This window comes from Ictalurus furcatus, chromosome 2, assembly GCF_023375685.1.
Source record: "Ictalurus furcatus strain D&B chromosome 2, Billie_1.0, whole genome shotgun sequence".
Taxonomy (NCBI): domain Eukaryota; kingdom Metazoa; phylum Chordata; class Actinopteri; order Siluriformes; family Ictaluridae; genus Ictalurus; species Ictalurus furcatus.
Genome location: NC_071256.1, coordinates 30,487,904 through 30,620,729, shown reverse-complemented (window position 1 = coordinate 30,620,729; position 132,826 = coordinate 30,487,904). Strand labels below are relative to the sequence as shown.

Here is a 132,826-nt window from a genome sequence, read left to right as displayed (position 1 = left end):
AAAATACTTTGTACAAATATATTATTAGATCGTGTTCTACATATTTTGAACCATGACCTCAGGACAAAAGTATTTTGTACAAAGAAAGAAAGAAAGAAAAAAACTGACTACAACACCTGAGTAACTATGTTAATACTTAACGAATGTCTTAGTGTTGGTGTGCAGAAGCGGTGGCAGCGCGAGTGGCATTGTTAACACACTCGCCTGCGTACTTCAGAGGGATTAAGAGAGACGGCCATTAGACAGCACGAGAGCCGAAATATCCCTGTTCGTCACGCACAGCGATGTTCAACACACTGACGAGCTCTGTTGAAAACCTGTTCCTTCAAACACTGACTCTCACAGGAAAACCAGTTAGTGTTAGTACTCAACAAGATCGAAAACAATCTAGAATAGTACATATGCTGATATAGTACATATGCGAGTATATCCCAGTGTATAATCAAATGCGTCACTGGGAAAGAGCTCTAACGTGCAGGATGTGGATTCATGTATATAGAAGGTGACCGTGGCATGCATGTCTGGTAGAGCGACCGAGCTTTCTACGGAAGATCCCCTATATGCAAATCTGCCTCTTCGTGTATAATATAAACCCATCAAAGACACTAAAACCCTCCAGTGTTCCATCCATCCATCCATCCATCTTCTATACCGCTTATCCTTCAGTGTCACGGGGAATCTGGAGCCTATCCCAGGGAGCATCGGGCACAAGGTGGGGTACACCCTGGACAGGGTGCTAGTCCATCACAGGGCACACTCACATACACATTCGCACACCCATTCATACACTACAGACACTTTAAGCGTGCCAATCAGCCTACCATGCATGTCTTTGGACTGGGGGAGGAAACCGGAGTATCCGGAGGAAACCCCCGCAGCACGGGGAGAACATGCAAACTCCGCACACACAGGGCCACGGTGGTACTCGAACCCCCGACCCTGGAGGTGTGAGGCGAACGTGCTGCTCCAGTATTTCCTCAAAACACAAACTTTTTAAATATCAATACCATTTATTAGACCTACACGACTAACAAAACCAGCAGCCAAGGGCTCTTTAAACACGCTGCTTCTAAAAAAACACACACAAGCACACGCAATATGAGAGAGCAATAATATATTTCATCCCATATATGAGCGCGCAGACAGGCATTTGCAACTCCGATCCATATTTCAATTTTCATCCCCTCATGTAAACTAATTCAATTTGGGCTGTATTTCCTCGCTAGCAATCGCCTGTGAGAAATGAGCCTATTCTTGGCCATGGAGTTTAAACGCTTATATTCCTCTCTCTCTCTTACACACACACACACACACACACACACTTTGCCAGAATCTGTGATATTTAAACGGAGAATATTAACCTTTGGTTGATTTCCAATTCGAAGTTTAAATAGATCAAGTTCATTACTTTAGTGGTTCATTTTAACACCAAAAATATTCAGGAATGATTGTGCTGTGCCGCTGATTTTCAAGCTCAAAGGCAAACTTTAGAAGACACAGTTATGATTAAATCCTTTTGGGAAAATGAATGCATTCAAAAACAAACAGTAATAATAATTCCTTAGATTTATACACCGCTTTTCTAGACACTCAAAGCGCTTTACGTTCGTATGTGGAAATCTCCTTAACCGGCACCAGTGTGTAGCATCCAACCAACACGCACCAGCTATTAGTGGAGAGGAGAGAGTGATGTAGCCAATTCAGGGATGGTGATTATTAGGGGGCCGTGATGGAGAAGGGCCAATGGGGGAATTTCAGCAGGACACCGGAGTTTTACCCCTACTCCTTCTTTTACGATAAGCGTCCTGGGATTTTTAATGACCACAAAGAGTCAAGACCTCCGTTCTCATCTGAAAGGCAGTGCTGCGTTACTATACTGGGGCATTAAACCCCATACAGACCACAGGGTGAGCGCCCCCTGCTGGCCTCACTAATCCCACTTCCAGCAGCAACGTTAGGTTTCCCCAGGAGGTCTCCCATCCAGGTACTGGTCAGGCTCAGCGCTGCTTAGCTTCAGTGGGAAACCAGAAAGCTGCAGGGTGATACGAGGTTTTGCCACAACGCTCTAACAAACGCACACGCTAAAAATCTTTGTATTTGTATTGTACGTTCTATTGAACGGCAAATGAGTTACAAGAACGTGTAACCTGTAGGGTCGGGAACGTATCCAATTTGCCTTTTTACAGATAAGAGTAAGTGTTAGGGCTTCTGAGCCTTTTTGATAAATGTGCCATGTCAATCTATATCTATATATATATCTATATATCTATATATCTGTATATATATCTGTATATATATATATATATATATATATATATATATATATATATATCTATATCTATATCTATATATATATATATATATATATATATATATAAAAACACTACACAAAAACGATGGTTTACAAACCAAGTCTTGAGTGGCTGTAGAATCCAGTGTAAAATGTGAAATCCCACATAGAACCAACAACGGACTTTCCTTATCTGAGAGCGGGTAGGAACTGAATGAGTTCTTTTTTAGAAACTTTAATTATTTCCATATAGTAGGCATAAAAGAACGTATCAGAAAGTATCAGAACATAACAGAAAGTATCCTCTTTTTTCCATATAGTAGGCATAAAAGAACATATAGATCATATATTCACTTTGAGACCTAGCTAATTTACTCTTCTCATCAATAGGAAATCAAGGCCCCACACGGACAGCCTGAAGATCACTGAGATTATTGAGGATGGTAACACAAAAAAAAATAAAAATAAAAATACATGAAGAGAGCTTTGACCACAATTCATATGAACGGTTGCTATGATGGCTTGGCTGCGATGACAGCCTTAGGACTGCGATTGCCACAAATACTTTTGCGCTAAAGTCTCCATCGGTGAACAGTGGATAAGTTCGACGAAATAGACCTCATGTGAAAACTATAATGAATTTCCTGGTTACGCAATTACTCTCCGGAATCACCCAGATGAGGACGGGTTCACTTTTGAGTCCGGTTCCTCTCAGGGTTTCGTCCTCACATCGCCTCAAGGAGTTTCTCCTCGCCACCGTCGCCTCTGGCTTGCTCATTGGGGATAGATTCATGCATTTAAAATCGACATCTGGAAGGTATTTATCTCTGTATAGCTGCTTCGTGACGACGTCCATCGTTATAAGTGCTACACAAATAAAACGTAACCGAACTGAATGCGTCGTTATAATCAAATGCTGGAAGAAACTAAAATCACGCCCAAAAAATAAAAAAAACGTTTCAATCCAGGTCTGAGTATTTCAGAAACTACTCATCTACTGGGATTTTCACACACAAGAGTCCAAAAAACATACAGTAGCTCCTGCAGAACTTCTGCGTAGCTTAACAGCACAACGATAAATACTGACAATAAAAGACTTTATGGAAAAGACTCTCTCAAAAACAACAAAAATTACGGGATCGTTTTTGATTCCTTTTGGGTTTTTTATATATATATATATATAATATATATATATATATATATATATATATATATATATATATATATATATATATATATATATACACACACACACACATGAATGTGCAAAGACACTTTTTTACTAGGAATTCGTTTTAATACGTTCCTTTAATTCGTGCCACCGGCAAATTACACATTTTTAAACCGTGGATTAACACAGTGATATTTTTTACACTAGGTCATCTTACCCTGAACATTTCAAACTCTAACAAGCATATATTCATCCGCTAACTATTAGAGATGCATAATATGGACAACAACCAAAAAAAAACTACATCTAAATTGCATTGCTACATACTGGGGCTGCAACAGGCGTTACATATTAACGCCTGGGACACCTTGCATAGGGTTTTTTTTTTTTGCATAATGCATAATATTTTTGCTTTTGTTAAATAATGTGAACATTGCGATTTATCAAAAGCACATCAAATATTTTGGGATTTCTTATAGAACTTTCTACATCGCAGTACTCCATGTTAGGATAAAAAAATGAAAAACTGGTTATGTATATATGAGGGAAATAAGTATTGAACGTGTCAACATTTTTTTTTTCAGTAAATATATTTCCAATGAGGCTATTCAGATGAGATTCTCACCAGACATCAGTATTAACTCAAGAAATCCAGAAATAGAAAGAATTCACAACATTAAAGTCCATAAATGAAGCTATGTATAATGAAGTGGAATGGCACAGGAAAAAAGTAGTGACCACGCTAATTGAAATTTATTGAATAAATTAGTAGTGGAGAAGGCTTCGTTTGTAATGACCGCTTCAAGACGCTTCCTGTATGAAGAAAGCCCCGATGGTGCTTACGTGAGGATTCAGAAGTTTTGAAATACGTCTGTATCTGATTCCATCAATAGATTTCACAATGAAGCGAAGGTCTTAGGAGAGCTCTTTGCTTTTATCCATCATGAGATGGTTCCTGTGCGACACCTTGGTAACGAAAAGCTTTTTTTATAGACCAATTTACTACCCCAGCTGATATTAATTTGCACACGTAGGGGGTATAATTACGTACGGATTTCAGCTGGTTCCTTGCCTTGGAGAACTGCTTTTTCTTAGCGTGTTCGATACTTTTTTCCTGTGTCATTCCACATAACTTTATTTATGGACTTTAACGTTGTGAATTCTTTCTATTTCTGGATTTCTTGAGTGAATACTGATATCTAGTGAAAATTTCACGTGAAAAGCCTCATTGGAAATATATTCACTGAAAAAAAAATGTTGACGCGTTCAATACTTATCTCCCCCCCCCCCCCCCCCCCACTGTAGTTCCTCCATTTATCCGTAGTCCTAACAGTTTCCCTGTATGAACTGCAGCGGATCCATGTTACCGCAGGAAGCGGATTACACCGATGCGTATGCAACTCCACACAAACAGCCGAACACAAGCATACCGTATTAAAACTGAATAAAACCATGCTGCTGTCTGCACAACAAACTAACTCCTGAAAATGTGAACAAAGTAGATTTAGAGTAATAGGATACTCAAGCAAGCATTTGCATCATAAATAAGAGTTTCAGGCATGTAGCCGTTCCCTTGAAATAGAAGCTTCATGGAATGATGGAGTAGCGCTGTCTCTTGCTACATGGCCTGGAGGTTTAATATTCACCTCAAAAGATGTTGAAAATAGATCATTTCCACTTCAGTCCCACCTTTCCAAAAATCCAGTGCTGCTACAGCTTCGGAATAACATCGGCGTTGTCCAATCAAATTGTTTAATAACTAAAGCACACACACACATATATTTTTTAAAAAAAACATTTTTTAAAAAGAAAAAGCTCCTGTATGACTCACAAGCATAATATTTTGCTTCTGGAGATCACAATAAATAGTTTTGCTTTGCTGGTTTGCAAAGCGTAACTAATGAAATTGCTCTGCTTGTGTTTGAAATGAAAACGGGTTTGTGCTAAGTCTTGGATTTAGCACGCCGCTGAGCTGAGAGACAGAGCTAAGACTGTGCAGTCCTGATGCACAAAGAGAACAAACACAGTGAAGGATAACGCACAAGACTTCAAATCAGCACTAGGCGACTGGAGAAGAATGCAAAAAAATCACAACTCGTCAAAGTGTAATAATTCCAGTTCAACAGACCGTTTCTGTGATGAACTTACACAGCAGAGGTGTACAGGACTCGACTTCCGCCGTTAGTACTGTTTCGAACCGCCCGTTATACAGGGTGTCCCACAAAATGTAACTTTATTTATAAAAGCATCCTCTACATGATTGTCACTTCCTCATACAAACACACAGACTCGTCTCTCCTACTCACGATGAACTCGTGTGAACACATCTGGTGCTATGCGTGTAATACTGGTATCGGCCGATAAACGCTCATTTTAAACGTTACATTTATTGGTGAAAGAGGATGACATCAGAATTGCAATTTGCGACACCTGCCAATGTGAGGTAACGCAAGGAGGCCGGAAAATAAAAAAAACTTCAATACAACTCATTTCAGATGTCTTCAGATGAAGTTCCACCATCAGGAAATTTATAAAGATTATCAGACAGTCACTGCCAAACAAACAACAGCGGTGCCCATGACCAGCGCCGCTAGAGCCTGTGTTAGTTCAGTGGAACATAACGAAAGATTTGGTGAAAGTTGTGCTGCGAGATAATGCCCAAAATATGACTAAAGCCATGGAAGACTGTGGTTTGAACAGTCACGGCTGCATGGCTCGTGCTCTTCAGTTAACCGCAAACGAAGGAGTTCTGAACCGGCGCAGCAGCTCTGACTGGCCAAAGGGAGAAAGACGGTCAGACACTTTAAACATTCTCATCTCACCATTTCCCAACTCGGAGAGATACAGACAGTATGGGGACTTCTGGGACGAAAGTATTTCTAGGGAGGAAGGAAAGAAAGGAAGAGACAAAAGGGAGGAATGAAGAAAAGAAAGAAGGAATGAAGGAAAGACAGAATGAATGAAAAAAGATAAAAGAAATGAAGGAATGAAAGAAGGAATGAAAAGATAAAAGGAATGAAGAAAAGACAAAAGGAATGAAGGAACGATAGAAGGAATGAAGGAGAGAAAGAAGGAATGAAGAAAAGACGTATGGAAGGAATCAAGGAAGACAGCACAAGGAAGGATGGAAGAAATGAAGAAACGACAAAAGGAATGAAAGAAATAAGGAATGAAGGAAAGATAGAAGGAATGAAGGAAAGACTTATGGAAGGAATCAAGGATGGAAGGATAGACGGATGGAAGAAATGAAGAAAAGACAGAAGGAAGGAAAGAAATAAGGAAGGAAGGAAAGATAGAAGGAATGAAGGAAAGATAGAAGGAATGAAGGAAAGACTTATGGAAGGAATCAAGGAAGGAAGGATAGAAGGATGGAAGAAATGAAGAAAAGACAGAAGGAAGGAAGGAAGGAAGGAAGGAAAGATGGTCAGAAGAAAAGCCCAATTTAAACCAGACACAGGAAGTACAAGCTCGGCATCCAGGACACTTCCGTGTTACTGAACGTTGCAGTGTTATTGTTAGAAGCTTCGTGGCTGTCGCCCGCTACCTTAACTTTGTGGATCCCTGCCCCGATGCCCCCCTCTGCTTTACAGTTCATCTTCCTTCACCAAGATTGAGTCCACGCATTTATCTATCCTAACGCCTGGAGCAGAGGCTGTTAAATCATGAGCAATATTTAATGAAGCAGTTTGTATTAAGTGACGGAGAGTATTAGCCTGACTTGCCACGTCCAGTTACACAGTTCACTGTTATTACATCATAAACGGCTGCTTTTGGGGGGGAAATATATATACACACACACACACACACACACACACACACACACACACACACACACAGACAGACACACATACATACATACATATATATGTTGTACAGGATTCTATGGTCTACAATATCTTTAAGCTTTGTTTGAAAAATATGAATCGTTTTCTTTAATAAACACGTCATGCTTACAATGAACAAAAATTCCCACCAGAAGAAGCAGAGAAGAAGCCTGTAGTACAGCCACATGAAAAACACAAAATATTGATTCTTAGAGATTAATGATGTTTTGGGGGGGTTGAACAGATGGCCTGCCATTTCACTAACAAAAACATTTTTTTTTTAATCAGGTTGTGAAAAAAATTATTCAGAAAGCCATGGGGGGGGGGGGGGTTATTTAAAAAAAAAATAAAAACCACACAAACTAAATAACACTAATGTACAACACTCCTCCTTTTTTGCAGCGGTCCCACACTCTTGGCTTCCCATCTGCTCTGAAGTAGGTTTGTTAAGACTAATTCACTTAAACATTATTAGACATAATCCAGAATGACACCAAGTTGAAGTAAAAGTGAAGGAACTGAATGAAGAACTGGTTACACCGATTTAACGGAGAGCCAGGAGGTGCTGCGGTACGACGCTGTGCACTTCTGCTCTCATCTGAAGTTATTTCTCAGAGTATGATCCCTGTAGCACGCTTTAATTCCACCTGCCATGTTCATCAAGCAAAAGATTAAAAAGACTGGATGAAATTAAGTCCATCAACTCCTTCAAACTCCTGGTGGAGGAACCAGTCGACGAGGTGTTACGTCAGATCCAGGAATCGTTGCTACGGTAACGCAACAACGGCTGCCGGATATTCGCGTGTTAAAATATTTGTACTGGGTCGCAATATCTCAACATTTAATATCAGCAAAGATTGGTCCAGGCTTGTTTTATTAGGCTGTATACTTACCCGAGCGGAGTTCACGCAGTAAATAAAACTTCACTGCCTTATTTTTATTACTGCCTATTCTGTAATACAGAAACATGACTGTAGCGCATCAGGATATACGACGCTACCTCAAAATACCAACCAGGGCTGAGCGATAGGACCGCGCAACACTGCTACTGTGATCCATTTCATCTCAGTACACTTAGACACAAATGTACAGACCTTCCCTGCAATAACACAACACACCATAACACAAAAAAAGTTCAAAAGCTGTCTCATCTTACGTTAGCTTAGTAACTAACTTTTTTGTTTACACGTTCAAATTTAACAATGGATCATCAATAAAACGTCACAGGATTTAGTATTAGTTAGAATAAGTTAAGTATATTTATAACAGACAGTACATTTACATGAACAACAATAATCCGATATTAAGATGACACTCTGATTAAGAAACTAGCACGTAAACAGCGATTATTGAGGACCTTAATCCGACTAAAGTCCTACTCGGAGTAAACACAAATGGAATTAAGACATAGCTAAATATACTGGGTAAAGTAAAATGTCTTAAAGTTTCATGATTTGATGTTGTCATATTGCCGACCTGAAGTTAGATACCCGAGATGTATTCATTCTGCATGTACAATTAACAAAATGCTCATGTGACAGAAGAAACTAGGGCCTGCGCAACTTTTTTCAACCTGTGACGCCGATTTTTCAGTTAAAGCAAAAAAAGGGGTTTCAGGTAGGCCTGTCACAGTACCGACACTTGTTGGACGATATAGTGTCCCAGAAATAATTGCCATAAACGATATTGTATTTGATTGTGTATGTATTTTCTGTGTGTGTGTGGGAGGGGGGGGGAATTGTTGGTTTGTTTTTTTTAATACATATTTAGACAAGCAAACATTTGATCATCTTTGAAACAGTGCCTAATAATAAAGTTGATATACTTTAACATAAAAACCTAGATGATCTTCCTCTGTGGAAAAAATAAGTACACCCTTGGCCTCAGAAGCTCGTATTGCCCCCCTCTAGCAGAAATAACTTCTTGTAGACATTTTTCATAATCGTCCACGAGAATTGCTGGAATTGCTGACCACTCTTCCATGCAATATTATTTCAGTTGCAACATGTTTGAGGGTTTACTTGCATGTATCGCCCGTTTCAAATCCACCCACAACATTTCAATGGGATTCAAATCGGGGATCGTTATACTGTTGAAAGGTCCACTTTCGGTTCAACTTGGCCTCACATTATATTCAAGCACTCTTTGATATGATGCGGAGTTGGATCACTTGACCTTACAGAACCCTTTGGATCTTGGCATGATGTCACCACACCAGACACTAGATATGAGAGGGGTATAAATATGACAGGTTCCACCTGCACTGCCCCAGCAGGTTCTGATCACTGACACCCAATCTTGAACACCTGATTATACTTTTATGTATTTGAAGCTGTGATAAATGTAGGGGTGTACTTACTCTTCCATGTGACTGATCTGTTTTTTTGTTAATTTAAAATTTGATAATTACTACAAAATGTCAAGTCTGTGTGCCATTTGATAAGAGCGTATCACCTTTATTAATAGGCACTGTTTCAAAGAGGCTCAAATGCCTGCTTGTCGTTTACATTTTCGGCGTTTGGCAGGCGCCCTTATTCACAGCGACTTACATTTCTCTCATTTATACAACTGAGCAGTTGAGGGTTAAGCGCCTTGCTCGACGGTCCAGCAGTGACCGCTTAGTGGTGCTGGGATTTGAACTCACGACCTTCTGATCAGTAGTCCAACGTCTTCTTAACCGCTTCAATTTACAGCTATTCACTCACTGTTCAGCTTCAGGTCACGCAGCTTAAGCGGCTCAGTCCCCGACGTTATTGACTACGACTGGATTACATGAAACTCTAGCTCTTTCTAGATGTTTCTTCTTCAAAAAGCATTGTGAGTGCATTGTTAATATCTTAGGTGACTTTTTTTTCCAACAGTATGTTTTAAGTAAAATCAGTGCAAGTGCTTGCTACACATCTTAAATTCACATGCACAGTTTTTGCATTTGAATGTGCATTTTGAATATTCAAAGCTAGAATTATAATTGGACAGCCCTAGAGCAGACGAGAGGACAGAAGCAGTGCGAATGGCTAAAATTTTAGTGACCTTCACTCTTATGTAAACAAACCCTCATGTAAACACAACGGGCAATATCGCGGTTATATATATATCTATACATATAAAATATCTATGTTTATGTCCATATATCGTACGACAAGACGATAACGTAATTATCACGGAAGGCCAACGAGTGCCTACTCACACGAGCCGCCAATCAAGAGTTCATGGTCTATTTCAGCAAAGGAAATTTCCCCAGCAAAGTTGAATTGTAGAATAATTGTAATGAAATGCAGAATTGGTTTCATCTAGTCTGAAATATTTTCAGACTAACAAGGTAGATTTATCTGCTTTCTTTACTTCCTGCCTCACTGTTTTTTCAACCATCCGACTAGTCGACATTCTCACGGTAGCTACTAGTGAATATATTAGAAGAGTAGTCCAGCGGTTCTCATGCTTTTTGCAACTAGAGACCCCTTATACTGTAAAATAAATTCCACGGACCCCCTAGGTATGGATTTACTTCATAAACATTACTTAACAGTTTCAAATAAGACTTCTGGGAAACACAGCGCGTTCTATTCATGAACGTATGCCCGGTAGAACTATCAGGTCCGAGTTGAGTTTGGTGTTTGGACTCCAAATATAATAACTCTAATGCGGGATAATGCGGGTTGTGATTTCCACCATCTGACTATGTTTCACGGACACCACTTCGAGAACCACTGGACTAACCTGTGCAAAAATGACTTTTCATACCACACTACTGAAAGTTACATAGCTGTGCTGCTCAGAAGAAGACTGACTTTGCTTGCACAAGTGATAAAGTGCACCTATTATGCTTTTTCAAATATTACCGTTCAGGTAGCGTGTTATATACGTAGCTGTTTGTGAACGTAAAAACGTCCGCCGAGTTTCAAAAATCAAAGTGTACGACAAAAAGGGGTATTGACTCCCAAAAGAAGGAACCGATTCTGAACAGCTGAAACGCGTCGTTAGTAATTCCAGACTTACTTCCTGCACAAAACTACGTAGGTCTGTAACAAAAAACCCCGCCTCTGGTCTTCATCGACTGATCGTGAGCAGACAGAGCTGAAACACGTTACGGTAGTGGACGTTTCCTTTCCGACACACGCTGACAACGGTAGACCAATCACAACAGACTGGGACATCTGACCAATCAGAGCAGAGTATACTCTCTGAAAGGAGGAATTGTTAAATAGGAAATCATTTAAATCCTGCAATTTAAATTATGAGCACATTAAAGTATCTTTTTACCTTGGATGCATGTAAATTCATTGTATGAGACCTTTACAATAAAATTAGGCATGTTTCAAAACCATAATATTAACCCAGATACCAAAGTAAAGTATAAAGATAACCACCCTGATGGCTATATTACCTTAACATTCAAAGCAAACACACACAGACACAATCAGGTTGCTTAGGTAGGTTAAATTAAGGCATGAGGGGAGCATGGTACAAACAGGTGTGACAGGTCAGTGTGTGTGTTGGGATTTGAACAGTTACAGTTGTGACGTAAAATATCCAGAGAGCATACAGCACAAAAACTATCAACCTCCCTCATTACTTTAATCTCTGCCTGTCTGTTTTCTCTCTTTCCCCACTTTATGACTTGGTCCATATAATATCTATTAGATGGACCTTCATTTCTGCAATGCAGCACTGATTTAACCCGTCGTCCCAAATCGCACTGTAGCTCCTTTTCTGGCAGCGAGCAGCCCTGCACTGCGCATACCAAAGAAAAAAAAAATCTCGTTATTTAGCAGGATATGAAGTTGGGTCTGTGCGCATGCGCGGTGCTGTAATTCCAGCTACACAGTAATACGGTGCTTTATTTGGCAATGGCACTTCACTGACGTCCAGGCCTCCAAACAAAAATATATACATATAACTTGCTTACTAATTCGTTCAACAACCGTTAGAGATGTATAACCAACACGTTAACTTGTTCTAACCATGAGCTTAGACTAATTTATTGTGGTTTTTAAACCCCGGCAATATGAAATGCACGCGAGGTGCATACATGCTAAAGCTTCAGTCAAAACACAAACAAAAAATGCTAGCAAGTTCCACTCACTTAGCCTCAGCTAGCCGGCTACTCAGATGCGGACAGTCTTCAATACGAGGCGACAGTTACTGTCTGTGGGTTCGCATGCAAATGATAGCAAAGTTAATAGTTTAATAAAGCAACTGGCTGCTCACTCGTTATATAAGAAACACAATACAGTTGGCAGAACTGGCTAACATGCAGCTACAGAGTTATCCAGCTCATAAACACAAAGTCTCTCCTTACACACATCTGTCCTCCGCTCATACCCAGGACCAGAAACACAACATATACCAAACCGTCAAGCGCGTCGTCTTTAACGTCATCTTTTCCTTTTCAAGCTTACCTTTTTTAAATCTTTTCTTCGACCGTATCGGATTTTTTTTTTTTCTGTTGAGCTGCTTCACGTCCGGGTTAAAGCGCGTGACGACACTCGTGCGGGCGCGCGCGCACACACTGAGGCGCACGAGCACTCAATTCCAGGGTTTAAAGGTGTAATAGTAGATTTTTTAAAAACATTACTTGTACCTACAAATAATCTGGAAGATGTGTACAACTTGATTTATAAACATTAAAAAAAACAACATCAATGGATTAAGCCGTGGGTTTAACAAAAGGTTAGGTTTGGAAAACTGCCTTCCGGTCCGGAAATGCATGTTTATGTTTGGATGTTCCTCCTGTCACTTGCAGCTTGTAATTCCCTATCTAAAAGTGAGGGAAAAACACCTAAAATGTCACCTCAACTTGAAATTTCAACTCAGCTTGGGGGTAGTCTTCTAAACTGCTTGTGATGGGAAGTTCGGATCTTTTAACTGACTCGGCTCTTTGAATCTCGTTTAGCACAATGAACGAATCTTTTTTCAAGTCATTTTGTTCATTTTCTCTCTCTGTGTGAGTCATAGTAAAGATTCGTTCAAAATCATATTAATGAACGACACTAATGATCACTATCAGCTACCGGTTCCTTCCCTGTTTACGGCATGATATCAAATCAACATGGCCGTGCACACTGTGAACAGTGTAAAGTGCCCGTTCTTTATTTTTAAATTAGTTTATAGTGGTATTGGGTTTAGATTAGTTAATATACATATACACAGACACAGTGCCTGGTTAAATCTCTAACACTGATCATACTCACATAATCACTGTTTTGAGAAAGTAATCATCAATATTAGAGTCATCAATAAGGTTAGCTGGCTCGCTCATTGTGAGTCTGCAGTCTAGGTTTTCCACCATGGGTGAGTCTTCAGGACAGAGGACATTGTGCTTTCCTGTTTCTCAGGAACATGAATTCTCAGGAAGTTGAATTTTTGGTCTTATTTCCTTCAAGAGAGAGAGAAAAAGAGAGGCTGGTGCAGAAAATTTTGTTTCTAGCAGTTATAATGTAAATGATAATTTGTTTCATGGACATTGCACAACACTAAATGTAACTATAAATGGTTAAAAAGTGATATGTTGCTTTTATACAACAGTTCTATAAACAAAACATTAATGTGGAGTAGCGGACATTTCAGACACAATATGGCCAAAAAATAAAATAGTTTGAAAGATGGCAAGGTGGAAAGAGCATTACATGTTGCCATGCCAACAGACAGACTGACTGACAGCCTGTAGTGAGTGTACTAACTAATAAGCGGTTTCAGTGTAACAAACTACAGCTAGAATTGAAGCAAAATGATACGAACAGTTAACTGTACCACTGCTGTTATCTTAAATATCAACACTCTTGAAATTCCACTTGTCCAATCAAATTAGTGGACCTAAACTGTTGTATAATATTAAAACTCATCCTGTATGTCATATATCAAGGAGGTAACTCTGGACTTCATTTCCCAGCAGCCACTGCACCATTCTACATCATTGTCACATGACCACCTGCACCTGTATCAAGTTTCTGTTTAACAAGCACTCCTATATATAGCCACTGTTTGTACTGCTTTCTCATCTTAAGTATTGTCTAACTTGGCCTTTGTCCCGGCACCATTGTTTATGTACAGTATTCTGCCTAGTTGTCTTAGCTTCTTTGTTTATTAAATGTTTGAAGATCTGTGCTTGCTTCCGTATCCATCTTTGTAACATGACACTGTACAGTAGCCGGTCAGACCAAGCTGTGTTTTTCAGACGATCTGTCTTCCCAAGCCACATCTGACAACCAAAAACCACGTGATGAATGCTGATGTAAGCACTTTATAAATGGCCATTTTGAAGCAGAAACCATAGGAATGAACAACACAGGAAGTTAGTGGTCCTGTAAGACGTAAATATTAACACATCGATTTAAGTCTGAGTGATCAGACTGAAAATTGCTTACAAGTGTAACTGTATGTCATTCAAATCATATCAGAATACACTCAAAATACAAGATGCACGATAAGGCAAGGTGTAAACATGGTCCTTGTATCTGACCTATTACCATGCATTTCCCTAGAAATATGCATATGCAGTTTAGCATTGCTTTAGCATTTTGACACTATTCATGTCTGCTAAGGCTACACAAGTCGCTTACATCAGGAAAAGTGTCTTTTCCTCAGGCAGTACACAGTTGGACTCTGAAACGTACTTAAGCCAGTACTGTATACAGCTGGTTCACTGCTCTATCTGCTGACTTCATCTCATTAAGCTGTAATTTATAGTTATTACTGTAACATCACACTTCCATATCTCTTAGGTCATTACCTTTAATTTATATACTGTCTGTAATGTCTACCTGTCTTTGTATTTATGGTATAGATGAATTTCACACACACACACATATATATTAGATGTGTCATACACCACCTCAGGCATGTCACACACCAGTTCAGGCACATCATACGCCAGATCAGCTATGTCATACGCTCATACGCAACCATGATACCATACTAAACAGTGCACCAGTGATGTCTAGACTGTTTCTCTCTTTTGACACACTAGTACATAGAATTCACAGTTTTGACCTTGCATATAATAATTAAATAATAATTATAAGCACTTTGATTGTGCCCTGCGATGGATTGGCACCCTGTCCAGGGTGTACCCCGCCTTGTGCCCGATGCTCCCTGGGATTGGCTCCAGGTTCCCCCACGACCCTGAAGAAGGAGTAAGCGGTAGAAGATGGCTGGATGGATGGAAGCACTTTGATAGTATTTGAATCCTGTCACTGTCACACTGTTTTTGGCTATTTTTATTATTTATTTATTTTTTAATTAATTAGCTATTTGACATGAACCACAATATGAGAGCATGGCTCTGAAAGCTTGGAGTGGGTCTACATTGTGCAAAAATTTCCTATCCCGCTCAAAAGGCCAAACCTCCACAAGGCTCTACATTTCACTGAACATTTGCATCTGAGATAAAAATAAATAAATAAATAAAAAAAATATCCAAAACTTCTGAGGAAGCTGTGAGTTGTGAAATGTGTTCACTGGGGGGAAAACAGACTTTCGTTTTAATTAAGCTTACTAAATGATTGCATGAGAGTGTATCCATTTTGTTTTGACGTGATTTTTCATTTTTATTTCATCTCAGTAATCTCAGCAGTTGAATAAATATTGAATCTGTCTCTTACCCTGTGTGTGACTTTGCAAGTGAGTGTGCAGGTGTGTGTGTGTGTGTGTGTGTGTGTAGGGTGTGTGTTCTTCTTCCAGACCTGCATCTGCAGAGAGACATGAATCAGAGCTGAAGGAAATTCATAGGAAAAAAAAAAACACTCAGCAGGGGCAAAAAAAAAAAACTTGAAAGAGAGGAAAAGGGGAATAAGATCAAAAACAACAGGGAAGGGCGTGTGAATATATGCACAAACTGAATATTGCTGTGTGTTAAGCGTAATGCTGTCAGTCAATTCTATACAAAGCTTGTTAAAGAATTCACTTCCTGTTACAATGCAGGGCAGAGATGCTGAACTTGGTGCCCTTTTTCTGAAGGGTTTGTTTCATACAGTGCCAGTACACTGTCTCTTTCTGCCGCTCTGATGCCGTTCTAGACCGTAACTCTCCGTGACATCTTTGAAGTCGTAGAGGTGTTTTCTGAGGCATCATTTTCATGCTTCAGTGCAGGACAAAGCCATTCGTTTTCTCATAACAACAGGGTGAATATTTCAGAGAATGCTGCCGTTCAAAGTCAAGAGCAAAAGTGTCAGCACTGGCAGTGACATAAAAGGGGGGAAAAATCATTCAGTGAGATAAGAGCTGTACATACTGCCTTGAGGCAAATCTGAATTTTGGTGAAATGGAAGACTGTTCAGAGGACCACAAAGGAAATAAGTGTTAAGGCTTTATTGTGCTTTTATTCTCAGTCATTTTAACACTGTAATGGTTGTGGTGCAGTAGGCCACGCAAACTCACAGAGTGCTAAAGAGCGGAGTGTGTAAAAGTTCTCTGTTGCATCAGTACAGAGTTCCAAACTGCCTCCGGAAGCAACATCTCCATAAGAACTTTGCATCAGGAGCTTCATGAAATGGGTTTCCTTGGCCAAGCAGCTGCACACAAGCCTAATGTATGTATGTATTCTTTCATGAGGCAATAATACATAATACACACACATTCACAAACTCATTCACACCTAGGGGCAATTTAGCACAGCCAACCTACCTACGTGCATGTTTTTTGTACGGTCGGAAGAAGCCAAGAAAACCTGGAGAAAACCCACATGAACACTTCGGAAGGATGTTAAACTGTGTACAGACAGGAACCTGAGCCCAGGATCGGTTCCTGATTTGACACAACCCATTGCGCCATCAACACCCTGCGCATCACCATGCCTTATCCATCCATCCATCTATTTTCTGTACCGCTTATCCTACACAGGGTCACGGGGGAGCCTGGAGCCTATCCCAGGGAACTCGGGGAATAAAGCGGGGAACATCCTGGACGGGGTACCAACCCATCGCAAGGCACAATTGTGCACACATTCATAATTTGGAAATGCCAATCAGCCTACAATGCATGTGTTTGGACTGGGGGAGGAAACTGGAGTGCCCGGAGGAAACCCCCGAAGCATGGGGAGAACATGGAAACTCTGCCCACATGGGGTGGAGAGGCAGGTATTGAACCCCCAACCATGGAGGAGCAATGCAAATGTGCTAACCACTAAGCCACCATGCCCCCACCATGCATCATTATTATTATTATTATTATTATTATTATTATTATTATTAATAATAATAATCACAGCTGGTCCAATTGATGTGACTATGAATGAACCTTCATCTGGCCATTTAACTCTTTAAACTCGACGGATGCGCCCCCACGTCCAAGTCACACGACATCACTTCTTCTGAATAACTCCCGTAAGACAGAAACAAACTGAAAACTACACGAGAGTTAACTAGTTAACTCACGGGTAACCTTTCATTTCACTCCGATCCACTCATCCTGATCAAACCGATGCCTGGAACCAGCTTCATGGTGGGCCATGCTGCTCTCAGATTCTCTTGATTGAAAAGACTGGGACCTGCCCTGTCCTCTCGCCGGGCTGACGCCAGTTCGTTGGTATGGTGTTGGCACGAGGTTTACTTCTATGCTGGCAGCCTGGCAGCTCAATCCAAATTAGACACAAATAAGCATGTGGTGGACGGGAAGACTGAGCTGTACAGGGACCATGAGAGAGAAAAATAGAACTTTAATTAAAGCGGCAATACCTTCCTCCCACACACACAAACGCACGCAGTCATTTTTCCTCATTGTTTCAGTGTGTCTGCATGAAAGGTTTTTAATATACTTCTCTATTTGCCTGCCCACTTCAGTCCATACGACCCAACTTGAGAAAGGAATCTGGTTACCTGCACATTAAAGAGGGAGACTGTAACAGGAACACACACCAGGGACACGACTAAATGAATGCCAAGAGAGATATGAACAAAATGAAGAAAAGAGAGGCAGTGAGGAATATAAAATGAACCTTCTTGCGAAGTAGGTGTTGTGCAGGTTTTGGGTTTTTCTTTTAATCATGTCTATTTATACCAAAATTCAGGAAGCAGTCCAACCGTATTTCTTATGCAGTTTGATTATTTGTCATGTGCATTTTGATGACTAGATTGCCAGACGATGTGTAATTACCAGTCAGATAGAAAAAGAAATAGAGCGTGATAAGGGAATATTGAATTTGCACTTCAATTAGAGTGTTTATAGAGTGTGGATTACACACTGGACTCTTGGGCCACACTCCTTTCTCAATTATAACACCACAGCAGAAGAGCGGGAGAGGAAGGAAGATATGAAGAAAGACAACTAGAATGAATGTAATGGGGACAGAAAAAAAAAAATTAATAATAATAATAAATAAAGTTTGATAGAGGAAGTGTGTTGGCGGGATATACACTATCTCTGTTGCCAAATGTCAGGAGATTTTATTCACTGTTTGCATTTATGGGTGAAGTGTGAAAGTGTGAAAATGACACTCAGAGGCCTGACTCATGGTCGGTTTGATAATGTGAGCATGTTCCACAGCACGAAACAACGAGCTTGACATTTGGTATGAAGGACTGCTACGGTGCGGAGGTCGGCTTTGCATTTCTTTGACGCAGCCGAGAAAACGAGGAGTCGATCTGTCTTAAATAATCCGAACGACCGAATCTGAAGAAGTAGCCACTATATATATGACTCTATGATGACTCCACAATGCCAAGGCCATTGCCATAGATCATAAAACATGGAAAGGTATCACGGAGGCAACCCCGCCCTGCCGCTCGCTATGAGACGAAGAAGAAGAAGATCACTGAAAAGCAGCCATGTCAAACTCATTTAAGATACGCATTACACTTAGTCCAATGGTAAGACCTAAAAAAAATCAGTTTGGTAGACCACCAACACATCAACACCTCCTCTTAAATGTGTACTTTCATCAGCAATTTTCTGATAAGTACAAATAAAAAGCCTGTGAAAGTTGTGATTGCATAAGTATTCACTTCTGCTGCTGTGAAATCCATAAACTGGGTCTTTTGGAAAGAGACATGGTTACAGCATCACATTTCTAGGTTGATAATGAAGACTTACAGTTCATTAGCACATTTTGAGAGTAGCAGAGTTTATGGCCTTTAGATTATTGCTCTATCTTTCTCCCTAGTGGAATAAATTTTTATATTACAATTCAATTATGAGCCACAAGACTACACAGATTCTATTTTAAATTAAATCAGGCTCATCTGGATCCGGTCATATCCCTGCATTAAAGTTTGAACTCGAATTAATAGTTCAACAGAGTAAAACAGAGTATTTTCATCGTACAAGACCACTTCTGATATGCAAATGATTAAAAGAAACAATAACAGAACCTGTGTGCCAGACTAGCTATAGGAAATGCTAGGTAATGCGAAAAAAAAATCTTGGTGATTATGGTTTTTTGTTTGTTTGTTTGTTTGTTTGTTTTTTTTAGGCTACTGTTATATGAATCACAGAGTATAGGACGAGGTAAATTGTGACTCAAATACTGAAATGAACTAGCTCATGCACTAGCAGTAACTAGCCAGCTGTCTGTTTGGGATGGCAGGAGAATATTCTAGAGGTGACGTGCTGGCGCAATGGGTAGCATTACCGTGTCACACTGCCAGGGTCCCTGTTTAATCCTGGGGTTCTCTGGTTTCCTCCGACCTCCCAAAAACATGCCAGCAGATGGATTGGCTATGATAAATTGCACTTAGGTGTGAATGTGTGTGTGTTCATGGTGCACTGCGATGGACTCACCCATCTGTCCAGTGTGTATTTCTGGGATAGGTTTCGGATCCCCCATGACCCTGATCAGGATAAAGCAGTTACTGAAAATCAGTGAGTCAGGAAGACATTGGCACGTTTCCTAAGCGATTTTAGTCGTTTCTTTGGGAAACAGTAACTTTGAACACTTTATTATTCAACATAAATAATTTGAAGGGTTATTCTTATTTAATTTTAAATGCAAGCCACTTTTTAAACCAAAAGGCAGGCAAGGAAAATGGCAAGCTGGTCATGCATCATAAATGAATTTGGTTATATACACATTCAAGGGGAGAATGTGAAATGATAGTAAACAACAGAAGTGTAGGGTTGCTTAGAGCTGTTGTGTGTGAAAAGCTTATTCATAAAGACCCTGAGAAAATAGGAAGCTTTTCATGTGAATATGAGCATGTCCTTGAGAACTTTCTCTCACATGAATGCAGCTGAGACAAGTTAGCCCTGCTTCATTTGACCCCCATTTCCTTCTAGAGATGGTCCTTACTTATGAAACTGTTCTATTGTATTGATAATGGATCAAACTGTTGTTCTAATTCCTTTTATTCCAGACCCCCAGGGTGGTTTCCTTTGGAACTAGAGGAGCATACATGTTTGCTTTTATTTTTGGTGAGTACCATCGGCGAAGTCGTGCCCTTTTGATTGTGACCAATGCAGGTAGCCTATAAAAGGTGATGTTTTCCTTTCATGTCAGTCATATCAAGTTTAAAACTTTTCTAAAACGTTGGGGAGCATGGTGGCTTAGTGGTTAGCATGTTTGCCTCGCACCTCTACGGATGGGGGTTCAACTCCCGCCTCCGCCCTGTGTGTCCGGAGCTTGCGTGTTCTCCCTGTGCTTTGGGTTCTCCAGTTTCTTCCCCAAGTCCAAAGACATGCGTTGTAGGCTGATTGGCATTTCCAAATTGTCCGTGTGTGTGATTGTGCCCTGTGATGGGTTGGCACACCATCCAGGCTGTCCTCCACCTTGTACCTGTATACTTATTCTGAAAGTCTACAAAGCGATGGTCAAGTCTATGGTATTTCCCCACAGTTCCTGTATGTGTCTAACATAATAATACTGACATGAATTGTGCTGAAACCCGGAAAGACCGATTTATAAAGTAAGCTCAAATATTCAGTTGGTTACTTATAAATCCTTGTTAGCATGGAGCAGTCCACCAATATTTACTGGGGTCTTTGTGTTAAAATTCTGTTGTTGGTTTTTTTTCCTCTGTTTGCGAAGGTCATCTTGTTAGCAATGTTGGCACCTCTGGGAGTGCTGGTAGCTCATCATTACTGCAGTCTGAAGATCAGAGTGTAAAGCAGGAGCACAGCACAGGAGTGTCACTGAATACACTGATGAATGGTAGAAAGGCTGGCAAGACTACAACTGGATCGTCCACTCAACACAGCTGGAGCAAACAGGAACTTTAGTTCCATAGTTACTTACCGTACATAGTTACATACATAACCGTCTCCATAACCCATTTTCCTGTTATGGGGGGTGGGATCCCAGAAAGGGAAAAGAAACAAACACTACCAAGAGCATTTTTTTTTTTAATTATGTAACCACATTCTCAGTGTATATAGCCCAGTGGATTATGGGTGTCTTTAGTGAGTATCCTTTTACAGCAGGATTTGCCTGTGAGCGTGCGATAAATACCAGATCGCCTTTCGTCAGCTTAGCCACTCTGCTCTAAAAGGAGTACTACTCAAGGACGTGCTTTTTAAAGGAGTAAACCACGGAAAAGAATCAGGACAATCAGACGCGACAAGACGGGATAGGGGAAATTAATTTCATTGCTTGGCATTGCTTTAAAAGACAATATGCGAGATAATGTGAATAATTAATTGAAACAGGCCCTTCTTATGAGGGTGCTGGCGGCTTAATTACTGAGCGTGTTGTTTGCACAAGTGCCGCTGAGATTAGGGTATTTCAAAGAGAACTCTTGAACAGTAGCTACGAAGAGAGAGAGAGAGGGGGGGGGGGGGGAGAGCGAGACAGCAAGAAGAAAGGAAGTGGTGACATTTCTGGATCTGAGTGACATTGCTTCATCAGTAAAGCGCTCTGAATATTCCCAATTGATTAATATTTTGTGGCTGATCGTCAGTGGTGAAGTTTACTGGCCCTGGTCCGAGCTGTTTACAAGTCTGGAAATGGAAACTGTGGGTATTCTTGTGTTTCAAAGGAAACTGGAACAGAAAACAGGGCAGTTTGTGATCTAATGCTTGTGTGGGGTTCTCTTGGTCTGTATGCTCGTGCATGATCGTAACGTAAAAGGTTTCTTATGCTACTGTTAGAGGAGGATGTTGAGAGAAAATCTGCATTATAATTAGTCAGGGACTAGCGGCTCCTTATCAGATCTAATAGAGAGACAATACACAGGCACCGATAAAGACGTGCACATACACACACACACACACACACACCTACTGGTATAGCACTGGTGTAATGCTAATATAGTTAAGCAGAAGCCAAAATTGCTATTTTCTGTGGGAATATACACTATTTATTTCATCCCACTTAAATAACCTACCTTAACCACTGCTAGATAAAAACACCCGACTTTACCTTTTTGTCATTAACAATAACGAATCAGACACTTTATGCATCATTACATACTGTGAGTACGTCATATAATTAACTAAAGGGAATTCTCTTATATCATGTACTCTCTTATATTATGAACTGCTATTAAGACACCTTGGATACGGGGAATACTGGGTTAGAGTTTCTATTTGGGTGTCTCTGTGCTATCAAATACCTATGATGAATGTATTCATTTAAATACCTCTTTGAATAAGCTAATCAACTGCCATCCTTTATTATAGCTGACACATGTGTTCTCTATATCTTGAAAAGACTTATTTTCGTAGTGTGCTGTGTGTTTTGTGTAAATCTCTCTGGCACCTGCACAAGTAGAAACCCACCTACTACGCAATGCTGTTATCTATGTGTATAAATACTCCTGTTCTAGATGAAATAAACCGGAAGTCTCTGTGAACGGCATGTGTGTCAGTGTGTGTGTTCATTTAGACTCTCCAGGCGCCTGAATACTCTGTGGTAAACCACACTTTCTAGCTCATAGCAGCACAGGACTAAGAGTTAAGCGAAATAAAAAGGCTGAAAAGGCTGAAAAGGCTGACGGAGGACTGAAGGACATAATCTGAGATTCCTTATCTCTAACATTAACATAATTAACAAAATGTTTAAGAAAAAAAAAAACTGATTAAATACCAGACTTGAGAAATATGTGAAATTTGCCTATTTAAATGTTACATTCTAGAGGCTCATATAACCCTCAAAAGCACACAGTAAGACAAAAAACATAGACCCATTTCCGTCAGGCAGAAATTGTTATTTCTAAAAAATTCGCTAAAATATTGACATCAAATCTTTGTATCTAAGCATGTATCATTCGCGCCTCCTTTCCATCCTCCTCACCTCCATCCTCTCTCCTCTGCCTGATTTTGTGCAGTGCTACAGGCTGAAGCTCCATCCCAACAGCCCTGACGAAATCATTGTCTGTGTGTGTGTGTGTGTGTGTGTGTGTCGCTCTCTCTCACACATACAAGCATAATCACTCCAGCTCGGGTTGCTCGGGCCTCTGTCTCCACTGAGAGCAGCCGCCTCCCTGCTGCAGGCTAAATCTGATTGCAGAGTAAACAGAAAGAGATACCGAGAAAAGGAGAAAGCAAGGGAATGGTAGAAACAAAGCGTATCATCTAGTATAAAGCAGCACGAGTGGCTTCACTGTGTTTCCGTGTGCAATTGCAGCTTTCTGACGTGGGGAGACAGAGGCAGGAGGGTTAAGAGAAGGCCTTTGAAGAGAGTAGATCCACAACGTAGACAATATTAGGGGCATGGGAGCTTTAATAGCTATTTAATGAGTCTTCACACAAGCAAATGGACTGACCCACACTATTACCTACTGTATACACACACACACACACACACACACACACACACACAGAGAGATCTACCGCCAGCTAAGTTCCTTCCTCTCCAATTAGGTCTAACAGTTGGAAGACTGGCCTAGATTTTCCAGATGAATTTATTGCTCAGTCTTTCTTTCCGTTCTCTCATTTCCTTTTCTTTTCTTTTTTTTTTTTGTGAGCAGTCTCTGTGCACAGTCCCTTACTAATGAACTCATTTAAGCTGAAAAATGTTCAGCTACTGCACGTGGAGAGCAAAATAGTCCTTATAGGAACAATTACACTTGCAGAATTCCAGATAATATTTCGATTTGCCTAACAAATCCTTCCCAGACTACACGGGTAGCCGCGTGGAGAAGTTAACCACCACGGCGCTTTTTCCGGCTATCAGCACGCACAGAGCAGCGCACAACCATTTTATTGAGAAATCTTCTTTCTACAACCAAGCCAATAACTTCAGTACTCAGTGGATGAGTGTCCTATTTGCTATTTCAGAGTTTCCTGCTCGCATCCGCTGTCGAAAGAGCCAATTATCAATATTTTAATTAGCCAGCAGAACATGAAAAGCGAGGGTGAAATATTTGAAGTGAAAGGAGTTTGGATGCAGGCGGACGGTTGCCAAAGATTTTGCTGATGGAATTCTAATGACTTTATGTTTGAGAGAAGAAGAGAGGGGGTCTGCTCAAGGAGGAGTGAGGATTCGTACATGAACTAATTTAGATGGTGTGAGATACATACAAAAATGTGAGAACAAATCCTCTTAGTCGGTATGCACTGGAAAGGATATGCACACCGCATATGGCCAGTGGTTCTGTTTCTATCTGAAACGCGTACTCGCATCAGAGCCGCTTAGACTTGTACGAAATGGAGGAGTAGCGATGTGTAAACGGCAAATTTCCCTCCAGCATGCTACTAAAATAATGACTGTTTTGGCTGGTCAATAACGCTTTAACAGATGTCACACATCAGGTGTTTGTTGGTAATCAAGACCTTTTAGCTTTACTCATGTTCAACGCTCGTGAACAGAAGATGGCTTTGATTGAATGACATCATCACGACACGCCCCGCCCCAAATCTGCGGTAATTTTGAAAAACATGCCAACTCCTTCGATTGTTGCTGCGTTTGCTTGATTTTGCGTTCAGTTCTGCGATCGCAAACGCCTGAAATCCTGGAGGAACTGATTAGTGGCCTTTATTGTATGTTATACTTTTTGTTGCTATCTGTAAAGTTGGATTATAGCTAGCATATCAACTGCTTTGATCTTGTAGCTGTTGAGCTCTTGTTTTAAATACAGGTTTTTGTTTTTAAACAGCAGGTTAGCATTTGTTAACCTGAAACAGTATAACAGATCCTTCATGATTTAGTGCAGGCTATCAGTTTGGTTTCTAAAGGATACCCAGTGTTAGCACAAGCCGTGAACCAGAATGCTAATATTATATTTGGCAAGTATAAAGTTTTATGTCTTTCCTACAAAATGCATTTCTGTACATCCAAAACACAAAAGTACTTATTTTTTTTAGCCATACTGAAAAATCTGACCAGCTCCCAGACACCGAAACACAGGCTGGGCTGGTTAATCGGCTTGACCATCTTTGCTAGCTAACAGTTTCTGAATGAATGCTACAAATGCAAACACAACGGCGAGTAAATTAGAAAATGGCCTCGAACATTTATTGATCAATTTAGTCAAGTCATAAGGAAGACAGGAAATAACGTACCACTTAGCAAACATGCTCTACCATTTTGACCTGTGCTTTACAGACCGGTTTGACTAAGCTGGTTAATTCAGCACTGACATTTATCGCTTGCTGTACATATTTTGTCGCATTTTAGCTATTTTGTTTTTATGTAGCCTACTAAATGACATGTTCATGTCTTTTTATTCATCCCTACAATTGGTTTAACTAGTGGTTAAACTAGTATACCAGTTGTATACCATTATACTGGTCTGGAACACTTTTATATGAGAAAACAACATATTACACATAATCCACACAATGCAACAAGCCAAATATTGAACATAAAATAGAGACAATGTATAACATCAACAATTTTCTATTACCATATCCGTGCTAATCCAACACACCGTTCCCTTTACTAACCTGCTGGTATGGTAATTGCCTTAAGTAATCACGTTGAACAAAACTCACTGCTTGTTATTCAAATGTACTGATTTCTGTATCCAATTATAACTAACTAAATAAATAAATAAAAGGAATGCAGCTCATTTCCATTCAGAAATAATAGGAAAAGTGTGCCAGATTTGTGCTGGCCACTGTGCTGGCTCACACGCTGGCTTTTTCGCGATTCAGAAACAGAGCCGGTTTGGCTCGCATGCAACAAAGCAAGCACCTGACACACACAACCAGCAAGAAACAATCTATTTTTTTTTTTTTTTTTTAAATATGCTCTTTTTTAATGTATTGTTTTTAATGTTAGCATTACTAATGAACTGTTCCATTTCATCAATGTTTATTTTTACAAAACACTCCTGATGTTGTGTTTATTTAGGAGTTGTAGGCATTGATTTTTATTAATTAATTAATGGGGAGTCAAAGGAATTGATGATAATGACTTTAAAGGAGAACCTTTTTACAAGATGTAATATAAGTCTCTGGTGTCCCCAGAATGTGTCTGTGAAGTTTCAGCTCAAAATACACCACAGATCATTTATTATTTATTATACCGTGATGTAAATGCCCCTTACCCGATTACGGATAAGCGGTTGAGGATGGATGGATGGATGCAAATGCCCATTTTTGGGTGGAAGCATAAACACACTGTTTTCGTGTGTGTCTCTTTACATGCAAATGAGCTGTTCTGCCCCGCCCCCTTCTGGAAGAGGGCTGTGCCTTTACAGCTCGTGCTTCTGGTATGACTGTAACCAGTATGACTGACACCGTGTTCAGCCCATATGTATGAATTATACAGACAGTAAGTGTTTTCTGGTTAAAAATAAAAATAATGACATATCTCTGTCTTTGTGAATACAATCAGAGACAATGGTAACTTTAGCCCCATTAGCCATGGAATTTGCTAACAAGCACATTTGGAAAGGCGATTTGCAAACATTCACAAAATATTAAGATACTTGTGTCTCATGGATATGAAGCTGGATCACGAACAGTTGGTACTGATCCATGTTTGAGAATCAACTTTTCAGCGAATCCCGCTGTGTATTGACCCTCGTTCTCAAAGCAGTCTGGTGTGAAATGATTTACACAAACATATATGAATTTATCTATTTTTTGAGGCACATTTCCGTCAAAAATAAAACTTCTCCACCGCGTCTTTCGTGGCTCTGACGCCGGGAGTACATGAAGATTCTTATGTTCATTCTTACAGCCAACAACAGAACACTTACAAAGCTTATGAAGCTGAGGCAGTCTTCTCATCACTGTATTTGCTCCAGTGTGGAGAACATGGCTGACTGTGTGCAGCTCTCTCAGGGTAGGATATATGCTAATAGGGCAGAGTTTGTCACAGTCATGGGCGGGGCCTGGTCCAATGTGATGTCACGTTGGATAGAAAACGCAAACGACTCATTTTGAGACACTGTTTATGATTTATTGGGAATTTCTTTGGAATTTTTTTTATTTAATAACACAATATAGACAGCTGCTTGATTATAGTTCTGGTTCTCTCTTGCCAGTCGTGACTCACGTGAGCAACCTCCTGGTGCATGCATTAGTAAATTTTACGCAAAGTTAATTTGGTAGAAATGAACACACATTGTTCTCTGAAATGCTTTTGTCAGGGTGACCATACGTCCTCTTTTTCCTGGACACGTCCTCTTTTTCAGACTTTAAAAAAGCATCTAAATCTGAGACAATGTCCAGGATTAAGCTTTAGTTTCATTATGATGTGCTTATGGTTTAATACTGTATCATGTGTGCACATGTTTGCATTGCTTTAACCCTGCTCTGTAATTCCCACCTTCTCGCACTCTGATTGATCGATTATAAAAGGCCTGCAGCAACTATTGGCCAAATTCCTGCCTCTCAACCGTTAGCCTACTCTCAGTGAACGTGCGAAGGTTATTGTGTACAGCATCAAACAGTTACTTGACAATAGCAGCAAATGACAGCTGTCCTGAGTCGAGACAATGCCCATGGCCTTATAAGGTCATTTTTAATTTCATATTATCACATTGCTTCGTATTACATGGCCATTCAAATGGGTAAATGATGGCAGAAGGTACATTCGTGGCATCTGATTTTATTTTATTCCATGGACATTCAAAAGAATGTAGGGGAAAAAATTATTAAGAACCCCCCCCCACCACCACCACCCACCACCACCAGAATATGGTCACCCTAGCTTTAGTGATGTAATGTTACCTGCATCAGGGATAGTGATCTTTTATTTATTTGTTTGTTTGTTTGTTTGTTTGTTTGTTTTATTAAAAAACATTGAACGTGTTTTTAAGCTCTAAAAGAAGCTCTCAATAAAAGGATTTTAGATCATATTGCGTTTCTCAGGACTTTATTTACATATGTGGCCTTGAATTAATCCATTAATACATTCATTTCCTATTGTGATACTCGGATTACGTTACTGATTGCATTTTTTAAGTAAGTAATTTGTAACTGTAACAGAATACATTTAGAAAGTAACCCTCCCAGCCCTGGAGATATATAACAATATAGTTAATATATGAGAATTGTAACATAAATAACCTGTATACATTTTTGGCAATACCTCATTGAAAACTCACTACACCGTAGAGAGTAGAAGAGAAAGATGCTTTTCTGACAATAAAAGAACTACTTAAGGCGAATAAGTGACGCACAGTGAAATTGTTTCTTAAATGCATCATTTGTCTTTCCCTGAAAGACTAAACAGAATTGTACTATAGATAGATCAGATGCTGAGACAAGTCATTCATAGCGTTTTATATACAGATCTGGACTTGTTTTAAAGCCTCAACCTGCTCTAACTGTGTTTACCTCCTCACATTTGTTACTTAGAGGTTAGCGCAGTTTGAATGTTCTCCCTGTGCTTCGGGGGTACTCTCAGGGTACTCTGGTTTCCTCCCCTAGTCCAAAAACATGTGTCCAGAGTGTCCTTGTGCTCTGACTTCCCTGGAATAGACTCCAGGCTCCCCACAACCCTGTGTAGGATAAAGTGGTACAGTATGGAAAATGGATGGATGGATTTGTTAACCTATCATTAAATTCCCATGTTGTCCTTTAAAAGGGCACGCACACTGTCTCAACATTGTGAGGCTATCCGTAGGCAGAGCCTAGATGGTAGAAAGGGTCATCCAACCTTGTGTTACTCTGACCGGTGTCTGAATCGACCAGCACATGGCAGTGTGTGAGAACTGATAAGAAGACTCCCAGATAAACTGTCCTCATTTCCAGCTGGTTGATCTGTTTTAATCTCACATTGGAGATCCACAATCCACCTTGTGCCATCAAATTGCACCAACAGTGAACATCCTTGGTGAGTATCTCTCTCTGATGGCGCACCGCTCCCAACTCTTCAGCAGAGTCCGGCTAATTTCATGAGGTCAGCAGTGAAGGGCTCTGAGTAGCGAGAAAAGACCACTTAACCACCGGCCCACAGGTCACTAGACAGTTGCTGATGTGTAAAATTCCAGAAAAAAGGTCTGAGACAAGAGTGTGGTAATGAGCAACACAATAAACTGTAGTTAACTTGGACAGCACAGTGTGTGATAGTTATCAAGGCTAGCAAGCTAACAAGCGACCCCAGTTGAAATTCTGAATGGACTCCAGAAAGTATCAAAATTACACTCACCACAGCCGAAGAGACGATAGCAGTCTATCACCAGTGTTTGGAGCTCTGATTGTAGTCACAAGCTGTTACACAGACAAGTCCATAAAGTGTACAAGAGGTCCAATTTGCATGATGCGAGAAAGAAGAACGGGGAAAGACGGCTGAATGGCAACCTTTTTTTTGTTGTTACAATACTGCATCATACGGTCGCTCTAAAATGACTTTGCTGAATGGCGCACATGCACAGGAAGGTATCCAGGCAGTTAGGAGGGCTGAATGGGTTTTTCCATCCATCCATACATACATACATCCATCCAGTTTCTGTACCACTTATCCTACACAGGGTCGCAGGGAGCCTGGAGCCTATCCCAGAGGACTCGGGGCACGAGGCAGAGGACACCCTGGACAGGGTGTTAACCCATCGTAGTGCACAATCACACACACATTCACACGCTATGGACAATTCGAAAATGGCAATTAGCCTACAACGCATGTCTTTGGACTGGTGGAGGAAAGCAGAGTACCCGGAGGAAACGCCTGAAACACAAGGAAACATGCAAACTCCACGCAGACAGGGCAGAGGCAAACATGCTAACGTGAATGAGTTTTTACCTAATATAATAAAAGACAGTACATTCATATACTAAATTTGAATGAGCGGGAAGGGCACTGGGAGCGTTTTTGTTATGTTTTGAGAAGATTTATATTACCAGATTGTTAAATGTGACCTCTGTTTCTAGAATCTGTAACTCCACTTACAGGCCGATGTAGCTGGGGCAAGTGATTTGACCCTGTTTTGCTCTCTCTCTCTCTCTCTCTCTCTCTCTCTCTCTCTCTCTCTCTCACACACACACACACACACACACTTACATTAAGCAGTGTGTAGTTATTAGTTGAACGCTTACCCCATAGCACAAACAGCACAACAGTGGACTCATTAAAGGTGCCGTGGCTTTTTAATGAAACCTCATTAAAGCCAGTCAGTTTGCAACTGAATCTGAAACTCCTGCTCATGTGTGAGTGTGTGAGTGTGTGAGTGCGAGTGTGTGAGTGTATGAGTGTGTGAGTGTATGAGTGCGAGTGTGTGAGTGTGTGAGTGCGTGATTGCGTGAGTGCATGAGTGTGTGAGTGTGTGAGTGTATGATTGTGTGAGTGCGTGAGTGTGAGTGTGTGTGTGATTGTGTGAGTGTATGAGTGTGTGAGTGTGTGAGTGTATGATTGTGTGAGTGCGTGAGTGCGAGTGTGTGTGTGTGAGAGTGTGTGATTGTGTGAGTGTATGAGTGTGTGAGTGTGCATGTATGTGTTAGGGAGTTAACAGAGAAAGACAGACTGAAAGTATAAAGTATAATTATAGCTTCTGGTTTATCTGTAAATTACATCATATGACACATGCACACTACTACACATTAACGTTAATTTGTTCTCTCTCTCTCTCTCCAAGGCACATTTCTGTCTCAGTTCTCTTCATTAGGCAGCAGCACTTAACATTTCAGCCCAAGCCAAGCCCTAATCCCTCATCATCAGCAGAACAACTCAGACCCGTAGGCTTTTCTTCTATAACACAACTCTTCATCTAGAATCTCATATCTGACTCTCTAACTAACCCGAGCCCTGATTCAGTTTCTCACTATCAGAATGCAAATAGAATGGGGAAAGCACTATATGCTACTGAAATAAGAAATGAAGACAGTGATTGGCAAACAGGGGAATAGAGAGAGAGAGAGAGATAGAGAGAGAGAGAGAGAGAGAGATAGAGAGAGAGAGAGAGATGCACGGCATGGATTTGATGGTCTTAGGTCACACTCGCTGTTGCTTTCAAACAAAAATGGAATTTCAATCCTCTCATTCCGTCTGTAGAGGAGTCCTCTAGAGAACACACACACACACACACACACACACACACACACATACACACACACACACACACTATAACATGTCATGGTGACCTTGAAGCTCAAATCCATACCCCAAATCTTTTACAGCTTAGACTGATTTTTGTTCACTGAAAGAGCAAGCCCCACATATAATGAAACCCCCTCACACACACACACACACACACACACACACACAGGCCTGGCCAACATAAGGACAGATTATATTTGTTGCATTCGTCACGCTCCTGTAGACAAAGGGTTGTGGCGGAATGGTGTTGTCTGACATGCTGAAACACCTGATAAAAAGGCTTTAGGCTTCCTGTCCCTCAGCAGCCGACTTCACAAACACACATCGACTGCAGCCCGAATATTACTGTTCACTCAGGACATGGTGGCATGGTAGCAAACAGTCGAAAGGTTTTCCCTCTGTCTCTCGCAACAAGTTGGTTATGTTTGTTCGAGTGTGAAAGCTGTTTTCAAACCCTGGAGTGGTTCAGGGAATTGATTTCTGGTCCACCTGAAAACCGTGTCCTGACCTTTGCTTCAAATAAGTCCAGGTGCAGATAATGAAGTCGATCTGATCCCAGGGCCATGGGGGTGCTATTAGAAATAACAAAGACTAAAGCCCTATGTGAGCCGGATTAGATTAGATTTACATGGGGAGGTGTCTAATGTAATTAATACCCATGAATCTCTGAGAGATTAGTCCCGCCTGAGACGTTTTTTCAGACTGGAACGCTCCCTCATCCTGAAAAGATTCCGCTGTCTGTTATAAATCTCCAAGATTTAGTATTTTGCGATCACAGAAATGAACGCAAAATCAAGGAAACTCCGCAATATCCGGTGGAGGTTGCAATTTTTCAATATTACAGCATATTTGGGTCAAGACGTGTCTTGTGACGTCATCATGACGCTCATTCAGCCAAAGCCCTCTTCCATTCACGTGCGTTGAACACGTGTCATGGATATGGATTGGGCGGTTGTGGCTCAGTTGGTAGAGCGGGTTGTCCACTAATCGTAGGGTTGGCGGTTCGATTCCCGGCCCGCGTGACTCCACATGCCGAAGTGTCCTTGGGCAAGACACTGAACCTCAAGTTGCTCCCGATGGCAAGTTAGCGCCTTACCTGGCAGCTCTGCTACCATTGGTGTGTGAGTGTGTGTGTGAATGGGTGAATGAGACACAGTGTAAAACGCATTGGATAAAAGTGCTATATAAGTGCAGACCATTTACCATATCCTGAAGGAACTCTGGACTTCAGTTCCCAGCAGCCTCTGCATCACTGTCACATGACCACCTGCACCTCATTCTCATTGAAGTTAACAAGCACTTGTGTGTATATAGTCACAGTTTGCACTGCACTCTTTGTCTTGCTTTGATTGTCTTCTGTTGCCACGTTACGCTCTCTCGGCTCCTGTCTATTGTTTTGTGTTTGTTTTCCTTTTCGTGTGTTCATAGTGTCTTTTAGTGTTTTGTTTTGATTTTGACTAAACTTAAAATCTGCACGTGCGTCCGTCTCCGCCTTGAAATCTTGACAATGAAATCTTGTCTGAACATGCTGATAAATATTCTGTTATATTTTGTGGGAAAAGAGCTTTCACACTTTTTCTTCGGTATGGAGATATTCCAAGAAGCATTCTTTTGTGTATATCATCTATATATATATATATATATATATATATATATATATATATATAGATATATATATATATATATATGTATATATATATGCATATATGTATATGTATATATGTATATGTATATATATATGTATATATATATGTATATATGTATATATATGTATATATATATGTATATATGTATATATATTTATATATATATAATATATATATATATAAATATATATATGTATGTATATATATATATATATATATATATATATATATATATATATATATATATATATATATATATAATATTATACAGAGATCCTTTATCCATTGCAGAAGAAGAGCTCGCAAATGTATAGTGAGACCAGGTCTTTGCAGGATACCTGATCCACTCTCGGCATACTCAGTTTGAGTCCAGCGGCATGGCAAAGCCAAGACGGGTGGAAGCTGGGAGGCCTGGAGTGAATGGCCGTATGGGGAGTGGAGTTCACGTCTTCATATGACCTTGAGTGGGTTCACATCACACTGGTTCCTGTCGGGGTGTTCTCACCGAGCCTTTGTCGAGAACTGAATCATCACCCTGATCTAGTAGGCTTACGGGTGCTTCATCTTGCCCAAGGATGACCCGGAACTATGCAGATGGCAGAGGCGTTCAGCTCCCCGAGGCTCGACCGCCCGCATACCGAAGATCCAATGCAAATTTATCATAAATACTACACACGTCTTCCGGCATCATTACCTAACACACATACAGTACTGTGCAAAAGTCTTAGCACCTTTTTTTTTTTTTTTTAGTACAAACTTTGTTATAGATTTTTTATTTGATGACTTCTACATTATGGAGTCAGTACAAAAAAACATTTTAGATTCCCAAACATTAGTTCTCTAAAACAAAATTAAATGTTACAGAAAAATGTTGGTATGTCAATAAAGAAAGCTGCACATTAAGTGGTAAGAGACACTTTTCAGACAAAAAAAAACAATGAATGCTGCTGGATTTTTCTTATTTTGCTGCAAAAATAAGAAGCGAGTGCGACAGTCAAAGTCTCCAGAAGAACCGTGTCTGGTTCTGCAAGATAAAAAAAAAAGATCAAATTTACAGCTCATTTCCTTAGAAAACTGCACTAATTCGACCTGAGACTACTGTTTTGGGTCGTCACACCAAATATTGCCTTTGTTTCATTTAGTACTGTTTACTGCTCTTTATAGTATTTTTTTTTTAAATGGAGAAACATTTAATTTCATTATTTCTGCAGGCGTCTTTGCTCTACAGCATTTCTTTGCATGTGCCTAAGACTTTTGCACAGTACTGTATGCTCAGAAATCTAATCCCATCCGAATGGTACAGAAGCCAAAAAAGTTGATCCCTGACCTTACACCCCTGACCTTTCAGCTCTACAACTGACGCTAACACTTAAAATATTTCCTCTTCACTGCAAGTACAATCCAGTGTGTATCAGCTATCTTACATTCCTGAATATGTTACTGATCCAGAATGCTTTGATATCAAATATCTAGCTCAAATGCGTACAGTAAGTATTCCCTGTGATACGGTTTTTAGAAAGATATTTAATCTAGCATAGAAAGTGGGAATACATCACTGTGTTTCCAGAATCGGGGTTCCAGCTGAACTCATACAAGCCTTCCCAACCAGTCTATAGTACACGGAATTCAAAATCAGGACTCTCTTGCAAGAATAAAAACTGTTAAAGATCTAGGAAGTTGCTGATATACAGTATTTGAAGTTTTGTGTCTAGGTTACTCACGTTGGTTTCACTTTGGCCAACAGATTCCCATTTTTTTCAATGATTAGTAAATATTTTGAGATAATCTGCTACGTAAATAAGAATTAAAGCACACGTGGGTGATTTGGGGCGACGCTAGCGTGGACCGGCTCGGCGGGTGAGACCACCCATGTCATCGTACTGGGTGTCAATCAACTTGGGCTGAGTTTCCCTGCAAACATCGCAGAGTTCAGAGAGTTGTAACTGGGAGAGGGAGTGTTCAGTGGGATTTAACCGTTTAACGATAATCTTTGTGATGCGATGCTTTTGGGAAACCCTGATTGGTTCAACTTGTCTCGTTAGTTCTTTGGTTCAAGTTTCATCATAGTGCGTAAAGATTTTTAGTTTTATTTTTAAAAGAAAGAAAAAAAGCATTCAAAAGCAAGGATTAGAGCAAAAGCACTGTTGTTTTTGTTTGTGTTTTTTTTTTTATTAACATGAGCAAACAGTATCCACTGTAAGGCTTCATTCGAGCTGTTGACTGTGTTTTAATGAAATTCAATAAGCATTATTACAAATAATCGTGGTTCAGAAAGTCTGAACAACGATTTGCATTTATTTATTTATTCATTTAGCGGACGCTTTTATCCAAAGCAATACAAGTGGTGCTACCATACAAGAATTTTTAATTGAGTTCTAGTAAAGCAAAGTCCGCAGGGTAGAGGTGTAATTATTTTTTAATAATATGGGGTTGGCATTTTAGGGGTTAGTTAAGTGTTCACGGAAGAGGTGGGTCTTTAGCTGTTTTTTGAAGATAGCGACCGATTCTGCGGTCCGGATTGAGGTTGGAAGTTCATTCCACCGCTGAGGGACAGTTAGTGTGAAGGTTCTGGAAAGGGACCTTGAGCCACGCTGAGTAGGCACTACTAAGCGTCAGTCGTTAATTGATCACAGATTGTGTGATGGAACGTAAACCTTCAGGAGAGTGTTGAGGCAGGAGGGTGCTGATCCAGACAAGGTCTTGTACGTGAGCATCAAGGCCTTAAATTTGATACGTGCGGCTACAGGAAACCAGTGGAGGGAGATCAAGAGGGGTGTGACATGGGTTTAAAACAAACTCTGCAACGACTTTGCTCATTCCAGAACTATCCCAGCCTCAGTCTTGGTATTTCATAAACTCAAAGTTCCAGATCTCTGGCCAAGAAAGGGGTGAAATACGATTGACAAAAGATCTCTTAGCAATCATTATCGAAGGCACGCAGAGCATCTGAGGCACCTGATGAAACCGGCCACTTAAACGTGTTGCCGTGGCAACTCTGTTATTGGAAAAGTAATGGAGAGGCACGTTTGTTTGCAAGCTCAGGCTGCGTGTTTAATTACACATCTATGAACGGAATTGATCTCATTTGCATATGGAAATGTATCACAGGCCCGCAGAACGGTTTGGCAGTGGTTGATTTGCTTTTCGTCTCTGGGTGTGAGAATGTGTGGGATGGAGGAACAACAGAGGGAGAATGAAAAAGAAGAAGAGGAGAGAGAGAGAGAGAGAGAGAGAGAGAGACGCAGATGCTGTAGCAGGAAGCCAGAAACTTGTATGTGTGTCTCAAAGGCCAGCTTGTGAATAGAGGATGAAGCTATTTCAAGTCAAAGACATTCAGACATCAGGGAGTTTAGAGATATTTAACTGTAAGAATACACACACACACACACACACAGGCACACCTAAGCCCTTTTACAAGGTCTATCCCTCTCTGTCCTGTTATACCTCATCTATTATCTCCAGGTCAGTGTGCTGTAAATCCTAGTGCCACACAGGCCAGAGCTTACAGAATTACACAATCCTGACCATAAAGAAGAGAAAGCCCTTCCTCTTTTTCTTCTCTTCTCTTTCTCAGCATGGTGTTTGAAATGGCAGACTCATCAGCGGTAAACAGGCACAGTCAGAAATCCTCTCAGGGCTTTTCCTACACGGTACTCAGGGCCTAAATGTGTCACTGCACAGATGTGTGTTGCATGTGTGTACATGTGAGTCTGTAACTAATTCATGGTGACAGGAGGAGTCAGGCAGGGCTCTCTGAAGTTCTCTGAGGTGTGTGTGCGAGGGAGATGAAGACTTAGTGTGCGTGGAGCTCGGAGCCCCCTAGCTTATGTTGCATGTCAGTTGTTACCGATGTAAGAAATACATATGGTGAGACACACACACACACACACACACACAAACCCATACATATGCAAGGAAGGTTGCTTTAGATCAAGCATCAGGGCATTAGTTAGAACATATGGAATTGGAAGGCAATTCACACAGGTACTTTACACCGATCAGCCATTACATTAATACCACTGACAGGTAATATGAATAACATTGATTATCTCATTACACTGGTACCTGTCAAGGGGTGGGATATATTTATTAGGCAGCAAGTGAACAGTCAGATCTCGAAGTTGACGTGTTGGAAGCTGGACAAATGGACAAGCGTAAGGATCTCTGACAAGGGCCAAATCGTGATGGCTAGCCGACTGGGTCAGAGCATGTCCAAAATAGCAGGTCTTGTGGGGTGTTCCCAGTATGCAGTGGTTAGTACCTACCAAAACTGGTCCAAGGAAGGACAACTAATGAGCACCTCAAGTCGCATTGATCAGTGTAGGGAGTGAAGGCTAGACTGTCTGGTCCGAACCGACAGAACAGCTCCTGTAGCACAAATAGCTGGAAAAGTTCATGGCTATGGCAGAGCGGTGTCAGAACACACAGTGCATCACAGCTTGCTGTGTGTAGGGCTGCGTAGCCACAGACCGGTCAGAGTGCCCATGCTGACCCCTGTCTACCACTCAAAGTGCCTACTTTTACAGAAGGGACAAGAAAGGACTTGTATGGTGGTGTAATGTTCGATATCCACACTGTAGTATCTCTGATTTAAAACTATCGAGCTGTATTCAGACTTGAAAACCAGGAAGTCAGGAATGTTAAGTAAAAAACAAACAAACAAAAAAACATTACCTTAAAAATGACATTACATGGCAGATCATTTCAGTTATTGAAGTGACCCGTGTGCTTCATGCCTCAGAGGCCGGCATGTTTTTCTTGTCTAGAGCTGTTTGGACAGGAATGTTTTGGGTTCTGTCTAGACCACATAGTTTTAAAAACCTCAAGGAATAGAAAATGCTTCTTGATGAAGCAAGAAAAAATTGGGCAAGGGACATGTTGACTGATAAAGCATTTTTAGTAGTATGTAAAATAAAAACAAGAGAGAATTTAAATATATAGTTCAGTTCACCAGGATCATATACAAATAAAAAGACGAATGTAATAGTAGCCTAATATGCAATACTGTGCAGAAGTATAGGCACTTGAAAAGAAATTTTGTACAGCAAAAAAAAAAATGACATGAAATGTTTTCTACCCAGAAAGCTGTACTGTAAAGAGCAGTGAACAATAATAAACGACACAAAGGCAGTATTTGGTGTAATGCTTTGCCTTTAGAAATGCATCAGTAGTCTCAGGTACACTTCGAAACACGTTTTATAATTAAATTGGCTGGAAAGTTTCTCTAAGCATCTTGAAGAATCTGCCACACTTCCTCTGGAGACTTACTGTCACACTTGCTTGTGTATTTGCAGGTAAAACCTGACAACCAGCATCCTCTGTCGGAAAAGTTGGTCTATTATGTAATACGTTAAGTTCTTTAATAACACACAAAGATTTTTCTTGGTAGCATTAAATTTTTCTTGGAAAAGTAATGCTTGAAAATCTTTTTAAAATAAGAAGAAGAATTTACTGACCCATTAATGCAGATGTTATTAAAATAAACATCTAAGGCAAAAAGAAATTAAAGCACCTCCAAACGGGGAAAAAAAACGGATAAGTTCATTTAACTCAAAAAATGTGAGGAAACTAATTACCTCAAAATTTTTCAGTTGATAAATCAATTTCTTGAAGCCAAAAACACTTAAACGTAACAAGTTTGAGTTACATTTTTTGTTATATTTAAGTGTATTTGCCTTAAATCTTGAGGTAATTAGTTTCCTCACGTTTTTTGAGTTAAATGAACTATCAGGTTTTACAGTGTACAATTGTACAGTACTGTTTGTTTAGTGGTCTGGGAAAAATTCATCACATGGCTTTCCTGAACGGACGTGCTTCTCTTTTGCACATGTAAAATTTTAGCAAAATATTCCAAAAGAGGTTCTTTGACTTCCCACTGCGGCGCAGGAGTATCGCAGACCTTTCCACAGTCTGAATCTAATTACAAATTGAAGTGTTTAGGCTCTGCTGTATTTCTCTGCAGAACGTAACTATTCAACAAGCTGATCAAATCGTGACATTCACAGTGTGAGAAAATGACATTTAGCTACATTTGTTCAAACTGCCTCCTTATCCAATATGAGCTAAGCAGGAAGATAGCAAAGGCCAGGTTGGAAAGTGAAACATATATATTTATGGTTTGTTAAAGTTAAGGTGGCAAAGCATAGTTTGACATGAAAATCACAATTTCAGCCTATTTGTTTGCCAGAATTATATATCAAATGTATTAAGACCAAAAGCTACAAACAGTCCTAGTCTTGATAATCTCATTAATGAGTCATTTTTGCCAGATTTTTTGCTGGAAGACATCCACATTAATTGGCTCCCAGCCTATAAAACCGCCAGCACTTTCATACAACGGCAATATAAAGCAGATCCTTATTCATGTGGAAGCAGACCGAACAATTTCATTTCTGTGAAGTTCTTGGCTTTGAGATTTCCATAGCGTATACAGTATTTACACACTTTGTTTTATGGTTCATTTACAGCTCTGCGCTCTCTGTTAAAGATATTTAAATGCTATACTTTGACATTTAGAGGGTGAAAAGTGCTGTGGCAGATATTGAAGCGGAAGTGAGGGTGCGTATCTATCTCAACTCTGAATGCAGATCATAGCGTAGTGTAGGCCTAGATTTAAAATGCATATCCTGCCACTGTTTTGAACGCCAGTCAAAAAGTGTGAAATTTGGGGGGGAAATTCTCGGCTTCCTCGAAAAGCTAATCCTCGCCTATATATGTCCTCCTCCACCAGCATATGTCTTGATTCCGCAGATCCCCGGGAGTTCTTTGAAAAGCGACCACCTCCCAAGTTTGGCACTTCATTTTACACCACACACACTCACTTTCCCCACACATAACAGCAGAGTGATGATGAGCACTGAAATTATACGTGACCACTTCAGCTCCGCACAGGACGGGTCCACGACCAGATGGTCCTGCCTCTGCTCTGCTGTTGCTGCTGCCTGATGTCTTTAATTATATCTTAGTAAGCAACTTTCCGATAATCTCACTTCACTTTGCCGCTTTCTAGCTTTATTCATCCAGCAGATTCAAGACGATGAAGCTTTATTAGGTAACTGCCCAAGTAAACGTGCAATATTATTCAAATCAAATTCCAAAAATTATAAGCAAATAGTGCACATGTATAAAAGAAATGATAGAGGGCCAGTATCTAGGAATAAATATGAGCAAGAAAACCAAAGTAATTAAGAAAATCATAGAAAATAATAAGTAATTAAGTACTAGAGCATTAGAGGAGGAATCTGTGCTGTACATTCTCCGCTGTACAGAAGTGATACGGGAAACAATCTACCTGCGAATTTCATACAGAATAATTGAGTGGTTTTCCATTTTGGAATTAAAACCAAATTGTGATTACTGAATTAAGCATGGCTCATTCAAGGAAAAATATGCTTTCTTAAACCACTTTAATAAGCTCAGCTATAATTGTATACTTACACGGTTTACATTTTCATTTCTTTCTGAATATCTACAGCGCTACTGTACTCACACTGGAAAAAAAAGACATCTTAGGAAATAAAAATATCTTGAATATATAGTCATATTTACCTAGTATTTCCTTTTATAAGATTACTATAAACCAAATATGGCTTTTGCTTTTTTTTTTCTATTAAAAAATGTGTAAAATTAGCTCAATTATCTCAATTATTAATTAATATACAATGTCTAGAAATAGGTTTAATAATGTTATATTGGGTTTATTGTAATATTGTCATAATGAATACAATTAAATTTGACTATATTCAACATAGTTGTAGTTGATAAGATGTCTTTTTTTTTTTTTTGCATTTGCATTTGCATGTATTTGTAGTAAAAAAAAATAAATAAATAAATAAAAAATGACAGTTTCATCAAGCTAAAATGTTTGGATCACCAATATAATACACTTTGTTATTATCCCAGAAGCCCACTGCTAGCACGTTCTTTAACAGTATATGAAGTACCTAGTGTTTGATAAGTAATTGTGCGATACATATAGCTAATTTCTGATATTTACAATGTATATTGGATTGAATTTATGTGAAACTACTAGGCTTGTACAGCAGCACTTCATACCAAAATGCCATAATTACTTAGAATGTAACAGCAGATAATCGAGAAGTTCAATTTTCAAGTCCATTTGATTTGTATAGCGCTTTTAACAACAGACATATATAAAATATAGACATAATATATATACATTTCAGATCTAAAATTTAAAGTGATAAATGTATCCCTAATGTGCAAGCCAGAGGTGATGGTGGCAAGAAAAAACTCCCTGAGATGATATGAGGAAGAAACCTTGAGAGGAACCAGACTCAAAAGGGAACCCGTCCTCATCTGCATGACGAGAAGTAACAAGTAATACTTTTTATGGTATACTTTAACAAGGCATACTTTTTATATTGAATATGAAATGTATGCAGATGGTAACTCATATACCTTAGCACTTAATTATAAGACATAAGATAATAATGGTACAGTAAAAACATGATACAGTATCATGGCCATCGCAGTCCCCTGACTTGAACCCCATAGAAAACCTTGGGGGTTGAACTGAAGAGGAGAGTCCACCCGCGTGGACCTCGAAATTTGAAGATTCTGTATGGAGGAATGGTCTCAGATCCCTTGCCATGTATTCTCCAACCTCATCAGGCATTATAGGAGAAGACTCGTAGCACAAAGTATTGACTAAAAGGGTGCCAATAATTGTCGCACACCTATATTTATCAAATTCGTATATATCTTTGGATAAACCTGTGTTGTGTTTGCAATTGTTTGATATTCATGACAGCAGAGTATTTTGGTGAATTCTTTGAAACAAAAGATCAAAAGGCTAAACAATAAAGGCATTTTTTCACAGCCTTCTTTGCTCGTATTTACCAAGGGTGCCAATATTAGTGGAGGGCGCTGTATCGATGTGAAAATATTAGATACACACAGGTAACAAATACGCAATAATCCCTGTAGCCTTATTGAATTAATCAACATTCATCTGGGAGTAAATATTTACTGATACTAATCTGATATACATGTTGTTGTTGTTTTCCGCATCAGTTACTATATACGTGTTCGGTACGTCTTGCTTCTTGCAACTTGCAACGATGAGAACTAATGACTCACTGTAAGAACTACACAAGGACTGACTAATTATTACCAAGTACTGCTGTACAAACCTGGTAGCTTTCACATGAATTACTGCGCGCTTAGACAAGCAATATATGCAACGGAAATGACTTGTAATTATTATACATTATATAATATACCTATAATATAGCATTATAATATAAAATGAAATAAAGTAAACAAATCACTATTGACTCGCATTCTAGTACAGAAGCGTTATGAGTTTGAGCCCCAGCTGATACTTAGGGATTGAGGGGAAAAAAAAAAAAAATCAGCACGGCCAGTTTCACTGTTCCTCAACCAAACGACACAATGACTGGTTAAGCATGAGGTCTACATGGTTGTGCTGTGATGCGTACAGTGAGAAAATGGTGCCATGTTTATAAGCCTGACGCTGATGACAGATAGTGGAGACATACAGACATGTTGATGGCGTACGGCGGTGTTATTCGTTCATTTCATTTTTAGATCTAGACAGTGGTTGAACTGACGTTTGCCTTTGTTGTGTGTGGATGACAAGTAGACACGGGATTCCGGTACAACAATTAGATGTAAATGTAAATCACAGCATGCTGGTGATAATAGTTGATGATGTAATACAGTGGCACACTGTGTAAAATGCGATGAGAGACAGGACGCTAGCGCAAACAAACAAGAAAACAAGGCTCGGAAATACTCCGTGCGTAATCTCATAGCAAGACTTCGAACAGATTGACTCGACGTTTTACTCATTTAAAGGCTGTACTCTATCAGGTACTGGTATTATCTCCGTCAGAAGATATTTTGATATTGTTTGAATACAGAACTGCTGGAAAATTGTGGAACTTGTGAATACTGGGTTTACACCGATGCAGGTTTCTGTCGTGGCTTATAACAGCGATCCACGAGTCCGGACCGTGTCATTTGTGATCATTTCTCCGGTGAGATCAGATTGTATATTTTATGGGTTACTTTATGTAGTCAGCTTATCAATCTAAATGTGCAATTGTAAGGAGATTTTTTTACACAAATAAAACCATGCAACACACTACAGTTTGTAAAAAAGGAAATACAAAAAAAAAAAAATCGGTTCTATTGGCGCTAGTTTTACTGCAAAATCACCAACATCGTTTCAGATATATAATGAATTCCCTTGAAGTTAAGTTCTCAGTTGGCACTGGCTCAATCCAACATCAGTGCCAGCCAAATTTCATGTGCGCCTGCACTTCTCATTTCTCAGCTAGCATACTCTTGCCCTCTTGCAGTCAATTAAGAACAGTGAAAAGGCCACCGAGCTTTTATTTATTTATTTATTTATTTATTTATTTTTCATTTTCTCACTTATTTTCCCTGTGAAGAGCCTGGTGTCACTGAAAATGAATATCTAAATGATATCTTATTTAAACCAGCATGGGGGCGGGGACAGTAGTCATGGTCCAGAATAATGGAAAAGAAAAACAGAGAAAGAAATACTGACACTGACGACATCCTAAGTTCTACTGAACTAAATTGTACCATAGGTTTTACGTGCTGTGGGCGAGGATGAGAGGCTGAAAAATGGCAAGTTGCAACAAGAGAGAGAGAAAAAAAATTAGATTGATAATAGTATGATATATGCCCCCTCTCTCTCCCACTCGCACTGGCTGTCATTTCCGTACCTCGTTTCTTTCTCCTTCTTCTTTTTTTCTCTAAAATGGCGCCTGGTAAAATCAATAACCCAATATGTTCAGTCACAGATAACGGATGATCAGAAGATAGGCATAATGATTCCTGGAGAGACCACAAGTGTCCAAGAGAACAAGTGATGTAAGGTGGTGAGTGTGAAAGCAAGGGGGGAAGGTGAGCCTGCCGAAAAGGTAAGCTAATCTCATGAGAACACCAATCGCTGTTAAAGTAATGATGATATGGGAGAAAAATGAAAGCAATATCTTGGAATGGAATTAGACTTCGCATAAAACGCGGATATAAAAGATTTAGCGCATTTGTGCCAGATGCTACCGGAGTCATACAGACGCACATGCATTGCTGTATGATAGAAACACAAGACTTGAAGCTCTCTGGCAAGCATGATAATCTTTTTTTTTTTTTTGCTTTGCTTTTTGGATTTTTTTTTTTTAACTTAAACTTTACATACTTCAGGAAAACGCTTCATAAAGATTTAGATCTGTTTAGATCTACCCTTTTACTGATGCATAATTACAACCACTTCAATTCTAAAATATATTCACAGATGCCCTCCTAACAATTCAAATATTAGGATCGTCAATCAAATGTGTACGATAATATTTTGGCTATTAGTTCCGGTCATAGAGCTTTTTATTCCTGATGTTTCCACTGACAAAACACATTAGGTCATAAGTTGATCATATTTATAGGCAGAACTGATTTTACATTTACATTTTATGGCATTTGGCTGATGCCCTTACCCAGAGCGACTGACATTTATCACATTTTTATACGACTGAGCAGTTGAGGGTTAAGGGCCTTGCTCAAGGGCCCAGCAGTGGCAGCTTGGTTGAATGTCCAGTCCAATGTCTTAACCACTGAGCTACCACTGCTGTAAGAGAGATTTTAAGAGAGAACCACTGGTTTAGAGCAGAAATTCCCACAGTCATGCTCCAAAATGTAGTGGAAAGCCTTCCCAGAAGAGTGGAGTCTGTTGTAGCAGCAAAGGGAGAACCAACTTTGGAATGGGATGCTCAAAAAGCATATATAGTGATAGACTGGTGTCCACATACTTTTGGCCATATCGTGTAGATTTCCTGGAGAAGAGCTGAGGTCAATTCATCCATCCATCCATCTTCTATACCGCTTTATCCTTTTCAGGGTCACGGGGAAACCTAGAGCCTATCCCAGGGAGCATCGTGCACAAGGCGGGGTACACCCTGGACAGGGTGCCAATCCATCGCAGGGCACAATCACATGCACACTCACACACCCATTCATACACAACGGACACTTTGGACATGCCAATCAGCCTACCATGGACTGGGGGAGGAAACCGGAGTACCCGGAGGAAACCCCCGCAGCACGGAGAGAACATGCAAACTCCGCACACACAGGGCCACGGTGGGAATCAAACCCCCGACCCTGGAGGTGTGAGGCGAACACGCAAACCGCTAAGCCACCGTGCGCCCCGAGATCAATTCAAATAAATTCAATTCAAATAATATAGCACTCTCAACAGCGGACCTTGCCATTGACCACTGATCTGTTGGCACACTGCTGTACTGTACTTTAAACGGCTGTGGCTCAGGTGGTAGAGCGGGTTGTCCACTAATCGTAGGGTTGATGGTTCGATTCCCGGACCACATGACTCCACATACCGAAGTGTCCTTGGGCAAGACACTGAACCCCAAGTTGCCCCCGATGGCAAGTTAGCGCCTTGTATGGCAGCTCTGCTACCATTGGTGTGTGAGTGTGCGTGTGTGTGTGAACGGGTGAATGAGACACAGTGTAAAGCGGTTTGGATAAAAGCTAACCAGAAGAAATGAAAAAAATGACTTATGACTGAGCCCTATGGTGAATGACTGGTGAAGGGTGAATTTACAGAAAACGTCCTCATATTTCCCTGCCTTGACTGGAATTCCTTGGGTTGGTTTAGAAGGAGTGAGATTAAGCAACTATTAAAACTTGAGTGGTTTATTCTTAAAGAATACTTTAATACTAAAGTATTCTTTTGGCTTGTCCCTATAGGGCAGAGGTCATCATTCAACTGATGCAGTATTTCAGTCAATCAAACTGAGCCCTCAAAAAATACTCTAGCATAACCTATGAAGGTTTGATGGAAAAGAAATTCATGACCCATAGCGGCGTCTGTCACAGATCCTGTGTCACAGCTTATCCAATCACATAAATAATTTACATAAATGATGTTCCTGACCTCAGCTCACTGAGAAAGGGAAAAGTTTTCAAAAACGTTCATAGATTTTGTCATTTCATACCCTCTCTGTTCTGATTAGTGAAGTGACAACATTGTTGACTTCTTTTTCAAAGGTGACAAAAACAGAATGATTGAAGATGATTGGACAGATAAGTATGCATTTATCATTAGTTTCAAGTTCAAAACAAATGTGCCATCTGTTCAGAGTCCATGGTGCTGTTCGAAAGTCGTAACGTGAAGCTCCGGCGCGATACGAAACATAACCACTTCACGTTGTCTTATGTATAGAGTTCAGTCGTGTAAGAAATGTAACATAGCTGGACCGCTGAAATGTTAGTTGAATACCCCTTGCTCTAGAAGGTTCTATTTGAAACCCTTTAACAGAGAGTCTGAGAGGGATAGAAGATTTTAGGAAGGAAAGAACATATAACCATCCAAAGAATAAAATAGGAAACTCTGGGTCAAAGACTACTTCCTGAATAAGAAGGAGAAGTGTAGGTCTGTCGTTAAGGTTCTGAGCCATTGATTATAAGATTGAGAGGTCAATACGAGTCGCATCTGTACCCTGGTTCAGGGCCCTGAACCCCTTACCCTCTTCTATGAGAACCATACAGTCTCTGACCCTGCTTTCTAACCCCACATGTTCATATTTATGATATGTGACTAGACAATTCACCTCTCTAATGATGACTGATATGAAAACCCAAGAGACGTTACTCCCAGTACTCCTATTACCAGTCAAATTCTTCAACAGAGCACTTCCTCGTTCACTTGATCTACGGCTAAGTGATATTGTGTGATACAGCGTGCGATGTTTCAGCATGTGTGTCGTCTCTGTCTGAAAGGTTCTCAAGGGAACTTCAGTCTGCAATCTGTGCTGCGTCTGGTTGATTTGCCAATACACAGCAGTTTCTTTTCCCTCCAGTAACTTATAGCTGCCATGCACAAAAGAGATCCTAACTGCAATTAATCTACTCTTTGTCGCTCAACATGGATCCTCTCAAATAGAACAGCTTTTTGCATGTAGAGATACATGATAGCTGGGGGAGGCTTAAAAGCGCTTGCTATTATTACTGCCTCAGGACTCTGGCCTAATGAGTTGTCGGCTCTTGTGGTAAGCTTTCACTTAATTGTGTCTTTTGAACACAAGCATGAACAGTGTGTAGACTCATTACAGCCGATTGCACTTCTAGAGTTTCAGGACTGAACGAATTACCCCAAGGCTTCCTCATTATATGTTCTCTAATGCAGCCAGCACAATTCCATTAGATTTCTATTTTTAAAAAAAGAGCAGTGCGATAATGTTTATGCAGAATGTATGCAACATAAAGCACGACTGTAATTGATAATTGGCTGTACGATGACTAATCAGGCACGCGTGAATGCTTGTTCTTTAAATTCCCATCTAGCCTTTGTATCAATTTGCAACTAAATGGAAACAGTCCACTCGCTGGAATCGATAATGCTTGTTCTCACTCTCTCTCTCTCACACACACACACACACATAAATAGTCGCTAGTCATAGCTTTGGGTTGGTTCCAGTTTTGTGGTGATGGAGGTGGCTGTTGTGTAAAGACCTCACCATTCAATTCCCATCTGGAGCGGTGGAGAATACTAATCAGAGACGCCAAGCAGTCACACACCTTCCGTTTCCCACCAGAATGTGGGGTCCCTGGACCTGCTGGCTGTGTGATAATCCCATAGCGCCCTCTATGGGTGTTACGAATTAACATTTTTACCTTCTTCCGTGCGCACAACAATCCTGCTTCTAACAAAGACAGTCGTATTAATCTAGCAGCCTACAGGGGTTTTGCAGTTTCTTCTCTGAGTAAACCCTTAACGCTTCTTTGTAGAACCCTGGAACAGAGAGTTTTCCTTTCAGAAAGGGTTTTAAGTAGACCTTCTTTATGAAGCTGGAATTCTTAATCATGCAGAGGACCCATTTTTAGACAGTGTAGACACATGAGTTATGGTACACGCTTACAAAAAAAATGACAATTTGCACCACTTTATCTTGGTCAGGGGTCACGGTGGATCCAGAGCGTAGAGTGTATCATGGGGAGTGAGGCAGGAATGCACCCTTAATGCGACGCACGGCACCATGCACACTTTAAATCACACCTAAGGGGAATTTAGAGTACCCAGTTCCCCAACTGGTATATTTTTGGGTGGTGAGAGGAAACTGGAGAACCCAGATAAACCAGGGACCCTGGAGCTGGATGTGCCAATGCTACCTGTGTCACCACCATGCCACCCTGGGTTATACATATAAAATGTCAAATCGTTTGAATAAAATAAATAAAGAATGATAAGAAATAAATAAATAGCTAAACACGAGTTATACCCGAGAGCAGGGAGAGAAATAAGGATAACACTAAAGATGTTTCATCTGAAAGTCTTCAAGAGTATACTTTACACAGTATGTGTTCTTGACATTCCAGATGACTAAAAAGTTTCACAGACTGAAGATGAAGAAAAGCTTTGCTCACTGTAGCAGCAGAGATGTTGGAATAATGGCAGCTGGTGGAGGTGGGAACACCTGTCCCACACTGCCCACCTGACTGGCAACCTCACTTCCCTGGTGTCTATGCAATGACAGATGGTGTCCATAGATGCTGATCTATCCTCATGCCCCCTCCCTCAACACTGTTCCCTTGCCATGCTCAGAAATGAGGCCTTATGCCCAGGAAAGAGATCTCCTGCCAAGGGAACACACAGGTCAAGCTCAGCCTACTTGTCCAGATTCTCCACAGCAGCACAGGTCAATGCTGTACGGAGGCTTTACACTGGCACGCTGACACACTCTGATAAATATAAGCATTAGTGTCCCCAGGTGGTCAGTGTTTGAACTGCATTGGTTTACTAACTTACTTGTCATGGAGATATTGCATTTTACTTAGTAGTAGGACAGCATGTTCCAAGAAATCATCTAAAAGAGCATGTAAGTGATTCAGATTAAGCTAAAAGTTACTGGGAAATGTCAGTGATGATTCACAGAATATACAGAGAATATCCTCATATTTTCAATCCTGAGTTAGACTGCCTTTAGTAGGCTTAGGGAACTATTGAAATTAACAAAAGTTTGAATCTAGAGCCTTAAAGTGTTCTTTTGCTTGTTTATCTAGTATCTGTATCTATATATGTTTAGCGCTCTAAATACAGTTGCAATCAAAATGATTCAACCCCCATTGCAAATCAGGTTTATTGTCAATGTACAGACTTTCAGCTGTTTACAATGAACAAATCAAACAAAAGCAATTGAAATAGTTCAACACAACGGATGCGAACAACGAATTTCCCCAAATTCAACCGAAAATGCAACTTATAATGATTTCTCCAGTTTCAAATTATTCATGGCAAACATCTTTAGTACTTAGAAGAACCCCCTTTTACTGTTATGATCTGCTGCAAACAAGATACATAGCTTCTGGTAGCGTCCCTGAGGAATCTTATCCCGTTCCTCATGAGCAATGGGCTAAGATTCCTCTTGGGTTTGTGTTCTGCAACCGCCTTCTTTAAATCCCACCGGAGATTTTCTATGGGGTTCAAGTCAGGTGACTGTGATGACCCTGTAGAATCTTCCAGGACTTCTTCTGCAACCAAGCTTTGGTGGAATTTGAGGTATGCTTGGGATCATTGTCCTGTTGGAAGGTCCAATGACGATCAAGCTTCAGCTTCCTCACAGACGGCATGAGGTTTTCTCCTAGGATTTCCTGATACTTCAATGAATCCTTCTTGCCTTCCACACGCTGCAGGTTTCCAGTGCCAGATGATGTGAAGCAGCCCCAGAATATCACCAAGCCTCCACCATGCTTGGCTGTGGGCAGAGTGTTCTTTCTTCATTCTTCTTCCTCCAGACATACCACTGATCCATCGAGCCGAAAAGTTCCAGTTTTGTTTCATCGCTCCACAGAACGGAATCCCAAAACTTCTGTGGCTTATTTATACGATTTTGTGCCAACTTTTCTTGTGCTTTGGGGTCACTAGTGGTGTACATCTTGGAGTTCTGGCATGGAAACCTTCTGTGTTTAGTACGCACCTTACTGCGCTCACTGAAACCTCAGTGCCTGTTGCCAGCAAGTCTTGCTGCAGGTCTTTTGCAGTCACTCGAGGGTTTTTCACAACCTGCCTTCTCAGAAATCTGGTTGCAGCCGTTGATAGCTTCGTTTTTCTGCCCCGTCCAGGTATTTCATCCATTTTCTGCCTCAAGCCAGTTCAGGTATTTCATGTGTTCCAGCTCAAGCACACCTGGTGCAACTAATGAAGCCCTTGATTATTTGTATCAGTTATGCTTGAGACAACACCTGTTTTGCATATTTGTGCTGTTGTGAAGGATTCTCCTCAGGGGGTTGAATAATTCTGAAACAGGAGAAATCATTATAAGTTGCATTTTCAGTTGAATTTGGGGAAACCACTTGAAGCGTTCGTTGTGTTGAACTATTTCAATCGCTTTAGTTTGATCTGTTCATTGCAAACAGCTGAAAGTCTGTAAATTTTGACAATAAACCTGATTTGCAGTGGGGGTTGAATAACTTTGATTGCAACTGTGTCTGTATTCAGATTTAAACCTGAAGTGGGCGTGGCCTGAACGATTTCAGAATGGTTTTTCAAAAAAAATGTCATATGAAGCCCTAACCACTATTCCCCTGGAAACACTGGGGGGAATACAGCGATAAAAATGGCAGCATTGTCGGGATGGTGTGTGAATTCTGGCTCAACCTCAGCTACATCACTCCAGTTCATAATTAACTAGAGATGTGTCCATTTGACTGTTTTTAATCCCACTAGCACAGTTACTGTTTGTTTCTACATGCCCGTGCTATTTTCAAACTAACTTAGTTCATTATACTGCCCAAGATATAAACAATCTGGAATCCTAATTTAAACCGCTGTGATCCTGATCAGGCTGTTACTAAGGATACTGTAAGTTCATCCCTTATTTCTGCATGTTCATGTTAATAAACATGGTCTTTGTCCCATAAGGTTCATAACTGACAGCTTGCTCAAACCCATACGCATGAAATAAAAACCTCCTGCTCACGTCACTTTTTTTGGTGGATCGTACTCTCAATACATACATACCCCTAGTCTCAACCAGATACACTGTGAACATTTCGGGCAAGTTTTCTTTTTTTAAAAGTGCAAGTCCTATTCCAATCCATTTAGAACACATTATCAGTTAGGTATTATGTATGTCCTCATATTCAGTCACAACCCTACTCTAGATTATTTACCTACCTAGGTTCAATGTTGAACCCTGTAGGGTGAATTGACCTAAAAAAAAAAAAAAAAATGATTATGCGTGATGTTAGAGCTGGTAAACATGGATATCATGGGCTTGACTGATCAGATTATATGAAACATTCTAACATGAAACTGAAATTCAAGTGCATTCCCCCCCTCAATGTGACAGCATTTCTGAATGAAACTGCTTATTTGGACAGAGCAGGATTGCCTTTTCATTCATCAGAATTTGATTGGATTGTGCAAGTGATCTAGATGCTAATCTGCAGTCAATCATGAAGGACTGCTCACCTTCCCAACATCACCAGCATGCTCAATAGAGATGGAGGAAAATGAAAATGTCGTCCCAAGAGTGCGGTCATAATTATGTAAACCCGTACGTGTGCTGGGAATGGAGAAAGGATTAGACTAAAGTTTGTGCTAGCTCCTGCAAACCTCTCAATGTGTTACAAATAGTAAATGATTGATTATTTTGTTTTTGTTCCGCCCATAGTTCAGTGACACAGTCAAAACCTTACAGGCCATTTAGAGGTGAGAAAAGCTCACTGCACAGAGAAGAATCTTCTCTTTTATGTAATTAGCACAGATGAATTTTGCACAATCTAAGCAAGGACATGATCAAACAAGACTGATTTCAGGTTAGCTTTAGTGGATCAACTGAACTTCACTTAACACAGCCTTCTGTTGGCTCTTGAGACTCGTATGTAAACACCAGAATGAGACTTACAGTTCTGTCATGTTCTGGAAGCTGATCAGAGAGTTCCTATACTTGATGACCCATGGGTTAAAGGTCAACAGGGTCAAGAGTTGTATTGACTTGGGTTAGCTCTGTAAATGTGTCTTCAGGTGGCTTAATAATGGTGCAAAAAGTTGATTTATCACACTTACTCTTAACCTCATGACATGCCCGTTCTTGCTTTTAATGTCCATGTCCATGCCAATTAGAGACATGTGAAAGAAACATCAGAAGTGGATTCCTATAACTGTCTCTTGTCTGCGAAGAGTTAAAGACGATCCTGCTCATTACCATCCAGTATGAGTTAGGTCAAAGACCATTTTCTCCTACAACAGCAACAAAAGTATATCTTTTCTCCTTATGTTTGTCAGTACTGCTCCCTCTGGACTCATAATGGCACATTATGTGATCCTCTGCTGTCACGTAAAGCAGGAATAGCATGGTCCTGACTGCAGCTGTTTCTGTCACGGCACGTTTTATTCCTCTATAACCACTACTGCAGCCAAATATCACTTTCCCCTACGAAACAATTTTTGATGATAAAAGAGAACAGTCTGCCATTTTGGCTCAATTTACTCCACTGTTTTTAGAGAATGCCCTGAGTAAAATCCTTCTGAGGCTCCCAGGGTTTGGCGTGATCGTCTGTGAGACTCTGTGTGAGAACCACTCTCAGCACTAGGCATACATCTCTATGACAACTCTCCAAAATATAGCAAGGAACACTCGGAAGCCGATGACCACCTTATTATTGGAAGTAGGTGGGCTTAAAAGTTCTAAACGTCTAGACTTAATTTACCAAAACTCGTAAGAGTATAAAACATGCCCCACGCTCGAAGGAGGAGGAGTCGCAGACAGGAGAGTTAATGACAGAGTTGCTACGTTCAGGGTTTCTACACCAAAGTAGACAGTCCATACATCAGAAATCCTGGCTCATGATATTAGTTCCACTGTGTTGCACACAACTGCTGTATTAATCATACAACAGATGAACAAAAGTCCATCTAAAACCACTTCAAATGAACTGCAAGAATGTATGATGTATGATTGTATGTTGTCAGTTTCCACGGCCTATTAGGCAGAAGTCTGATAACCTCTTGAATTCATTTTTTCGATGTTATTAATGTCATCCAGCCCCACAAATATCTGGCCACCGGCCTCTGCTGGTTTTGATTTTCTGTCACTGAATCATGTAGGTAGTATTTGCAATTGCATGCACACCTAACCTACTTCATTTTCTCTTGAGTCAGTGAATTTTCCCGTCATGGGAACATTTATTAATAACGATGACTCCCAGCATTTCAGCTGGTCAGTGTTTCAGTCAGTGAACCCTAGATTACCTAGATTCTAAAGCAATGCAGCAGCATGGTGGCGCAATAGGCAGTGTTGTTGCCTTGCAGCTCCAGGGACGGGATGCAATCCTGAGCTCTGATTAATGCCAGTGCAGAGTTTTGCATGTTCTTCTTGTGTGTGTGTTTCTCCCAGTTCCCTCCTACCTTCCAAAAACATGCTGGTAGATGGATTAGCGACTCTAAATTGCTAGGTGTGAATGTATGTGATGCCCTGTGATGGACAGGCATCCTATTCAAGGTATATTCCCATCTTGCACTCAGTATTCCCAGGATAGGCTCCGGATCTACAACAACCCTGACCAGGATAAAGCTATTACCGACGATAATGAATAACTAAATCAGAGCAATCTCAAAAGAAATATTCAAACAAGGTTGTATGCCCTTGAACATCATCGGCCTGGATCTGAGCAAAATTATAAAAACAACACAATAATGTAATTATGTTTGGCTATTTTTATGTCACCCAAGCTGTATACTGTCGGAAAGAATCAGACTACATACCAGTTGGGGCAAAGTGGTAGTGCAAATTAATGAGCTAGTGAATGGACTCAACTGACTCGAGTCACTCAGGAAATTCAAAGCTGCGTCTATCTTAAAGAGCGAGTCAATCGGTGCTCTTGAAATAAGAGAAACATTTTCCTAGCGTGAAATGTTGTGAAATGAAACGAGTTTAGTGGACTGCATTGCATAAATCAAAACGGGAGCCAAGTAAGCTCCATTATAAGTGCCACAAAGATTCAATATGAAACTCGAAAATCGAAGCACTGGTGAGAACGTCAACGATAAAACTCGTGGTAGAAGCTCTGACTGTTTCAATAAGCAAGAAACAATCCATCGTGGAATGACAAGAAATATTGTGGAATCTTCAGGCACCATCAGTGCCATGTGGATCAGAGTCAAACGGGCTGTCAGGCTGCTTGTTTACATCTCTCTAAAGCCAAATGCCATTCATTTGGCACTGTTCTCTTTCTCTCTGTCTGGAAACACTGCCACCTTCTGAACTGAAGATCAGGAGAGAGAAAGTTAAGCTATAAATTCTACAATGATGCATTGTTTTTTTTTCCCCTCCTTCCTCCTCCCATTTCCCCTCTGTGCAGTGCATCTGGGGACTCTCCATCATCAGCGAGTGTGTAATGAATCCACAGAGATGCGTTTGGGCAAATAATTGAACTGTTATCACTCACGACTTAATTACACACACAGGGAGTCGCTCGGCAGAAGCAGCCAACGAGCGGGCCACTCGGTTAACTCAGAAAAAAAGAAAACGAGAGACTCTCTGTGTGTGTGTGTGTGTGTGTGTGTGTGTGTGTGACAGTTCCATCATCTTGGGAGAACAATAAAGAAATTAGCATATTAACAGATATTTAAAGGCATGGCATGGAAGGAGATTTGAGCATCCTGTTATGTACCCATATATGTAAGATATAGACTCAGATAATAACAAGAGGGTTTGAAGGCAGCTCAGAGTTTTAGGTGACAGGGTTGTAGTTGTATTAGCATGACGCTAATCAGCTGCTGGCAGCATGGGATGAGCAGGCGGTCTCAGCCTGGTGCCGTGGCACCCCGGGTCGGCGGCATGGAGTTTGAAGTTTAATGATGCCAGCTGCCGACTCTGCCAGCCTGCGGGCACTAACGAGCTGGCGATGCCAAAAGAGTGGGGCACCTGGATGCCAGGCACGTGTAGCAAGAAAGCAGTATGGACGGTAAGGCAGAATGCCTGTGAAAGGGGGCTCCAGGCGTTCAGAAGCTCCAGTGTTCTTTGAAGAGCGCCCCCTCCCCACCACCCTCCTCCATTTCCATATTTCATTACACACTGCTGAGCGACAGGCCCCTGCCAGATGTTCTATTTTCAGCTATTTAAATTTTGACCTGCTTTTCGCATGCCACCGTGCATGAAGAACAGAAGTGGGGTATGAGGTGGTGGGGAGGGGACGAGATTTCAATCAACACCAGCACAGATGCTGGGATAGATAAGAAGGCAGGGGAAGGGGAAGGGGAAGAGGGGGGTTAGGGGGCGTTTGTTTATTGTGTTGTTCTCTGAGAAAGCAAAGAGAGCTTTAACCCTGTTTAACTCCCACAGTATGTTTGCTTCAGAAGCTCAGTGGCTCGCTGCATATCAACGCCAATCCACCCACTGCAATGAAATAAAGCGACAGAATTCACACTTCGGTTTTTTTTTATTGAATGGCTTGTATGCAAATAGCACCAAGGATGTGCAAATAATGTACAAATGAATGAATCGTGAGTGTATACCCAGGTCTTCCTCCCTGAGCTCCGGACTGTGGTGCTGCCTCTCCTGCCAGCTATTAACATGGAATTTTTATTGAGACCTCAACAACCAATATTTCACACCAAACTACTGGGACACAACTGACCTTTCTCTGAGTGTGTGTGTGTGTGTGTGTATTAGAGAGATACAGCAAGAGAGAGGGAGACAGAGAGAGAGAGAGAGAGAGAGAGAGAGAGAGAGAGAAAATACGTACATCTGCAGAATACATACACTCTTCGAAAAAGTCTTCTTCAAGGGTTCTTTAAGCACTCTTAGAGATAAAGGTACTAAACTGTACTTTTCCTTGTAGCTGGCCTGGTGCCTTCAAGGGTACATGTTATTGTACCTTTAATATGTATCTTTCACAAGTGGTGCAATAGAAAAGCATTCACCGTTCTGTCGGGAGTTCGGGAGTTCGAATTCCCAACGATGCCACAGGCAACTGTGGCCAGGAGTGCATCAAAGGGAGAAAGATCGGTTGTGCTCTCTGGGTGAGGGGCAGTATTACTCCCTTCCCTATCCACCACAGCAACACGAGCCAATCACAGGCATCTGTGAGCTGTATGTATACAGAAGAGGGCAGATAGCATTTTCCTTTGTGTGTTACACTGCGAGTCCCGCCAGGGCCCTGTGTGTGCGGAGTTTGCATGTTCTCCCCGTGCTGCGGGGGTTTTCTCCGGGTACTCCGGTTTCCTCCCCCAGTCCAAAGACATGCATGGTAGCCTGATTGGCACGTCCAAAGTGTCCGTAGTGTATGAATGGGTGTGTGAATGTGTATGTGATTGTGCCCTGTGATGGATTGGCACCCTGTCCAGGGTGTACCCCGCCTTGTGCCTGGGATAGACTCCAGGTTCCCCGTGACCCTGAAAAGGAGTAAGCGGTAGAAGATGGATGGATGGATGGTGTTACACTGCCCGGTGTTTGAAACATGGGATGGGAATAGGCAAGTGACCAAAAAATGAGAGTGGGGGGAGGGGGATGACACTTACTTTAAGGACTAGTGATGTATGTAAAGCTTTACTCTAAAAGATAATTAAAGGTACACCACATGGACCATCCTAGATATACAATACAAACCAAGTGAAAAGGAAAAGTACCATTTGGTAGAGGTATTTCTGAGAGGGTTCACAGGATGATTAAGGGTTTAGAGCTTCCAAACAGGAACTACTTGGAACCCTTTCTGATAGGAAAACACTCTGTTGTAGGGTTTTACATAGAACCTTAAGGGTCCCTCAAGAAACAACCGAATAACCCAAAGAACCGTTCTCCATCTGAGGAAGGGGTAAGTCATATTTCTGTAAAAATTGTGACATGGAGGTACATTTTGCTGCTTTTTGCCCAGGAATAATGTGGGGTGGGGTGGGGGGTTGGTCAGGTGGGAGCACTCTCTCAAAGGGATTTCAGTTCATTTTTCTTTTGTAGACAAATTGAAAAATACAGGTACAGTTTCCTTTTTCAGCCAGGAATGACTGGGACTGAAACATGTAATATGGTTCTGCATAGAACCATTAAGAGCTCAAGAAAGGGTTCGAAATTTTCTTAAGGGTTAAAGAGATACATACCTGGATAGACAGATTTGCAGGAATCAGTGCTGTCAACACTCAAGCCCATAAATCACTCTAACCCAATCATCTGTAAGTTGTGCCTGGTGCATAACCCAATCACTTTCAAGCTTGCTCTGTTCATAATCCAGTCAGAAGCGAGCATTCCCACATGGCACTTGACTCTACCAGCCAGCACCACTGAGCTGATGCCAAGAAGACATCATCCAAGACTCATCTCAGGTCACTCTCAGCACACCAAGCAGGATAACGTCAAGGCCATCTCTAGAGTGGGATCCACAGCCAAATTCACTTCCTCCCTACTGCACTGTGCAATATTTTCACCTCCTTTATACCCGCACGATGGAGCCTAACATGCGTTCCAAGTATTTTGCAGGATGCACTAGCCCAGGAATTTCACTATATTGAAAGCATACAACATTTTATGTACAGTATAGAGGAGTGCTAAAGTTTGCATAGCTTTAGGGTAAAATAAAGAAATGTAATTTACACCAAAATGACATTTCAGTGTGTTAGGTTTTCCACATGTTGTCGATATCACACTACCAAAAATTGGGCAAATGGTGTATGTTAAGGCACTAACCATCCATCTATCCATCTATCCATACCACTTATTCTACAAAGGGTCACGGGGAAGCCTCTGGCCTGTCCCAGGAAGCTCGGGGCACAAGGCAGGGGACACCCTGGACAGAGTGCCAACTCATCACAGTGTTAAGATACTAATAGTGGAAAAATCATTCTTCTTTGGAGCAGCTTTTGGATCCTTTCTCCTCCTAATCTTCCGGACATTTCTATAGTAAATATGTCAGATGTAATATGCTGACATTCAACTGGTGAATGCTGAATGGGTCACGACAAAATCTGTTTTTCTGTCAAGTTTGCACTGTTTTTGATTGTCTACATGTTGAAATTCATTTTTTTCTGTAGAGAAATTGTCATTTCTCCCCCCCTACCCCGTTCTAGTTTACAGACAGTTGTTTACACTCCATCCGATATGATCCCGTTGTCCTGTTTATTTATTTCATTTCGCACTTGTTTTGCACTGTGGTGTATTTGTCCTTTATGTAGCAATGTGTACCGTGACACCATATTGTTATACGCTGACCATGGTCCTGAAGAAATGATTAATCCTCCTGCAGTGTATACAATAACGATGCGCAATGCATTTACAGCCTTTATTTATGACACGCTGATAGTGCTGGCATTTCTACCGCAGGGTTTATTTTTCAAGGTTTTCCAGTGCTTCTGGAGGCGTAATAATAGGGTGCATATTAATTAACTTCACAAAAACAGCTTAAGGTCACAGTCATTTCAAGTTGAAATCCAGAATCAGATACGGATATCCGGAGCACTAAACAGACACAAATAGTGGCATTGGGACACATCCCTAGTCTAAACGGTATATACAGGAACGACGATAAAACTCCACTTGACTTCCAGCAGGATGCTGTATAACAGTAAATTTGAGCTCACAAAATTTCATATTCATAAATTGAAAGCTATAAACATTTATTTTGAAGTGTTGCCAAGAAACCATTGCCATCGAAAGCCTTTAATCCATCTATACTCACAAAATGCAGCAAAAACAATCAGTTTCCACTATGATCAAGTCATTTTCTGAGACGGTTCATAATGTAATATATGCAACAATATCAAAGCAGCTTAGACAGCACAAACAAGGGTTATTGCTTCATAGTCTTGTGCATTTGTGTGGATAGAACTGCTGGCAGAAAAACCACAGTGACATCTTCCAGGCTTGATCATCCAGTCTGACAAGGGAATACAAGCTCTGGTAATAAGTTGTTACTGGAACTTTAGCAAAGTCTAATGAAAAAGGGAGAAAAAAAAAAAAAAAGAACTGAAAAAAATTGAAAGGCTAAGAACATTCCACACTGCTAATATTTGCCCATCCACTCGCTTGTATAAGAGCTTGCTATTCTGAGAGATAGACTAATCTAAAGCCAACAGTGGAGCCTTAAACCCAGAGAACAATAAGCCCTGAACCAAATACACACAGGCATAGTCACTTAATACCCTCTCTGGAACATTCTTAACTTGAATAAACTACTTTAAAGATATTAAAGTATACCTGTAATCGGAAAAGAACTGCTGCTGTATTAGTGATGAGAAGAGGAGTTCGAGAACACGAGATTAGACTAGACTAGTCGAATTACTGGTGATAACGAGGCGATAAGAGGTTAGCGTGCAAAACGTTCGATTTATTTCAAAGGCATTGACCTCAAATCATATAGGAGCCACAGCCCTTTATACAATTCCCTACATTTGGGGAACATAAGGTCTTGTAATATTTTGTACTACAGCATTTTGGATCTCTCAAATCTCATTGGTCAGAAGGTGTTCATTCATTTTCTAAAACAGCAAGTTCGGGCTGCAAGACAAATCCCAGGTATATAGTAACAGTTTGCACAGGGGCTTGTACGGTGGACGCTCCACAGAAACGGATTGAGAACGTGTGTAACCATCGATTAGGTGACACTGTCTGTGAGGAGACGTTTATGTAGCATTTATGGACGGAGTCTCGAGCGTCAGGGTTTTATAACAGAGGAAAAGTGTTATTGGAAAATAACTTCCCCACTCTGTCATTGAATATTTACCTACAGAAGCATGCCCCGTTGTGTTTTATGCCTCACATAACTAATGTCATATTTAGTGCCTATTGTTTGCAGTTGATTACTTGCGGTCTGTGATACAAGGTATGTTCCCTTTTGAAGCTCTGCCACATCTGTCAGTCATTTGCATTTTTACATTTACATTTACGGCACTTGGCAGACGCCCTTAACCAGAGCTACTTACAGAAGTGCTTTGAAGTCTCTATCAATAAATACATCCCGATACCATCACTCTTAAAACTCTGTTGGGGGGAATTATATTAAGAAAAACAGACGACATCTTTTTTTTTTTTTCCAATGAAAAGTGCTAATTTAAGTACTTTAGACGTTGTTTGAAGACCACCAGTGACTGTTTGGACATCTGGGGGAAGTTCATTCCACCACCTAGGTGCCAGAACAGAGAAGAGTCTTGATACCCTGAGAGATGATGGCACCGGTCTAGCGGTGCTAGAGGATCGGAGGGAGCGTGGTGCAGTGCGGGGTGTGATAACTGATTTGAGGTAAGTGGGTGCTGGTCCATTTTTGGCTTTGTAGGCAAGCATCAGAGTTTTAAATCTAATGAAGGGAGCTACAGGAAGCCAGTGGAGGGAGCGTAGCAGTGGGGTGGTGTGGGAGAACTTAGGAAAGTTGAAATCCAGTCAAGCAGCTGCATTCTGGATCAGTCATCTCTTCAGAAAATGAAACGCAGTTCAGTTAAGTTCAGGTTGGATGACTAACTTGGCCAGTTGTTTATGGACCATATTTTGAAATCTTTTTTTTAAGGATGGCTCTCTGTAAATGGACTTCCAGACTTCGCTTTCCGATGTTTATGAAAGGCAGTGTATATGCATGGATAGAAATCATGGTCACAGGAACATCCAGTGTCTGCACAGAACCTAAACTGATATAAACTATGCGTCTATATTTCACACCTGTCTTCCACCATGGAAGTGATGTGCGTCTAAAGGGATTCTTGACTGACAGCTGCAGTGTGCTTGATTCTGGTTCAGGTTGACTCTTTTAAATATTTAATCTGGCTGCCATCTCACCTCGGTTGGCTTCGGTGCTGTCATAACATGTCCAGATAAATGGATGTGGATCCTTCTTACTGATGCATCTACCTACTATATGGCATGATAGTTAAAGGGAGAGGGGGAGAGGGAGAAAGATGGGGAGAGACAGATGCAGGGTGTGTGTGCGCGAGTGAGTGAGTGAGAGTGAGAGCGAGATATGCAGGATGTGTGTGTGTGTGTGTGTGTGTGTGAGTTAGAGAGAGAGAGAGAGAGAGAGAGAGAGAGAGAGCACGAGAGAGAGATATGCAGGGTGTGTGCGTGCAAGTAAGTTAGAGTGAGTGAGTTAGTGAGAGAGAGAGAGATGCAGGGTGTGTGTGTGAGTGAGTGAGTGAGTGAGTGAGTGAGAGAGAGAGAGATATGCAGGGTGTGTGCGCGCAAGTGCGTTAGAGTGAGTAAGTTAGTGTGAGAGAGAGAGAGAGAGATGCAGGGTGTGTGTGAGTGAGTGAGAGAGTGAGAGAGAGCAAGACAGATGCAGGGTGTGTGTGAGTGAGTGAGAGAGAGCGAGACAGATGCAGGGTGTGTGTGAGTGAGTGAGAGAGAGAGCGAGACAGATGCAGGGTGTGTGTGAGTGAGTGAGAGAGAGAGCGAGACAGATGCAGGGTGTGTGTGTGTGAGTGAGTGAGAGAGAGAGCGAGACAGATGCAGGGTGTGTGTGAGTGAGAGAGAGAGCGAGACAGATGCAGGGTGTGTGTGAGTGAGAGAGAGAGCGAGACAGATGCAGGGTGTGTGTGAGTGAGAGAGAGAGCGAGACAGATGCAGGGTGTGTGTGTGAGTGAGTGAGTCAGTGAGAGAGCGAGACAGATGCAGGGTGTGTGTGTGTGTGTGTGTGTGTGTGTGTGTGAGTGAGTGAGTGAGTGAGTGAGAGAGAGAAAGAGTTAGAGAGCGAGAGAGAGACAGACAGACAGAAATAAATCAATTCCCTAAAGTAGCACGACAGGCTTAAAGTGTGTGTTTGTAGAAGACCTCCTCCCTGTTCTGGTGTTGCAGTCCACCTTACAGGTGGTGTTCTGTATGTGTGTGCACATTTTCACTCCACACTGATCCTCTAGTGACCTGCACCAGGCCATTTGCAGCACTCCTGCCCCTCCGTCCTCCTCAGCCTCTCATTATTTTTCTCATCAGAGCTGTCTCCACGGCGACACAAAGCCCTCCGTCCTCAGGTGGTGATAAGAGGTCAGGGAGTCTCACCCTGACTGACCTCTCAGATGTGTCGCAGCCAGAGGACTCCAAATAGCTGATTTTTGGCCATCTGGAGCTGCACACTCAGGCCAGGCACGTGGGAGCCTTAAATGACTGTACAAGACAAGACATTTACTCAGGAGATCTCTGACGTGTGTTTAAAATATTTTTGGTTAAAGAAAAGAAGAAGAAAAAAGACCATATTTGAGCACAAATCCATATTTCAGCTCTGTTAATTCAGACGTCTTTTCTCTCAACTTCTCGACATTCCTTCAAGCCTATAAGCAAAAACATTATCCGCGCTCTAAAGATGAAAATAACTATTCTTTCATTAGCCATGAAAACAAGTAGGCTAATAACCTTTGGGAGGGCGGGTGAAGTTGTGTTTTTTTTTTTTGTTTTTTTTTTTTTTAAGTGTGAAGGTCTTCTTGACATTTGGTGGCGTTGCGTAAGCTTCTCATCCTCCACCACACACGATCTTGTCTGAGAGAAGCGAAGCGCGACCCAGTGACATTTACCACAGGAAAAAAATGTCATTCCTACGAAGGGGATTCAGTTAAAGAGCTACTTGTTTTTCCTCAGTTCATTGCGACTCCTACGGGAACGGCGCTAGTTTTTATTTACTGCTAACTCTACACAGGATCCTTTATTTAAAACTATGACTTTTATCATCCCGAAAGCAAAAAAAAGAAAAAATACATGATGTGTGCTGCTGATCCATTTAAAGATGCAAAATGTCTGTGCACAAAGGAAACAAGCCATCAAACAGGTGTTATAACCATTACACGAAGGTTTCCCTACAGAAGCTTGTGAATCGAATAGCATCCGAATCACATGCTTACAGGTACCACTATTAGTATTTATACCACATCCTTATTGAATTCTCACATCTGGTTGGTGGAGTTAATTAATATCTAACGGTTTACATGCCGAAGCTTTCTATAAGACGTTTATTTACCATTCATGGAAGGAGTCTCAGATTTGGTTTCTCAGTATCAGAAGCTTGCAACAAGCTGTTTTTCTTGAACTTCCTGAGTTCAAGAGAGACTGGTGAAGGAATGAGAGAGGTTCCAAGCTGCGATCACATCAGTGAGGACAGGAACTAACCCGTTTCATGAACATTAAACGTAACTATAAATGGATAATAAAAAAAAATTTTAAAAAAGAACGGAACGTTATTTAATGAATGAAAAAAAAAACGTCAGTGTTGACAAGAGAAACAAAAGTGTACAGGGCATGCTATTATATGAAAATACTCAACTTTGGATTGTAAACACTAAAAAAGTGAATACATCTTGAATATAGTCCAAATTCTCTAGTATTTCCTATTATACAATTAAGATTAGTAAACCTATTTCTAGACATTATTTTTATTTTAATTTCAGGTTTGAAATGGTCTACTGGCGGACAATTTTGCAGATTTTAAGCATTCGTTGCTAGAAGCAAAATGATCTGCCAATAGAATAAGAAAATGTAACAGGCTGATTAATCTTAATTGATTTAACTTATTTGTCTTATATTATAATAAATTTGCTCGTTTAAGATATTTTCACTGGGTAAGAACATTTTTTGAAGGGTAACACTAACTCTGCTGCGTCACCAACCCGTGGTTGATTATTTCCCCATAACAGCACACCCCACAGTGGTTTATCTTCCATTTATATGTGGAAGATAAATACATAATATAGTCTCGAACAGCGAACTGTCTGGGAATCTAGAACAGCTTGGCTCGTGGTACGGTAATGTGTTTTTCTTCATGTTAAAGCGTCATTTTAAAGCATGTTATTATCCTTTACTTCATGTGCATTCAATTACTAAAAGACAGACTTGGGAAAACCCCAAAATAGGAAACTCTGTATTACATAGACATTAATGCTGCGTTAACAAGAGCTATTTGGCATCATTAAAGATAAACACCGTGGTTAATACTGTATAATAAACAAGTACAGTTCCATTGGAGATAAAAATTAACTTGCTTGGAAAAAAGCTGGCTACGTAGCTAGTTCATAATTGCTAACTTCTTTTCATTAAACCATTTTAAGTCTTACATACTCACCTCCATCCAAGGTGCTGCATCACAAATGCAGCCTTTAGCCAGACATCTCATGGTGTTTTCCCAGCTTAGCCTGCTCGTGCGAATTCACACAACTAGCCCAGCAGTGTTTTTCTTAGAATTCACATTCATTCATCTTCAGTATGAAAGGCCTGAAGTGGGAATACCACATACTGCAATTACCACATACTGCAATTACCACATACAATTTTGCACTCAAGTCTCATTTAGTGAACAGTGGACTAGTTCAACAAGACAGACTTCATTTACGAACCATAATGAACTTTCTTTTACTTTCACACTCTCTGTTGTTACGCAGATGAGGACCGGTTCCCTTCCGAGTCTGGTTCGTCTCAAGGTTTCTTCCTCAGATCAACTTAGGGAGTTTGTCCGTCACCACCGGCTTGCTCATTAGGAATAAATTCACTCACTTAAAATCTGTATCCTGTGTTTTATATTTCCGTAAAGCTGCTTTGAGACGATTTCCGTTGTTAAAAGCACTACACAAATAAAACTGAATTGAATATACTGTAGACGGGATGCTAGTCAATCACAGGCTTGCACATGCATTCAGACCTAGAGCCAATTTATTTTAGCCAAAGCATGTTTTTGGAAGGTAGGAGGAAACTGGAGAACCCAGAGGGAACCCACAGTGTCACAGTAAGAACATGAGGAACTCCGCTGGCAGTAACCCGAGCTCAGGACCGAACCGGGGCCCATCAGACAGTAACGCAACCTACTGCGCCAACATGCCACCCACTAGACAAAAGAAAGTGAAATTAGCGGAGAGAAAATGTTTAACATGCCTATGCAGTGTAGTAGCATTGAGCTTAATACAATTTTATATTTCAGGTGATGCAGAATTGGGGTGGAAAACCCCATGGAGGCAGTGCTAGAGGTACTGTAAGTAATTGGACAGCACAACAGATTTAACAATAAAAGTGCCAAGTCAAGCACTTCCCTTAGTCAAGACTGGCCTTATTAAAAAAAAAATTATATCAGACCAGAAAGAACCATCCAAAGCACAGGGTTCAAGAGTTTAATTATAGAAGTGGCCAGCAGTCAGGACATGCCAATGTGCAAGCCCACAGCAGGAAGGGACAGAGAGGAGGAGGTGGTTTATCTCCAATTCTTCTCCGTGAGCTAAGAATATTACAGACTTTCAGCAGGGACTCCAGGATTGTCTGTCTGTACAATTCTGTCTCCTGGAAGACAGCCATTATTTGGCTCTCTTTGAAAGGTTATGCTGGTAGGAGCTATTCAGGATGACAACACTGGAGCTAATTAGTTAAGAAGGATGACTTTTCTGACTTCTGCTTTCAGGAACTAAGGGCGCTTTTAAAGACGCGAGACCAACAAACTCACACAAACATAAGCACGACCCATAGCCATGATGTTCTCTGTACAAGGGAGATAAGCCTCCTTTATTGTGTTGCTGTAGACATCCTCAAAGAATGAGAGAATAAAAACAAGCAAAATTTAGACCAAACAATTTATAAAAAGGTCTTAAGATGATTAGTCTCAAAATTGTGCGGTTTAGCCTGTTTCCTCAAATTGGGTTAGAGGATGCTGGAGGGGGAAGAAAAAAAACACACAGATCACTTCTTTAATTTTCCATTTTTCTCAAGCCTTTGGTCCAGCAGTTCGCAGGGGAGGAGGCTTCTCCAGATTCTGTGGATTTAGAAGTCTGGCCGATCCTTCTTCAGTTTGCTATAGTCCATGTTCACGGAGAAAAACTGGGCAACAAAAACAAGCAAAAAATAAATAAATAAAAAGAATTTCCAAATTCCCAATTTAGAAACAAGCGGCCTCCTTAACGAGATCTTTGGAAAATTCAATAACTTCTAACGCTGTTTAAGTGTCTAACTCGACTCTGTATCAAATTCACATTAAGGCGAGTGCTTGATTAGATTTGTGACTACTAACGGAGCTTGCATAAAATGAGCTAATGCAAGGTTTAATGAATTAAACTCATTAAGGCTTTAGATTGGGTTCTGATTCGGTCATTCGCTCCTGCCAGAACTCTTAATTTGATCCCCTTAGGCAACATGGCAACAGTGCAAGGCTTACACGCGTTCGCAAACCTCTAATCTTTGCTTTCAGTTTACATACACGTAATGATCTTAGCTCGGCGGCAAAACATTGAGATGTGAGCAGATCTTTAATGTAATGGCATGCACATTTCATTTCACACAGATCTCTCATACTACACCTACTTTTTTTTTTTTTTTAAAACATTTGGATTTTGAAACAAAATATTTGGAGGTATTAAGAACTTGATCTCATTAATCCCATATCTAATTTTAAATAAATAAATAAATAAATAAATAAATAAATAAATAAATAAATAACCCTGTGTGCTGCTTTTAATTCTGATGTAATGTGTGAATTATTGAAAGTCTCCATCTTCCTACCTTGTACTGATCATTGGGCCCCAGTTTGTTCCAGGGTTCAGGGTTGTTCGATTTGTCCCAGCTGTGGATGAGTGGACGAATGAATGTGTGAATGAATAATGAGGACATGCTTGAAAAAACAGGCTCAATGGAGCGTTAATGCCTTTAACCACAAGGAAAAAAACGACACAATCCAACAACCATCCAAACTCATTAGAGTAACGGAAGCATGTAAAATTGCTCATTAACATTACAGACAGCGACTGATGAACGTTTTACTGTAACTCCTAAATCATCCACTTAATGACAGTCTCCTTAAAAGAAAATTGTGGATAGAAAATCAAGGAGTAGATTTACAGTGCTAACTTTAATTCCTTTAGTGAAAAGGTTTTTTTATTATTATTATTTAATGTAGTCATTTAAATAATCCACATCCACAAATAAACTGCTGATGAAGTGTGGAGCTGTGCCGGCGGTGCTGTTGATCTTACCAGACGTCTGGGTTACGGAGAGCCAGTCTAGCCAGGTAAGACATAGACATCACACAGCCGCCTCCGATGAACACAAAGAGGGGGATCAGCTACAAGGAGGAAGGCAGGAAGTAACTTTACTGTGCAATTCACTGCTCATACACCTTCATAAAGGATCTAGGATTTAAAGGATCTAGATTTGAGCATTGCAGGTACTGTGATGAACCAAAAAAACAGACACGCCCACATTAATACTACAGCCCAGCTTTAAGAAATCATTATATTTTATATATATCACAAAAATGACATGGAAATGTTTTTATTTACTTTTTACTCCTGCCTAGGTGATCTTCCTGCCAAGATCATGCTGGGTAAAGAGGCTTTAATCAAGCTGTTAGCTAGCTACATGCCATATCATCACAGACAAACAAATATTATAATAACTAAATAGAATTTAAAATCAAAATATAATCTCATCTAGGTATTATAATATAATTATAACCAAATATTTCGGTTTGTAATCATATACAGCTTGTTAAAAGGGCTGTGACATCCATGTCAGACCTTAGTCTTAATGTGCAATTTTCTCCTTCTCCACTTTTGGAAGTAACCAGCTTATAACTGCAATCTTAACTTCTGATAAATGCCAAAGAGAAACACACTGCAGTTCAGGAGAGCAAGTCGTTTCAGAATTATTTACAGTAGAAAATGTCCAATTTTCACTACGGGAAGTTTTTTTTTCCCAGGCCTCCACACCAGTACATAAACCAAACCATTTAGGTACTGTTTTAAAAACATGACACGGCTGTAGAAGCTTTAACAGTTTACACCAAACTTGCTCGTTTTTTAAGCTCATTAAGTGAACTAAGAAAAGGGAAAACATGAACCGTAATCATCATTAGGGAGGCTGTGTGCAGAATAAGTGAACATATAAAGGCAAAGGAGTCTATATTAGCTTAATTTTTCCCGAAACGTTTCCCGGGGGGGGGGGGGGGGGGGGGCCTTTTCGATGTCTGATTGCTGAGGTCTGAGGAATTAAAGTGCGTTTAAATTCCAAACTCAGACCACATACTCCCCAGGGTACATCATGATGTGATCACATTATCTGGTGGAAACATTTTAATGTGATCTGAAGGAGTTCTTACCTCCCCCCTCCCTATTAATGACAGGTTCATTCTTCTTTTAAAAAAGAAAAAGAAAGAAAGAAAAAAAAAACCTGAATCCAACAAGACAACATAAGTTTCAAAACTTCTGTTCTCAGATAATTGCCAAATTAATGACTTTCTTTCTAGATTTTACTGTTTTTATAGCCCTTCAGTAACATTATTTTATTAAAAAAAAAAAAAAACAAACAGCCTAACAACTTTAGCAACTTTTTGAGCAAACATTAGCAACTGTCCTGCACTCGTCACAGCTCTCTAGTTCACATCACACACTGGTCACTGTTTACCACTGCTCCCGGTCACCGATCCCCACTGCTAACAACCCCTGATCCCCACTGCTCCCGGTCACCACTGTTCCCAGTCACTAATCACCACTGTCTGTCCAGTCAAACTGCTCAGCAGTATGATACTGAAAGTTGCCCAGGGTGCGCCAGGGGAGGCTCCTTCCGTGCACACACACACTCACACACCCATTCATACACAACGGACACTTTGGACTCGCCAATCCGCCTACCACGGGGAAGGAAACCGGAGGAAGGACTGGGGAAGGAAACCGGAGTACCCGGAGGAAACCCCCGCAGCACAGGGAGAACAGGGAGAACATGCAAACTCCACAAACACAGGGCCACGGTGGGAATCGAACCCCCGACCCTGGAAGTGTGAGGCGAACGTGCTAACCACTAAGCCCGAAAAGTTGATTCTCAAACATGGATCAGTACCAACTGTTCATGATCCAGCTTCATATCCAGAAGACCCAAGTATCTCACTTTATATTTTGTGAATGACTGCAAATCGCTTTCCCAAATGTGCTTCTTAGCAAATTCCACAGCTAATGCAGCTAAAGTCACCATTGTCTCCGACTGTATTCACAGAGACATGTCATTATTTAAATTTTTAACCCGAAAACGCTTACTTTCTGTATAATTCTCCTGATTTGTTGTTGCTGTAGTATCAGAAGCACGAGCTGTAAAGGCATAGCCCTCTTCAGGAAAGGGAGCGGGGCACAGCAGCTCATTTGCATGTAAAGAGACACACACTAAAACAACGCGTCTTAGCTTCCACCCAAAAAGGAGCATTTACAGCACGGTATAATAAATGATCTGTGGTATTTTGGGCTGAAACGTCACACACATTCTGGGTACACCCAAGACTTATATTACATCTTGTAAAAAGGTTCATAATAGGTCCCCATTAATATGGCATTTAGTCTGTGACGTCATCTGGTGACTTCTAGCGCTTATGAGCATCAGCTTTCTCCTGAAAACAGCTGGTAACACTGATCCTGGTGCGATGTTAGACGTTACTGGACAAACTAGTGCGACTGATGTACTCCCCCAGCAGTGTGTGGAGCGGACCGTGGAAAACACACACACACACACACACACGTGATTAAAACAGCAGCACGCGTCGCTTTTTGACCTCAACCTCACACACACTACGTCCTTCATGCCCTCACAGTTAGCTTTCAGCTTCGTCACGAACACAGATTCACACTAATTTAATTAAATACTCCAACATAATTAATTATTCTTCATTTTTAAACCCTGTATAACCCTTGCAAAACTGTATAACTCGAATGAACCAAAAACAACTGTAGTATTTATTTTCTTTCCTCAAAGAACTTTCTCAGCGCGTCCTCGGTGTCTACCAGCGACGCGTCACTTTGACATCTCTTCACACGTTAGTTTACGTCGAAAGTTTTCTAACTTTTATTTTACTTATTGTTAAAACAATGTTGCTTCGTACACACTCTTTAAACACCATATTAAAAGCACTAAATGTTGTCACTCAAACTGGACTAATTTTAAAGTAGCTAATATCGCGAGTTAGCCACCTTGCTAGCGTCCTCGTCCTTCGACTTAATCCGTGTATTAGCATGACTGACCTAGCTAGTAAAACTCTTTAAACTGCTTACCAACGGTCCATATTGTGAATGTACCGTGTTTAGCTTTACTTACAGCCGGGTGGCTCTTCAGCTGTCGGCCAACTGTGCTCAACATTCTGGTTCTGGTAAAAAAATAAATAAATTCACAGAGCGACAACGGGTTTAACTGCGGCCTTGAAGAGAGTCACACTGAGCGAGAAAGCTAACGCTAGTAGCGACACGATGACGTCACTTCAAGTACAGACAGAGGTACTTTAAAATGTGCCTGTCTTAAATTCTATTTTAGCCATTTTTTCTTTCTCTAGTCACTAACAACCGTATTTTTTAACGATTAATAAATCATCAGCCTGTTTTTAATTCATTGTTTAAGTTTAAAAAATATATATCTATATATATTCAGATGTTAATCGCGGAATCTCGTAGTTGTTATAGTTGTTTACGACAGGCAATATCTTGGACACCCAATCCTGTCAGTGTAAACGGTAAATAACCTCGCGCTCAAATACCCGTACAAGGACGGAAATAGTGAAATGGTACATAAAACATTACACGACTGCTGTCCACATAACTGAACGTCATATGTCAGAAACCACATCCATTCTGGATATGTCCAAACCGCATGCTGCTGTAGTAAATTTGCCAAAAGTTTGTGGACACCTGATCAATCGTAGCCATATGTGCTGTTCGAACATTTTTAGATTTATGGCCACATTACTGTTCCAATAACCTCCACTCTTCTGGGAAGGCTTTCCATTAGGTTTTGGAGCGTAGCTGGGAATTTCTGCTCATTCAGCATAAAACAAGAGCATTGGTGAGATCAGGTACTGATGTTGGGCGAGGAGGCCTAGTGTGCAGTTGGAGGTCCAGTTCATCCCAAAGGTGTTCAGTGGTGTTGAGATCAGGGTTCTGTGCAGGACACTTGAGTTCTTCCACTCCAACCTTGGCAAACGATGTTTGGGCCTCTTAGTTCCATCCATCCATCCTTGTTCTATACCGCTTATCCTGCTGGGTCACGGGGAACCTGGAGCCTATCCCAGGGAGCATCAGGCACAAGGCGGGGTAGACCCTGGACGAGGTGCACCCCATCCATTGCAGGGCACAATCACACACACCCATTCAAACACTACAGACACTTTGGACATGCCAATCAGGAAAACCCCGCAGCACAGGGAGAACATGCAAACTCCACACACACAGGGCAGCGGCGGGAATCGAACCCCCAACCCTGGAAGAGTGATGTGAACATACTAACCACTAAGCCACCGTGCGTCCCCTCTTATTTCCAGTGAAGAGAAATTGTAATGCTACAGCATACAAAGAGATTCTAGACATTTGTGTGCTTCCAACTTTGTGGCAACAGTTTCGGGAAGAACTGCATATGTGTGTGATGATCAGGTGTCCACAAACTTTTGGACATATAGTGTATGTAAGACTAGCGTAACCCAGAGGTGGTTGTTCCATGTAGTTTTGGGTGTAGTCTTTGCTTCAATCTGATCTGAAACTGTAATGTTTTCAGTTCTTGCTTGTTACAAACATTGGTTTAGTATTAAACGAATACTCTGTTGTTTTTCAACCCAAGCCTGATCTACCACATGTGTCTCATTTTCCGGTACTGAGTGCACAGAGCTCTCATTTTCATTCTATATTGATACCAGGGCTCTTAAGTACTGGTCGATGACAACTGTCTGCAACCTCACCCTGAAAGTATGAGAGAAGCCTAACCTCTAATTGAAGTAATCTATTCTAAGAAAAATCAAATATATTTTTAAACAAACCTTGTCACAATGATTCAAAAAGTCTTATGAATGAGTGTTTTGACTTCCTGTGTCACTGGGTATAAATACGAGGTGACACAGAGGGCATATTCCTTTAGGCATACATCAACATGAGAAAGATTAGAGAATACACAAATCAAATGTGACAAAGGTATACTGACCTTCTTAAATAAGTCCACATCCACTGTCAGGGCACAAAGTAAACAGATTAAATCCCCTGGAGCTGTAATGAATCTGCCTAGCAGGATACTGTTAACTGTAAACTGTTAGCAGGATATTTTCACCAAGGATTAGATATCTGCAGAAGAGTGTAGAAGATTGCAAATTGTAGATTTTTGGGTGACCAAGTCTCTAAATCCACGCCAACAAACCAATTCAAAGGAAAACCTTTTCATTTTATCTAATCATAACCATAAAACACCTAAAGATTGTTAGAGCTTACCTGACTGGAATCAGGTTCTGGGTTTAGAAGTCTCTTTGTCATAAAATAACGCATGGTTATACAGAAAAGAACCAAATACCCCACTGTATGGTGTTAGGGTGGTTAAGTCTGTTATGTTTTTCCTCCAAAGGCCCTCAAAACCTTGTTAGGAAAATATGGTATCATTAAGTACCAGATTTTAAATGACAACCTAGCAGAATTTGCCAGATTCCTTGGTCTGAATTCCCTAATCTCGTTACGTATTATGAGGAAACTCTGTTATGCATTTAGTTGCCAATGGAATGTTGCACAAAGTGGTAAACGCGTGGGTGGAAATAATTAATAATGTGTTCATTCTCAGAATAGATTTAGTTCAATGAAAGATTAGATTTGCAGTGAGATAAATATTAATAACATATTCATAACCTTTATTAATTGTGCCAGTAATTCCAGTGGAGTTGATTGAGGTAAAAATACTACTAAACAGCACGGTGGAAAGATTCACTCACTTTTGAAGACATTAAAAACAACTCTGAAAATTCTGTTCATGACCTGAGGTTGTACCTTTTATACTGGAGTGAGGAGAAAAGAGCAGAGCAGGGGTTTTGTTGCTCTGCCTGTTCTCCTCCACTGACTCTTTTAATCAGATTGCTTTCCCCGACACCCACTCATGTTTGTTTCCCTGCAATTTCATTTTCTGCTCTGAACTGAGCATTAACCTTTCGTTGCAGCGAGTCCTGGTTAAGCAAGCAGGAGGCAAACAGCAATGTCAGAAATAGGAGAGGTGGGTAGAAAGGTTTTCTTCCACAAGGGCTGTTTGACCTGGTTTAAAACGATACTCATCTGCGATCACACCGACATGTCTACGAAAAATAAATCAATCGTCAAATAAGTCCTCTAAGCATCGTGCGGTGAAACCTGGACGTGGAGTAAAGACAGAGATGGTGGATTTATTCATATCCAAATCAAGTTTAATGCCATCTGGTTGGATTTTTCCCCCTCGATGGACAGACGGACAACACGGCTTCGTTGGCAGCCTCGAACACAATGTTCACATACAACAGCTGGTCATCACACACCCCCGATAGTCTGGCTCGGTTTCTCTTTTAGTTTAATATCCAATACAGTTCCAACTGGTCAAAAAAAGATACCAAAACTAATTATTTTTCAAATTCTAATTATTCCATTATCTCTTTGAAATGTACAGAAGAGACAATGATCATTGCACTCATACAGTAAACAAGACACGACAGGAACACAAATATAAGAAAAACATGTCATGTTTTACACGAAAGAATTGACGTTGTCCATCAGATTCAATCTGATGTGGCTTAGATGCAGTGGACACGGTGAGCATTAAAGATGCAAGTCTCAGATGGAGTGACAGAACACACGTATAATGATACACACACTCATGAATGTGCATTATACATTTAAAAACAAAGGAACCACAAAAGAGACATCTGGCAGGGTTCAAAGTAAAACCGACACGAACACATGGACTTGTCTGTGTATAATCTGAGCTGGTGCACTTGCATACCACGACTGTGCTAATCATGCTCACTGTCCTCTGGCTCTAAACCCCCTGGGAAGTATAGTTCAAAGTAGAAGTGTGAGATAGTTTGACTAAAAAAAAAAAAAAAAAAAAAAAAAAAAAACCTAAAAATTTCTATCCAGTCTTTGCTTGTCAAGTTAAAGTATGACCACTGTTTCAGTGATACATGGGTGGGAAAGCATAAAAATAAGCACATTTAGAGCTACTGATAGAGTATTGCACCAACAGAAACGGGTTTTTCTTCAAGTTTCCGGTCCGTGAGTACAGCACATGCTTACACACGCATTCTCTTTGTGCTTTAGTGTGTTGTCTTCTTGGGCGTCTTTCCATACTTGGCGTCCAAGCCGAGACCTGTGAGACAGAGAGACAGAGACGTTCGGTCATGGGTCTGTGCTATCTCAGTTGATCAAAAGATGCACAAATGCAGCATTAAAAATTAACATTAATAGAGTCTAATAGGCAAAAGTGGAAAGGGTGCCTAAAGGAACTATTTAGCCAATTCTCTTAGTAGTAAAGATTTTCAAGTTAGTAAATAAAAAAAAGTGACGCTGGAATTACAGCATTGCATTCCTTTAAGAAACAGAGGGAACTGAATTTTAAACACAAAACAGGCAGGTGTTACTATGTCATAAAATATAAGAGCCAATCACATCACAATATGCAAATACAGGACACGAAAGCTCATTTCGCCAGGGAAAGAGGATTGGTTTGCAGAGGGTTGGAGAATATTTCCAAATATACATTTTAATTTAATCTTTCATCAAGCAATTTGTTACTGCATATAAAAAAATAAATAAATCAACAGTGTTTAGAACAAGATTTGGGTACTAACTGGGTTTTTTTGGGATATTTGAACTGAACAAGATATTTATATGCTTAACTCCTACCAATTGTTTTGGAAACAGCAAATATTGGTCAAACTCGTTAACACGATGCAAAATTTCATTTAAAATGGACTTTCTCTGTACGTACGTTAATTTTAAAAAACGTTTCAGTGAGTGTTACATAGGTTCGAGATCTCACAAAATAACTCCACTGCATGAACTCATCATGTTTGCCATTAGAGGATGATTTTAGTAATAAACAAAATGATGTATTTTGGTTACTAATGTGGGCGGCTGTGGCTCAGGTCAGGTGGTAGAGCGGGTTGTCCGCGAGCCTATCCCAGGGGACTAGGGGCACAAGGCAGGGGACACCCTGGACGGGGGTTCTCAATCCATCACAGGGCGCACACACACGGGACAGATTGGAAATGCCAATCAGGCTACGATGCATGTCTTTGGACTGAGAGAGGAAACCGGAGCACCCAGAGGAAACGCCCGAGGCACGGTGAGAACATGCAAACTCCACGCACACAGGGCGGAGGCAGGAATTGAACCCCCAACCCCAAAGGTTGTCCCAAGCCACTGTGCCCCACTGGCTACTGATGTTAAAAAAAAAAGGAAAGAAAGAAAGAAAAATAGCAAAAATAATAGCAATAACTTTAATCAAGAACTGCATTGGACAGATGAACTCCATTCTTTCAAAATATATTCCCTCAATTAGTGTTGTGATCGTGGTGATGACAATGTTCAGTGACTCCTCGTGTCTTGTGGATGGGGACGGGGTCATTCTAAAACACACCACTCTCTACGGGATAGAAACGTTTCATCCCAGGATAAAGGTGATCAGTCTGAATAACTTTGATTTGATTTGACTTCAGTGACTCATCCCTCTAAGAGGATAAGTGAACACAAACCATTCCATGTTCCCCAAAAGCATAACAGGGACACTGGCTTTTCCCCTTGTCTGTAGTTAGCTAGGTAACATGGCTGTTTTTAGTGGTATTAGGAGAACACGGGGATGTTTCCAATTAGCATTTTCATGTATATTCATAGATTCCTGCCTTTTTTTTTTTTTTTTTTTTTTTTTTAAATGAGAGATGTTTCTCAGCCATTTTAGTATTTTCTTGGGGATATAAAAGAATATATTATTCAACATTGACCATTTTTAGTTTTTACAAAATATGTTTGAGGTTACTGTAATGTCCTAACAGCGTTTGTTTTTTTTCCTAAACCAAGCTTTTATTAAAGGGTTGTACTAGGTGCCTCTAGTTTTGGGTCTACTAGACAAACTACCTCCACTAAAGCACATGAATAATAAGACAGGCCTATGAGGTGTGGTGCAAATGAAGCTCAATAATAAGGACTAATCTCAAAAATTCATGAAATAGTATGAAGGAGAGGTGTGAATGAGAGGAGAGGGACAGTAAGAAAGTGTGAAAGGCCATGTTAGCACACTCACCCAGGAAAACAAGGATGGTCCCAAGCCACTGCAAGGGTGTGATGATGTTCCCAAACAACAGCACAGAGCCCAGGATGGTGAAGAACTTCCTTGTTGTCGTGACGATGGAGCAGGTGAGGGGTCCGAAGTACACAACTGTCATAAAGATGAAGGTCTGCAAGAGGAATGAGAGGAGGGTACTGTTACTGAAACAATATACAAAGTAATATGAGAGATACACACGTGGAGCAGGTGTGTGTGCGTGTGAGTGTGTGTGTGCAATCTTGTGCCTTACCTGTCCCAGAGCGCTGGTGAAACCAAAGAGTAAAATATTGTAGATGATACTGGGGTAACGATCAGCAAAGCTCATAAACTCCCACACCTCACCTGTCCACAACACGGCTAGGAAACAGAACAAGAAACTCTTTAAGCGTTCCAAAAATTTGAAAGGTGTCTTTCTTGGACTATTAAACGCAACATTCTTTTCAACTAAGGCATATTTATTTTAATACATTGTTATTTAAACCTTAAGCTGATAATACATTTCAGTCTCATGGTTCCACCAAGACTGAGTCATGAGATTATGCACACAGTGTGCTGCAGTGAAATGATTAAAAGCGAGAACTCAGTTGAACAGATGCTGCCTGGACTCAGCCGAGTCTGACCAGCTGCCTTTAGCACTTCTGAAAAAAAAAAAAAAAACACACCACTACTAAACTACACTGGAGCTCCAGCTCCCCCTGCTGAGCACCGCTGAAAATGACCGGGGGAAGAAAAAAAAAAACAAGAAAAACAACTGTTTCTGCTTCTGGTCATGTGTTACAGATATGTTTCGGGATCTCGTGTTTAAAAACTGATGCATGATGGAGGACTAATCTCTGTTCAGGGTTGATTTGAGCGAGCGTATTTATGATGAGGAAACAAATTTATTCGTAACATAATACCTGAACTGAAATGGTTTTTTATCAGATTTTGTCTCGTGTTTGTTCAGTACTGTACATGTGTATAAATGACACCATGTACACCTGGTTGTTTTATGTGTCAGGATTATATCTGGATATCGAATATGCAGTGAAACCCTCAGGTGTAAATTCTCTCCCACCCATTCAATACTGATTTGAATCTGCTCAGCCAAAGTAGATGGTCTGAGACACATTTTGCTCAGCTACATGGTCCAAGACATTCATCCTACCTTATAGTAATCATGGAAGTAGCCGTCTGCTTGTAAACTTCACCTGCTGAAGCTGTTGCCCTCGTTTAAAGAAATTCATAGCAGTAAAGAGCGAAGGACGAGTAGAAATAGAGTATTGCAAGATGATTTGAATATTACTTTTTACTGCCACGTTTAAGCAGGAATTATAATTAAAACAGAGCCCGACGTCATAAAGATTAAACTAGAAGACTACACTGCTTACTGACACCTAAGCCATGATGCAAATGTTTGAAAAGGACATGAACGGGACATACCCAAACCCAACATGAGTATTGACCACAGATTCACGTTCAGCATCATGTGATTGGCTCCTGTCTGGTACCGCCCCCTCATGTGATCCTGAGCTACACCAGTCAGGCCGTCCAGAGTCAGAGAGAGGAGCTGCATCCAAAAGAGAACCCAAAATGAGTCACACACCTGCTCCACAGCTCACACTGACTACGTTACATGGACAGCAACAATCCAATTACTAACCTGATTCTGAATAAGACAATATTGTGATTAAGGTATTTACATGAGTCGTTTTTAGAATATTCCTTTCATGTTCAGGTTTTACATGTTATAGAACATAGATCGATTAACAACACACGTCATTACGTCCCCTTCAGAATTTCACATATCGATATACAGTTGGTCTTCGTTATGGTACCGTATACAGTTTTGGGTGTTTCACTTTTAATTTCACGAAAGCTTCAAGTGCGGTTAATTATTTGTCATGCTGTACGTGCAAATAGATGACTGCTTGAAGCCGTGGGCCGCATCCCAAACCGCGTACTTACCGACAATATAGTAGCTGAGATACATGTATTTCACCTACTATATAGTAGGCAAGTACACGGTTTGGGACGCAGCCGTGCTCTTGTTTGCCGTAAAACGGTTGAGCACTGCCATGTGTGTACGTGTCTTGTCGCAAAATGCGGTGAAAACTCCCACACGACGTTAATAGAGTGATTAAGGTGTGTACATGTCTGTAACGCACGTCGATAATGCGACTAAAACAGGAATACTCCATATGTCTTAATTCCATTTGTGTTTACTTCGAGTATGACCTTAATCAGATTAAGCTCATCAATAATCGCTGTTTACATGCTAGTTTCTTAATCGGGTAAATGTCGGATTATTGTTGTCCGTGTAAACGTACTGACTGACTGTCTGTCCGAAGTTTCACGTTCAGGGTAAAATACTTTCAGACATGGCTTTTCTTCATGTGGCTATAGGACATGATGAATACGTGAATAATGATTTCACACATCCCAAGTTGTCACACAAACGTACATTCACAGAAGAGCTCCACTGTCAACACACACAAATTAATACACTGACGTGGCCATTATTGTTCTATTCTAACAGTTTTAAATGTTTACAATTTTTTATTGATTATTGAACGACAAGTCACACTCTTTAACCGTTTATAATTAATGTTGTTACATTTAAACGTCTGCGAAACAAGTTAGTTCCCATTATTCAATTCAATTCAATTCAGTTTTATTTGTATGGCACTTTTAACAACGGACACTGCAGCTTTACAGAAATGTATACATTCAGGATATAGATTTTAAATCGTATGAATTTATCCCCATTATCACTTATCACTCATTTTACTCAATAGCCGGAAAGCTCAAACAACTCCTCCTCTCAAACCACCGACACTGGAGACTCCTTCCATAAATGTTACATAAACATCTCCTGACAGAAAGCTTCACCACGTCAACAAACGTGGTTTTCCGTATTAAAAAAAACACTTCTTAAATATCGATTCATTATTAGTTATCAGACTAGGTAGATTGTCCGTTATACAAATCCCTGTGAATGAGCTGTTACTATAGAAACAATAATCGTGTTAGAAGAGTGCATTAATATAAACCTATCGTTTAGGTTCCAGTCAGAACTATTATTAGAGCTGAGCTGTTACAGAAAATTCATCAACACCTTCTGATTTCAACAGCACTGTGGTATAAAACAGATTATACACCTGTGGCAGGTGTGTGTGTGTGTGTGTGTGTGTGTGTAGGAAGGGTTGGGGAATGAGCAAATTAACATGGCAAACCCGAGAGATATCTGTGCTGGGTATATTAACAAGTTGTTTTCTCTTTCTAACAGTGAGCTGAGTTTGTGTGTGAACGTGGGCCTGTTGATATACAGATCAAAGAAGATAGAAAGCAGCCCAGGTTTATGAAGCAGAAAGCTAATTTCATTTCCATTTAATTAATGTGTTGCGACACGACCTCCCGTTAACGCTCACGTGCAATCTCACCCCGAGTCTGCCGAGTTCGTAAGCTCATTCTGCTGCTATTGTCACACCACCTCTTTCAATCAGACAGAAATTTCATTTGCCTCGCTCGGTTTACTCTATTCTTATTTAGGTATTTAAATGAAGATATCAGGTCAGATATTTCATGGATTATTAGACTTTTATTATGCAAACATTAGCATGTAAATATGCCTAGCGGGACGATACGAGATGGAAAAAAAAAGTGTTACTAACCAGCAGCATCTCTCCAAAGCCAAACAGATGTTCATCTGCGGACGTGGAGCCTTTGTTGGGTTTGTAGAGGAAAAGCGCCACACCAGTGACGATCAGAAGCACACACAGATACTTGGCCATAGGATACTTCTTCCTCAGAATGGTCACGCCAAGGATCATGACTGTGAAACCAAAGCCGTAGAAACATGAACATTTTGAAGGGAGCAGAAAATAAGATGATATGATACAAACACTGCTTTCTATAGTACAGAAGTGGACTTATTCAGCGAAATCAAAAGAACATGGTTCAATACGTCTAAAAAAGTCTTAGCTAGTTAAAGAAGCAGGTTGGAATTTTTCAGCCATCTGCTCAAAAATACTAAATCAATAATAATAATAATAATAATAATAATAATAATAATTCCTTACCTGGGATAGGTTTACATGATTTCCCCAAAACCTAAAAAAAAAAAAAAAAAAAAAAAAAAAAAAAAAGAAATATTGTATACATGTACATATACAGTGCCCTTCACTAATATTGGCATCCTTGGTAAATAGGAGCAAAGGCGGCTATGAAAAAATTTCCTTATTGTTTAACCTTTTGATCTTTTGTTAACAAAATTCAGAATAATAACAAAAACAATAACAAAAATAACAGAATTGGACGTGTGTCTATATTGTCTCAACGCACTGTGAAGAGGACGGTTCGAGTGCCCAAAAAATCTCAAAGGACCACAGCTAGAAAATTGCAGAAGTTATTTGGGTGTTGCGGTCAGAAAGTCTCCAAAACTACAATCCGAAGTCACCTCCATCACCACAAGTTGTTCGGAAGGGTTTCAAGAAAAAAAGCTTCTAAAACTCAAGCATATTCAGGTTGCCAGACACTACTGGAACTTCAAATGGGATCGGGTTCTATGGTCAGATGAAACCAAAATAGAGCTTTTTGGGAATAAACACCAGAGGTGGTTTTGGTGCACACAGAGAGGTAGCCATATGGAAAAGTACCTCATGCCCACGGTTAAATATGGTGGTGGATCTTTAATGATTTGGGGCTGTTATTCTGCCAGAGGACCTGGACATTTTGTTAGGATACATGGCATTATGGACTCTATCAAATATCAACAGATATTAAATGAAAACCTGACTGCCTCTGCCAGAAAGCTTCAAATTGGCCATGACTGGCTCTCCCAGCAGGACAATGACCCAAAGCCAAAACATCAAAATCAACACAATAATGGTTTACTGATCACACAATCAAGGGATTGCCACGGCCATCCCAGTCCCCTGATTTCAAACCCATAGAAAACCTGTGAGGTGAACTGCAGAGGAGAGTCCACCAGCATGGACCTGGAAATCTGAAGGATCTGGAGAGATTCTGTATGGCGGAATGGTCTCAGATCCCTTGCCATGTATTCTCCAACCTCATCAGGCATTATAGGAGAAGACTCAGAGCTGTTATCATGGCAAAGGGAGGTAGCACAAAGTATTGAAAAAAAGGGTGCCAATAATTGTTGCACACCTATATTTAACAAAGATATTTTTTTATAAACCTGTTTTATGTTTGCAATTGTTTGATATCCATAAGAGCAGAGTATTTTTGAGAATGTTTTTAACAAAAGATCAAAAGGTTAAACAATAAAGACAATTTTGCACAGCCTTCTTTGCTCATATTTCCCAAGGGTGCCAATATTAGTGGAGGGCGCTGTATTTATATTATATATATACACATATATATAAATAATGTACGTGTGTGTGTGTGTGTATGTATATATGTATGTATGTATGTATCAGAGTTTCCGTTAGCCGGTAAATACTGGTTTTCGACCGTTAAAAATTCAAAATGTCAGATAAAATCAAAAACTTTCAGACACGATGTCCGGTAAAAAAAATTTTTTTAAAAACCATTAACACGAAGCAGACGTTAGACCAAGTACATTTAAAATTGCACACCTAAACAAGGTCTGTGTGTCTGTGCAAAAATTTTATTTTATTTTTTTTTACCTCAAATGCTTCTCCTGTAACGTGTAGGGGAGAGCGGGGCACAACCCAACACTTTCTAATTTCTCAAGTTTGTGGTAAAGTACTTAGGGTTCAAAGAATGCTTCTTTTTTCACATTCATTTTACAAATGTCTGGTACAAATATTTAGTCTTGTTTTTTTTTAAATAAAACATACACTTTTTTTCATTATTTAACCGGAAATGTGAAATGTTACAACGTGTCCCATAGGTGTGAGGGGTACGTTGTAACATGACCATATGACAGCTTAAAATCCTCCTCTTAGAATTAAATCTGATTTAATTAAAAAAAAAAACATAGAAGATAAAACTATGATATTATGTCAGTCAAAACATTTCTTAACTTATAAAATCATAAAGTCATGAAATAATATAGATTTACATACAACAAATTTTAATGCTCGACAATGAACATGGAACAAAGCCAAAGTGAAAAGCCAGCATAATGCAGACACACACACACACACACACACACACACGAACACACACACACACACACACACACACACACACACACACACACACACACACACACACAGGTACACCTTGGCCTGTTTCTCATGCTGCAGTAAATAAAATCATTAAAGGGAATTGTGTTGATGTACATGGATGACTGCATGGAGTAGCATCGTTTCTTGTTGGGGGATAAGTTTTTACAGCGTTACAACGTTCCCCCTGTGCACAACTGAGATTCGGACCTGACTATTCAATTCTGCAGTCTATACCAGCATTTAGGGACGACGCAGGATTATAACAGAGATTAACGATTAAAATGATGTTAAATTTGCCTCGTTTTAAATTAACACTACACACACAGCTGACAATTAACACGTGTGTGAAATTTTACTTACGTTATGATAAAATGATCTTCCCTTCATATCTTCCAAAGTCGTTTGAATTTTGGTGCGAATTATTTATTTTTTTTTTTACACACATGGTTGGTATGGCAACCAGTAAAGTCAGGAAGTGTACATGGAAACTACTAAATAAAGTCTGTTAGAACATGCCCGTGTTAGGTTGTGCCCCACTCTCCTTTCATTCAACCACACACACACACACGCCCGCACGCACACAAGTCTTTACTCCAGTCCTCTCTCTCTCTCTCTCTCGTTACAGGAGACACTGAAAGCACAGACAGACGCACACGAGTAAACGGGCTAATCCAACACAGGTGAGAGTCACGCGTTACCTGCCGATTCAACCCGCCTCCTCTCCGTCCACAGCTGACGCCCGACCACGGCCCTGTCGCCACAATCGCATATACTATGCATAGTCCAAAACGTTAAAAAAAACGTTAAAACACCAAAATGAGATAACCGGATTTTTTCCAGTTTGTCCGATAACATTTCTGGACATGTTGGCCGGCGGCAAAATCTCTTAGCGGAAACTCTGATCCGATATGATATGATTACAAGCTAAGTGGAAGCAGCTTATTTGATGTTAAATTGTGCACATATTGTAAAATAATAAAAAAATGTGTACAGGTTTTGACATTCTTCCTCCTTTTCAGTGTTAAATATTTATTTAATCTTTATAAATAAGATTCCAACATACACGATATATCATTAAACGGATGAACACGCCACTGTGTTGCTGGCGGTTCGTGTGTGTATATATATATATCGTGATTAATATTGTGTTTTCTTGAAATGCCTTTAAGAATTGTGATATGATATTTTTGTCTCATAACCCACCCCTGGTCATAAGATACTCAAGAGTTTACAAGAGACCACGATAGATGAGGGGAGACAGAGAGAGAAAAAATTTATTTCCATGCAAATATTTAAGCAGGTTTTTTTAAAAGCCAGTAACGTAAAATCAGAACCGTTGTGTGTTCCCATCAACTGCTACAACGGGAATATTCTCAAGAGGACCAATAGGGCGAGCTACACTATATGGCCAAAAGTTTGTGCGACACGTGACCATAACACTCGCGTGTGCTTTTTGAACATCCCATTTCAGATTTATTTCCCCATTATTGTTATAATACGCTCCACTCTTCTGGGAAGGCTTTCCACTAGCTTTCTTCTTCCTTGCTACAAGAGAGGATGTAATGTGTGCACTGACCTGAGTGGGGTAGTTGACGTACTGCAGAGCAGAGTTACTGGACACCATGGCTCCCAGATAGGACAGAGCACACACTGCATAGAGCCAGCTCCGCGTGTGGTCCGGCCTGGAGCCCTCGAAAAACTGGATCACTGGTGTGAAGATGAGATAAAAGAAGGGGTGGGGGGGTGAGTAGAAAAGTTAAACAGATGGGGAAATGAACAGTGATACGAGGGGCGGACTTACAGAGACGGGCGAAAAGAGCATTGATGATACACTGGATGAACACAAGTGTAGTGGCGTAGCGAAACTTCTCCTTTTTCTCCCCCTGGCCGTAGTCTCCTCGTGTGCTGAAACACAAAAGGGAGATTGTGGGATGAAGTTACAGTTACAGAACCAGAGAATGAGCACTCCTACCTCTTCAACACACTAATACAGGGAACGATCATTAGAGAGCTCGTGAAATAAGATCTCACAAGTCCTACAATGGCAGGCATCAGAAAGAGGCAAATCCTTGGTTGGTGTTAAATTGACAATAAAGTATAAAGTATAAGTGCTAAAGCTGGGCTCATCAAATGGAGCCAATCCATTAGCCATCACACTTTTGTAGTCATGTAAAAATTATGTAAAAATAAATAAATAAATAAATAAAAGTACTGAATACTGCCTGAAGATCAACACTCAATGAAATATCTCCAGACATACCGCCTGTACTCATGCTCTGTGTGTGTGTGTGGTGCCACAGAGGAAAAACATCCGCGTGAATGGACAATAATTCTATTGTTAATAATTAAACTGAAAAAAAATAAGTGGTCTTAGGCCAAGTTTTGGAAAAACAACAAGGAACGAAAAGGAAAAGCCGAGGCACACCTTTAGTTCGGCACTTAATTTTTTGTAAAACACGTCCACAAAAAAAAAAATTAAATTGCATACTTTTACTTCTATTATACAAGCCACTCCAAAAGTATTGGAACAGCAAGACCAATTCTTTTGGGGGTTTATTTATTTATTTATTTATTTATTATATAAGACATTTGAGTTTGAGATTAAAAGATATATTTGAGACAACAGATTAGAATTGCAGCTTCATTTACACATATTTACGTCTAGATTTGTTAAACAACTTTGAACGTTGCACCTGGGGTATCAGAGCACCCAATTTATAGGTGAGCAAAAGTATTTGAACATAATGTTAACGTAAATAAACACTTAATATTTGGTTACAAGTCCCCTGTGTCAAGCCGGTGACCCGCTGACATCGCCAAACTGTTGGTTTCTTCTTTTGTGATGCTTTTGCAAGCTTCTACTGCAGCTTCTTTCAGGTGTTTGTTTTGGGGGGGGTTCTTCCTTCAGTCTCCTCTTCAGGAGGTGAAATCCTGTTCAGCTGGGTTATGGTCTGATGATTGACTTGGCCAGTCTAAAAGCTCCCACTTTTTCCCCCTGATGTCCTTTGTTGTGTTGGCAGTGTGTTTGGAGTCATTGTCTTGCTGCATGATGAAGTTCCTCCCAAATGGATGCATTTCTCTGTATACTGGCAGATAAAATGTTCCTGTAAACTTCTGAATTCATTCTGTTCAGACCATCATGACTTACATCATCAATAAAGATTAGTGAGCCCATTCCGGAAGCAGCCATGCAAGCCTTGCTTGACCGATGAGCTCGTATGTTTTGGACCATGAGCAGATACTTTCTTTCTCCACACTTCGTGGCCGTGTGGTACATTTCTGTTCTCAAAGTCTTTTTCAAACAGTGGATTGTGCTACCTTCACCCCTGCCCTCTGCAGGTTGCTGCTGATGTCACTGAGTGTTGTTTTTGGGGGTTTTCTTCACAGCTCTCACAACGTTTCTGTCATCAACTGTTGTTGTCCTTGGCTGACCTGAACTGTTCCATGTCTGGCAACTAGTACACCAATGGTTTCTTTCTCTTTCTTTCTTTTCAGGACACGCTACATTGTTGTATTAGGTGGTCAATTTCCACTCTTTTTTCAGCTTCAGAATGGCTTGCTTTTCTCCCATAGATCTTCATGCTCTCTGATCTTCATGTTGGCTTATCCTTTTTTAACAACAAATGCAGTCTTCGCAGTTGAAACCTAGGGCTCAAACCAAGAGCAGACATTCAGCGTGTAAATTAATCAATCTAACAGGGCACACCTGGGCAACAAGAAACACCTAGAAGCCATGTGTTCCAATATTTCCAATCACTTGAAATATGGGTGGGTTCAAACAAAACCCACCATGTAATTCTGATCCATCGTCTCATAGTCATCTTTTAATCTCAACCCCAAATGTCTTTAGTGTATAGAAAAAAAACGAAAGAATTGGCCTTACTGTTCCAGTACTGTTTGCATGTGTTATAATTAGCTAGGCTGGCACAACAGCTTTTTTCCTCCAGAGGATTAGGCTTTCTGACTCTAGACACTGAGGAACAGCTGCGGGGCGATGGTTGGTGGGGGGGGGGGGGGGTTACATTACATGAGTTTTCTGAAAACCAAACTAATTTAGGGAAATAGATGCACTCATGTATAAATATGGGCTGTGGTATTGAACTTACACTAGTTATTTAAGCTGGCCTTATTAGAATCACCTTGTTTTTCTGTGCTATTTATAGTTATGAATCATGCAATCGTGCAATAACTACTTTCTTCTTTTGTGTGTCGGTGTGTAACGAAGAATTGTGTGAGCAGTAAAATGCATTTCCATCTGTTTATTTTTTTTTTTAAAAAAAGAAAAAGACAAAAGATTACATTCCTTACTGCAGGGCTGGTGGTTCTCACTCATTTTGTGTTGTTTGCTTGTTTGTTTGTGTTTTAACGCCATGCCAGCTTCTATGGCTATGTTCATGGCGAGAAATATCTAAGGGACTCAATATAAGGTTTTTAAAAACTATTTTTCTTAAAAACTCTAAAATCGCATTAGGTTTGACTTTGTTAAAAATTTCTTCCAGCGTGTTGACTGAATATAAAAGGTTTCTCACGGGGTTAAGACCAGTACAGTCGAATAAAACATGTTTCAACGATAATGCATTCTGGAAAACGGTACAGTCGGCGAGTCTTCTCCAAATATTAAAAACTTGTGTGTCATCCTGGAGCGACCTATTCGACAGCAGGTGTAGACCATCTGGCGATCTGAAAACAGAGAAAGGTTTCTTTTACCAACAATAGGGCTGATTTCATGGAGTTTCTTCATGGTGCACTGGTCCCACTCAGTTTGCCATTTATAGTTAATGTAGGAGTTTATCACGGGTTTTAGGTCAGCGGGAGATATTGGACACTTTTTGAAATCCGCTGATAATGCTTCTTTTGCAGCAGTGTCTGCTTCTTCATTTCCCAGGATTCCACAGTGTCCCAGTTCCGAGCAGAAATAGATATTAAAATTTTAGGCCTCCAGATCCAGCAATTTGCAAAGAATCTTTACAAGCGTTGGGTGATCATGTTTTAGGTATGACATTGCTTGAAGACATGATTTTGAACACTCCTTTCGTGTCCAGCTGCAACTCAAAATAATTTCTAGACGGCCCCTAAATCATAGAACATTCATCTCCATTTCTCTGTATAGGGAACTACAGTGTAAACGCTTTGGCTGTGTCATATGCAACTCTCGTAAACACATTACACTGCCATTTCTGTTGTCTTTCCTAGCATTTTTATAACTTTCTTACACACACACACAAACCTATCAAACTCGCACAAAAAGTTGCCTTGCTGACCAGAACGAAGTGAAACCACTATCTATTTTAGGTTAAGCAGAGCTACACCCAAACATGCTAGTTAAGATTTATTTTGGCTCAGTACACCACGTTTCCTCACGGCAATTCTTGCTTTCAGCTTATTACATGATAAGTACTGATAATATAAGAAACTTTAAAGAGAGATGTTCTAAAAAATATCTTTCTAAGGAAGGAGCAACATTAAGGGATTCAACAGTTATGTTTCCTTTTGGGTGGCACAGTGACGTAGTGTTGCCACTTCACAGCCGCAGGATCACCTGAGATCCTGAGCTCAGGTTACTGTCTGTGAGGTGTTATTGTGCTATCATGTCCTCCTGGGAAGTTCCAAGTTATGAATTTGATCTTGAGAAAACAACTGTTGTTGGATTTTCTGGACTTCTGTAGAGTCAAGAGTGGGTTGTTTGTCATTTGAAAAGTTACACTGGGTACACTGGGCATTGAAATGCTTGTGACGAGGCCCAGATTTAAACGTTGACAGTAAAAACACTTAATGACATGAACAAACACATATTTGGACATTAAGGCCGAGACGATGCTGTGATGTGACGGCAAATGAGACAGTGACGTACAATAGCAGAGTAAAAGTGACGTGTGCTATTAAAGAAGGCAGAACAGGAAATACAAGTACAATAAATATTAAATGGTAAATATGAATAGTCAATATCTAAGGACCGGGTGTGGCAGTAATAAAGTGTCGCAGTGCTAAATGAATGAGTACTGGCAGTTAAGTAGTCTGATGGCTTGGAGATATACATTACCAGTTTAGACACACTCATTCTTTATTTTTATTCCCCCCTCCCACATTTTATAATAATAATAATAATAATAATAATAATAATAATAATAATAATAATAATGTCATTAAAACTCTGGAATAACACAAATGGAATTATGGGAATTATGTTGTGATAAAAAATCCAAAAGAAATCAAAATAATTTAATATTTTAGCATCTTCAAAGTAGACGCCCTTTTCACCTAGAATTTCCAGAAATGTATTCTTGGCATTTTCTCAACTGATTTCTTGAGGAATTTCCCCAAGATGCTTTATAAACAGGATTAAAGGAGTTCACACCTACACTGGACTCTTACTGGCTGCTTTTCGGAATATTTCGCTCCGAGTCGTCTGTTTAAAAAAAATATATTTGTGTAAATAAAATGTTAGTTTTCTAATGAAAGAAGGAATATGTTATATGGCACAATTGTATTTTTGTCTACAACACCGATTTCAAACATTTAATCATACACCTTCAGATCAAAAGGTTTTTAAGATCATGAGAAACATTTCAGTCAAGTGTCTCCAAACTTTTGACCGGTGTAAACTGTTCTTCATTTCGGTTGTCTGTGATTGGATTAGGGCTGCAGCTGACGATTATTTTAATAAGCGATTAGTTGGCTTATTATTATTCATTTTCCATTGATCAGATGCGGGGGTTCCAGTATCTTTTTTTTTTCTTCGTTTATTTATAATAAAATCCACAAACTGATTGTTACAAATATAAACTTAAGACTAAAATTTTACACAACTGTTTGTCCAATTATATAAGACTGAAAAGAACCCAGACACACACCAGAATATATATTATTCATTTATTTATGATACATATGATACAATGTATTTATAAAACATTATTTATGTATTACTTTTTATGGATGCACAAAAAGCACTGAGTTCTACAGTCCCTGGTTGATGGGTAGAACCTGTCATTCCCCAGGGATTGGTTCAAATACCATTGGTACAAATACCAGGTTCAATTATATTTTATTGTTGGTGTGACATTTAATTTGACTCTCTGAATTATCTGTTGTTTATTTTATCCATCACTGTGACACTTGAACTTATCTAACACTGATAGGTGTTTGCAAATTATCATTTCATTTGTAAATATATTTAAAATAAATCCATCAATGAACGATCATCAGCTCAGCTAACGTGATATTTGTGAATGCACGCAAATAACCAAATTGATTCATTTTAAAACATCTCATTTGAATATATTTTGATACATTTAAAAAAAATTATATATAATATTTCAACATTTTAAAAACTTTCCTACGGACCCCCTGCAATTACACCACTGGCCACTAGGGGTCCGCGGAAACAGTGCACTAGACGGTGGAGTACACAGTGCATAGTGTAAGTGAATAGTACATCATTTGGGACACAACTTTAGTATTTACTCTCCGAAGCATGTTTTCGGAACAGAAGTAACGTAATGAGTAAACGTACCACGTTCAGACCAGCTAATCGATAATGAGATTCATGGACAACGATTTTCATAATTGATTATTATCGATTCGTTTTTGCAGCTCTAGACTGGATGCAACCGAAGTATCTGCCAGATGCCAGTTTCACAAATAGGAAATGAGCAGAGTGAGTGCAGTCCTTAATGATACTGCAGGCCTTCCTCAAACAGCGTGTCTGGTAAATGTCCTGTAAGCCCAGGAGTTTGTTTCTCTGTGAAGGGCTGAAACCGCTCTGTAGATTGGTTGTTGATTGGTTGAAGAGCTTGGAGATGGTAGGCATGGTGTGATTGTAAGGTGTCCACACATTTTTGGCCATACAGTGTACATACACAAGGATGTGCAAGGGCATTTTGGGGGATAGAAAATTTCACACTGTAGCCACTATTACAGCAGATGTTTCTAGAACACTGCAGGAATGATATTCATGTTACAGTTAATCTTGCTGAATATGTACTGAGCGTTCTCAAAACACTTTCTCTTGGATTCCTTTTTAAATGATTACTATATTACTAAAACTCAAACACAAAGTAAGCACCTCATTTTCTCAAAGTTCTCGTTTTCTTTATTTTGCATGCTGTTTGTAGGAAAAGCTTTTCCCTCATTACCTCAGAATCACTTCCCTCACTGTTGGCTGGAAAAAAAACAAACAAACAGAAACCCTCAGAGAATTTGTAATTATTCTTATGGAAACTGTAATGGTCCTGTGGGTCTCTACTGGTAATTTGTTGCCTTCTGTTGGTGCCATGTTATGTCTAGTGGACCCCATTAAAGACCAGTAATGCTGGTGGTTTTAAAGGTTAACAGCTGGTTTGTAATGGTGTTTGTATTGGAAACCATTAAACTTTCTGTGGAAACCCTCACAGAATTTGTAATGGTTTTAATGGAAACTGTAATGGTCCCGGTGGGTCTCTACAGGCAGCATGTTATGTCTAGTGGACACCATTAAAGACCAGTAATGCTAGTGGTTTTAATGGTTAACAGCTGGTTTGTAATGGTGTTTTGTGGTGGAAACCATTAAACTTTCTGTGGAAACCCTCACAGAATTTGTAATGGTTTTAATGGAAACTGTAATGGTCCTGTGGGTGTCTACTTGTAATTTGTTGCCTTCTGTTGATGGCATGTTATGTCTAGTGGACACCATTAAAGACCGGTAATGCTAGTGGTTTTAATGGTTAGCAGCTGGTTTGTAGTGGTATTTGTAGTGGAAACCATTAAACTTTCTGTGACCGTTTCTATTGTTTTGTTTGTTTGTTTTCAGCAGGACTAAGCGGTTAGTTAGAAGTCTAAAAGCTCTCGTGAACCGATTGGTGTACTCACATGGTCTCCTGGAGAATTCCGTAGTAAAAGTAACACACGAACACTCCGAGAAAGCACACGAAGAAGCGCACTCTCTCGTTCTGCCACAGCGACGCCTTCACGCCGCCTTTTCCCGCAATCATGTCGTCGTCGAGTAGCGTTATTCCGGGTATGGACACCGACATCGACCCAGAGCCAGCTCCGCTTCCCGCAGCGCGCGAGCCCGCGTCCCGCTCCACTCTACCGGCTGGCACGAGCCCGGAAATGATGACGCGCTACAGTACCCCCGCTCGAGAGTGTTTTAAAGGGGTTTATAAACCTCACTCTGTTTCTACCTGGCTGTCAGGAAATGGATTTATTTTGACAAAGCCGCGGATGTGTCCTATAACCGCAGCTGGGTCCTAGAACACATTTCCGGTCATGTTTCCCGAAACATCTCGGAAACGCAGCCCGGTGCGTTAAACTGATTTAATATCAGCCAGGAAAAGTTGTCCAGAAATGTCTGAAAGCTGGGAATATTCCTCCGCACTCCTGCTTTTGATGTCTAGTGTCTCATTGATACTCTGACGCTCTGGTGTTTATGTTTAACCCGTCACACCTGAAGGACCAAAGCCGCCGACAGGAGCCTGCTGCATGCGCCTGATCCTCTGTTTACAAGTCTACAGCAGTGTACTCTCAAACCCAAAGAATTATTCTTAACATATCATTATGCTGGAGCACTGGTAGTATTTTAACTCTTATTGTATTTCCAGGCGTAAATGATGGGTTCTGGTTTAAATTACTAGTCTCGACAAGGGTCACTCAGGAAGTATTTAACGCCTCCAAAAAATACCACAGTAAACTCTTCATCCATTCTTTAGTCGTTCCTCTTGAATAAAGCTACACAAAACTACTCGACTATTGTTGTTTTTTGTTTTGTTTTTTTCAGAGCAAAACACTTTAAAAAAATCTTTTTACGATTATTTTTAATCAGGCATTTGATTAAGGCGACTATTTGAAGATTAAGCGGGTCCTTGCTGACCGGAGCGCGCGTGGAATTTTTACGTCTTTGTATGTGGAGGATTGTGATTGGTCCAAATACGGCAAAGTAGCGCTGACTCTAGCGAATAGCAGGGTTGGGATTATGAAAAGGGCGTGGTTATCAAGCCCCAAAGCAAAACTATACGTGTCTGGAAAACTAATGAGTTCCAAGTAAGCAGTTGTTACATGGAGTTAAACTTGTATTAGAATTATTTTTTAACAAAAACAGGAAACGGTTTGCATAATTTTTAAAACTCTTTTATGTCATCCAAAAACTGCATAAACTGAAAATACTACAAGCAAACATTTTTTGCAGCAGTCCAATCAGAAAAGAAAAGACATTGTTGATTTACTGCATGTCACAAATAATAACAAATAAAGGGGGGGGGATGTAAACTTAAGAGGCAATTTTACAAAGCACCTTTTTCAGTGAACAAAAAATAAAGATGCAAAGGAACACTATGAACAAAACAACACCCTGATAAACCATTCATTTACATTTTCAAAAACAGGGAACTGACTTTACCCAGAATATCGTCTGAACTGAAATTCAACTGAACCAAATCCGAACAAAACTACCCTGAGAATCTGGGATGCTGTAACAAGTTCTAGCTACACAATGGCACTACGGCTGTATAAAACAAAACAGTGCAAAGTGCAAAGAAGTCTGCACTGCTACTTTGTGTGAAACTCACACACACTCTCTCTCACACTCTCTCTCTCTCTCTCACACACACACACACACACTCTCTCTCTCTCTCTCTCACACTCTTTCTCTCACACACACACAACACAAATACTGCTGTGCGATGAAATTAAATTATTCCATAAAGGTTTAGTGGTATATCTAATACTAAATTAGAAACCACCAGCACACTTTCTACTTTCTAAAGCTTTCTATAAATCAGAGTGAGCAGGTACATGTGAGTTAAAAAGAAATCCAAGAAAACAAAACACAAAAAACCAAAAACCAACAACTCCAACATACTGTGTAATGAACACAGAGCTGAATTCCCACTGACTGTGTTTAGTGCTATAATACAAACACGCTTGTACTTGCTACATTCTAATGTAGATATTTATCTTGATAAATGCACAAGAGTTAAGTCTTTTTCATACATGGAAAATAGACAAACCGAAGAAAATATTCTTTCTGAATATCAAAAATACAGTTTAAAAAAAAAAAATACAAGGTATTATGCAAGAAATCAGTGCCTTTTTCTACTTTCCATTTTGAATGAAAGTATTTCGTTTGTTCAGATGAATACTATACAGAATTGTTTTTATTCAAATCCATGTATGTCAGCTCTTTCTGGATAGTATCAAAGATGACATTGTATACTTATGTTTAAAAAAAAAAAAATTGCTCATAAATCATCGCGAATGCTCAATCAAGAGATTTCAACATCATTTAGTAAAGTAAACCTAACTGTTCAACTCCATACAGGTTTATGACATTTGACAGTTTGTTATTTGGCCAATTAAACAAGAGGGCACGCATATAATTTGTATTGTACTTCAATGCTAAGTAATAACTGTGAAGCTAAAAAGCTCAAGGGTGACTTGGAATAATAAATAATAGGATTGTCGGCTCTGTGGTGTAAAACAAATTTAGTGGACTGAAGTAAATGAACCCATTTTGGGGGGATCTTGTCAGTTGTCTACTCCACAGTCAAGTACAGGGAGGGCCAAGTGGAGCAAAATGAATGTCTGTATTAGAAAAGTCAGTATGTGAGACACAATGTCTTTTCCTTTGAATCAAGGTTGTCATCACTAGGAGTCTCTGTATGCTCCGTAAGTGGAGGTTCAAAATCCACTAAGCCTTATTAAAAGCAGCTTAAGGGAACGAGCCATTATTTCAACCAAGATAGAACCGAGAATATTCAGCATTAATTTCCTATGTGGTTTGAGTGTATGTTCACAAATGAAATCTGAAGGTTTGTCCTGAGCGTGACGGAGCTTTTCCTACTGTACTTTGGTAAGAGTTTGTTTTTCCTTGTTCTCGCATATCTCCTGATTAAGTCTAAAACACTTAGTGCTTGCTACGACTACTGGTAAGCCATTACTTGGTCAGTTCTATGATGAGATGGCACAAAACCTCAGTCCATTGCTCTTTTGTTTACCACTTCCTCCTTGTTGCCATCTCGTATCCAACATCTTTTTAAATGGAGGAGGTGGTAGAGTCTGGGAGGGGCCCACTCAGGTATCCACTCACTGGATGTGCTGTTGACAGACAGGGCGCAGGGTTTTGGCCCGAGCAGCCAGTCACAGGTGAGACTGACAGGCCTCGAAACAGCAGGTCCATGGAGGGGAGAAGTGGCTTAAGAATACTGACAGGACAGAAGGCAGAGCCTCCGTGAGGAGTGAAGTTCACTTTGTTTGGGTCGGGGCAGGAAGGCTGAGCATGGCATGGAGAACTAGAGAGAGGGCAAAGAAAAAGTGGAGGTTATTTGTTGTTTAAGTATGAGTGTCAGTTATGTAATTTTATATTGGAAGTATATACAGTACATTAGCAGTTAAACAGTCCCTCCAGGATGCAAAATCAAGCAAATTCCGCAATATTCGGAGGAGCTTGCAATTTTTCAAAATTACCCCAGATTTAAGCCAAGACGTGTCATGTGACATCATCACAATGTGCATTCAGCCAAATCCCTCTTCGATTTACGTGTGTCAAACAGATGGGTAGCTAAAAGGTCTCATTTACCAGCAAACATCACTGTGAAAGACCACGCAAAACAATTTTGTGCAATTGCAATTTCACCAATTCAAGTAGTCTGGACAAAAAAGTCCAGAAATTGCATCGCAAATTTTTTTTTTTTTAAAAAGCCGCAGCAAATTCAAGCATTTTTGGCCGCAACAATCACAGAAGAAACTCCACAAAATCCTGTACGGACTGGTCAAAGAATTGCTCAGATACACATATGGCTGAGCACAACAACAGGAACAAGAATATAGCTGTTAGATGACTATGACTGTTAGATGGCACTTTATTATCACACGTAAAAGATTAACCTGTTAATACTGCAGATTTTTGTGTTGTACAAAAAGCTGAAACTAAGATAAATCATGTCAGCTCTTTGTCAAATTTAAATGTGGTCGAGTAATCAACAAAATTCAAGTGAAAAACAAATAGAAACACTTTTTGCTTATAATACAGCACTCAGTCTTTTTGGCTAAGAGTCTACCAACTTGGCGCATCTTGATTTGGCAATTTGATTCCACTCTTCCTCGCAAAAATGCTCCGGATCGATCAAATTGTCAGGAGATCTCCGGTGCACAGACCTCTTCAAGTCATGAGGTCTACAGGTTTTTCGATAGGATTTAGTGCTGTGCTCTGACTGGGCCATTCCAAAACAACGATCATCTTCATCTGAAGATGATCATTTGTTGACTTAGATTTGTGCTTTGGGTCATTATAGTGCTGGAAGATGACATTTTTCTTCATCTTCAGCTATGTCAAGTCAAGTCAAGTGGGTAACAGACCTGCAGGTTTTGTGCCAAAACAGACTGGTATTTGGAGCTATCCTTCTCTTCTCGCTACCTTGACTAGAGCCCCAGTTCCAGCTGAAGAGAAGCAGTCCCATAGCATGCTGCCACCACTATGCTTCAACATGGGTATGGTGGTATTTGTGTGATTTATCTTGGTTTTTGCACCTTGGTATCATCAGACCACATGGTTTGACCAAATGTAGGTGTTTAGATGTTTTGTTGGGGGTTTTTTTTCCAGCCACAAGAAAGGGGAAAGGATGTGATTGGTTAATTTTGAGGATGGTTACATGCCCCATTATAAAAGGGTATTAATTTAAAAAAAAATTATTTTTTCTAAAATGGTTCTATTTGTTTTTCACTTGAATTTTGTTTGTTGCTGTATCACATTAAAGGGTGGGAAAAGATCTGACATGATCTATCTTGGTTACATTTTTTAAATCACAAAATCCTGAAATTTTAACAGGGATATGTAGACTTTATATATATATATATATATATATATATATATATATATATATATATATATATATATATATATATATATATATATACTGTACATATCCTCTAGAAACTTGTATGCCCATTGTCTGCCTCATACAACTGCCTCTTGAAATATCCTCTGATTAGCTTTTGTAATATCCCCCACACCCTTCCTGTCATATCTCTGCTGTTTACTCTGATAAAAGAAAATCTTTGCCTACAGCTGTAGTACAGTATGTTATTCGTTGGCTCCATGGTGGCACAGTGGGTAGCTTTGCCACCTCACAAATCCTGGGTCCTTGGTTTCATTCTGAGCTCAGGTTGCTCTCTGTGTGGTGCTTTGTGACCATGTGCATTCCCCCTTGATTTTCCAGTTTTCTCCCGCCTCCCAAAACATGTGGGTATGCCAGTAGGTGGAATGGCTACTATAAGTTGCACACATTAGGTGTGAATGTGTGTGCCTGCATAGTTCCTTCCACATTCCCTCATAATGTATCCCTCACGTTACTAGGATAGGCTCCGGATCCACCATGACCCTGACCAGGATAAAGTGGTTTACTGAAGAGAAATTCATTTATACAATTTGCTGATGTTTAGCAGCTGTTTTGGATTGGTTTAAAGAAATCTTTTGCTTCTGTCAGTTTAAAAGGAGTGGAGTTTTTGTGGTCTTCCTCCTTTATGTCTGATGCACCTGTCTAGTAGTGTGGTTGCCATGGACTTTGTACAGGTTTGCACAAGAAGGTGGTAGAGCAGGAGTACAAAAAGAGTAGTGACAAAATGGGGCTTAGAGTCAAGCATAAGCCTTGATGATAGAAATCATGGGAAAATGCAGCATTATATGGTGACAAGTCTAGCTGAAGCCCAACATAATACTGTTTAACAGCATACGTTTCCTGCATTCACCTGTTCACTGTCATTTTATTCCACAGAATATAATTACAGTATATACAGTGTATGCATATATCTATATGTATATAACAAACAAAAATAATAATGTGTGTATATTTTGTGTTCTTATATGAACTTGTGCTCATGAGAGGTTAAAGACAGAGAGAGAGAGAGAGAGAACGAGAGAGAGAGAGATTCACTCACAAGGCTTCCTCACACACACGCACTCTCTCACAGCCTTCTGGAGGCTCTCTCTGGAAGGCGTAGGTCTTGTTGGGGAGGGGGGATGAGGATGATGCGTCAATCACATGTAAAGGAGGCGAAAGAGAGGGATCCAGTGGCCCACACACTACCATACCTAATGCACAGAGAGAGAGCAAAGTCTGTCTGTTAAATTGTCCTAAAGCATTACAATGATCTATTCTGACTGATAAAGTGTTTAGTGTGATGTTAAAACACTAAATAGAACGACCTTCAAATAGAAAAAAAAATCTCTATACCTTTAACCTCATTAAGAATGCCAGTATTAATATGTATGAATATGCAAATTGGAAACAACCCCCACAGACCCCTTCCCCCACTACTCAGGTCAGGAAATTTATGCATCAGAACAGTAACTTAGAGTACCTGACCGTAGCCTACTGCCTAGTAAACACTTCAGCACAGTTTAGCTAATCAAAGTTCCCTAGCTGGTTACGCAACTTAACATTTCCAGATATCACGTCTCCCACTAATAATTTGCATATCAGATACAATAGTGAGATCATAAACTGAGCTTATATGCAACACTCTCCAAATCAGTTTTTCACAAAAGTCTCTGTGTTAAATAATTTTTAAAAAAAATCTCCTTTAGATTTAGATGTGTCTTAACAAAATGTTTACAATGTATATAATCAGAATCAGCCATCCAAAAGGACTTAACTATTTTAAATTTTACAAACCTGCATACACTATAGGATGTCAACATGCAAAAATCTCAAAATGCCCCAGGATAATGCAGCAGGTCAGCTACAGGTCACAGTGTAAGAAATGGTGCGTCAGATTCTCGCCTTCACATCTAATCGAATCACGTCAGCCCCTCAGTGGACTTACCGGACTCTTCTATAGGGCAGGGTGACTGTGAGGGGGAGAGGAGACCAGGGGAAAGGTCACTCTGAGAGCCGCTGCTGCACCTCTGCACTGGAACAGGTGCTCTGTGACCATCTGGCACATCCAGAATCTAATCAATAAGCACACACACACACACACACACACGGGGTGTTACACAGTAGCCACATTGGAGTTTCGCCTCACGGTTAGGATGACCCCAGTGTGTTGGACTTGCTAGTTCGCCAGGGTGGTGGGTTTGGTTTTTTTCTTCAACTTTGAATGTCAAACAAAACTAAGGGAAAAAAAGTTTCAGTGTGCACACTATTTAATCATCCACGGGTGAATTTTCAGGGTTGATTAACATCTAGATTAACTTCCTTTTCACGTCTCACAGCTCTTCTCATTTAAATAAACAGAAAATTTCCTGCCAGATGATTTATTTATTTATTTATTTGCATTCCATCCAACGGCTGCTTTGACTGGTGACGAACCGCTGTTTCGCCACAGATCTAACTTATACGAGAGAATCATGTTGCTTCATTTATTTAAAGTACACACACAGCCACACTGAATCAAAAGCATGGTTTGGAAGCTCTGAGCAGAACAAGAGGAACATTGATTTAATCCATAAATATATTTTATTGCTTAGTTTAACTGCAAGTACCTTCAAATAAAATAGACACCCAAGCAATGCATTATCTAATACAGCAGTTTCAAGATTATGTATATATATATGTTTAATTTAAGAGTTAAACATAGCTGATGCTTAATCATGTGTGCATAATGTCTGACCTTGTGCTGTTCCTCTGCTGTTTCAGACACAAAGACCCCCTCCAGCTCCAGGTTAAGCCCCTCTACACTGCGCCGTAGTCTGGGAGCCAGCCTGCTTAGTGGCAACAGAGGGATGGTCTGTGCATGGACACACACACACACAAAATATTTATAACCAACAAAATACGAATGAATACGCAAGCATAAGTGAAGTAATGAAAAATTAATCTTCTAATTAAAGGAGCAGTTTGTCGTTTTCGAGCCCTGACAAGCTGCCTTCTTCTTCCCCCTTACTGCCTCCACCTACTTTGTGGAAAATATGTATTCATTATGGATTACCTTTTAATAAATTTAAAAAAAAAAAAAAAAAAAAAAAAAAAAGAGCAGAGCTGAACTGCACTGTACTGTACTGTCTGTAGGGGGAGACAATTTATGGGCTGGGCAATAAAAATAAATAAATAAATAAATAAATAAATAAAGTATATGTAAACAGAAGTCTTGAGTGGAAAAAAACCAACTTGATCCACAGCACAGTACGGCAGTATTACAAAATCACAGTATCCTTTAAATCTTGTTATAATGACATGACGAAAAACACTTTTAAACATTACATACTCCACATTTAACTGGAATGGTAGTGTTACAGCTGGGTGTTAACTGTCTGTGTGTGTGTGTGTGCGTGTGTGTGTATATATACAGTGTCAATATCAATACCTCAATGACACCACCTCCTAAAATAAGACAGGCTCTATTTACATCTCTGTTGCTAGATGAATGTGAAACTGTTGTTTTACTGAACATCCTAACACTTACGACGCCACCGATGCATATTCCTCCTGTTAACATGCCTCACTCTGCAACCTTTTGAAGGCTGTGTATACGGTGTGTGTTTTTCCTCTGTGTATATTTGTACCTGTGTGGCTCCAGGCATGTGTGTATGGATAGTAGGCGAGGGCTGATGAAGGCGCTCATAGCCAGCGGGAGGAGGTGCATGTCTGGAGCGCTTCTGTAGCGAGTGCCTCAGCTTAGCAACCTGTCACAGAGAAATACGAGATAGTAGATATTAGAAATCTCAGACATGGCTGGGTGAACGTGCTACATTCCATATAGATCAAGACCTTTTAAGGGGTCCAAGTTCAAGTTGAACTTGGATTTTTAAATGGGGTTTCAAATCAAGTTTAAGATGAATCTTTTATCGAGGTTGTATCAAATACAAATACGGTCTTCATGAGAACGCAAGCAAGCTGGGAAGCTTTGGAGTGAGTGGCTGGCAGATATAAGTCTAAAATCATACTGTGTACGTTTACAGTAAATTTACCTTACTCTATCAAGCCAGCACTTTTGAGAAAGAAGTTGGCCATATTGCTTAAAATGGCGTCATTTGTTCTGCAACATAATGTCAACTTAATCATGTGGGTGTGATCAGCGACCTGAGAAGGTCAACCATGAAAACAGTATTTGCTGTTTTCTGACTACTTTCGGTTGAATTTCCTCACACGGACACATTTCACTGTAGGCATCTCCATCCATTTTCCGTACCGCTTATCCTACACGGGGTCACGGGGAGCCTGGAGCCTATCCCAGAGGACGAGCCTGTCCTCCGCCTGGATGGGGTGCCAACCCATCGCAGAGCACCAGCACATACCCACACCTTCATACACCCATTCACACACTACGGACGATTTAGAAATGCCAATCAACCTACAACGCATGGACTGGTGGAGGAAACCGGAGTACCCAGAGGAAACCCCTTCAAAACACAGGGAGCACATGCAAACTCCACACACACACACAGGGTGGAATTTGAGCACCCAACCCAATTTGAGGAGGTTTTCTTTGTGATTATTGCGTCCAGAAATGATTTTGCTGCGGATTTTCTCAAAATTTGCGATGCAATTTGCGAAGTTTTTTTTTTTTTTATGAAAAAAAAACTGCAATTGGCGGAATTGTAATCGCATGAAATTGTTTTGCACCGTCTTTCACAGTGATGTCTGTTGGTAAATGAGACCTTTTAGCTGTACTCGTGTTCGACGCACGTGAATCAAAGAGGGATTCGGCTGAATGCGCGTTGTGACGACGTCACGTGATGCGTCATTTTGAAAAATTGCAAACTCCTCCTGATATTGCGGCATTTGCTTGATTTTTGTGTTCATTTCTATAACTGCAAAAATCGCAAAATCCTGGAGGGACTGTTTAATACACCGCCTCACGCTAGTGACTCCATATTATCCAGTGTGTGTGATGTGTCTGTCAAATGTTTATTTACATATATATATAAATAATCTGTATTCACACTTTGTTAGCCAGCACTGACCTCTCTGAGGTGCTCAGCGCTGCCCCATGATGCCGAGCGCTTGTGCCCCACTCCACCTCTTCTCCCCCGTGTTTCCTCAGTCCACGAACTGGGAGTCTAAGAAGGAGATAAACAGAGATACGTAGATAGTGTAGCAACAGAAAGTGTTTATCCCGCTTGATCAACCATGTGAGCCACAGAAGGCATAATAATCAGATTTTCAACCCATTAATGCAAATGATGTTGTTTTTTAAAAAAAGATCTTTTCAGCGTAACCCTAACTATATCTTTCACACTTTCACCCAGGGTTGTTGCTCAATACTGTACATAACATGACTAAACCTACCATCATTGTGTATCTTGCATCGAGATGCACCAGATCGTGTTACAGCATCCGTCAGGTTTGGATCTGACAGGCTCGGATGGAGGTGAAAGAGGTTTCCTTACATTACAGACTCTATATGAATGTCATACGAAGAACAAGCAACGCACCTGCTGTGCACCTGTGACACACTCACACAGCTGTGTGTGAAATGCTAACAGGGAAGTAAATGTAAAAAAATATATGTAAAAATAAACATTTTAAAACTGTATACATGACCTCAAGTACACCTCCTGTCCCATTTCTGTCTCAACTCCATACTTCTGATGTGGATCATCCTTATGGGTTAAACCCCAGACTCGAGCTACACACCAGCATGCATATGAGTAGATCCACACACACACGCACACATACCGCCATAACGCCTCGGGCCTTTGGTTTGCGTACCCACAGGCTGAGAGGAAGTGGTAGGCTGATCGCAGAAAGCCTTTAGCGCTGCGACCGTTTAGCTTTACCGGCATGAGTGTCACCCTGCAACAGCTGCATCACGCTTCCTCTGGGTACGAGTGTGCGTGCGCCGGTGGCTGAAGGTGATGATGTGTACGAGTTTGCTGCATGGATTCTCTCTCCCTCACTCTCGCTCTCATTCTCAGTTTCTCTCTTGCTCTGATATGGGAGTAGGAATGTTTCATGAGGTCATGACATGCTGTCGTCAGTCATCTATAAATTTCACATGTGACAAAGGGGTCACTCGCTACTGACGCTGCGTCTCCGCTTATAGGTGGATCGGGAGACCGGAGGTGGGACACACGGGAGAACGTCATGTGCCGAACACTTTTCCCGTGTAACATTTGTTTTAAATTTAGACTCGTCCCCCCCCCCCCTTCTTTCAACATCAATCCAACCCTTAATGAAATAAGGAGACCAGGATCACAGGTCAGCGGCTATAAACAGAGCAGCAGTATCTGGGTGAGACACAGAGAAAACTACGCAACAGGGGTAAAGTTTCAGAGGGGTGAGGGGATCTGGGGTTATGAGAGAGTTTCACGAAGTTTGCACAGAGCCAGACAATAACTCGGGAGTGTCTCATTTGCTATACTATCTTGTCTTTCGGGCTCAGAATGTAGGATAAATTCATCAGTGAAATAACAGAAATGGGTTAAATGAACGCTGGAATAACTATTCACTGCGTGTGTAGCCTAGGATTTTCACGCGTATGGAAAAAAAAAAATGAAAAAGCGCGGTGTTCGTATCAAACCCACTGACATTCGTCACATTCGTGATGAACCGAAGGATAAAGACGACGTTACAGTTTCCTAAAGACAACGTGGTCATCCAACATGGCTGCCCCTCCAAGCTGAGATTTCACTAAATCTCTCCACAATCGACTCTGAGCTACAAAAAGCACAGGGTTCTGGTGTACAAGCAATCTTCTTGCCTCATAAATCAAAAGGCCTGCCCTCTGGCGATACCGAGGAATGTTTCTTTTAACGCAGCACATGGTGAGATTTGATACAATGCTCCTAAGGACCACAATTATTCGAGCCTTTATCCAAGCTATCTTTTCCACAGCGATTTCACAGGCAAGGTAAATGATCCGAACATTCCCAAAGCCTGGCCGATCCCATAATCCTCGGCTTGTCCGGTGCATTACATGCATTACAAGCCCGAATCGGGCCCGCTGAACGTTACTCTCGCATTGCCTTATGTGAAATCTGGGTTTGTCTGATGTGTTTGACGTACTTGTGGGGTGTTCATTTTATTGACAAAAACAAAAATGAGTATCAATACCCTTTTTTTTTTTTTTTTTATAGCTACACTAGCGGTCAAAAGTTTGGAGACACTCGACTGAAATGTTTCTCATGATCTTAAAAACCTTTTGTTCTGAAGGTGTATGATTAAATGATTGAAATCGGTGTTGCAGTCAAAAATATAATCGTGCCAACATATTGATTTCTTTCATTAGACAACTAACATTTTATTTACAAATGTATTATTTATTTATTTTTAAACGGACGACTCGGAGTGAAATATTCCGAAAAGCAGCCAATAAGAGTCCAGCGTAGGTGGGAACTCCTTTAATCCTGTTTAAAAAGCATCTCGGGTGGATTCCTCAAGAAATCGGTTGAGAAATTACCAAGAATACATTTCTGGAAATTCTAGGCGAAAAGGGTGTCTACTTTAAAGATGCTAAAATACTAAATTATTCTGATTTATTTTGGATTTTTTTAATCGCAACATAATTCCCATAGTTCCCTTTGTGTTATTCCAGAGTTTTGATGACTTTATTATTATTAATATTATTATTATTATAAAATGTGGGGAAAAAAATAAAAACAAAGAATGAGTGTGTCTAAACTTTTGACCAGTAGTGTAAATGATCATTCTATTCAAAACGTATGACAAAATGTAATGACATTTTAATCATCAAAATAAATAAAAAAATTTTAAAAAGGGAAAGAAATGGAAAGGTCACAACCAGACGTCTGGACAGAACTTTGTGCGCCCTGTGAGTTTGCAAGGACGATCGTACAAGAGAATGAACAAAGACGTGCTGCTATACGCTCAAGTGCATGCAACAGGAGGCATGATGAGAGGAAACCACTGCGCTCGCGTGCACTGCTACATGCACTATAGACCCGTCTTCTCTGATCGGTGCATTTATTCTAACTCTGAAACCTTCGGACGAACACGCTGTCGTAATAACTTGTTTGGCAACAGAAATCCTTTATGTTATGATTTTGTTAAATCCTTTAACAAAATCCTTTATGTCTCGTTAGGCTAACGTTATACTAAGTGACGAGACTAGCATGCCTCATGACACCTCACCGGTCTCCAACAATAACGCATTCTTACGCTACATCTTTGTTGAATACTCGATTCTGAACTGTTGATTCATTTTCTACGAATCACAGGAGGTTTATATTAACGTGCTCGCTCTTATACGTTGTTGTTCCTATAGCAACCACTTACACACACCGAAATGGGTTTAATTGTTGATCTGGTGATGCTTTCTGTGAGGAGACGTTTTAACTAACATTTTGGAAGGAGTCTCCACTGTCAACACTGGATAGATGCTCCATAATATTACATGTAACTAGCTTTATTCCTTACTTATAATGTGTATGCGATGTAATAAGCGTGTTCACTAGAGTAATGTAATTAAATGTGCACAGTTGCCGCCACTGCCGATATAGATGAAAGGAATTTCGGAAATTTGTTGAGAGAGGAAAAAAACTGTTCAGGAAAACTGCAGTAGTTGTAAAAACCAAATAACAATATGTACTATAATATATAACTAAAACTTGTATGATTTTCAGCTCAGACAGAAACTAAGTCTAAATTAGATGAAGTGGACACTGTACCTGCGTGGCTTTGTCATTGACACAGGTTACAGTCTGGCTCTCTGGCTGTTTGGGCCACTGGCCCTGCAGGTACGGCCCCACTAGCGTGTCCAAGGAAAGTGTCCGTCTCAGAGTCGGCTTCGGGGGACGAGACTTTGTCTTGGATTCAACTGGAAAGAAAGGGAGGCACATTACACGGCAGGTAATGAAGAAAAACTGTAAGTCGACACTGCATGTTCTCACTGGAGCATGATAAGTACGTGATTCATATCAGGGTTCATATACAGGCTTCAAAATGAAATACCAGGAAGCGCAAAAAAAAACAAAAAACTTTGTTCTCTGAATAGCCAGTCCAGATTTAACGTATACGTTCTGAGCATTACAAATGACTCAATAATTCAGTCAGGTCAGGGGGTGTTGGAGACGAGCACTGTGTGCAAGGAAGAAGCAGAGGGCATTGATTACGTGTAGAATAAGATACTACAGGGTGACCCAAAAGTATTAATGTTTGGCAGCTCCATGTCGGTTGTGCCTTCGTTCGTGGACGTCCACTTCCTGGTTGGTCCGCAACACTTCCAGTCTTTTTGAATTTGTTAATATGTTTGGCAGCAGTGTCATGTGTGATGTGCTCGCCATGTTTCCTGTTAAAGTCCATCGCAACCTTGAGACAGCTTCCCGATCCAGCCACGAGAATGATTTCAATACGTTCTTTTCGTCAAAGACTATCGTCAAGGAGTCTGATAAAATATACACATAATATAAACTATGTATGAAAGATTTTGGATGAGATTTTGCTAAAAAGTGTTCATTTCCCCTATGTATGGAGACTTTTGGGACCCTGTGGACTTATTAATAAATTGCAAACGATTAGGTATGTATTGTGTCTTTGCACTCAAAAAAAGAGGCCGTAATTTCAGAAAGAACCATTCAAGCATGTCGAGTATTTGAAGCATCTTGTTCAAACCCTGTACAGAGACAATGACATCGCTAACAAGAAAATCTGAATTTTCTCACAAGAGTCCTAGAGGTGGACGAGAAGGCAACAGGTGACCGTTACTTAATATTTAGCAGCTCTTCCGTGTTTTTTGGCTGAACAGCCCACAGTCCCACACATTGGTTTCTACTGGCTCACAAAACTAAAAATGAATTCACAGGTTAACGTTCACTTAGATAAAGTCCATGCAAAGTGAAAGTAACGGCTACCAGAAGCAAATGAACAGCCTGTGCCCTTTCCCCTTCTGTGACTCAGCTTTACTGCTGGGTGAATTTCACGCACGTTTGGTCTGACCGATGGGAAAAAGCAGGAAGGTGAAGTTTTCTGGTGTCCCATGTATTGCTGTAGCAAGGAGTCCGATTGTACGTGTTATGGCTTAATCGTAGATGTTGACACTAGAGATGGCACCGATTCAATACCTATTGGTGTCTGGGCGATACCTGCAAAAAACGGTGGATCGGATATCACAGGAAACATTGGATATTAGATCCTGTAATTAATGCCAAAGATTGGGATTAGATTCGGAAAATCTAATACCAACTGGGAATAGGACAGTAACATATTTTGGTTTGGATTGGGTATAAATAGAGTATCTTAGAGAGGCAGAGTCTTTCAGAAGTAAAGATGGGCAAAGGTTCACCAATCATGCGAAACACTGCGTCTACAATTTGTGGAACAATTTCAGAATAATGTTCCTCAATGTAAAATTGCGAAGACTGAATATCTCATCATCTACAGTACATAATATCATCAAAAGATGGAGAAATCTCTGTGCACAAGGGACAAGGGTGAAAATCAATATTGCATGCCCGTGATCTTCGGGCCCTCAGGCGGCACTGCATTAAAAACGGGCATGATTCTGTAATGGAAATCACTGCATGAGCTCAGAAACACCTCCAGAACTCATTGTCTGTGAACACAGTTCACCATGTCATCCAGAAATGCTGGTTAAAGCTCTATCATGCAAAGAAGAAGCCATATGTGAACATGATCCAGAAACACTGCCGTCTTCTCTTGGCCAAAGCTCATTTAAAATGGACCGAGGCAAAGTGGAAAACTGTTCTGTTTGGAAACCACGGACGCTGCATCCTCGAAACTAAAAAGGGCTAAAGAGGAGAGGGACCATCCGGCTTTTTATCAGCGCTCAGTTCAAAAGCTTGCGTCTCTGATGGTATGGGGGTGCATTAGTGCCTATGCAGTGGGCAGCTTGCACATCTGGAAAGGCATCATCAATGCTGAAAGGTATATACAGGTTTTAGAGCAACATCTGCTTCTATCCAGATTGCATCCCATCTTTACTTCTGAAAGACTCTGCCTCTCTAAGATACTCTTTTTAAACATAATCATGTTACTGACCTGTTTCCAATTAACATAATTAGTTGCAAAATGTTCCTCCAGCTGTTTCTTCTTAGTAACACTTACTTTTCCAGCCTTTTGTTGCCCCCATCCCAATGTTTTTCAGACGTGTTGCGGCCACGAAATTCAAAAATCACCTTATTTTTTTCCTTAAAATGGTACATTTCCTCAGTTTAAACATTTGATATGTTTTCTATGTTCTATTGTGAATAACATATGGGTTCATGAGATCGGCAAATCATTGCATTCTGTTTTTATTTACATTTTACACAGCATCCCAACTTTTCCTGAATTGGGGCTGTACAAACCAATTATGTTTAGACTGACAACACGAATTTAAGGTGTGGTTAGAAGTGTGCAGCGTGCGAAACAGCCGGCAAACTCGTCTATAAACATCTTTGTTTGCACCAACCACCTGCGCCTGCCGTTGGCTCTGGCTCATACAAATTTTGTCCCCCCCCCCCCCCCCCCCCCAAGTCCAGTAAAGGTTAAAGACGCGTTCAACCATGTCGTTGCGATCATTCAGTAGCACACAGTGGCTTCAATATCTGAGACAGGTGTTGTCTAGTCCCCAGTGTTAAGACATGGAATGACAAGTTTGTCTCCACCCCTGTGGTCTGGAGACTCCACCAGAGGAGCGTTTTTCCCCAGCCCTCGCTGTCACGCTGTCCTTATTCATTGTGCTGCTGAAGACAAACCGCTGAGAGCTTGCTCGTTGCCAGCAGATGTTAAACCCCCAAGTACAGCGTGCGTGCGGTGTTCTGTACGTTGCAAAACACCACAAACCCCCTGTGTAATGTCCCACTACGCTTGTCTTATCCCCATCCCCCCTGTGCGCTGCTCCCTGCAAGCATAGCGAGCTGGTTACTAAAATAAACACGTCCTGGCACAAGAACTTGAGTTACACATACGGCTCCGTTCTGAACTGAGCAGAACCACAACGACTCGGACCCGCTAACACACCATGTTCCGCAAGCAAAAAATATAATCGCTTTTATACATGGTGTTGTCACTTTCAAAACAACTGCTGCTCAAATAACTCGTTTAGTATTTGCAAGATAGACCCAAATTCCTTCGGGATGCTGGGGTTGTGTTTTTTGGGGGGGATTATACCAGTCCTAATGACTAAAAAGCATCTTCAGAAAAGTGTTCTACCTTCATTATATCTTTATGAACTCCTCTGCAAATGGAACCGAGATGTTCTCGGGCTTAACAGACCAACCTAGAAAATGCAAACGCAGCACCTCATAGAATCAGACCGTTTCACACAGCGTTGCAAAAGCAAAACAATACACTGCCGCGAAAGGCAATAACACACCACTGTTTTGCACAGTAAATCTGACGTTTTCCAGTGTAGCACCTTCAGCAGGTTACACACACACCCTAATTTGATTAATATCTGGAAAGTTCGTGCTTTGTTCAACTAAAGTGCACAGTTATTTTGTTTGCAAAGCCAAAATTTTTTTTTTTAAATGCATGCATATGCATATACATACACATGGGAAATTATCTGTGAATGCATGCATATGTATATGCATATAAATGGGAAATAATCTGTGAATGCATGCATATGTATATACATACACATGGGAAATTAACTGTGAATGCATGCATATACATGGGAAATAATCTGTGAATGTATGCATATGTATATACATTTGAAAATATCTGTGAATGCATGCATATGTATATACATGGGAAATAATCTGTGAATGCATGCTTACGCAATACATGGGAAATTATCTGTGAATGCATGCATACGTATATACATATACATGGGAAATAATCTGTGAATGCATGCATACGTATATACATGGGAAATTATCTGTGAATGCATGAATACGTATATACATATACATGGGAAATTATCTGTGAATGCATGCATATGCACACGTATATACATAGGAAATAATCTGTGGATGCATGCATATGCATATGTATATGTATATACATGGGAAATAATCTGTGAATGCATGCATACGTATATACATATAGATGGGAAATTATCTGTGAATGCATGCATACATATATACCTATACATGGGAAATAATCTGTGAATGCATGCATACGTATATACATGGGAAATAATCTGTGAATGCATGCATATGCATACGTATATACATAGGAAATAATCTGTGGATGCATGCATATGCATATGTATATACATGGGAAATAATCTGTGAATGCATGCATACGTATATACATGGGAAATAATCTGTGAATGCATGCATACGTATATACATATACATGGGAAATAATCTGTGAATGCATGCATACGTATGTACATATACATGGGAAATAATCTGTGAATGCATGCATACGTATGTACATATACATGGGAAATAATCTGTGAATGCATGCACAGATCAACCTTGCATGCACGCACCAACTGCAAGCATGTGTAATGGGTATTCTCAGACACTCCCTTTCTCTCATGTCCTCTAGCATCTCGGGCTCTCTTCTAACTAAAAACAGGAAAACTTTAGAAGCAACAGCTCCATTATATTTCAATACAATACAATTCATAAGACTAAGCTGGAGCACAGGGCACCAGCTGAGGATGTTAAAATCACATGGATATTAATACAGATGTGTTAAAAGGCCTCTCATACCCGGTTTGGCCTCTCTCCATCTCTGCGCTGGGGTTTTGGTGGTGCTGGTGGTGCTGGTGCTGTTGTTGTGTAGTTGAAAGGGAACTGTAGCTCGGAGAGGCTGTAAACCGCCGCGAGACGACATCCCGAGCTCACGAGCTCACAACAAGGAGGAAGAGGAGGAGGAAGAGAGCCGAGTATTTCTGTCACTTTGTTAACCAAAACTCTAAACTTTCCAGGTTTTTAACTCCAGGGTTCCTTCAACTATCGACTCCTAAGCCGTTTCCATACAAATCTGCTGTATCTCTGGAGATATCCGTGCCGTTAATGCTAGCTCTCTTAATGCTTAGCTAACACCCAGCTAAGTTCTTTTGTGATTCCAGCTAAGCCTGCAAAACTTTTTCTTTTTTTTTTTTATTAAAAAAAAAAAAAATAACGCAGCCTCGTAAACTACCTTTTAAGGAATATCCGTGTGTAACTACTCCAACATGACCAAATCGACTGTTACACGAATATATCCACGCAAAACCTGCTCGTAAAAACGGTTAAAGTTTCTCGTTTCGTCTACATTGTTGGTTGACTGCCAAAGTTCTCTTGACTCCAATATCTGACAACAGCCATCCTCCACGCTAGTGTCGGAGTGGGCGGAGCGTCCAAACACACGCGCGTGATCTGATTGGCTACTGAGAAATACTACTGCTATGCTATTGGTCCGTGAGTGTATCAATAGGTTCAGGTTTAGAGGTGGGCGATGTAGTAAGAAACAAAAATATCATATCGCGATAGTTTAAGACTTTCCTACGATACACGGTATGTTTTAAGATAAATAGAGCTGCTAGGGAAAATTATTGAGTTTGATTATGCTTTTATTTACTGTCTGTAAACATTAACCATTCATTCTTTAGCACAAAAAAGAGGGGAAAGAAATTTACAAGGTAAATGTACATATACAATTGAACTATAACTCAGCCGTTTCTAATGCAACTTATGATTCATCCAAATATTCAGTTCAATTCAATTTTATTTGTGTCGCGCTTTTAACAATGGGCATTGTCTCAAAGCAGCTTTACAGAAATATATAAACACAGGATACAGATTTTAAGTGTGTGAATTTATCCCTATTGAGTGAGCCGATGGCGACGGTGGTGAGGAAAAACTCCCTAAGATGATATGAGGAAGAAACCTTGAGAGGAACCAGACTCAAAAGGGAACCCGTCCTCGTCTGGGTAACAACGGATAGTGTGAAAGTGAAAGGAAGTTCGTTATGGTTTTAACATGAAGTCTGTTTGTTGAACTAGTCCACTGTTCACTAAAGGAGACCCGAGTGCAAAACTGCATGTAGTAATTGCAGTCCAAGCGGTACCATCCTAAGCAATCTCCAGGCTGTAGCCTCCAGTTGATATTAATATTATATCCTTATATTGCCTAACCTTATTCAGGTCACGGCTGTGATAAATAAAATCAATTCTGAGGTCGCATGGTGGTGCAGTAGGTAGCTTTCTCAGGTAGAGTTTCTCTACATGTTCTCTGAGGTTTTTTTTTTAAGCCATCATTGTCAGATTGATTGCTTTTACAGATGATTTAAGATGGATTACTTGGACATTTGTGGAACCAAGCTCGACGCCACCACCAGTGGTCCTAAGAAACATACCAGAATGGTATGAAACAGCGAGGCTGGTGCTGATTCGTTCTAGCCCAGAGTATCAGTGACCATCATGGCAGGGAAATGCACCCTAGATTTGACCTCGATTTGGGCTAAAAAAAAAATAAAAAAAAAAAATTCACTTCATGTCACTGACACATCTGTAACACATCAACAGTGACTGAGCAGGCAAATATGAAGTACAGTCCAACATGCCTTTCGATAGACTATGCACACATTGTCCATTGAAAGTACACTTTACACAAAAGGACAGACAACAAAAGAAATTTAGTGTTTTTGAACGGAAAGGGAATACAGCTTTTCTTTTCCCAGTGTTTGGTATTTAGAGGAATACATCATGAACTCAGTAGAGCATTACGGACATGAAAAACAAAGAAATTGAAATCAAACTTAAAATCCAGCTGCCTATGTGTCTTTAAGTGTGTTTAATAGTTTCCCCCACAACATGCTCATAATGCTATTGAAGAGTCCTCATGATATAATGTTCTTGATAGAGATTAGATTTCAGCCAATCTACTGGGTGTACCTAGTAATGAACTAAACCCAAATATAGCCCATAGATCTGTAAATGTATTTTAACACGGGGTGGACTACATTCCACAAATTTAATGTTACTGTTGCTTTCTGTTGCTCAGCCTGCCTTTGTGCATGAACTTCTGAATTTGTACAAACATCATACATCCTTATAAATAGCATATGATTAATCCTGGAATCGCATAAAACATCCAATTCTGTCTCCAAATATGCCAACTACTATTTTCTTCACATCTAAAATGGAAAATCAGAGTAGCGTGAACTAACAGGTTTTGTCCACTAGAGGTCACCTCGAGTCAATAGAAACAAATGGGCGTTTCTCTGTATTAAGAATAATCAAGATTTGGCAATACACACCTTGTTTTGAAGGTTACATTTGTATAATTTACTCCTTGTTTTCTCCTTATTTTCACTGTGGAAATGTATTGGGGATTGCTATAGACAAAGACAATTCAGCCAGTTTTTACATATATCTATAACTTTTATTGTTCAAAATACATAATGAACACTTCCTGTTCACAAAGCCAAAGTCTGAGCATTAATCCTGCAAAAGAAAAGAAAAGAAAAGAAAAGAAAAGAAAACAGACTCGTGGAAATTCCTGACTTTCTCACCTCAGTAATCTAATCTCAGTTAAAGCAGTAAGGCAGAAAAGTAAGCAATAAAAATGTGGTGGAAATAAACGTCAGTCCAGTTAGAATGAAAATGAGGGCCGTTTTTATCGATGGACAAAAAACACTACCACTACATAACAAAATAGATCATATGTATAAACAAAGCAGCACAAGTCCTCAAGCCAATCAAAGCTTTATAAACATAAAATAACCACGGGAGATTAAGTTTGCTGTTACCTCCACATACACACGACATCAGGCATAACTGTAGGTGGCACAAGCACATCAGTGAATACATGTACAGTCGCTCAGGATGGAGGTCTGATCTCATGCAGACGAGCACAAATTCATTCTCTCTCATCATGTAATGAAGGTGAGCGGTGGATGTGAGGAATATAGTGATTGGTGATTATATGGCGTTGATCAGAAATTGGGTGGTTCATGCCAGTATTCAACATTTTCTCAGTATGGAAGCTACAAACCGAGAAAGACATGCCTCTCCAGAACAGTTACACTATTACTTATTTATTAGATGATTTGAGAATATGAATAAATGAGGGTGCACAGTGGTGGAAGACAGAAATGATGAATCTCTAGTCAGAAGAAAAGAAAAACGTTTTATGTTTTTTCGTCACTAGTGAGGATGAACCCTAGCTTATGAGCCCTAGCTGGGGGAGAGGGCAGGGCTGGGCTCTGCACTGATGTTCACCAAATACTCGCTGGATTTAAGACTGGCCAGAGATTTGCAGCTTGGCGAAGAGGCCAGAGACCCACATAGGCCCAGCATAGATGGAGTAGTGTCTTTCACTGGGAGGAGAGGAAAGAAAAAAAACAAGCATAATCACATGCAAGAAACAGGATTCTTCTCCCACAGTGGAACTGGCAGACCTGCAGTCCGTCACCCACTCGCAGGTCCACAGAGCCTCGAAGACTTGTGCGTTTTGGCATGTTAGGCCATCATTGTATAAATATGACTCTGTTTGTGTGTGTGTTTGTGTGTGTGTATTTAAATGTCTTTACCTCCTGAGCACCAGTCACTGTCTCCATTTTGTTTCCCATCTGTCTTCAGAGACTCTTTGGAGTTCAGACTGACTTCACCAGAGAGGCTCAAACTGTGAAAACTTCTCCTAAACAGCAGCAATTTGAGGACAGAAAGCACAACACATACCTTATAAATACATAACGACAGCATTTACACCAACCCAATACACACTTCTACACTCACCGGCGGAATAGCTTTACGTCCCTTTGGTTGTTTGCAGTTTGTACAGATGGCCACTGGTTAACCAAGGAGACCGACAGATCTTTTGACAAATGGGCTGGTGCACATGGAATAACACCAGTACTTCAAGACGCGAGACACCAAACGGAAAGAAAAAATATAGACAAGAAAGAGAGAGAAAGATAAGGGGGATCATATGATTGTGGGGGCAGGAGTTGGCATGCATGATATTCCATTCCTCAGAAAGCAATGGTGCATTTGTTTTTTTTTATGTTTATGGCATTGGATGCATTTCTGTATGAGATCTGTTCGTGTGCATTGCATTTGTATAGTACAGCTGAGTGTGAACGTGGGCAAACCCTTAGGACAAAGTGAGGAAGACAAAGAAATCATATATACTAAGACATTTAGTATGTGTTAGGATTCACACATCTTTGCCTTTATAACTGCATCTTTCCTCTGAGCAGCTTTTAGATGTTCTCAGTTGTAACATCTGTCCCCTTTTTCTTGTTGACTTTTTTTTTTTGTTTGAACTCTGCCAGATGTTACGTTCTGCCAGCCTTATTCAAATCAGGCCTGGAAACCGAGAGGGCTGTGGAAACTGTTTTTCTGATGATTTTGCCTTATGTTTTGGACTGTTGCCCTGCTGCAGGATAACAAGAAAAACCTTTTGTTTTTACATTTTATGCTTTTTTTTTTTTTTTTTAAACCAAGAGACCTTGGGGATGCAAACATTTTCACACAGCTGTAAGTATATCGTATGTGTCTCTATGTACAGTTGTGCTTGTAGCTCCAGAATAATGGCCTCAAGCTCTTTCTTCTCCTGTTGGCTCTGGATTTGCAGATCCTCCAGTTTTGCATTCAGTCTCTTATTCTCGGTCTCTACGTTCTTCAGCTGTGACTCTCTCAGTCGCACCAATTCTTCCAGATAACCCTAAGAAACAGTCACAATACATACGTTCTGAATAATATATAGGTAGGTTACTAGTCTATAGCAATGCATAATGCCCAGGACAAAGCTTTCTGATTACATAGTAACTCTGGATGGCCTTTCAGTTTCATCATGTGCAGCAGTAAAAGACTTTCGTGTGATTACTGACTCCAGTCTTTCATTTGATGCTCTTGTAGATAATATTACTAGGATAGCCTTCTTTCATCTCAGAAATACTGCTAAGATAAGAAATATAATGTCATTACATGATGCAGAAATATTAGTTCATGCTTTCGTCACCTCTAGACTAGATTACTGTAATGCCTTACTGTCTGGATGTTCCAGTAGGTGCATAAACAAAATCCAGTTAGTCCAGAATGCAGCTGCAAGAGTCCTTACTAGAACCAAAATATATATAACCACATCACCCCGATCTTTATCCACACTGCATTGGCTCCCAGTGAAATTTCACACGGATTATAAAATACTACTATTGACCTATAAAGCACTAAATGGTCTTGCGCCACGGTATCTAAGCGACCTTTTGGTCTTTTATGATCCGCCATGCCCATTTGTTCGTACGTCAAATAGTGAAAGCTACAGCAGGGGTAAGAGCTTTCTCTTACAAAGCCCCACAGTTATGGAACAGCCTTCAAATTTGTGTTCTGGACTCAGACACGGTCTCAGTGTCTAAGTCCAGGCTGAAAATATATTTGTTTAGTCAAGCTTTTTGTGAATAGTTTTTCTTAGGTAAAGGAGCAGATCTAGAGGGCTCACAGGCATAGAGTGTTGTGGTGAACTGGGATGTTTGGATGCTGTCGCCCCCACTCTGATGCTTCTCTCAGGCTTGTTGATGGTGGAGCGGTTGGCCGCCTTATGTCCCAGGGCGCCCTCATGTCTGTCTTACCTTCTGGCTCTCCCTTTTAGTTATGCGGTCATAGCTAGTCTTGCTGGAGTCCCTGCTTACACTCACTCAAAGTTCATTGTCCTTAAATATTGTGAGAAAATAAGCATACCTAATAATCTCTCCCTCTCTTTCCCCCTCTCTCTTTCTATCGAGCTACACATGATGCTCCTGAGATACCAGTGATCCTGACCCCTTCTGCTCTCTGGACCTGCCTGATCCATCCTGATGCCCTACTTCTGGTTGGAGTTCTCATTTGTGTTCTCACCGCATACAGTGAAGTGTTCATAGTGTACATATGACCATTATTATTATTTTCACTACTATTATTCTTATTTTTCTATTCAATTCAATTTTATTTGTATAGTGCTTTTTACAATAGACATTGTCTCAAAGCAGCTTTACAGAAATATATAAACACGGTATACAGATATTAAAAGTGCGAATTTATGCCAATTGAGCAAGCCGGTGGCGACGGTGGCAAGGAAAAACTCCCTAAGATGTTAAGAGGAAGAAACCTATATATGATTTTTTTAGACTTTTTTTTTCAATTCTATTCCTGTTTAATGTGTATTCTTTCTTATCTGCTTTTTGTGTAATTGAGCTGCTGTAACGAGGGAATTTCCCCAGTGTGGGATTAATAAAGTTTTTATCTTATCAACTGGCTGTTACATGCTGCTGCTGAGGATGGTACCACTGGTACCATCATGGTACATCATGGCCCCACATGGTACAGCCTAACGATCACTGAGATTGCTGAGGATGGTACCACTTAAAATCCATAAAGATGGCTTTGGACCTCAATTAATGTGAACAGTTATGCTATGATGGCCAGGACTACAACTGCTATTATAGCCTTAGCAATGCAATTACCACAAACAGTTTTGCACTCAAGTCTCCATCAGTGAAAAGTAGAGAAGTTCAACAAAACAGACTTCATGTAAAAACTGTGATGAATTTTCCTGGTTAGACAACTGTACTATTTGACCATGTCGTATTAGAACATTTATAGAAGGGAATTATTTATAATTGCACTATCCGGTGTCACCCAGATGAGGACGGGTTCCCTTTTGAGTCTGGTTCCTCTCAAGGTTTCTTCCTCAGATCATCTCAGGGAATTTTTCCTTGCCACCGTCGCCTTTGGCTTGCTCATTAGGGACAAATTCATACATTTAAAATCTATATTCTGAATTTATATATTCTGTAAAGCTGCTTTGGGACAATGTCCATTGTTAAAAGAGCTACACAAATAAAATTTTATTGAATTGAAATCTAAAAATAAGCTTTGTTGCTACCCCAAATCCATTATAAAACATCGGACAGTATAGGGATATCAATCCTTCTGCTTTAAGCTCTTGTGTGTTCCTGTGTGCTTTCACATATTTGTATGTAATGTGTGTTTTTGTGTGTTCACCTTCTGGGCGTAGACGATCTTGAACCTCTGCTCCATCTTGCGACACCTGGTGCTCCAGCTCTCCTCATCAGTGACCAGAGGGATATAGGGATGCTCAGCCACGCTGTCTTCACTCGCACTGCTGTCCACGCTGCGCCGGTCCTCCTCATCACTCAGGTAGTCATAACTACAGAGAGCAACGTCATCACCATGGCAATGAGAGCTACAGCGCAATCATAGTAATAGTATGACCTTGGATACTGAATGAATAACAATGAGAGAAATTAATAATAATAATAATAATAATAATAATAATAATAATAATAATTTCTAAAGTAACAATATATAGGTTATTTATATAGTACATAGATATAGTATATATAGTTTTTTTTTTATATAGTTATCCATCCATCCATTTTCTGTATTGCTTATCCTACACAGGGTCGCAGTGGAGCCTGGAGCCTATCCCAGGGAACTCGGGGCACAAGGTGGGCAATACCCTGGCAATACACTGTGCCTACCCATCCCAGGGAACAACTGCACACACATTCACATGTCCATTCACACGCTACTTGGAAATGCCAATCAGCCTACAATGCATGTCTTTGGCCTGGGGGAGGGAACAGGAGTACCCGCAGGAAACCCCCGAAGTACAGGGAGAATATGCGAACTCCAAGCACACAGGGCAGAGGCGGGATTCGAACTCCCAACCCTGGAGGTGCAAGGCAATCATGTTAATCACTAAGCCATCATGCTCGCCCACCCACCCCGCCTCCAAGTTATAGTTATTATATGAACTAGCAATTTTGTCAACTGAAAACAAATTATTGTATTGATGAGTTTTCTGAGGTCACACAGAGCACAGTAAAAATGAATGAATGTTAAGTTTATTCTGTTTACATTTCCGTTTTCCTTTACTAAATTCGTGGTGACATTATGGATCTCCACACCAATCTGCACTTAAGGCTAATCGCTTAATCTATAGTAAGTAAGTAAGTAAGTAAGTAAGTAAAATTTATTTATATAGCACGTTTCACACAGCAAAGCTGACCAAAGTGCTGTACAGAGTAAGGAAAATAACATAGAAACAGAATTAGACCAAATAAAAACAGACAATGGACAATAGAAAAAATTGATTAAAAATTCGTTTAAACAATTAAAAATTTGATCAAAAAGCCTGGCAGAAGAGATAAGTTTTAAGCCTATTTTTAAAAGTGGTAATAGAAGGTGCAAGGCGGATGTCCAGTGGCAGTTGATTCCATAGACGGGGGGCAGCAACAGCAAACGCTCTATCCCCCTTTGTTTTTAACCGGGAACGAGGGACATGCAAAAGAAACCTATCAGAAGATCTTAGGCATCTGTTTGATGAATGTGGTTTAAGAAGATCCTCGAGATAGGAAGGAGCTTGATTATTAAGAGTTTTAAAAACAAACATCAGAATCTTAAACTGAATCCTAACACGGACTGGGAGCCAGTGAAGCGATGCTAAAATTGGGGTGACACGATCAAACTTCTTTGGCCACGTCTGTCAATTGGTTCTGTTCACACTTAGCCAGTTGTTTTAGTCATTTAATTGACCATCTTCTCATGGCTTGTGGTGTGCGAGCCTGGCCTACTTTATTTGATCCTACTACTAGAAACTGAAATTTGCAATGGTGAATATGTGCAATAACACTCATTCACACAGAGGCTCATTATGTCTACTGTAAATTACAGTATGTCCTTAAGGCCCGTGATTTCAACCATTAAATAGTGATATCAAGTGCTGGTCTCGCTGATTCACACTGTATTAGTCTATTTAGCAGATAGAGGGGTGCAGGTCATCCACATGGCCCATGGGCTGACTTACCGTGTTAGTGTTTGTAAGTCAAACTAATAGGTTTGTTGCCATGTTTTGTAGTGAGAACTGCTTGTAGACTTTGTTACAATTGTTTTAATACACAACCTAGCCAGCAACAATGAGAATGTCAGCATCTATGAGCTTGCACACTAGGGTCAAAATAGTCAAATTCCTGTATAAAGCTTTAATTTGTTGGCGTTTTAGAGTTAACTTCCCTCACCTCTGGGTAAATTTCAAGTATGGTGTGTAATCAATCACAGCAGGAGTCTTCCCATCCAATACCTCTCCCTTCAAACAGAAACTGAAAGAGAGTGACATATGGGACATGAATGAAACAAGATATGTAAAATACTCTGTACTAGTCTCTGAAATGGTTTTGAATTTCACAGTGTATTATAGTAATTATAGTGCAGAAGCAAAGGCATCCTTTATTGTCTGTCTCTCCCTGTAGTATAGAGATCGCAGAGGAAACACACAGCTTCCTGTAGATTGGTTATTTTCACCTGAAATCAATGGCACTAAGTCCAATCAGCATCCCTGTCAAGACTGTAGCTTCCTCTCTCAGCATGATGGCACCATCATCATAAAACTTCCTGCACACACACATAAATCTAGATCATGTTTCCGTTATACACACACAGCTGGCTAAATCGGTCTAGGCCCAAAAATAATGTATTGGGGCACATATCTAAAGGACATTCTACAAAATTCATGAAATGCTGTCCAAATTTTTTTGGGCTAAAAGTCACTCACAAAGATAAAAAAAAAAATCTTTTAGAGTTCTAACCTCGTGGTCCGAGTATCTCTTAAGGCTGTGGCAATGTATTCAGACAAACGCTTCTCCATGAGGGCCATGCGAATCCATGCCCGGCCCTACAGAAATGATCAAAGGAATTACTGAAGATAAAATAAAATACGTCATCAAAAAATAAAAATAAAACAGTTGCTGTTAAGAATTGCTACAAGAGCCCCATGGCCGTCACATTATCATATGACGAAACATATCAGATTTGCTAAGACCACAAAATAATACCTCATTTAATACTGAATTATAGAATGGTCATTTGTTCTTATTATTTGGGGCTCAGAAACTTTAGAAGAGCCAAGAATCATGTGAGGATAGATATGTTAATAGTTAAGACTCTTGCCTTGGCTCGGGACGTGCTGATGTTTTCAATGTTCTCAATGCTGCTGATGCAGTTGTTGTAAACTTTACTGCAGGCCAGGCGAACATAATCCCAGAAACTCCTCTGTCCATCTGAGCTGAACCAACCGCCTGGACCTGATCAAACACCAAATAACAAAAATCTTTTTAGGACCTATGATTTTCAAAAGTACTTACTTAGTGCACACAAATGATGACAGATGTTCACCTTTGAAGCGGTGACTGAGTATGTGCTCCAAGATTGCAGCAAAGTTAACAAACTCTTCCGATGAGTCATCGATGGGCTCAGCTGTGTACTTCTCCAGTAGAGTCTTTACTGAAAACCTGAATTAAGGAGATAAAGAGGGAGAAGGGTAAAATAGATTACGACTGCACATTAATTTCTTATTATAAATATACGTTCACAGAGAAATGCTGTAAAATAGTGTCCACATGCACACACAGGCTTCAGTTCTCCACTCTAACTGAAGGACTGGGAGCTTTTGGGAATGGTGCCACAGCAGGCAACTGAGGTCACCCCTAATTGTCCTGTGTACTACACAATGCACCTCTTCAAATGCCCTGCCTCTATTAGTAGGACAGTGATCACAATCAGAGTCCTTGTAGCCCTACCCAATCGTGCAATGCTATTGTTGGCATGAGGACCTTTGTCCATTTGCCTCAGTTCCTTTCTGTTTTTTTCCCCCTTCTTTATAAGATCAGCTTCACAGTTAGAAAATGACAGAATACCCTAAACAAACACCCACACACTCTACATCTCTCCACCCACTCATTGAAAAAGCGATGGCCTGATCTATTTAGTGCTGCCTTCTGCAGTAGCACAGCTACTCTGGATCTCCTCTGTCTCACAAGGTTTTATAGCACAGGAAAACCTGTAGGTTCTGGCATGCAGGGACTGCACTAACCCACTCCTACACAACCAAAGTGCAGAAAGAGAGAGACTGAAACAGGGCTGGCAGCATCTCTGGAGCCGGGCACCATTCATGCCTTCATGGGGAACACCAGCATCACTGAAGGCAAGACGGCCCTGTCTTTAGGTGGTTCCTCTATAGCTCGTGGCAAGACCTCCATCACCATGGGCAAGTCTTCAATCACCCGCGGCGTGACCACAACCTCCATGGGGGACTCCACCATCACACGAGGCAAGACTACCATCTCCCTGGGCAGAGCAAGCTTCAGCAGAGGCAAAACCACAACCTCTTTCGGAAAGGCTCTGCTGTCCAAACGTCGAACCACTTAAATGGCAAAAAGCACCACAACTGCTGGAATGAAGAGCAAGTTGTCAAAACTGAGGAGGACAGTCGATGACCGTGAGGCCACAGACATCCAGGAAGAACCAACTGGAAGCAGATCAAGAGAAAAGGCATCTATTTTGTTGAGAAAGACTTCCTTCATAAAAGGGAAGATGAAACTGCTTAGAAGCAAGAACGCCATCTCATGGGGACAAACCGCTGTCTCGAGAAGCAAGACCAAACTGAGGAGGGGAGAGACAGCATTTACGGTGGGTACAACCACAATTACACATGGGGATACCACTAGTTCCTTAAGCAAGGCCACTTTAAGTCAAGGAAAGAAGTCTGTAACTGTAGTAAAAACATTCCTCAAAAGAGGCAAAGACACTCAATGGAACCTCTACTGGGATTTTCATCTTTGACTGAAATACATTTACCAAATGAATAGACTTCGGAATAAAGAACGTTCATGCAAGTGAGTTGATGTGTGAGATGCAAGTGTATCATCAAAAGGATATAGAATCAGTTGTTATTGTATCTTAAATCAGGTTGAAGTCTTTTATGAAATTTGTGTTCCTGAGCTGGAATATGGTTGAAAAGTCGGAGCTGATTTAAAAAAAATATTCATTTATGTGATGAGGGGAATCAGCCAGAAATGCAGATTCTAAGGTCATGAGTATATAGTTGGTTTGAAGCAAGTGTTTGTATGCTTGGTGTGCTGGCAGGATTCCAGTAGGAAACAGCTGGTATGGTGTAATGCGTATACACGAAAGAAGTCATGTGTCTGAAGAGAACCAATAATGCAAGATTCTGCTCTAAGAGGCAGTCTTATCATATATGGCAACAGTGCAAAAGACTTCTATGAGATAACCAATACAGAAAGTATATATACACTATTCGTAGATCACAACATCTGCTATACTAAATGTCAACACACTAATGGAATTCTCAGCTAGGGTAATAAACATTAATAAACTATTTTAATATAGCTGAAAACTTTGTTTGTTTATTATTATTTTTATTTTATCAGAGGGGTTCACACACAACCACAAAATCCTAGTAACAGAGTATTACAGATCTCTATGAGGAGCTTACTTTTTAAAAAATGGCACAAAAAGAGACTGAAGGCTTGTTGACCCCAAAATTTGATTTGATGCATTTTGAACAATTTAAATCCATCAAATCTGTCACTCAAATGTTTTCTCTTTGCTGGTTGTGTAAATCAAAAGGAAAACCCTAAACTATTTTCAAGGCTATTTTTCATATCTGTAACCACACATTGTACCCATGTACAGTATCACCAGAGACAGCATTAGAGAACAGTTCTAGCAGAAAACAATGCCAAGGAACTTAGTGATGTCACCACCGATTGTATCTTTCAACAATGTGTCCTTCAGTTTGGTTCACGGCCTCGCATTGCCAGCGGTACAATGGAAACCACTGTCCTACCGGCCCCCAGATAGGGCTGCGGCCTCCTACAGCAGTTTCTATCCATTCACTTCATACAGGGGAGGTATGTGGCCTTCTGGAGCCCACGTCGTCCTTCTCAACAACGGCTTTTTGCTGCTACATGGGGGTTGTACCGAATGCATTTAGCATTCTGGTCCCATCCCAACACTTGCTGCGTGGATCCGTCACACCCTGCCAGGCATTGTCTGTGCAAGTGTGCTGCTACAAGGGTATGTGATGAGCCATTACATCTTTGTCCTGTGAAACCAAAGGAGCAAAAAAAAAAAAAAAAAAAAAAAAAACTAACTTCCCCAAGCAGAAGAGACAAGATTTAACCCCAACGTTCTCAACATCTCCCAGGCTGGCTGCTGCGGGAGGAGATCCCCTGCTCCACCACGAATTGGTTCTCCTTCACCATGGGTAACACCAGCTTTACAGAGGGCAGGACAGCCCTCAACCTGGGAAGCACGTCCATCAAGAGGGAGAAGAGTAAGATTTTGATGGGCAACAGCTCGATCTCTCGTGGGAAGAGCACCACATCCCTGGGCTCCTCAACCATTACTAGTGGAAAGACCAAGATCTCCCTGGGGAATGCTTCCTACAGCAGAGGCACCAAGACCACATCCTTCCGAAAGGCATTCATGCCCAAAAGGAAGACTCTTTAACAGGGAGTGGGGCCAAATTGTCTGGTTAAGGGTGTATGGGGAGAGTGTGGGGCATCAGGAAGGTGGAGGGGAGTTTTCTACAGTGTCTCAAATACCAAAAATATCAAAGAAAACTGAAGCCAAAGCATCATCACAACGGAATTCTGAGGGGGTTATTTTGGGCATCAAGTTAATTTATTTTTTCGACACCCAGAAACTCTGGGATTCAATTCGACATCAAGATATCTTCTGTTCCAGAAACTGCTTTGGATTAAGTCATAGATGCAGGTTAGTGAGTCAAGATACCTGCCAAAGTGTTCTGTTATGTTTTCTCGTTCATGGAAATATTCTGGTCAGGGTAAGCTGTTAAATCTGTTTAGGCCACAATACGTACAGCATTTAAATTTACTGCTTGGAGATTTTTGGGGGTTCAGGTGCTCTTTTGACTGGTCCTACAGTAATGACCAAAGAGCTTGATATTTAAATTGGACAGTTTACATTTCTTGCTCTATAAATCTAATTAAGTATGGAGAGATATGGAGGAATATACAGTATGATATAAAGTTTTTGAGTGATACCCTGGCATAATCAGGCTTTGGGAGCTGCAGAGAGAAGAAGGACAAACCAAGGGCACAACACATGTTAGTCAAAGCAATTACCTGTCCCTTGAAAAGAGAGGACAGTAGTCACTCTTATCTGAAAAGAGGTAATGCGCCTGCAGTTTCTTATTCCAGCCAAATAGGTGCCACACTTAATAGTTGTTTGTAAACCATCGATTACGCAAATGGAATCTGGTGATCCTCCTACTTGATTGGAATGAAAACCTGCAGCTGGCTCTTTGTAGATTGCATTGAAGACCACTGAAGAAAAGCTTTGTAAGAAGTCCAAAGTTTACATGGTTTCTCAAAGCATGAAGTCCATATTTACATATAAACTTATGTATGTGATGGAGGCGTAAAAATGTAGGGCTCCAAGCTAGTGTGGGCAAGTGCATGGCTAAATCTTTGCCTTTCTGAAGATAAGCTAGCTGAAGAAAGAACTTGCATACCTCAAATGCTAATTGGTGAATGGCAGTAAGATGCCCTTGGTACGATTTGACACTGACAAACAAATGTACAGCCACAACAAATGGCTTTTGTGCCATAGCTCTCGCCCACCGTGGCAGCATGCCAAGGGAAAGCCATGCTGTGCCCCTTTGAAAGAGTCCCTCAGAAAGGCAGTTTATGGAAGGTTAATGCACTTTGAAGCTACCCTCCACATATTTGGTCAAATAGCATTAAAGTGAAGATTCTCAGTCTAGACATGCTGCCTTAATGTTTCTATTCCACATTCTCCTCTTCTCCAATAGTTCATTATATCTCCTACGTAGTCAGACATCCCGCTTTCTTCTTCTCTTCTGCAATTGTCTCACCATCCTTCTTATGTTCTTCCCCTATCTATTTCTCAGTTGATATTTATAACACTTCTCTTTTTCCATCCCCTCCCTGTCCTTGTCTCTCTATGTCTCTCTTCCCCAGTACCTTCAGGATCAACTGACTTTATGGGGTGCCTCCATTCTTGAAGCTCAACAGCAGACATAAAACTTTTCTCCAAATCTTTGTCATTACACGCCAAGACCACACCAGATCAGGAACTATAAATATGAATTTAGTTGATTCATCTCTACAAACAGTTTGGTCATGAAGCCCATAACATCTAATATTCAGTTTTCCATCAAGTATGACGAAGTTAAATGTCTATTGCATGTGTTAAGTAAATGGCAAATGTATGTAAATTCTGAGGGTTGACAGAGGTTGAGATTAGAGGGTTTGACATCCTGTACTGAACATAGAGTCTATAAAGGAGTGATGATTGGTCAATATTAGGAAATTCAGAAAGCAAGAAGTTGGGGTAAATATAAATGTGATTTAAGGACAGAGACTATAAGAGAGTAATGAAATCACAAACACAAAAATAGTGTTTGGATCCATTCCATACCACAACGTTTGTTTGTTTTTTAGCATTTTAATTAACCCAAATTTTTATTATAATTACGGCATTTCAATGGTCTCAAACTCATTCAGCAATCTTTAAAGTGAGACTGGAATTTATATTATAATAAATCTTTCCTGGTGAGCACAAACTATCTTTTCAAAAAATAAAAAGAGAGACGCAGGAGAAGTTTGGAGAAGGAAACAAGTCACAGCAGTGAAGTGCCTTGTACCTGTCTCTGAAGGGCACTCCAGATAACAAGTGGTTCACCTTAAATACCATGTTACCTCATGTTTCACACATCAATTCATTTCTTCCTTCGAAGCTAAATCCCAGGTTCTCCCTCACGATGGGAGGAAAAAGCTCAAGAATGCAACAAGAAATAAATAATAAACAATTATAATACAATATTAATGTTAAAATGTTATTTTGTCTTAGGTTGAACATGCTGCCACCACCAACTTCCCTAAGCATCTGCCACATGAATTAGCCTTCTATACGAGACAAATTACTTCTATTCCTCCTATTCAACAGCCTGCACTTCTGCCTAGTTTCCACAACAGCCTTTGTCTTTTTAAACATCTTTACATAATGTTTTGAGCAAGGGCCATTGTTCCCTGGACTTACACTCTTATTTGCAACTCCAGGAATCAATGAATTCAGGGAAGAGACTTATTTTATGCTAAGCTCAAAATGTTTTCTTTACGTTCTTGCTGAAATCGTGTCATGCAAATTTTCATTCAGCCCTCAAACATGTGGAGACTTACTTAAAACAGAGACTTTCTTCAGACCTGCTGGAACTCCGACCTCTCATCTTTTACCTGGAAAAGAAGTCATCATGCCCCACGCAAAACCCCAGGATCACCCTGTGATGATGATGATGATGATGATGATGATGATGATACCACTTACTCCTGTGTTACTGTCCTTATATTGTGTTTTATATCACTGTATTCATGTCATATAAATGGAGATCATAATAATCCATGCATAAAGTGACTCATGCTGATACAGGATCAGCGCCCTCATTGTCTATATAACATTGGGAAATGAAAGCCAAAAACTGATCCCAGTTAGAACAGTCTCTTAATTTCTATACCTATGATTTCAGAAGTATGCGCCTCTGTAGAATGTGTTGTAAGGCACCGATACAGATGAAATGCCCTAAAAATACTTGTTTTATTTCGAAAAGGTAAACGTAAACCGTGTCGGCATGTAAAACTGTGTGTAGTGTGGATTATGTCTGTGAAATGTGTGAAAGGTCGAAGGGTTTTTTAAAAAACAACAACTACATCATAACTAATGCTTTAGACATTAATGTTGATCCACCACAGATGGGACAGGTTGGGCAAGGACAAGTGAAACCAACTGTGTTTTTAAACGTCTAATCAAGTTTAGTCGTTCTTCATGTAGCCTACAAGCCTGTTCAGACAGTGGTGCTGGGAAATTTGTCCCGTATTTAAAAACGCAAACATTAAAAAAAAAAAAAAAAAAAAAACATTTAAATGATTGAACTATTACACTTGCAGGAATTTTTCATGTCACCATCCTTTAGAACACATATTCCCAACAGGACATACCTCATGTCCTGCACATTTTAGTGTTTTCCCTGGTCCCAACATATCTGATTCAACTGGTCATCTAATAAAGAGCTCGAAGCTGACATGTGCAAGCAGGGAAAGCATAAAATTGTGTAGGACAAGGGGTTCTTCAGGACCAGGGCTGGTTGGTTCACCAAGAAACAGTGCCATGCTGCCCTCTAGAGGGTTTGAGGGCAATGAAAAGGCTAGGGTTTGACCAGCACAATTTAAGAATACTTAAAAGTAGTTACCGGTTAGTCACCACCCCAGATACAACATGTATGATAAGACATTAAGCCACTGCTGATGTCTGATATCAGAGGAACCTATTTGATTTTGAACTATTTGATCAATATACACGAGTGGGCAAATCAATAGAGAACACGGTCTGGCAACTGAGAGTTAAGGGACACTGACAACCAGGCTGAGAACCAGACCAAGAAACACAGAAGGTTTCAGATACATAAAGTTTTACAGTCCTTAAGAACTAATTTATGTAGTTACTCTAAAATGTAATGGCCATTTACTGTTGAGATGTCTATTCTAGCAACTATTAATTAAATTTCAGGCTTTAACAGTTTTATTCTATTTAAGTCCTTGTCTTATGCAGCTTGTCTTTAAATGTCTGAGATTAGATTGGTCTTCATGTGGTCAAATAGAGGTCCTGGAGGAAAAAATGGCCACTGTTCTTGTCAGTGAAAATGTCTTTGTGTTTACTGAAAATCCATTTTCGAAGTTCTTTCCCCCCCCCCCCCACTTTCTTGCTGTTTTGGGATGTTACATGTTTAACCAGTCTTCAACAGACACCTGGAAAGGGAGGTTCTCATTGTAGTGCTTGTTTAATAAACAGTTGCTGACTTTTGCTTGTCTTTTTCTACTTTTGTCTAATTCTTTAAAAAAAACAAAAAACAAACACATCTTACAGACATACAACCAACTATATCTCAAAAGATATAAAGGTTTCAACAGAGACACAAGGAACCGAAGAACATATAGCTTTTTGGAAAGAGAGTCTGGTGCTTCACTGAGAGCTTCATATCAATAAGTTGGAGTATGTTCCATAAGACTATTTGACCATGAGTCATTTCATGGATTATAGGACCCCAGGTCCTATAATTGTACATTCAGTGGCCGAGAGAAATATTCATTGCCCACTGATCATACTAGACAAACTTAAAGAATTACCAAGTATGGTACTATTCCATGGGCCAGTAAAATATACAGGGCAAGTGGGTACTTGGCAGTGTGGGGACCTCTTTGCTCTATGAGTTTCAAGTTGTCCTGTAGTTGCTTGTACAGATCCACCTGTAGTGACCTGTAATGTGGAACCCTAGAACAATGGGTCCTTTTAGAGAAGGCTCCAAGTAGGAAGCTGGAAACATTAACTATTCAAAGAATCTGTCAGTAATCCCTAAGTGTGTGTGGTCCTGCAGGTACATCATTTCATTCCACTGGATATAGATATAAACACTGGTGATTCATCCATGACTTAACTGCACTAGATGGGTATTTTCGACCTTACAAATGAAGCCCTGATACCCTTCACACTGTCAGCTCAGCTACTGATCAGAAGGTGCTCGGTTCAAACCGAAAACCATTCAGATCTGTTGAAAAAGGCCCTTAATCCATAAACTGATCTGTAGTATACATTCTTAGTTGCAAGATTAAAGCTTCAACAAAATGAGTCGAATGTAAATGTACAAAACTAGTGTTTCACTTTACTAAAGCTTGGACCACACAGGATCTTTTATAGGTCTTTGATTACTCTAGTAACTGCAGTTTCATCCTGCTGCTCCTAAGATGCACTTAGAGTTTCCATGCATCAAAAATGATCCTTTGGGAAATGGTATATCCTGTTGGTTTATTCAGCACTCTTGTATCAATGGATCCAGAGTGGGAAAGAAGACATGAAGACAAAACTCCATTGGCAGACGACTGCTACTGAACTGATATATGAAAAAAGATGTAACTCTCAGTGTTTTGTTAAAAGTCAGATATCTGGAAGGTCACTGGTAAGTACCCTCAAATTAAAGCACATTTCCACTAACAAAACCTTCCTAAATAAGCATAAATCAAATGCCTAATCATTGCTATATTAATTGTGGTATATTTGTATTTTTTGTACATGCAAAAAAAAACCCATATATTATATATTATATATATATATATATATATATATATATATATATATATATATATATATATATATATATATATATATATATATATATATATATATATAAAAAGACCTCTTTGGTGGTTCAAATCCCACCTTCACCCTGCGTACACGGTGTTTGCATGTTCTCCCCGTGCTTCAGGGGGTTTCCTCCCCCAGTCCAAAGACATGCATTGTAGTCTAATTGGCATTTCCAAATTGGTCATAGTGTGTGCATGTGTGTGTGATTGTGCCCTGCAGTCGGTTGGCACCCCATCCAGGGTGTCCCCTGCCTTGTGCCCCGAGTTTCCTGGGAAAGGCTCCAGGCTCTGCCGCGAATCTGTGTAGGATACACGGTATGGAAGATGGAGGGATTGGATAGTCCGTGCTCTTCTATATAACTGCTCTGAATATCCTGCTTTTGAACTTAAGAGCCATCAGTAAAATTGTCATCGATCATTTTATTTCACACTGGGGCCAAAGAGCTTAATTTTTGCTTCATTACATTTCACCTTAGAAGAAAAACTGCTCCAGTTCAAAGGCACATACCATAGCAATCATCAGAGCTTACTAACTTTTCTGAGATCGGCAAGAATATTTGAGCTGCTTTGCTTTGCCACGTTAAGGTTCTTCCATGATTAGCTGAATCTCTGAGAATGCTAAATTGTTGATATTCCATGCTCGAGCCACAAGTGCAGATCACTGAAAATTCAGTCAGTAATGCTATCCAGCATTGCAAGATTTATATTGGGGATTGAAAATATCGCATCACTAACAGCTGTATCTATAAGTCCAGAATATAGCCTCGATATTCAGTCATACAAAATGACAGTCTAACGTGCCATAAGGTACAACTAGTAAAGTTGGGAGAACCCAAGAACCCTGAAGTCACTGAACATGGTGACATGGTGAAACGTCAAGTTTCCTTTCCTTGCAGGAAAATATGACCCGTTACGCTTGTAGAGATAAAGGATAACCACGAGACCTTACTATTTACTTAATTGCAAGCAAAAATACTAGGGCCTTCCCAAATTTAATCTAGTTTGGAACACTATATGGCCATATTAATGAAAAATTAATATTTACCCAGAATAAAAATGCCAGGATCAATAAATACACATGCATATACAATCTGGAAAAGTCTACATGTCCCCCTTGCTTTCAAAATACCTAGCCAGCTAGCCACTGCTCATAAATTAGCTTGTATTTTTCACAGTTAGACAGAAGTGGCATTTCAGCGTTTAAGTCTTGATTTTGCATTGTCCTATTCGCAGTGCTTTATTTGACACTAGCCAAGACCGTCAAAATGTACCATGATGCCCAAATTTTTGTTCAGCACGATCATTAGCCAAGTTAGTTAGCTTAGTATGCAGATTACGGTACCATATGGCCCTGTAATAATATTCATCAGACATGACAGGCTCAGCACCACTGAACCTAGTCCCCCCCCCGTCCCCCCCCCATATCTGTATTCAGTCTATTAATTTAGAAGATATTGTTTTCAAGTTCAGTGCTTCAGGAATCACTTTATCCTTGTCAGAGTCACGGTGGTTATGTAGCCCAGGGGTTCCCAAACTTTTCCAGGGCAAGGCCCCCCAAATGGCATTAACATTTGACCGAGGCCCCCCTTTTGCAAGATGTCTTTAAAAAAACATTAAAAATACAGACTTCTGAATATATCCCCCCTGTTTATTAATAATTACATATTATATCTTTACATTACATTAGGAATTGATTGTGTGTGTGTGGGTGGGTGGTTGTCTGAGAGCGAGAAAGAGAAAACATACTAGTGGGAGGGATGGGCACCCCAAATTGTTGAGGCCCCCCGGGCACCCCCTGGCAGCCCCCACTTTGAAAACCATTGATGTAGCCCGTCACTGGAATACTGGGTGTGAGGTGGGAATACAATCTGGACAATGAATGAATGGATGAATGAAAAGTTCAGGGATACTTGTCTAGTGTTTAACAGAATATTTTGGAGGTGGCACATGGCTGATAAATAGTATATCAGGGATAGGCTCCGGATCTACCGTCTCCCTGAACAGGATGAAGGGGTTACTGAGGATGGATGGATAAATGGATGAATGAATGGATGAACGGTGGCCTCTGGTGGCATAATACTTTCCCACATTATTGTACACTATGTTGAGACGCTGGTGGTCCGCATGCTACTTCCTTTACCTTTGTAGATCATTTCTGGCACTTGGTCATCACAGATAAAAACACAAATCGGTTATCAGAGACATGCTTGGTGGTGATTTCTTTACTGGTACGCAGTAAGCCTCATCTAAACTATGCAATTACCCAGTGAACTTAGGGACATCTCCATCTCCATCTCCAAACAAACACACAGAGACACAGACCGACCCATAGACACTATACAGTTAGTCCATGGTTAGCCCAATCATAACAAAACGTTAGATGATAATGTTATGATGCATTTTCCTTTTAAAAAATAAATTCATATATCCCTATTTTCACATTGACTCGTGAGAATCCTGTATCATGAGCACTTTGTCCTTCTAAAGGCGTGATGAAGGATGCTGATGGCTTCACAGAAGATCAGTTGAAGGTGAATGCTCGTTTCTGTGCTAGTATTCCTTTTCCTCTTACTCCCTAAAGCACATTTCTAGCCATTTAACGCATGGGATTTCCATTTGAAATAAGATATCTTGACGCTGACTCACTGCTTTGAGTGATTTACGCCACAAAGGCGCAGGTGTCCCACAGAGATCGTGACATATTTTTAAACTTAGAAACTCGCTTTGGCCTTAAAACCATATTCGTGATTGTCAATAAATAAAGCAGTCATGCTCTTAAAGCCCGTTTCGGTCCAATTCCGCAGGCTCCTGTGACGCCGAACAAACGACGTTGAGTCAAATCGCTTATTCATGCAGCAGACTGCCCACAGGCTCCCCATGGAGACGGACGTTGGACATGGATGTTCTCTGAAAACCAACCCTTACCTGCAGACAGTGATGAGGTTCTTGCGCTCCACCGCCACGTTCCTGTTAGACGCTTTTTTCGACGTTAGACCCATAGCCATCGCGGTGTGGATGCAAGACGCTTCCATCCGATGGAGCCTTAACACTTCGAGCCGTGAGCCTCCAACCCCTCCCTTTGGACCAAAACACACGATTCACACGCCACAGACTCCTACACCACAGGACAAACTCAACATCTCACATGATTGAAATGATGATCTGAATTCATTATAGATCACATCCCTGCAGTAGGATACCTATTACTACAACCAGCACTTTGTTTACACAAATTCTACCTGCTCTTAAAATAGAAACTCTCCCCCAAAATAGACTACCAGAAGATTTTGTTTTTGTGATTTAAGCTACTTATTTGGATAAAGATGGAGCAGTTAAATAACTGCATCCCCCCCCCCCCAAAAAAAAATACCCCTTAAACATTTACCCCTATACATACCATGACAGCACGGTGCACTTCCCCACTCTCTGTATATGACGTTGTCCAGATAGCTCGAAAATACAGCTGTTTTTATTACATTTTATATCTAAACTATATTGTTGTTTTATATGCATCCTTTTGTGCACAGTGCAGTAATCTAGTTTTATGTTTAAAGCAAACAGACATTTCAAAACACCGGGTTAAACAGCACACTACGTCACACGCCCAATTAAATCTGCCTAGTGACAAGCAGCTGATTGGTTGTTAGTCCAATATGC

The 132,826-nt window shown here is 40.3% G+C and overlaps 5 protein-coding genes and 1 long non-coding RNA gene across 11 annotated transcripts in view; 1 reads left to right on the top strand and 5 right to left on the bottom strand.

Moving 5' to 3' along the window:
* Positions 1-12,857, bottom strand: part of spop (speckle type BTB/POZ protein) — a 123,567-nt gene extending 110,710 nt beyond the window's left edge. For 5 of the 6 annotated variants that reach the window (XM_053614197.1, XM_053614218.1, XM_053614206.1 and 2 more), the window contains exon 1: positions 12,685-12,857. The gene's annotated coding sequence lies outside the window, so the exon portion shown is untranslated. The remainder of the gene's footprint in view (positions 1-12,684) is intronic. The other variant, XM_053614191.1, reaches the window with a different exon arrangement.
* Positions 12,858-65,660: 52,803 nt separating this feature from the next.
* Positions 65,661-70,407, bottom strand: ndufa4a (NDUFA4 mitochondrial complex associated a). The gene is made up of 4 exons (XM_053614179.1): positions 70,249-70,407; positions 67,149-67,237; positions 66,679-66,739; positions 65,661-66,000 (listed from the first exon to the last, which is right to left on the bottom strand). Exons 1-4 carry the CDS (start codon positions 70,288-70,290, stop codon positions 65,944-65,946), a joined length of 249 nt encoding a protein of 82 aa, XP_053470154.1. The 5' UTR covers positions 70,291-70,407; the 3' UTR covers positions 65,661-65,943.
* Positions 70,408-73,992: 3,585 nt separating this feature from the next.
* On the bottom strand, positions 73,993-91,827 carry slc35b1 (solute carrier family 35 member B1). The gene is made up of 9 exons (XM_053614166.1): positions 91,218-91,827; positions 84,175-84,278; positions 83,950-84,080; positions 80,295-80,325; positions 79,887-80,047; positions 77,656-77,782; positions 76,484-76,590; positions 76,210-76,363; positions 73,993-74,277 (listed from the first exon to the last, which is right to left on the bottom strand). The coding sequence occupies exons 1-9, from the start codon at positions 91,379-91,381 to the stop codon at positions 74,225-74,227; spliced, it is 1,032 nt and encodes a 343-aa protein (XP_053470141.1). The 5' UTR covers positions 91,382-91,827; the 3' UTR covers positions 73,993-74,224.
* Positions 91,828-92,458: 631 nt separating this feature from the next.
* On the bottom strand, positions 92,459-110,416 carry fam117aa (family with sequence similarity 117 member Aa). The gene is made up of 8 exons (XM_053614153.1): positions 109,855-110,416; positions 104,914-105,062; positions 101,248-101,343; positions 99,847-99,966; positions 98,955-99,071; positions 98,166-98,292; positions 97,278-97,431; positions 92,459-94,633 (listed from the first exon to the last, which is right to left on the bottom strand). Exons 1-8 carry the CDS (start codon positions 109,976-109,978, stop codon positions 94,378-94,380), a joined length of 1,143 nt encoding a protein of 380 aa, XP_053470128.1. The 5' UTR covers positions 109,979-110,416; the 3' UTR covers positions 92,459-94,377.
* Positions 110,417-113,051: 2,635 nt separating this feature from the next.
* Positions 113,052-132,504, bottom strand: rundc3aa (RUN domain containing 3Aa). Its single transcript, XM_053614134.1, has 11 exons — positions 132,095-132,504; positions 120,306-120,421; positions 120,081-120,214; positions 119,720-119,805; positions 119,436-119,525; positions 119,153-119,233; positions 117,114-117,279; positions 114,641-114,798; positions 113,868-113,987; positions 113,663-113,769; positions 113,052-113,449 (listed from the first exon to the last, which is right to left on the bottom strand). Exons 1-11 carry the CDS (start codon positions 132,199-132,201, stop codon positions 113,307-113,309), a joined length of 1,308 nt encoding a protein of 435 aa, XP_053470109.1. The 5' UTR covers positions 132,202-132,504; the 3' UTR covers positions 113,052-113,306.
* LOC128601159 (uncharacterized) lies at positions 121,815-126,865 on the top strand. Its single transcript, XR_008384666.1, has 2 exons — positions 121,815-123,710; positions 124,940-126,865. It is a non-coding gene; the product is annotated as an uncharacterized LOC128601159 (long non-coding RNA).
* Positions 132,505-132,826: the final 322 nt, after the last annotated feature.

Coding starts and splice junctions, on each gene's coding strand:
- ndufa4a (XM_053614179.1), bottom strand. CDS start 70,290: ATGTTGAGCACAGTTGGCCGACAGCTGAAGAGCCACCCGGCT. Junction 67,238..70,248: donor AGCTGAAGAGCCACCCGGCT/GTAAGTAAAGCT, acceptor TCCTCCTTGTAG/CTGATCCCCCTCTTTGTGTT. Junction 66,001..66,678: donor GGCCCAATGATCAGTACAAG/GTAGGAAGATGG, acceptor TTTGTTGCCCAG/TTTTTCTCCGTGAACATGGA.
- slc35b1 (XM_053614166.1), bottom strand. CDS start 91,381: ATGTCGGTGTCCATACCCGGAATAACGCTACTCGACGACGACATGATT. Junction 84,081..84,174: donor TGCTCTTTTCGCCCGTCTCT/GTAAGTCCGCCC, acceptor TCTTCACACCAG/TGATCCAGTTTTTCGAGGGC. Junction 77,783..79,886: donor GCTTTGGAGAGATGCTGCTG/GTTAGTAACACT, acceptor TTTTGGATGCAG/CTCCTCTCTCTGACTCTGGA.
- fam117aa (XM_053614153.1), bottom strand. CDS start 109,978: ATGTCGTCTCGCGGCGGTTTACAGCCTCTCCGAGCTACAGTTCCCTTT. Junction 99,072..99,846: donor ACATGCCTGGAGCCACACAG/GTACAAATATAC, acceptor GTCCATGCACAG/ACCATCCCTCTGTTGCCACT. Junction 94,634..97,277: donor CGTGTGTGTGAGGAAGCCTT/GTGAGTGAATCT, acceptor CCCTCTCTCTAG/TTCTCCATGCCATGCTCAGC.
- rundc3aa (XM_053614134.1), bottom strand. CDS start 132,201: ATGGAAGCGTCTTGCATCCACACCGCGATGGCTATGGGTCTAACGTCG. Junction 119,234..119,435: donor CTTAGTGCCATTGATTTCAG/GTGAAAATAACC, acceptor ACTCTCTTTCAG/TTTCTGTTTGAAGGGAGAGG. Junction 113,770..113,867: donor GACGTAAAGCTATTCCGCCG/GTGAGTGTAGAA, acceptor GCTGCTGTTTAG/GAGAAGTTTTCACAGTTTGA.